At 42.0% G+C, this 144,179-nt stretch overlaps 1 protein-coding gene across 5 annotated transcripts; it reads right to left on the bottom strand.

Moving 5' to 3' along the window:
- Positions 1-42,103: 42,103 nt before the first annotated feature.
- On the bottom strand, positions 42,104-143,042 carry TEAD1 (TEA domain transcription factor 1). 5 transcript variants are annotated; one of them, XM_086471938.1, is made up of 13 exons: positions 142,847-143,042; positions 84,726-84,790; positions 81,900-81,962; positions 81,749-81,811; positions 73,320-73,331; positions 71,986-72,120; positions 71,748-71,794; positions 70,766-70,827; positions 68,670-68,794; positions 56,337-56,510; positions 44,798-44,938; positions 43,174-43,326; positions 42,104-42,217 (listed from the first exon to the last, which is right to left on the bottom strand). In XM_086471938.1, the coding sequence occupies exons 1-13, from the start codon at positions 142,992-142,994 to the stop codon at positions 42,104-42,106; spliced, it is 1,302 nt and encodes a 433-aa protein (XP_086328064.1). In that variant the 5' UTR covers positions 142,995-143,042. The 5 variants fall into 5 exon arrangements, with proteins under 5 accessions (XP_086328064.1, XP_086328063.1, XP_086328065.1 ...); XM_086471937.1 differs by lacking the exon at positions 73,320-73,331 and having other exon boundaries at positions 142,847-142,994; XM_086471939.1 differs by lacking the exons at positions 73,320-73,331; positions 81,900-81,962.
- Positions 143,043-144,179: the final 1,137 nt, after the last annotated feature.

Genomic DNA, 144,179 nt, shown 5'->3' with positions numbered 1-144,179 from the left:
ACAGTACAGTTCAGCCTGGAAGTCTCAATGTGCTAGTTGTAATGTAAATGCATGGGAAGAGACTATCCCTGCCTTGAAGGCTTAACCAATGTCATGCAGCAGGCTAGGGACACAGCAAAGATCACTACTAAGAATACTAATTTCCAGCTTCTCTTCTTCGAACCGAGTCTTTAACAACTTCTTTTTATTTGACTGTTACATGCCTACGACTCAGGATGGAAAAGAATCCCTCTCCCTTTACACCTTGTGTTTCAGATTTTCTTTTCTTACAGAATGCTATTTGGCATAAATGAAGAACAAAAATAATTGAAGAGAGCAGAAAAACTTTTTCATTGTAATGTCCATAATAGATATAGAAATCTTTGATTTTAAGTCAATTAGTGGAGATGCACTAGTATACTTTGGGGGAAAACATGAGAGAACTCAGACTCAAATGATGGCTATAACCTTCCTTCTCCAAAAAATGTTAAATTGAATTGCAAATGGTTTAGTGCTACTCCAATAGCTTAGTCTTAGCTTGAATATTCAGTGTCCATTTATCAAAAAGGAGTCAAGAATTAGATATAGTGACATTCCTTTCCTTAGCAGACATCCTCAGTGCAAATATGACAATTTTAATTATTTAGCACTTGTAGCTTCTTTGCTTTTAAACAGTTCTCTTACCCCTTGAGAAAATGTCTGAGGCTCTCACAGTGATTGTTTCTTCAGTTTTGACTATGAAGCTCAAACAGATGTAGTAGGTCACTCATTATCTTATTGAGATTTGTCAGGAAAGCTTTTCACTGCTTTAGGGCCAAATATTCTTGCTGATTTTTTTTTCCTCTACTAACTTGTGAATATCCGTTAGAATTTACCTTCTTTCTGAGTAAGTAAGCGCTGTGGCCTCAGTAACACAGACGATACAGAGTTTCCTATATAGGCACTCAGATGACCTCTTTTGCAGGTCAGTTTTATGTGTATGGAAGGGACTTGAGCCTTAAGGGGGTGGTGGTTAGTGAAAAATTCTTCCTGGTGTTTTTTTAGGCCAGGTAGAGAAGCTGCTCTCTGTCTGCTGGCATCAATAACAAAACTCTTGACAGGTTCACTGGGAGCTGGCCTGAGAGTGGTGGTAGTTGGAAATGTTAGTTAGGCATGAAGCAAACATCTGGTTTCATGCTGGCAATGCAATATGGTTCCTCAACATAACTGCCATGAAGAAAGAGGCCCCAGATCAACCTTGGCATTGCGTTTTGGCAGGCATGTCTAACTCATGTGCTCACAGGTATACTGTATGCACTACTTTTCTGTAAGGCAATTCTTGCAGGTACAAAGAGAGGGTTTGAATTTAATTATATATTATTTGAGCTGGAGCACTATTAGTGACGTACATTCCTATCTGTGACTATGAGGTATGTATGCCCCACAAATACATTCACTCAGAAATTTGTAAGAATCAAAAGTTTTGTGTGCAAATGTGGGCATTGTCTATATCTTGTGTATGGATCTTCTGGGATTAGATTTAGTGACATCCTTTTCTCCAGTGAAATACATTGCAGGGAGCTTTCTAAAAGTGTCAGAAACCACCCTGAAGTAAAAGGCGATAAAATCAGAATGTATTATTGCAGCAAGATGTTTTGGCATATTAGAACGAGGACAAAGGAATTCTCAGTGTTGGAATGAACAGAACTTTCAGTATTTCCAGTATTACCATGAAATGGTTTGATTTTGAAGTCTGTCCTATGAATGTACTTAACAGGCATTCCATTTTACCTGTTCTGCTTGTAGGATCAATAGTTGATTTCAGCTTTTATAGCACAGACTTATATTCAGATAAGGTTTTAAATATGTAGCTACGAATCCATATGTAAGAAGTGTCATTTACTTTTCAAGTATAGTGAAATCCTTGCTGAATTAAGACTGTGAGATTATTGCATTCTTCAGCCTCATTCTGTCCAGTTGTGATCTTTCTAACTTTTGCAGAAAACATTCCCAAAGCCTTACTTCTGAACTTTTGTATTATTACCTCAAGACATTTGTACTTTGACCCATTTCTAAACATTTTTCTTTTGTATTCTTGTTAAGTCATTGTAATACTAGCATAACTTGAACCAAGCCTTTGTGACTAGTTCAAGTGAGTAAATAAAATTCATAGATGAATAAATAAGGATGCTTTACAAACTATTTCAACAGAAGATAATGTGAAAGGACTTAAAGAGAATGTGAAGCTGGATATAGACTGTGTATATTCACGTGGCCCCCAACCCCATTCTGACATTAACAGTGGCAGCTGGATTAAGTCCAGAGGGCAGAAGCCTCTTTAGAAAGCACCATGATTTCAATGATGCTATTCTTTCCATTGGAGCAGATTATGTCCTGGATGAGTTCCAAGGTCAGAAAATAAAATGAGATGCAACTTAAGCTGGTGGAAAAAAGTGAGTGGTAATATGCCATGTGAGAATGGAACCCATGTTAAAGTAATGTGGAAAAACCCCTGGAGTTGGGTGCATGCAGCAGGGAAATAGGGTGTGTTGTTCTTTGAAGCATGGCTTTCCTAAGAGTTGCAGGAAGATGGTGTGATCTAAGGAAATGCTCAGTTTCCCTCAGGATGGCCCAGGACAGGCCTGAAAAATACCATTGTAGGAGACACCTGAATTGTTTAGCACTTATTACGTTGCTATAAAAAATGTTTTCGCCTTATCCTTTTCCTCAGCTTGATAAAATAGCATGATCCCTAGTTAAGCTGTAAGTATTAAAGTGTTATTAAAGCAATGGAGAGATGACAGCAAGTGCAGTGCAAGGAAAATAAGAAAAGAAAAATTCAGGGGATGTCAAGAAAATCAGTCAGATCTGGCAGTTTCTAGAATTTTGTTTTAAAGGAAGTGACAGTAACATTGATAAAAACAAGAATTGACACAGCACTGGAAAACACAGTGAATGATCCTGGCAGAAATAGGGACCGTATCTAGAGCCTGTGTCTGTGTAGTGGCAACCAATTTTTTAGAAGGCCTAAATCCTCTCAAAACCATGCAGGTATTACATGCAACAAGTGAAAAGACTGATTATTACCATGCCTGCCTTTCTGTGTAATGCTGTGCTTTTCGCAGAAGAGATTTTTCAGGTTAGCTTGCAAATTGACAACTGCATTAAAAGTGAGATTGTGTCTGCCTCATTTACTTGTCACTCAGGAGAGAATGGTGCTCCATCCATCATCAGCTCCTTGTGCTGCAGTGGGCCACTGCATTGTAATTCTCTTGTTGTTGTTAAGACCCTCCACTATTATCCTTTACTTTATAAACAATCCTTAGGGAGTCTCATGGGGCTTCTGAGGTGGGCGTAGGTTCTGCTGGCTGCTGATTACTCTGGATGCCTTGCATGCATTTCTACTGAGTGCTTGTAAACTCAGTTGTCAAAAGCTGACTATTCAGTGGGAAAAATAACACCAGCAGGCCACATTTACAGTGTTTCCTGTTGACTGGCCATTAATGACTGAAGAGTCATGAGTTTTTAATGATTTAATACTTACCAACTGAAAAGGCTGCTGTTATAATGGAGCATATGTATTTTACATCTAGTGAGGGCTTGAGACTTATGTATCACTAATTTAGTACATATAATAATAAATAAAGTTAATTTGGATGGTTTTTTATATGCAGAAAACAAATGAGTCTATTACTTCTACTAGGAATATTCATCATGAATCAGATTTTTAGTAGCTTAACGTCCATTAACTTCTTAAAGCTATGATGACTTACATCAGCCTAAGATTTGGTACAGACACCTTTTTGAAGCTGTATTACCTGCAGTTTCTTGTTATATTTCATGGCAACCTTTGAATCCTTGATAATTTCTTTTAGGAAGGAAACTTAACTTAATTTAATTTATCATGATAAAATGTACTTTTAACTCCAAAACTTTGTAACCTATTTATTTGTATGTAGAAGGCACAGTATAAACTGATACTATTTAAATTTAAAAATATCTTAATTACAGATTTTAAACCTCACATTGTTATGGCAAGTCCTCTATTCTTTTCAGTCTTTTATTCCTCCATTTCATTTCTGTCCTGCTTGTACCAGCATCAGTCACTGGTTTTGGCAGTGTTTCTTAACACAGGTACAAGGAAGGAAAGACAGCCTTTGAACATGAAAAGTTAAGTGACTCTTCTCCATCCTAGAGTTTTAGCAGTCTTGGCAGCTGGAGGACTGTTTTTCCTAAGGAACTTGTCAGTATTCAGTGCACTGCTTATAGACACAGCCCCAGACTTGTCAAGTTGCTTACAGCTTATAGCTCTGTGCTTTGGGTATCCAGTCTCCTAACATGCTTCTTGGCCACTGCCATCCGTGATCTAGCTCCACTGAACCACTCCTACACTGGACTATGAAAGGGGCTATATAAAATTAACAAAGCAAACCAATCAATTAAAAAAAAAAAAGAAAAAAAAAAAAAAAAAGGAAAACTGAACCCATCACTGTGTTTTGGGATATTTTTTTTGGTTGGTTGGGTTTTTTTTCTTTTTAAAGAAAAAAAGGAGAAAAAGAGGACAGGAAGGGAAGCCTTACATATTTGACAGAAACCCCAACATTAGTAGCACAGAAGCAGCGTCAGGAGTGAAAAATAGACCTTATTGAAAATCCCAGGAGAATTACCTTCTGAATGAGTGAAGGCTTGATCCAGAGAGATCTTGGGTTGCTGACATAGGCTTCAAGGAAAGCTGGAGATGCTCAGAGCTATATGGCACAATCCTCTAATCTTCATAGCCTAGGAGAAGTTCAGGTCTCATCTTTCCCTTATTACAATACATGCTTACTCATACTGCAGCCCAAGTTATGGTATGAAGCCTTTTGGCTAAAAGTTGAAAAGAAGCTCATATCTTACAGAGGGGTGTTTGACAGCGAGCTTCTTAAAATACAGCAGAGTAAATCCTGAGAAGTGGAGCCTACCTGCAGCTTGGTGCCCTGGTGTAACACAATGGTCAGTGTGATAGAAATGTCTAGATATCCACAAAGCTTTCACCATCTTTAACGAGAGTGGATTTGTATGAAAACTTTTAATCCAAGGATTGAAATGAAACCTGAATGCAGAATTTGTGGAGTAATTTCCCCAAGCTTTCTGTTATATACATTTTTCTTTATTCACAGGGCTAATTGTGGTTTCCAAATGGTGAGTTGGAGATCTTCAGGTAAATAGAAAGGTCACAGCCAGGGCCAGGGTCCTGTCAGGCTGGTTAGTGTATAGGCACATAGTTAGAGATGTATACCCTTTAGGACTGGGACTAGCTAAAGCTATGCTGGGGGAAGAGAGCAGCTACACTTCTGTAGAGAGGACAAGGATGCAGAAATACGCCAGGCAAGTTTGAAAATGTACTGGCTCTGGATTTCTAAGTCTCACTTGTGCCTTTGAAAGCCAGCTTTCCAGTGGTGGACTTGCCTGAGTTGGGAGGTATTGAGCTGGCAGCCCCAGCCCAGGGTACAGAAGGTCAGCTTTGTGCCCTGAAGCCAGAGGTGCCATCACCTTCCCTACTGCCCACCCCGCACCACTACTGGCCATGGCAAGCGGGTGTGGGCCAACTGGTGAGGAGGCCCTGACTCCCACAACTATTCCTTTGGGGACTATTGCCCTTTAGTGCCATATTTCCATGACGCTTTAGCATCTCCCGTAGCTGGTGTGCTGCAGCCAGGTGTGTCTAGCTGTGTTTGAAACCTGAGTTCGTTTGATGAGTGGAGGGTGGTGTGAGCAGAATGCAGGATGAATATGGATGTGTAATGGAATTGACTTGAATTCTCTCTAGCATTATTTGGCTCCTGCCTCTCTTTTCCTTTTCAATCAGTACAGTAGAAAATTCTTTTGAAGGGAGATAATTTTACAAAGTGCTGAGTTCTGTGTTCCAGGGCCTCTAGCATTCAGCAGGAGACTTGCATGCTTTTAATCTATCTCCTGTGTTCCTATATTAAAGGAAATGTTATCAAAGTGATTTGAGCAAGTTAGACTTGTATGAAACCTGTTAACAAATAATAGGATATATGCATGTAACAGTTTTTTCACTTTCAAAGCTTGCCTTTAGGAGCAGAAAAGATTTCTCATTGCTAGAAATCCTTTTTTTCTTAAAAAAAAAAAGAAAAAAAGAAAGAAAACTAAAAGAAAGCCTTTAGTATGTGATTTTTCATTCCTCTCTCTCTTCTACTGTCTTTAATCATGCAAACCTCCCATCAAGGTCAAGGGGAGTTCTGGCTGATTTACAGATGGGAACTGGAAAGTTGATGCAGATTTAGTATCTCCATAGGACTGAGGGACACAGTGGAGGCAAGTAGCAAATCTCAAACCCAGGAACCTCCTCAACCATTTCCCATTCACCAATTTTTCAGTCCTTGAGAGAGAAGATCCCCCCACTATTTGAAGGGAGAATTCTTTAAGAGATCCTGCCCACATGATTGCAGCATCTTCCTGTCAAAGGGATCATCTTGTAACCATGTGTTTGGGCTGGTGGCTGCTCCCAGCTGTCATAAGTGGTGGAGAGTAGAGGATATGCGATGGGACAATCATGGAGCAGTAGCCTTATTTGTATCCATAAAGAGTACGGCCCACCAGCAGACTACTGAAATAAAACATGTCATTATTTGTTTTCATTTATCATTACTTCCCATCAGGAGTAATTGAGCAAAAATACCATTTTTATGGTGGTGGTTCTGCTGCTGTGCTTTGCAAAGTCTCAAGAGTCAAGTGTCTTGAGCTGCCATCTGTTGTAGACCAAATAACTGCAGCCTGGTATTTGAAACCCTGGTCTTTGGCGCTCATTCAGTGCATTTTTGGGGATCAAGTGCCTGAGAACTTTTTAGGTAGTTGTAGCTTTTAGCTAAGGCTTTACTGATACTCGGTACTTAGCAGGATCTCATTTGTTCTGTATAGTATAAATCTGCAGGACTATGGCCAAACTTAAAGCACTGTAATTTTGAGTCCTCTTTTAATTTCCTTGAGCTGGTGGAAAACTTGCTAGAGATACAATCGCTGGGAGCAACAGTGATCAAGAGGGGCACAGAGAGTGTTTGCTATTCTGCCTTATTCTTCTGTTCTGAGAAACTCCCTCTGCTTCCCTTACCTGTCTGTACCTAGCAGCATGCTTTGCTCTGGGCTTGTGTCATGATACAGCAGGAGAGGCTGAGGTCAGAGATCTGGCTGTATCAAGAGCAATGTGACAGAGCTTAGCAGAGTTGTGTGTGTGAAAGAGATGGCCATTCAGGGAACAAACAGTTTGCTGTCTGCTCAGCACAATCTGACATTGTTTCTGTGATATTGGTATAATCGTAAAAGTGAAGGGTCCACAAAGAAAGAGAAAAAAAAAAAACAGAGAGAAAGGGATATTGCTAATAATATTACTCTCTGGGAATTCAGACTATGGCCTTTTGCTGAGTGGGGTTGTTTACTTTTGCATGGCTTACTTGACGTTTCCAGTTGGATTTGCTCAAATACATCTCTAGCAGTAAAATGTGACAACGTACCTTACCAGTCCTCCCTCCTGGAAAGCAAAGCCCACTGCTGATTTTCTTATTTCACATTCCATCAGTACCTCTGCTACCACCCTGTTTTATGTAGAAGTCATTTTTCTGCGAGTCTTATCCATCATTAGAGCTCCTTCTAATTTGAAGAGCTGTTGGCCTAAGATTTAGACCCACAGTGAAATAATAGGTACTGGCCAGAAGGATTTTCCCCTTCCTCCTTTCCACTCTGACCCGGCACCTTACTCTGTTCTGCATTGTTCAGCTCCTCCTGCAATACACCAATGCACCTGCTGTGGTCTTACTCATTTTTTTTTTTCTCATTGGCTTAGTATGGATTAAAAACACGCAGCAATCTGTTCCATTTCAAGTGTTAAAACAAGTTCACGTGGCATCAGAGAGAACATGGCTTCTAGATGATACCGACCTCTCGCCGAGCCTGCTCCACAGTCCAGCAGTCACTGGGAGCCTGGCGGTGGTTGGGTCCAGTCGCCATCCTCCTGCCAGTGTGGAGTTAACACAGCCATTCTGAGGTCTGTGTTTCAGAGTACATTAAATGTTTTGAATTGTATATCATAGACTCTACTGGAATGGCTCCAAATGGGCCTTACTCCCACTAATTCTCTAGTTGTCTCCCAGCCGGGCCTCGGGCAGCCTCCTAGCACCGCACCGGCGCGGGTGGCACCCGCCCGTCTGCTCGCCGCGCCGGCAGGCACAAGCTCTGTGGCTGCTGTTCTCCGGCCGCTTCTGACGCCACTAACCAGCCGGTGCCTCTTGACTTTTTCTGCTCCGAGGGAAGTTCGCTAACCCGGTGAAATACATCCCCGGCAGAGGCGTACGGGAACTGCCTGCCCAGGAGATGCGGTGCCCCACGAACGCTTTAACCCGGTCGCCGTCCTTCCGGTGCTACCGATCTCCGCCGCAGCTCCCGCCAGCCTGCCGCCGTGCCCAGGGCAGGGGAGGCCCCTGGGGCAGCACCCCCGGCCGCCTGCGGGGCCCTGCTCGCCGCGGCGGCGCCGTCCCTGCGCCCGGCCCCGGGCTGCCGCCGCCGCCCCGGCTTTGCGCCGCCGCTCCCCGGTCTCTGCCGCCCCCTGCCGGCGCGCGCGGCGGCCGTTGGGGAGCCGTTGGGCCGGGAGGGGGCTCGGGCCGGGCCGGGGGCCGCCGTCCCTCAGGGCTCGGGGCCGAGCGGCCCTCCGGGAGGTGCCCCCCGGGAGGGCCCGGGCCTTTCCCCAAGCGAACGTGGCGTCGCTGAATCAGCCAGCGGGAGCGGTTTTGCGCTGGTGGGGATTTGGGCTCCAGCCGGGAGGCCCTTGACGGCCCAAGTGCGAAGAAGGCTCCTTGGTCTTCGACGGTGTTTCTGCGTGGCTCTGGCTTCCACTCGGATAAAAAGCAGTCGATTGCCTCCTTAAAATCGGGGTGCTCCGTTTCAGACTGCCCAGCAGAAAAGCCTCCTGCGTATCTACCCCCGAGCCCGGGATGTTGTGGTTTTCCTCAGTGTGCGTGTTGCCTGCCTCCACACGGCCAGAGTGCAGCTTGCCCGCTTCACATTCAGCTGAGCCTGTGTAAATCTGAATCTGTACAGTTACAGGTTGCACAAAAACAACCCAATGGGACGTTTTCCCACAAGACTAGTCTTTTCTAACGGATTCCCCAAATCTCGGCGTGCTGGGTCCTTGACTTCATTTTCAGGGGCAGAGAAAGGCGGAGGATCAGCCGGTAAGAGAAGCGAAGACTCGACAAGAACAGCTCCTGCTCGTGCTGCGAGGTTGCAGAAGAGTTCCAGAGCCAGTCTCTCGCCACAGGGCCCCGGCAGGGATCGTTCTGGCTTGGGAGGCACTTTGTTGGCAGAGTTTTCCTCTGTAACCCAGCCTGGGGAAAGCTATGGTAGTCAAAAGCTACGTTTGTCTTCAGCGTATCTTCACATTGCTGAAAAGAAACCTTTAGCACAAACCACATTATCTTCTGGCATCAGATAGTACTTTGGTAAGCTAGCACAAGGGTTAACTAAAAAACATAGTCTACATGTTTCGATCTGAACTCTTACCTCTTTACCAAAGAAGTTTATTTTGAGACCTTCTAAAGGTGTGTGACTGGCTACAGGGCTGCATATAACAAGGAAAGGCCAAGACAGTCATTACAGACTCGATCCCAGCTCTGCCAGGTCTCAGCACCAGGGTTTGCCCATATGCAGCAAATCAGCTGCAGGCTCCCACAGCTCCACTATACACATATCACACACTGTCAGTGGCTAGATTTGCGTAAATTTTACTGGTGGTGAAATGAACTGAAATTAAATGGAATAGAAAAAGAGGAAAACTAATTAAGTGTGGTAAATATGATTGCAGGAGAAAATTCATTCATTAAAGTAGAGAAGTGAGGCAAATTCATTTCTCGTTTACAGTTATTTGTGTTTTGCTATGAGGATGATAAGTGAAGTTGCAGACTCCTTTGATGGTAAGCTGATTCTCATTTAGCAAGGTGTTACCTTTAAATCAAAATTAGCTCTTGAAGTTAGTGAATTAGTGAGCTGCATATTTAAAATTAAGGATGTGATTAAGCATTTTCACAGGAAGCCAATTTTTATGGTTTTCTTTTCATCATCAGTGGGTATTTTCTCTGTTGAAACTGAACCCTATGCTTCTTATAGCTCATGATGGTTAAAGGAAGTGATTTTACTCTCCTAATCAAATCTCTTACTTCTGAAGGTGGTGCAATCATTTCCCTGCATTAGCCATCAAAACCATTTGTGCCAACAGCTGGATGATGAGAGTCATCTGCAGTCAACACATTTTGGACAGGAGTGCCTAAAGGTATTTGTATGGGATGGGCAAAGGGTTCAGAAAGTGTCTTTCACAGTAATATTCGCACTTAGTGGTTTTTGCACAAGCAGCCTCCAAGTGCTTGGTTTTCTCTCTCCATCTGCAGCTGCGTATTGAATACTGTGTTCAGTTTTGGTCCCCTCACTACAAGAAGGACATTGAGTTGCTGGAGAGGGTACAGAGAAGGGCAACGAAGCTGGTGAAGGGCCTGGAGAACAAGTGCTTATGGAGAATGGATGAGGGAACTGGGGTTGTTTAGTCTGGAGAAAAGGAGGCTGAGGGTAGACCTTATTGCTCTCTACAAATACCTGAAAGGAGGCCGTAGCAAGGTGAGTGTTGGTCTCTTCTCCCAAGTAGCAAGCGATAGGACAAGAGGAAAAGGCCTCAAGTTGTGCCAGGGGAGGTTTAGATTGGACATTAGGAAAAATTTCTTCACTGAAAGGGTTATCAAGCACTGGAACAGGCTGCCCAGGGAAGTGATTGAGCCCCCATCCCTGGAGGTATTTGAAACATGAGCAGATGTGGCGCTTAGGGACACGTGGTGGATTTTGCAGAGTTGGGTTTATGGTTGGACTCGATGATCTTAACAGTCTTTTCCAACTTAAATGATTCTATGATTCTTAAAAATTAACCATAGTAGATTATGAAGGCCAGAGATGGACTTTAGCTACAGTAGTAATCAACAGCTCTAACATCAGAATGTCAAGGAACACTAGTATTTGTACTTCTTAGCCTGTCTGACATCTAGCATAGGGGCAAACATTTTTATGTAGTTCCAAGTTCAGAGTCCCTAGGGAGTCCTGTATAATAGGATTAAAAAGGTGTTTTAAGATTTCTTCCACATACAGTGTATCTGTGTTAAAGCTGGGTATAGCAAAGTGCTGTTAGGATGCTGCTTAGAAATATTTAATGGAGAAGCATTGGAAAAGTCTTTCTTTTGTTACAGAGCAGGTGAGTTTTTCTATCATTTCTTACTCCTTCAAATCAAATGCAACTTTCTAAACACCACTGTTTAGGGTCTTAACTCAGAAAACTACATGTATTGAGACTTGCAAAGACATATCAAGTCACTTACTGTCTGCAATCAAAGACTTGTACTCTAGTACCCCTCCCAAATACTGGAATTTTTCTCTCGCATTTGTTGTCTATGGTGTAGATTATTTCCTTCAGGCACATAGACTTTCAACTACCTCCAAATCCTTCTTATTTTATGGTGGTATATACACGTGCCAGCGGACTCACTGTCAAATGAAATTTACTTCTCATATTTCATACGTTGTTGTGGAGAAACACAGAACTGAGCAAATTTTGTGGTTACTGTTTAGGTGTAGTACTCAACATGGTCAGGGAGTGCCCCTTCCTTTAACTGGGCCTTTTACTGCTTTGTACTTCTGTAAGTGATTATTTAGATTTTCTAAATAAGACAGGCGCTAGCAGTCCCTTCAGTGCTCCCTTAGACTCTCTCACCTCCACTAACACTTTGCTGATTGTTAACCTTTGTTTATAAAGCTTCTGCCAATTTTCCATCCTGTGACTGCTCATGTCTGAGGCAGTTTGAACTGACAGGGAGCTGCTCTAGCAAATGCCTTAATAAAATCCCCAGAGCAAAAGCCTGTTGTACTCTTTGCATTCACTAATTCTGCAGCCCAGTGGAAATGAAGTTTGTGCAACAAGATTTCTTTGGAAGTGCGCATTGTTTGTTGCTCAGAGCTGCAGTCTTCGCTAGATGATGTGTAACTTTTGGCTGTAGGTATTGTTGATATTTTACAGGTGTCTGAAGTAATTGCGAGGACTACTGGCACTGTATGTGCTTTATTCCTCTGTGGTACATACTACAGTGCCAGTGATTTCTTTAGCGAATATTCAGGGCTGGTGGAGTTTTTAGGAACTGACGTTAATGTGAGGTCAGAATTTCATTCCCTGCTGCGTGAGTGTTTATTTCCTGTGTGTTTTGCAGTATATTTGACCCAAAAGAGCTTTGTATTTGAGGCAGGACTCCCACGCTGTTGTGCCTATGGTCTTATCAGCAGTTCTGATTCACTGGTTTTGTTGGTTACTTTGGGTGGTTTTTTTCATCACTGTTTCGCCAATGGTCAGATACAAGCAAAACAAGCGTAATGGTCAGGCACACAAACAGCAAAAATCCCTACTGTTATTCCATGATCCCCTCACTTGGAGAGCTTCAATTATTTAATAGTATTTAGGCTCATGTACTGCTTTTCATCTCAAAGCGCCTTATAAACATTAACTAATTACTCATAAGCAATCAATTTTTTTCCTAATTCCCAACCTCTTCTTCTCTCCACCCACCAAGACACACATATCAGTCTCTAGACCCTTCACTACAGCTAAGCAGTCAAAGTATTTGCATCACAGGTTTACCAATCTGCTCTGCCAAAAACGCCACCTACCCTTTTCCTGGTATTCAAACCATAAAGGTTACAAGACTGAGTATAAGTTACATTGGCTTGGTGTTACCGGAGAAAAGTCTAATAAGCACAACCCTTGAGGGCTGGTTCTCTCTATTTGATGATAAAGCAGCGAGAGATTTCAGCATGAGCTGCCATTAAGAATGTGTGTATTTTAAAACGTCGAAAAATGTATCAGTCAAGAATGTACATGGAGGCATCCTGTTAAAGACTGGTCATCTTCTGTTAGACTGAGTAATTTCGTTGATCAGGGTGTTTGTTTTGACATGACTTTGATAATTGGAATATGTTCTATCCCCATTTCAAATACACCTGTACGAGATGCACACGAGCGTCATCTCTTCAGTTCGCTGCGTTCGGTAGCACAAAGGCAGAGCTCCCCTTGTGAAGCAATCACACCTCTGGTTTCAATTCAGTAATAGCGAGTGGCGTTACAGCCAGCAAGAGGAGGAGAACTGAGTGTGTGCCCTCCAGGTACCAGCTGGGCGTCTTTGGTCTCACTGTAGTACTTGTTCACAGGCTCCCGCTAAATAGCCGTCACACTAGGTAAGAATGCCGGCATGTAGAACACAGCAGGGTACTAAGAACTGAATAGTGCTGTGCAGTGTGTGTGTCTGTATTTTTATTATGCAGCGTGTATTTGATCACACTGAGTGAATTGTGCTGTAGAAAGTAGAATTAGTTTAAGCTTTATTTTAAATAAAAAGTCTTAATGCAGTGAAATGTTAACTTCAGAACCAAATTCTGCCTTCATGCAGGTGATCGTTATTCGATGCAAGTGAACAGCTCAGGTTGTGTCTTAAGGCAGAAGCGGTTTCATCATGGCTGAATGATACCGCTGTACATCAATGTAGAAATTTGGCATTGTGAAACTGAACTTGCATAACAATAGCTTATCATTTCTTAAAAAAAAAGTTAGTTTTGTCATAAAAGAGCTAACTATTCTAAAGGAAAAATATTTCCTATGTGTTTGCTCTGACATTGTACCTTATCAGAGCTGGAGTTGGGCATTCCTGTTTCCTGCTCTCTCTGCTCTCTGTAAGATGGCATCAACAGCAGTGTGTCATAGCCAGCGATGCAACTGCTTCTGTGCCTTGTGAGCAGGCACCTGGGTAGGTAGTGCGGTTTAGGGAAGAGAGTGGGAGCACCATTGCTATGAGATGTGATGGAAATGTTTCCTAACAGCAATATTTCAGAATTCTTTCTCTTTTTTTCACCAAGGTCAAACAAGCTAACTTTTTCACGGTACCAATGTTTGCCTTAAAATAAAGTATTCTTAATCAGCTCTGCCTAAAAACCATTTGAAGATCCCAATTTCAAGCCCAGTAATGCAGCGATATTTTTGCATGATATTTCGTGTATGTGAGGAAGCATTTGGGTGTCTAAAATGTAAGCAGCTGGCTGCTGTATTATGATTATCACCTGTATTGTGCGAGGCCAGAGGTAACTCAGTGTCAAGACTGAAATAAAGTAAGAAGCCTGCCCCCTTAGTAGCCATGCAGTGCCAGTATGTTCAGTAAATGATTGACAGCAGGGTGATTTTATGTCATTTAAACCTTCAGGACGGCAGTGAGCCACATTTAACTGGTCTTCATGTAAGTCTTATTGCAAAACGCAGCATTGGCTGGAGTGTGGCTTTTCACACTAAAAAGGAGTCAAACACAGCAGTGGCAGTTGTGCTGTAGCCGTGCACTCCTGAGAGGCACTGCTTGGTGTCACTGTAACATCCAGAGCAGGGCTCAGGTTGAGAGCCTGCTAGAGGGGAAGGAGGAATTTCACTTGTTCCTTCAGCAGTTTCCCATATGTAGGTGTGAAAAGCCATGAGGGACATAATCGTTATATCCCTGCATTCAAAACTATCCAGCGAGCAACAGATGCTTGAAGAGGCTGTCCGGGTTTCAGCATCATCAAGACCCTTCAGAAGTGACTCAGGCAGTGAGAGCAGCAGAAGCGGGCATTTACTAAACCTGCTCTGGAGTTTGGAGCTCTGTCTTGTAGCTGCCTTCAAGGGATGAGTGGAGGCCCCAGAGTGAGGAGGCACCTTTGCACGAGCAGCCTCTGCTTCGCTCTCCCACCAGCTGCCTCACAACCATTCAGCTTCTTACCAGATCTCTCTCTTTCCTGCCAGCACTTGCTGCTTAGCTGATAGGACATTCCCGTTTATCTGGGAAAATCACCTTTTCTCCTTTCTCTTGAGATACAGACAACCTGATAGAGACCTGATCTCCTTGTGGTACAGTCTTCTGTCTTGTGGCAGTCCAAGTGAGAAATCAAACCAGTGGGATCAATCCAGCTGGGCAGTCCTGAGTAAATTAGGGAATAGATTAGCTAGCTGAATCGTTGAATGAAGCTGATGGAGGGATTAAAGGATAGCCTCTTCAGGAGTGAGTACTGTTATTTTTTTGTCAGATACTGCTAGTAATCTCTGCACTATTTTGAAATGTAATTTTCTTCCTTAGGAGGTGAATATTAGCAGAAATGAATGGTTTGGGGGGGGGGGGGTGTTGTTTTGTTTTCTGTGGGGTTTTTGGGGGGGGGATTTTTTTGTGCAAAATGTCAATGGTTTCAGCTGCAAATTTGGAGCTTCACCTTCTTCACGTCTGAAAAACATAGATGAATTAGGAAAGGAGGGTTCAAAACCAGCCCAAATTACAAAAAAGGCTGTGTTCATAGACCAGAAGAGACAATTCTAACCAGAGATTTCAGCTTCCCATTAAAACAGATTGTCAGATTTCAGTATCTTAATTTATTTGAACTAGAGCATCTCTTTTTCTAAAAATGCAACCAATTTTGAATTTAAAATTTGTAATGAGGTAAAATCCATCATAAGTCCTGGTATGCTTTTCCAAAGGTCTATACTTTCTTTTGAAAAATGTAACATATTTCTAGTGTGAATATTGTAGGGTTTTGGTTCTCATCGTTAGATTTTTTTGTATTTCTTGTTATCTTCATATGAGAAATGAAAGCACTTTTCCTCAGCCCTTTTAATCATCTCACAGCTCTCCACTGTCATTTCTTCAATACAGCAGCTGATCTTTCTTCCCTTCTTATCACTGGAACTAGGTACCATATAGTTGCTGTAATCATACCAAATGTAGTAGTAATGTACTTCTAGGCAAGGTTCCTCCACTCAGCATCCAGGCATTGCAGTCACTCTTTTGCCCCACTGTAACAGCTTGTATTTAACTAATTGCCCATCACACCCCAAATAATTTTCAATTTCACTGCTTCTTAGAATGAAATCTTCTGTCTGTAACACTTGGACTCAACCAGTAAGAGTGTCTTGGGTGGTACGACCATGTTCCAACTCCTAATATTAAGTTACATTTAACTCTGAGACAAATTTTTCTCTGTAATGCCTCCAGCATGCTGACTATACAGTTTTTGGAAGCTCTCGTGCAGCGCCTCTACAGTCCCAGGCAGGCAAATTGCTCGTGAACAGGTTGCCTGTGCAGTTGTTGGGATGAGCCAAAAGCCCAAGACAGACATCATCTGACCAGTCTGTCTGTGCACTTTATCCCTGCTTGTGTGTATTTGCAGTGGCTACTTTGCCAGGTGCCCGGCAAGCCAGGAAACTGAGTATCCAGAAAAGCAGACGGTTGCTATGAAAACAAAAGAACAATGTGTCCTGTTTGACATTTCAGGTCAGATTTAGGATTTCACATTAGAGTAAGAAAATGCAATATCATATGCGATTTCGGGGAAACCATACAGTGGACCATACAGTCATTTTAAACTGAGGGTCCAGTGTGTAGGAGTATGCATGTCATACTCACTGCTTTGTGCTATCAACTGTCATCGTCACTACTTCAGAAAAAAATAGCACTGCATCACAGTCATTAAGCAAGAACTCCTTCTGACTTTTTTTTTTTACTATTAATTCCAGGAACAGAGCAATGACTAGCTACTACATTCTTTCAACGCCCCCACTCAACAGGGAGGAATCATTTCCATTTTAGAAACAAAGACGCTGAGGTAGATAGGCAGGCTGCAGCCTGTCGAAGGATGTTACCCACTGCAGTGTTAGAAACCAGGAATGTCCTTTTAAGCCTTCTCTTCATGTGATCCCCCAGCCAGCTTGCAGAGGGGACAGGGTATTTTACCTTGAGGCCCAAGTCTGAGGATGCAGTTGCACCTAGGCAAACCTATGAAATGAATATGCTTAAGTGTGATTCTGGAGAGGTCTGAGTGAGCAGTAGCGGGAGCAGCCCCAGAGTCCCATGGGACTGAACATAGTGTTGCACAGACCTTTGATGGTATTTTCGTAGGCTTTCTGTTCCCAACTTGATTGATTCCTGTGTGCATAAACAGTGGGAGGACAGACAGACCTCAAGCATTTGGAGAGTTTAGTAAAGTAAATTCTTAACTTTTTTTTTGTTTTGAACATTAAGCATATCTGTATGTGGGTGTTGGGAGCTTTTCATGACTTCTCAACTCCATTGAAATTTTCTGTGTCAGTACATTTCAGTCAGCTCAGAGAATTTCTCATCTTTCAGTGAAGAGAAAAAGGTGGAAAACTTTTATCTGAAAAAGCATTAAAACACCATTTTGGGACAGTGCCTTCGTCAAGCCCTGAAGTAACTACAGGGCCTAGTTGAGTTCCTCTCACTGTCCTCCCCTGTACAGTTCAAGGCTTTTCATGACCCCTACTGTATCAGAAATATTGCTGGAGGTGGGAGGGGAGAACTCTCAGTTCCAGCACTTCGACTAAAGAGCCTCCAAAGAGTTTTCAGAGGATGACAGCTAATAAGCCAAACTTTGAACCTAAATGCAGACGTTTACCACATGGCTCCTGCTGAGTACAGACTCTGGAATTTGGCATTGCTGCCTTGGGCTCTCCAGGATTTCAACAGATGTAGTGCATTGATTTAATGTTTAAAAGGGAACCCTGCTGTGGCTTCCACAGCTTGTTTCATCGCTTTAGAAATCAAGCAGTAACACACAAACAATACAAGCAATTTTGTGTTATAAACAACATCCAATGTTTAGGGAATTGGGATTAAAATAAAACATCTTCAAGACTTTTGGCACTGCCCTGTCCTCCATCTGGACGTCATTTTCTTTTTCCAGACTATTCCCATTTTTGTCTATTTCTGAATTTTCAGTATTTTCCTTGTAACTTGGAAGGATCTTCAATTTGCACTTTTTTTTTTTTTTTTTTTAACCACACGGTTACCTTGACAGGGCTTGTTGTTTGCTCAGAATAATTCAGAGCTAATAAAAAGTCTAACTTCACACATATGATAGTACAGTGTTTGTGCAATGAGCCCTCCAGAGTGCTCACTGCATTGTACAATACTCATATGCAATGAGACACAGAGCCCACAATAAGATCATTTCTATGTTAACATCCATGCCTTTGTTTATACATTCCTGGGGTCTGATGCTTATACTAGGCTCTCTGTTTGTATGTGGTATGGGGAGGAGGTCATCATGCTTCTGAAAACACTTCTAGAAACATAGAAGCGCAGAGATTTGCTAAATCTTTTACCATTTGCTTTTAAGGAGTTGCTTTCAGAAGAAAAGGAATTTGTAGAAATAAATCCAGGTTCCTTTACCTCTACCATTGTGTCATTGATGTGATTGCACCTCTGAAGAAAAACAATAGAGCTACAAAGGTAAAGACAGATAGGGTAGTAAAAGACAGGGACCACCTTCTGTGTTGAGCATGGCATGATGTTTTGCTGGGTGTTACATGAGGTTTTTAGCTTAGAAAAAGACGACTGAGTGGGGATGAGAGAGAAAAGTATAAAAATCATGCATGGAGTAGAGAATGTAAGTAGGAAAGCATCATCTGCTGTTTCTCATAGTTCAAGAAATAGGTGGCAAATCTGAAAGAAATTAAGAGATTGTGCGACAGTGTAGGTACACTGGAGCCTGGCTGCCAGAGGGTGTTGTCGATGCCACAAGTTTACCTGGATTCAGACGAGACCTGTTCACGGAAGTAAGCTCCACCAAAAGCTATTAAACACAAATGTTACCGTCTCTGGTTCTGGAAATTATTACCCTATGTCTCTCTGAAAGCTGGAAGGATTTGTCAGGGAAAGAGCACTATACACTTCTTCCATTCTCTTACTCGCTGCCATTCAGCACTGTTGATACAGGATACTGAGCTGTATCCTGCTGTGAAGTCCAGCAGTTCTTATGTTTCTAGTCCAAAACTTTGTTTCCTTGAACTTAGCTTCTTTCCTCTTTGTTTCCTCTTCAGTTTTTCTGTCTATCAAGCCATGGTTTTTTGCCTTCTTTACTACCTCTGCTATTTCCTACTTTCTTTAGGTCATCTTCAGAGATTAACTTGTTTGACCTCCAGCAGATCTTGAGACCTAGAAAAGAGTTTAGCAGCTTGACACCTATCTACATTTTCTAGTTACCAGTGATCTGGGGATCTAAGAATGAAGTAACTCAAAGAGCAGCTGGAGTATTCACTCCCTGAAAAAGTAGGTTTGTTTAAGGAGTCTCTATCCAGTTACCAAAGAATTGTAATATGCAAGAATTTGGTTGTTACTGCTCTTTTACTTGTTCAAGTGTATGTTTAATTTTTGTGCCTTTACCTGAGGGGTGATTTTTAAAAAGTGAGGTGTTGTGACTGCAATATTTGGCACAGTGGGGATCATGAAAAATGCCAGATGGAACAAAATTATTCTGATTTTTGATCCACAAAAGAGCCTAACTGTCAGTCATGCTGAGCATCCAGCAGCTCCCATTGAAATCAGTGGCCCCAGGCCAATCCTGCTAGAACTGCTTAGTTTAGTTCACTGGATTGACGTTACTGCTGAACCTGCCTCGCGCCACAGCTGAGCTTTAAGAATACAGAAAGAGATGATAGTGTCAATAAAATAAGGAGATGCAAAGAAGCCCTGGGGAAAGGCAAGAGATTGATGCCCTACTAGTCCTTCCTTTTTTCTTTTGAAGCTCTTCTGCATTTTTCATTCAAGTGCTGAGTGTCTTTTCTGTTTGCTACTGGTCTCCTCTGTCAGCTCTATTTTGATTTGGTAGGACCTGCAGGAAACATAACTGATTTGGAAATACAAATTTGCATCTTGGGTAGCAGTCTGAAATCATACTTGCTGAATCCTTTGCCTGTTTTGTAGCACATTCTTATGTCAGATTAGAGGGGAAAAAAATCCTTGTGGTTGTACTTGGTTGTGGTACACTGGAAGGCATGGCTGCAAGCGGCAGAGCAGTTCCTAAAAGTACACTTAGGATTCACTCAGGAAGTTTATTGAGGTGATTGATTAGTCTTCTGTTTTGTTTTAGAGTATCTTTCAGCCAGCAGTTTGGTTTTATTCTGAAGCACGTAAAAGCTCCAAATCAAAACACACCTGAAATTGAAATAGCGAATGTTTGTATCCGTGTCTGGATTTATCTCAGTCTTGAGAACAGTGGAGCTGTGATGCAGATTCAAAGTCCAAACCTAATGATTTTATTTGAATCTATCTCTGTATTAAAATAGCAAAATAATTACTGATATGTTTATAAGAATGATTCTGAAGGTGGTCTGTTGCTCTGTCTGCATGAAGATAAACTATTTGCAGAACCAAGGGATCCCTTCAAAAGGCTCACAAGCAATAAAGGATACATAAACTTCAAAGAATGAAGCTGGATAATAAAGAAGAAGCAGCAAGGAAAATAACAAGGCTCCTGAAAACTTTGGTCACTGTGTCTTCTGGATATAATTCTCTTTCTATTTCATGAATGCACTCCAACGTATTAACAGGTTCAGACCCCTGATAACAGAAAAGTAATCATATGCTCACCTGTGAACAGGGAGGGATGTAAGTCTGCAATTCACTTGCAACACATCATGAACAGAATGCTTTCTTTGACAATAAGCTGGTTTGAATTCTGCCATCTACATGGTAAGACCCTTACCTGAGATGATATCATAATTCCATGGAAATTTTGCAAAAGCCTTAAAGTGGAGGATTGCTTTTTCATGATGTTAGATTGTGCCTTTCTGTATTTAAGCTGTTTACAAACATGTTCTAGCAACACCTTTCACTCTGGACCACAATGCACTTAGGCTTGTGATGTATTAGCCTCCTATTTTGTGTTGCATAGAACGATGATAGCTGAGAGAAAAGAAAAATGGTAGCAGCAGTAGGAATGGGAAGCTGGAAGTGAGTGCTAGGAGCATTGCAGGTATTTTCCCATGTGGCGTTTATCAGTCTGCAGGAGAGGCCAAGGCTGTTAATAAGGACTGTAGATCGTTATTGTTGTCAAAGATATGCAATTAAGCTGCTTGGACTGCCCAACTTCTCGCCCCATATAGACACAGTATTGGATGAATTGCTGCTTTGCCCCATATCCACAGATGTCAGGTACATGCCTCCTGCCGTACGGCAGAGCTGCGTGGTAGCACACTGTCTGAGGATTCACACACGTGCTGCCAGCCCAGGTACGTGTTTTCTGTGTGCTAGAGATGAGGCGGTTGTGGCAGGAGAAGACTGGCCACCGAAGACAGCAGATGGGCTTGTCCTTGGAGCAAATCAAGCAATGAAGCCAGGTGGCTGAGAATTCCCAGCTGGCCACCTGTAGCTAGGGTTGGCCCGTCTGGAGGAGCCAAACTTGAAGCTTTATCCCTAAGTTTTCGGAGGCTCATATGTAGCTTCACAAGAGACAAAAGGGAAACCAAATGGGAATTAGCATGGTAGCAGCCTAATATTTTGCCAGGCTGCTTGCTTTGCTTTTCGGTGTCACATAACATCATGAACAATTTCTCCAGATGGTCAGGCCTCCTTCCAGCTGTCCTTTGGCAGTGGACTATAGGAGAATGGGATCTTCTGGCAAATAGTTGCAACATAGGAAGCCTATATTGGAATCTCCTAACTGTCCATTTTTTGGCAGTTTTTAACTGCCAAACTTGGACAGGCTACTTTGAGTTTGCTTGTACCAATTTGCAGCTTGGTGGCCAAGTTCAGCTTGGTCTTTAGCCAGTGGTTACTCTTTGCCTTACCCTTTTGTCAGCCTTCCTCTGTGCCTGGAAAAGGTAGTCTGTGCAAACTGTTATTGTCACAGTGTTGTTGATGAACTTTTACTCCAGTGGGAGGCACTGGAAAGGTGTGTTTTCACCTGGCTTTAATAAGTGCGTCTGCAGATGAAACACAGATGAGAGGAGATCTACGTGAGAGAATGAGATGTGGTTGCTTAAGCCAATTTACAATACTGATAGCTGGCAGCAGATAAAGAGATGATGTGTTCAGGACTAGTCTTTATATTATACTAGTTTGCATTTTATTTTTCTACAGTGAACAAACAATTCATACTACCAGGTAGTTTTTCCTTTTGTGGGAGACGTAATGCAGCCTTTTCACTAGGTGGACTGTGTTTTGAACATTCAGAAAAATTACCTTTTTTTTTTTTTTTCTGACTCTTAGCTAGCTGAAGGTTTCTATATATAATAATGATCTATCCCTCCAGCCTCCAGGAGTGGCTGTTGAAACAGTCAGGCACAAATCCTGAGGAGAGTGAACAAAGAAAAATAAGCTCTCTGTATTGTATGCATATATGAGCCCCAAAGTCTTCAAGGAGTCAAGTAAATGTGCTATCTCCTTTTAAATGCTCTACCTATGTAATGCTTTAAATGGTAGTCTACAGTTTCATCGACGTACTATACTTTGTTGCTCTGGCTCTCAGCACTGAGTCTGGAGCTTGAAAGAGGCACTCACCAATAAACTGGCTGCTGTCCAGCGAAGAAAGGGGTTTATTTGTGTCTGCCTGCATGGGGTTATTTGTCTCTGTAAATATGCTCTCTATTCAGTGCTGACAATTCCCACAGTTTTATGGTATGGCTCAATATTTAGCGCTGATCTGAGAGCCAGACCTGGGTCACTGTATGAGATATATAGAGATCTTATGATTATAAATCTAAAAAGGGATGTTTTCCCTTCTCTTGAGTACAGCAGATTGGAAACACCAAAAGGAAGAAGCAAAATTTTCCTTGAAATTGTTCTCTTGATTTTTTGGGTGCGTGACATGGTTTCTGGCTGGCTGAAGCTGACAATACTGCCTTCATCTGTTTTCAGTGAAACCGTGGTAAAGTCAGAGCCTGCCCTGGCGATGCCTGCAGCTCTGAGCTCCAGCCCACACTCATGCATCACAGATTTAGCAGTACAGTGTTACTTGCCGGTGCTTTCTGATTGCTGGCTCGGCAAATAGCTTGCACTTACCCGATCGTGTATCAGCCACAGCTTATGCTCAACACAAATGGTGCTACTGGATGCAGTGACTTTTGGGGCAGAAAAGCCCAGGGAGATGCCTCCCGCCTGTGGACCTGGCTGATGAAGCACAGCCGCACTTCTAGGGAGTTTGTTAGCTGCCTCTTGTAGCGGTGTCATTTGTACCAGGTGCCAGGCAGATGAGAACTGGGGAAGGTGGCCAGCGGGTATGGTGTCTTTTGTAATAAAGATAGTGAGCACTTAAAACAGGTCTTTCAGCCACGCAGGGAGGTTTTACTCTCATGAGGGGAGATAGAGAAGCTATTAACCTGCCAGCAGATTCACAGGTTTAAGCCCTGAAGGATCCACAGCGATAATCTAATCTGATTTCCTGAATAATATAAACTGGAATTTCCCTGGCTTAATTCCTGCGTCGTGCTCGCCCCACGTGTCAATGCGAACATGTTTACTAGAGAAGTGTCCCGCTGCAGTTCAAACGTTCCCAGCGGCGGCAGCCCGTGTGGCCCGTGACAGGAGCAGCCGCGGCCTGGGCCGTGCCGCGGGCGGTGATGCCCCCCGCTCCTTCCCGCCGTGCCGGCCGGCGTGGGTGCGGGACCGCCCGGGAGCCCCCGGCAGCCGCGGCCGGCCCGGGGCCGCTGGGGGTCGCTGCGGGGCCGCGGAGGCGCGGTCGGTCGGTGCGGGGCTGCCGTGGCTCCGCTCCGCGCCCGCGGTGCGGCGGCAGCCGCGCTCCGCTCCGCTGCCAGCGCGCCGGGGGAGCGCCCGCCGGAGGGAGCGAGTGTGAAGCGCTGCGGAGCGGAGAGCCTGCGGGGGGCTCTGTTGGGGCCAGATCCTGCCCTACGTTATTCCAGGAAATTTGGAAATTCCCTCTCCGTTTACCGCCTTATCAACCAGAAGCTTTTAATGCGACATTTCTTCCAGTGACAATTTAAAATTGAAAGTCCGACTGCTTTTCTGTCTGAATCGCAGGGGTAGTTATCCACCGTCCCTATGATACTGGAAAGCATGAGACAAGCTAATAACCTGACGAGGACGGGGAGCACAGATTTCCCAGGCTGTATTCATTCCCAGAATGTTTTTCCAGCTGTGAGTAGCAGTGCAACAAATGTTGGTCTAAAAAGACGTGCCATGTTCTGGGTGCTGAAAATTAGGCTGCAGAGGGAGCTAGTCTCAAGGTAAAGCTCTTCCCAGTGTGCCCTTTCCCTGGCAGTTGATAGGATCACTTCAGGTTGTTCTCAATGCCAGGGACAGGCCTGCAGAAAATCCAATTTTACCCGAATATATCTTGTGTTGTTCCCCAACATGACTGTTTTCTAGGCCAAGTTTGAGGACTGAGGCTGTTTGTCTGGGATTTTGTTGAAACAAAGCGGGTGAAACAGTAGTTTTGAGTGATGAGCCAGTTAGCCAGAGGTGTTGGCTGAGCGCTGCAAATGTATGCACCAACACCGCAGTGCAGGTCCAGAGGGTCTGGTGCAGCCTCAGGCGTACTGCACAGTTGCTGCACAGATGGTTGGTGCTTGCAGATTAAATATGATGTAGTCAGAACTAGTCAGAGTTGCCACACGTGCTTGTATTTCTGCGTGGAAATGCAGCAACTCAGGGATCCACTGAGGACCACAGTGACAAACCAGTTTGAGGATTGTAGAGCCAGCATAGCTCAGCCCTCTGATGATCTCTGGGCAGCCTGGCTATGGTAGAAATTTGCGGTTATAAAGCCAGTTATACTCAAAGTGCTCTCAGCACTCATGGTTGTCACTTTGCCTCTTGCTCCTGCAACATGGTAGTAGCAACTTATGTCCCTTGCTGTAGAGTATGGCTGCTCCACAGCTCTGGTTTGAAGCAATGTGTTTCCTTCACTAGCTTTAAAAAAACGAAACAACAACAAAAGGAGCATAAAGCAAAGAAAACTGCTCTCAGCTGGGCAGCTTTCAAGCTGCTTTTTTATGGGAGGTGGCAATGGCTGCCAGCTCCATGTCCTAGTCTGGTTCTGCATCTCGTGGTTTGGTCAGGCAGAAATCTGGGGAGGACAGAGTCTGGATCAACTCCCATCCCATGGCAGGAGGTGGCACTTAGTTTTCGTCTCACTTTGGTTGCTTGGCCCCTGACCATGTGTCTGTATACAAACTGTTTTAAATCTATGTGGATTTGGATTCCTCTTCAGCATGGAAACACATAGAATGACAAGTGAGCAAAGACTGGTAATGCCAGCAATAGGGAATAAATTGCAAAGATTTTGACCCCTATGTCCTCAGCTTGGTGGATGCTGTTACTGTCTGAGGAGTTTTCTGTGGCCCATGTGAAATGATTCAGTGTTGTAAGGTCAGCACCTACCTCATCTTCTACTCGGCAGCCAGCAGGCGATCACAAAGCAGTGCACTGGGATGAGTGTCATGTTTTTATTTCTGAGGCATGCTGAGCTGAAGTGGTTTGCTAATGGTCACACAGGTGGTCCCTGGCAGAGATGAGAGCAGATCTCTCTGTCTTAGCCTTAGTCTGGTGCTGTAGTTACCAGACTGTGCTTGTCTCATAGCTCTGCACAGGTGAGCACAGCTACAACCCATGCGAGGATTTCAAAGTCTTCCTCCATATTTTTCCTGCATGAGCAGGCTGATAGAAACTCACCTCTCCTCCATTTTGTCTTGGTCCCATGGCCAGGAAAACATAATTTTGCTTTGTCCTTTTTAACCTCCTTTTAAACTTTTGCTTAACAGAGTTGAAAAAATTACCTATTTGTCACTATTTATCATAATCTAGTTGTCTGTTTATATCATTAATAGAGAGAAACTATTAAAAACAATGGTTCTAATGAAAAAGTAAACGGTTTTAGAAATAGTTTGTTTCAGGCTGCAGTATTATATACATGTGAATAGAAACGCAAAGGGCACAAGGAGTTGAAATGGGAGTCCATCTCCATCATGTTTTTAAATTAAACATATTTCTCAGCATGCCCCAGGCTTTGGCTGGTGGGTAGGGTGTCAGTAACAGCAAGTCTGCTCAGCACAGCTAGAAGCAGTCACGGCACCAGAAATCCTCGGCGCCTGGGGTGGGGGAGAGCGCTGCTGGCGCTCAGCCTGCTCCCCACTGAAGGCAAAACGCTGTGCTGGATCCGCACCACGCGCTGTACGGACACAAAGCCTTTCAGCATCTGTGGCAGGAAAGTCACCCATTGCCATATGTCGCTCTGCTGTGCATATGTTAAGTGGGCCCGACCAATCGCATTTGCACATTCTCTGTGTGACTTGTTGTCCCACACAATGAGGGCCCTGTTGTCACCAGCGCTAATGCTATGCAGGCCGCCTTGCCGTAGTGCAGCAGGCAGCTTGCCTCTCGTGTCGCAGCGCATTTTGCCACAGGAGCGAGGCCCCTGTATGGCCGCATGCTTTGCAATCTGTTGCTCTGCCGAGCGCAAGCCCTGCTGTCACGTTTGCTGCAGCCTGTTGGGCCACAAAGGAGCAGGCGGGCTGCGGGCAGGGACGCGCTCTGCTCAGCTGCCGCCTCGGAGCTGTACGGCCCCCGTACCCGGTCCGGGCTGCTCGGCAAGAACCAGTCACGGAGCAGGAGTGACGGGTGCTGGTAACAAGCTTCACAGCTCTATTGTCCATAACTAATCATTCCCGTTCCTTAAGGATTTTTATTTGTGTTTGCTTCATAACAAGCACATCCCAGATTGCAAGTCTCTCTGACTTGCACAAAGGGAAGAAATGGGATGCTTTTTCACATTACTTGAAGCCTTTCTTATACAAGCAGCTGATACAGGCAAGGTAGATTAGTGGCCTAATACTTTGCTGAAAAACAGAGCTCAATGCAAGAGTTTCTTCAGAAACCTTTTAATTCAAGTCTAGGAGACATCTAAGGCTTTCATGCTGTGAACTTCACTGAAACAAACCTTTGAGTGGCACAGCCTTGCTGAGGATTGCAGGCTGAACTTGTGCTCAGAGGAGCTCTAAGAAAATAAATACATGCTTCTGAAGTATTCACATACCATAAAGGGCTTTTCCAGGATACTGTTAACGATGCTAGGGCCACCGGTGACCAGTGAAGATGTGATTGATAAAGTATTGAAAAGCTTGTGCTTTCAGATGTACCACCAAAACCACTAGCATCCATTTGGAGATTGTACTCTGTAGGATAATGTGTATATACATGGAACCTAAATCAGGGCTGGGAGGACAGTTTTGATTTAGGTGTGCCTTAAGACTAGGTGCTTGGTTTCCAGACTGTAATTCTTTATTGTAGCTTTCCTCAGTGCAGAGTAGTTGTCCCTCCTGCCTGGAATGTCTTTTGACATATAACTTGTACAAAGTCAGGAAAAAGCCCTGATTTAGCAATGTAATTTTAGAACATTGACCCATCTGTTTCCACTGAAGGCTTTGAAGCCCAGTAAAATGGATAAGATAGAAAAGAAAAAGAAAAAAGACAAAGAAAAAAATCTGCCTGTAGAAATATTACTAATGCCCAGACCTGTCTGTACCTGTTAAAATGTGCTAGAATGACAATATTAACAGCTTGGCCAAGCATCAGAAAATCACTACTTCATCTGATGCTATTAGCTGAGTTATTCAGTAGAGGCAGAGTTGGAAAAATAGTGATGCCTCCCTGGGCCTCAGGGTGGAGCGGCAGAGAGATCTCACAGTCTTGACTAAGAGATGCTAATGAGAGTCTGGCCCCTTTCGCAAACTGCCCCATGCTGCTGCCACCCTGTTTTGAGTAGCCTGGTACCACTGGTCTTGGAAAGCTTTCTGTATCTAACCAGTCGGTAATTTGGAAGGTTTGTAGCATGAGGGGCCCTTCCTGTACAGCACTTCATAAAGAGACAAAAATGCCACTTTGTATTTCGCTTGTAAGGCTGTGTGCAGGCTGCACAAGAAATGCCCAGGGTGAGTCACCAGCCACTCTGAGAATGAGCTGTGTGCCTGATAATCGCTTTCAACTGTCTCACTTCCCTGAGGGTGGGATTTTTGAACAGGAACACAAATCCCCATCAGCTTTTGTGGTATAAATTGGACAGCTAGGTTTCTACACCATTGACACCACCAGCAGGATCTGTCTCTTTGGTGTTTGCCTGTTCAAAGGCACAATTTTGGGAGGTGGAGGAGTTGATCTTTGGATTTGTGCCTCATAGTTCTCCTAAAATGCTGTGCACTGCCTTCAGGTTACAGGCCCCGTCATGTCTGCCTTCGAGTGAGGCACAGCTCTCACCTGCCTGGCTGAGAGAGGGGGAGATCTGCTGTGTTTGTTTGTGCTAAATCCTGTCTAGCCAAGTGTCATCCCCTGAGCAAAATGGTGCAGAATAGGGAGTCTGTGACAAAGCCAGAGGTGCTTCATACTGCAGCTTTGTGTTTCCTGGAAATGTCTCCAGGAATAAAGGACAGTGCTTTAAACAGCACTTGCCGTAGGCATGTACTTCATTATGTTCTTCATGCAAGGACACATTGAAAGTCAGTTCAAAGAGAGAAGGAAAACCATTTTGCAGTAACCAGAGATCAGATTGTTTGGTAAGCACAAAAACCTTTTGAGTAGTAACTTTCTGTGGAGAGTCAGATGGTTTCTATATGCTTAGTAGTCTTAGTTTCCCTTGAACTGTGTAATTCAATTGAGGTGCCTCACTCAGCTTTTAAACCATCTCATGCCAATGTATCACAGTGCAGCTGTATTCCCAGAGTGGCAAAGCTACTGAGCACCTCTGAGTATCTGCAGCGTTTGGTCTTGATCTTCTTTGGAGGGCTACAAGGATAGTCTGTCTAAAATCCAAGTCGGTCTCCTCCAGTGACCTACCTTCAACAGTACTTGGAAGCAAGGCTGGAAGTAAATTGGTGCTTTAAATTTCTGTTTATACTACTCCAGAGGTGCATAGAGGTCTCCAGGAGAGACAAGGCCTCTGTTATTTTATGTGCCATGTGACGTAGGTATCACGTAGGCCAGGTGACAGAGAACTTGAATCCAAGCCGAGAGAATACATGGCTTACTGTATTGGCAGTGATACAAAGAAATACAGAGGAATAAGCAATTGACCTGAAACAGAACTAAAAATTAGAGGGTTTTTTTTTTAAATGTTAACTTTGCTGTTGCAGCGGAAGCCGAGAAGCCAATATGTTGTGGTGACTGGTACAATTTATCTTCATTTCAGGAGAGCTGAATGTTTGATTAATTTAACAACTGAAAGTGACAGGTAGGATGCTGCTGGTACAGGAAAAGAATGGAAAAGGCAATGTATTACATTTGCTTATACATTAAGACATTTAGTCTTAAAAATACATATAGACTGAGGTAGTAGATACAAGCTATTCCCAAGTACTGAACTGTGTTGCCAAACCAGACCACAGTGAGAAAGTGGAGGAGGATGAACAGGTATTTTTTTGTAGTAGTTGTTCAGGCGGATCAAATCTTTCCAACCTTGGTGCCTAATTTATGTTGATGGATAAATTTCTACATTATGTACTCAGGCTGTGTGCTGAAGAAGACTGAGAAAACCAGATATCTTACCAAATCCTGCTCACCTTGTGCTGAGGGTCCCACTCAATATTCTGTTAATTAGGCAGGAAGGGATCAGCCCATCTCCAAAGAAGACTTGGAAGGAGTTGCTGTTCATAGTTGTTCACGATGAATGCTGCAGCTGTTCTTTCTGAACATAGATCCAGAAAGCAGAAGGGAGACGACCTTCAAGATTTACAGCAGATCAATGGAAGGTCAGTGGTGGCTGGTAGGAATACGGGAGGGGGAAAGAAAAGGGAGAAGTTTCTGTTAAAAAACAACAGTGACGCCCTCTGCCTGCAGGTTACAAGTATCTTTAAATTGGTAGTTCTTTTCTCTTGTGCTAATTAGTAGAGGCTACAGTGAAAGTGCATATTCTGTGAGGTTAAATTCAGTTAGTCGGGAAGGTAGACTGTGCCTTTTAGGTATTCTTTTAAGGTAAACTCTTCCTATTAGGCACAATCTATGGATCTATCAGGCACATCACAATGAATCTAGGGATCCATCCTTCACTCACTTGAGATCGTGGAAAATTTCCTGTGTCCCAGATGAGATCACAGGTGCGTCCAGAAAGGTGAGGAACAGAGGCCTATTGCTTTCCAGGATATCCTAGCACTGAGTGCACATATAAACAGAGCACACTGGACAGATGGGTCATGGTTTGTTTGTACTACCTATATGTCCTGTATATCTCTATGTTTCTTACTTATCTTTATACGTATTTGTTAATTCAAAGACGATTTACAATGATTCTCTTTATTTAAACATCCTCTAGATTCTATCTTCTTGTTTGTGCCTCCAGGAAAATCAATCTGTGTAGGGTACTGAGCACAACTGTAATAAAGGAGAAAGAAATAAAACTGACAGTGAAATACGGTGTGCTCTCTCCAGAAGGGAAAGTGGAAGCCTCAAGCCAAAGTCCAAAGGTTACGTACCGTGGTAATGGTCTGATCTAACCTAGTTATACCTAGTACTCGCAGGTAAACAGATTGACACATGCTGCAGTCATGAAATGACTACAGCAAAGCCTGATGAGATTCACTGCCACACCATGCTCTACATCAGACTGTGTTGCAGCAGCAAGCACCAGAATCCTTCAAGACCTAGCCGTTGTCTTAGGGCCACATCCTTCTTTTGAAGATATGGCCATTTCAGTGGAGGGGGTCTGAGGGGAAAATTTGGAACATGCATGAGCCTCCCAGGCTCCTGGTTGAGGGACTTTGTTGGATGTTCAGATCACAAAGTGATGCTTCATATAGGCACAAACCCCAACTTCGTTGTCATACAGAGGCTTAAATCCAGTTACTGTAGGGATTGATACAATCTTGAAATGAAAGGGAGTAAGAATGAATGTTTCTTTTAAAGACATTTTGGGTTGTGTCTTGGGTTGTATCTTGGTCAGACTTTCAAGCCTTTTTGTTCACTTGCTGGCAGAGATGTTTCTACTCTTTTGCCTCTTACCATGGCCTCTCTGTATGCCTAGCGTTTCCTATGTGATGTGGAGCTGTGCACTCTCTTAGCACTGATGCTCTTTCCTAGTTTTCAGCAGAGCTGAGCAGCACATACTCTGAGCCCATAGGCCTGTTTTCTCATCAGGTGCTTTTCTAATGGCTGAACAGCATCATTGTATTTAACCTTTGAACAGAAAGCTTAAATATTATACAGAATTCCTCTTTTTCTGTTTGTTAAAGAAACTAGCCCCCCACCATTACGTGATTGCATGCCTGTTGTTTGGGGACTACAAGGGTAACAAACCACCCACACTGCACAAATTTCTAAATTATATTGTGGAGGTATCAGTGGCCATAGATCTGCTTTGTAATCGTGACCATCTCTTACGCATAAATACTCGTCTGTCTTGTCAACAGGCAGCCGAAAATGAGCGCCAGATGACGTGTTGTTTTTTCAGCCATGAGTGTGTGTTTGGAAAGCTGTTAGTCTCACCACTTCCCTGTTCCCCCTGTTTTGCAGACACAAGCACACCACGCTGCCTCATACCACCACACGCTCTTCTAGGAAGGAAGAGCTTGTTGCTGGAGCTGACAGACCACTTCACAGGTCTGTGCTGTGCAGTTCTATCTCCATGGCTTTTATTTCCTTGCTCCCCTGGACCTTCCATCTGCCTCCCTTGCAGAAAACCTGTGGGCAGCCCTGAACTAGAACTCTCCACCCCCTTCTAGATCTTTCTTATCTGTAAATCTGTCTACTGTTGCATCCACAGCTTTCCCATGCGTCTTACAGGCACACCTGAGAGAGCCTAATTTGTGCGGTAACTTCTGATGTTGGCAACGGTCACTCGCAACTATCCAGCCACCTGAACGCACAGAGCCCTGCACCTCTTCTTTCAGTATTTCAGGGACTGTCTGATGCTCTTCTCCCATTCCACCAGTCAGTAGTTCCCTGCCAGGTTATTTGCCATATTAATATCAATTCATATTAATAAGCACCCTGTGTGCTTTCCTCGGTCTGGTCTTCTGGGTTCATTTCTCTTTCTTTGATACTATTCTAGCTGCTTCCAGACTTTTGTCTCTGCTCTTTTATGTGCCTCACCAGAGGTAGTGGAAAAGCCTTCTCCTCTGTAGTTCTCTGAAACAGCCTTTACCCTGTCTCCTGCTTCATCTTTGAATCATGGCTAATCCCCATGGCTAATGCTTCCTTTCTGTAAGAATTCTGGTACCTTCCAGCTAACTTTCTCCACTATGCTTGTACCTATTCCCTTGGTGCTACAGTTTGCAGGGGTAGACAGTTCTCTTCCCACCTCCTTCCAAGCTGAGGAAACACACTGGCCTAGAGCAGGGCACATGGAGAGAGTCTGCCTGACCACCCATGGCTGCCCCGCTTGTCTCCTCTCAGTGGCTCTTGAGCCCTTAGACTTGCTCTCTGGGAGTGGCCATTACCTTTGTACCACTTCCAGCACTGATGTTCTTAATGGGAAGATGTTTTGTTTGCATGGAAAAAAATGCTAAGCAGATGCCATAGTTGTGTCTAAGTGCTCTGCATGCCCTGCTGTGCCTCACCCAGAGTGAAGAGGAGTTGTGAGCCCGGTGGTCCTAGTCTCAAGTAATAGCCTTTCAGAGAAGGGAGCAGTCAAGAAAAATTCTGCAAAAATGGGGGGTGTCAGATCTTGAGACACCCCCCTCCCCCCCCCCCCCCCCCCGTTCATGTGTTAGTTCACTGCCCACATGACATATCGTGTCCTTTTGTTGGCTGGGAAATAGGTGAAAGTGGGGCAGGAAAACCAAAGGGCTTAGAGTTTGCTTGTTACTGCACCACATCTACCCGCTCCTTCGTGCTTATCCAGAGCCTATTGCTGGAGAGTCTTGGGGCACCTCCCAAACATTACTCACCACCGCCTTCCTCAAAACAGGAGATCATTGGAGGAGATAAGGGAGCACAAACCCTGCTGAGACTAGTGTTCTGCCTTCCACGTTATTGCTGTAAACTCTGGAGGTGAGCTGTACTGTCGAGTTTCCACCCGTCATGGTGTTCTGATGATAAAGCTTAGATTAAACCCTATTAAAAAAACCCCAATATTGTCATAGTAAAACCAATACATATATTTTACAATGAAGCCATCAAATCCTCTGTGCTGTGGAATGGTGTAATATGTGTGCAATGTGGTTGAAGCTAGTCCTTCATTGCCTGAGTTGTCTTATGTGGGTTTGGTTTAAAACTAATGGAAAGGCCAAATGTCACGAACACACAGGTATCCCCCCTCCATCCCCTTCAGTTAATGTAGAGCTGCATCAAAAAGGAAGTGGTCACATAGCGTACTGAAGGGAACGGTTATAATCTGAGTGCTGTTTGTGTACATTTTACCAAGTATAATGCCCACTAGGAAGTTCAACATTACAGGTGGAAGGTTAAGACAAGTATCTTGGGAAGAAAAAAAAAAAACCAAACAACTCTCTGATAACACTGTAGAGAACATATGACCTTAGCAGAAAGGAATTTTTAAAAGTCTGGAACAAACCCTTATTTTTTGGGCTTTGCTGCCAATAAATAAAAAAAGGCAAAGAAAAAAAAAAAAGAGAGAAGGATCTTTATGTATGGCTAATAAACTTGTGTGCTTGGGGCAGGTGAAAAAAAAATCAGTTTGTAGTTTGTTAATCCACTGGCAAAGTCTGCTGCACATACAGCTCAGTGCTGTGTTCAAACGGAGAGTAAGTCTGAAGGCTGCTGCCGTATTCTGTCTTTGCTGGAGGTCCGTTAAGGTGCATTGCAAGGTGAGCATGAGCAGTGAACTCATCCCCTCTTCGACCTGCGTCGGTCAGAGGAATGAAAAGGGACATGTACATATTAATCACGGCTTCTGCACCATTTGCTCTGATGGCCCCAGCCACCATCCTTAGTGGGACATTGGTTGTACCAGAGCTAGGGAAAACCTATAATGCCTAAGGCTGCAAAACTGCTCCCTGTGTGTGGACATCTCTAACAGCTGATAAAAATGTTTGGAAGCAGACTTGAGCAGACTTAAGAAAAAACTGTTGTTTTTGGTTTTTTTTAAATTTCTGCTCCAATTTAATAACATCAAGGTTACCTGTTAAATGCTGTCACCTCTAGGATAGAGCGAGTGGCATGGAAAGCAACATTTTTTGAAATTCATCAGTCTAAAAACTATAACGGATTCTGCACATGCACCGAAAACCACACATAGATAGAAGGAAGGTGGCTTGAGAAATCACCAGTGCTGGTAAAATTGAGACCAGTCACTTGCACTCAAGTGTCTTTGCTCAGCTGATTGTTTCACACTCTCTGTCTCTCTCCCAACCAAAACCAAACTGACAGCTCTTCATCTATCAGGGAGGCTACAGAGTGCTGAGATTTTTGGGCTTTATTGATTTGCCACAGTAAGGCACACACGAATGGAGGCCTGCAGCAGCCATGACCGCTAAGCTTAAAGAGGCTATGTCCTAAAACTGGAAAGGGCTAATAAGAAGCAATACAGGAGGAAAAAAAGGAGGGGGGAAAAAAAAAAAAAAAAAAAAAGAAAGAAGCAACTCTATTCACTGACCTAGTAGGTGAATATTTGTCTGTTTTGTTGTAGCCTTTTTCTTAGTCTTAGTTCTCCCTCTTTCTTCTGATGGACTTTCTGTTGTTGGTCTTCAACTGATCCTTTCCCCCCCTTCCTATTTTCCTCAGCTTTTCATTTTCTTTGAAAAGCAATACCCTGCTACTCATTTTTTTTCCACAGTCACTTGCATTCTGGGTTTCTACAATTTTCCTTTTCCCTCCGCTCTTAGTACAGTCTTTCTACCCGCTCCCTCCTGCCCTTCACACCTTCACCAAGTTTCTAGTCTCCAGCACAGCTCTAGCTCTCATGAGAAAACAGCAATCATATAACAATTTACAATGATTAACCAATTAATTGTCACACCTCTCTACAAGGTAGGTAGTTATTTATGAACATTGCTAAGCTACTGCTGTTTGGTGTAACAGATTGTTCAGCTGTTTCTGCTCAGAGGGCCCCAGACAACAATAGTAAGGCTGCAAAAGGTCAGGGTTGGGATGAACAGCTAGAGCTGTGTGTGGGAACTCTGGACATCTGCTAACACATGGCTTAGCTCTGAACCCTCCTTTTACTCTTGGGTTTGTGAGCATTAAGTGTATTCTGTACTTACTGTGTCGAATAGGTGGCATCTTTAAAAAAAAAAATTCCACAGAAGGTCATGGACCACATGGTGCTCCTCATTCTACCCTTCACAAAATGGCACAGAGTAACTGGTCTGGCTGCTTTGTTTCCTGCCCGTGCTGCCATGCGCGTGTAAACCAGGCTGTGCTTGGTCAGGGAGAGGCCGTTGTGTCTGCTGAAGGTGGCTCGTTAATAAATTAATGGTATGACGTTACATGGGGACTCCCAACCTGAAATGCTGGATGACAATTTTCCCAAAGGTGGAAGATTATGGTTTTTAACCTAAATTAATTAAGAAGCAGAACCTTAATTAAGAAGCAGGTTGCTTCTGAAACAGCGAACCCACTTCAAAGGGCTGAAGCCATATACTTAATGGGGAACAAAGAAGAGAAACAGGGTCAAAACAGACCCTATCTGTGCATTGTTCTGAGCCCATTCATCTTGCACATGGGGGGGTGCTCTGCTGGCATTTAAAAAATGGCAGAGGAACATCTGCCACCCAAAAGGAGAACTGGGGTGTGTGGGAGGGGCATGTGGTTTATTCAAAAGCCACTGCTCCCCTTTTGAAGCAGGAGATGAGCCAGATGTAATTTTTTTTTTCTCTGCCAAGTCCTGGTCATGTTCCCATTGATTTCAGTTGATCCAGGATATCCTTCTTAATTCTCTTTTTTTTTCTTTTTTTTTTTTTTTTTCCTAGCTAGGTGGTTTCACTTCATGAACGCGGCAGGCAAGTTGATCCTGTTTCATCCTCTCATCGTACCAGGTACAGCTGCTAGCTGAGGGGCAAGTGGTTGAAGCAAAAGAAGGAATTAGTCTCCTGAAAAATATCACATTTTTAGGACCTTAGTTCCCACAGAGCTCAGTGTCCTTCTGGAAGAGACACCTCAACCTCAGATAACTACCGTGCTCCTCAGTCAGTTGTAGCTGCCAAGTTAGTGACGTATTTCCAACCATTTATTATGTAAGATTTTGAATAGGTCATTCCTGTGTCTGGAATAAAGGGGGACGGATGGCTTTTCCCATGAAAGCAATATGGTTTAAATATGTTTCAAAAAAATCTACCACTGTTTCTTTAGGAAGACACACAAACTAGAGGTAGTCAACCTTCTGGCTGATAAAATGCCAGAACGCACATGGACTCGTTGTTGTGCACAGCTTCAGATGTGCCAGCCTTGAGCGCCATCGCTACAGATTTTTGTAAATCCTGATGGATGTCCATGGCACCTTTAGGGAGCTACACAGGCATTGCTGTGAGTCTGGCCTTGTGCTACTGCGGAAAATGCTTTTGGAAGTTGCACCCAACATGAAAAAGAGATTGATGTAAGAGATTACGATAAATGCACAAAACACTTTCATTTTCTTTATTTTCAATCGATACTGTATGAATACAAAGTTTCTAGAAAGCTACAAAAATTCTACCACTTTATCAAGAAGGCATCAAAATGTGTCACTTTGCAAAGACATGAAAACACCTGCAGTAACCGACACAAAAATAGCATTTTTAGAGTGATGAAATAATTGCACTTAACTGTCATGGATATTAAAGTTATCACACATATGTACCGCGAAAGCTAGAATACATTTTTTTTTTTACAAAGCACTTTATAAAAAAATTCTCTGCACACAAAACCTATAATTTTCATATTACTATCATACTAAAGATAAATTCACTTTAAAGCCAACACTTAAAACATTTTAAACAAAAAAAGGTACCAGTACCTACACACAGACAATAACAAATACAAGAATACTGTACTGCCAAGAGGTTTGACTGAAACTCCTTTTGAAAGCTTCTGCAAATATGTTAAGAAAACATTGGAGAACATTCACTTTTTTCAAAGAGCCTTCCCTCGCTGTCTAAACTAGAGGTACTTTATCATCAAAAGGCAAGTTCTACATCAAAAGTTACCAGCAGCAGTACAATATTAAAGTAACCACTGACCATATATGAATATGCTTAAGTCACAAACCCATTTTATACACATTACACAAATAAACATAAAGTGAGAATTCCATTAAGTCATTTACAAATGTGAACAAATGCACATGGCAAAAAAACCCCAAAACAAAACAAAAACCCAACCTGTTTTACATAAAATGTACTGAAGAATTAAAGGCTATTCAGGTTTTCAATGTTATAAAATTCTTTTGTCTTTTTTTTTTCAGGCACATATTGTATTTTTTGTCTGCAGTCATGAGCCTGAATCAGAGGCCCATAAAACAAAACAAAACAAAAACAAAACCACATATTCTGTAAGGAGGTAACAGGGATCCATCTCCTTTTAGTCAACTGAGTGCATTTAAGATTTAATTTACACACTAAAACTAATTACATGATCTCAGCAAGAATGACCTGAAAAGTTAAAAGATGAAGATGTCTGAAGCGTTTCTTGTACTTTGACTTATCCAGCCTCAATCTTTTTCAGGGGGCTAAACATCTCGTTATGAAAGGCAAGAGGGGGAAAAGAGATCATCCTGAGAAAAGTTCCAAACTGGACTCTAGTATACACATCTGCTGTGTGACCGGGTAGGTGTATCAGCAAGGGTCAAGTAAAGGGCAGACGAAAGGTTTCTCAGTATGACTGATTGAGTGATCCAGGAAAGCCGTACGGGGACCTGCTTTGGGAAGCAAGTGCGCCCGAGAACTTGCAGAGGAAAAATAAATAGATATGGATTAGTACGTCAAACGTCGTATCTGTCTCGAACCAGCCAGCTACCTACGTTTGACATGAACGTACACCTTCATGATTTCAGATAGCCTATACCGTGGAGGTTTTAACGGAAGAAGCTACTGCCAACCTTAATGAGCTGTAGCTGCGGTAGAAAGGGAAAGTGAGAAACAGGCATTATAGCTGCAATTCCTTCAAAACAGTGGTGCAGTACCTAAATAAAATAATTTTGGAATTCAAGTAAGTAAAACTACATTTGTTAGTAGTAATTGTTAACAGCCCCAAATGGTACCATTATGCTTATTTTAATGAGACAGAAGTGTAGTTTATCACAAATACTGACTAGTACAGCTGAAACGTTTGGTAATAACTGAAAATATATGCTCTACTTGTGGGGCGAAAGTGTCTTTGCCCTACCTCAGTCTCATTGAGTTCAACGGGATTACTTGTCTTATAGAGGTAAGTGAGATTTAGACCTTGAAGGAATAACAAAAATAATATTTTAGAGTCAGGGAACTTGAATTATCACAATATTTACCGCACAGTGTCACAATATTTCTATATATAAAAAAGTTAATCTTAGTTTTCATCAAATACTTTAAAAATCAAGTTAAAATTGTATTCACAACTATATAATCCCTCTGACAGCTTTTGGTTTAGCTGATATTTGTTCTAACATTGTTTTCTTAAAATCTTGCTCCTCTTCCCATCAATTTTAGCTGTAGTGTACAGTATGGCCTCCGTTCACAGAAGATATCAGTTACAGACATGTTATCAAGAGGAGCTATTTTTTTTTTTCCAAGATGTCATCTGGGAGAAAACCAAAACAAAACCACCCTGTGTTTTGAATCGTGCTGGACAGAGTTCCTCTAACAGCACCTTCATCCACAACGCTCCCACTCCACATTTCAATGCTTGGAACACACAACTGCATTTACCCTAGCTATTCTCTGTTCTCCATTTTCATCTTGTTTTACGCACCTGACTTTCAGCAAGCACTACTTTGTTAACAAAATCTCCTGTCTGAACAAAAAATCTTCACAGATACCAAAATATTATTAGAGGAGAACAATAAAGTCACATTTGTCCACTGTCAGAAATTCTACAGTATATGGATCTCTCACTATGCAGATGCATGACTGGAGGAAGAGAATATAAATGTCAATCATTTTCATTTTTATATTACAGACAAATCAGTTGCTGGTTTGCATTGCTGTCAGAAATGGCAAACAGTAGATTATTCCTCAGCAGGTTGATCATTAGCAAAATTACTTTGCTATAAATGGTGCTTTCGTGAATGGAGGCCTGTAGATTCAACTTCTTCCAATAAACCAAAGGCATTACGGTGATAACTAAATATTTTTGGTCTCTCTACAAATTGTCATTATTATGGCAGCACTTTTCTAAGCTGGAATTTCAAACCAAAGGCACTTTCATGCTAGAGTGCAGAAGAGTCACAATTAATTATTTGGTCATGAAATTTAAAAAGGCAGCATTTGTTAATACAATTCACTTTTCAGGGAGAACTAAGAATCTGTAACCTTTCCTTTTGGTATAGGCATTTAACTGCGTAGTAACGGGACTGACTTGTACAGAAGGTTCGTTTAGACCAAGCAGTCAAAGAGTGTTTCTGTGGGGAAAAAATACAGATACATTTAAAAATGGAACCAATTAATAAAACAATGTGTAAAATTTATGTTAAGAGGCTAAAGGTACTTCTAACATAATGCTAAGGCACTGCATATTGTAATGCTTTGGCAGCTCTCAATTAAAAGGTTCCTACAAAAAAGTAACAGTAACAAGATAAGTACTTCCAGCTTACAAAAGAGCTCACAGTTTACAGGCAGCCTGTTGGACTACACACCCCACACTGAACAGTTGAAGGATTAAGGCTTTTAAGAATTAACATATACAGGGTATGGATCATTTACAAAAGTGTAAAGAAAAGACAATGGAAGTAGTTTCCCCAATATTACATATGTGAACACCAATAAACATTGTGACTTTTTATACCCTATAGTTATGGCATATATAGTGTGCCAGATTCTATTAAAAAAACCTGTACCTGGTTTTCCAACTTGACTTACATACGCTATATGCCTCAAAGAGTTCGCTTGTTATTAAAAAAAAAATAAAATCACCAAACCCACGATTCAAACCCTAAATAAAAAAGACAACTTTAGAACAAAATAAAACAAAAAAGTATTTTTGACTTGTAACACCAAGTGCTTAGAATAAAGGGCTACCGTTAGGCTGTTACAATGCAGTGCTTTTCCTGATGTGATTGTTAGTGTTAAAAATGAGTGTTAAAAGAGACCTACCATGGACATATTTCTCTGTTCCGTTCACGGAATATAAACTCAAAGATCATCAGCCCTAGTATCCACAGGCAGGTAACAGCTAGACATCACAGCGATCACCCACCTACTCGAGGTGATCCAGAGTTAGGTCAGAGGCAGGCTAAGGAATTTAAGCAGTCACCCTTCCCCTCAGTGATGTTTGTATCGTCCTCTAACCTGAGTCCTCACCAGTGTTAAGTATGAACGTGGTCTGACGCAGATGTGCAGCAACCCGCTACCTCGCCTAGGCTATATTCTAGTCTAGATAGTTCAACAATGGGCAGTTCTAACAGAAGGTACTATGCAGAAATATAATACACAAAAAAATAAGACTGGCTTTGTTTGAAGACTACATACAGCACTGTGCTTGGGAGTAAATTCTAGACTTAAATTGTGCACGGGCGCCTATTGGTAAAGGGCAGGGAGAAGGGACCTGCTAAATGTTAACTTCTTTGATTCAGGACTGCAAAAGACCTTCCCAAGAACATGCCTTGCCGATACCTCATGACTGATCTTTAAGGTGGCTTGTGCTTGGCCCGGCAGCCCTCAGCCTTTCAGACAAATGTTTCGCATGAGAACCTGCTGCTGGCCCAGCACCTGCTGAAACAACTGCTGCTTGGGCAACTGAGGGGCCGTGCTGGGTGTGCAGCAGGAGGGAAGGAACGGAGTAACACTGGCTGGTGTAGCCACGAGGAATGAGCCTACTTCTCTCATGTGTGCGTACCTCGGACAACCACTCACACCCACATCCATGGTTTGAATCCTTACAGTATTAAAATATCTCCAGCTGTACTTCGCTCCTGGAGTCTTCCCTGAATGTACCAGAAGGATGAATACTACCACATCCGGATGCAAAAGGACATCAGACCCCATGTGGTACGTACGTGTTTGTTTCATATAAGGTCTTCGCCAGTTGGAACTGGAGAGACAACAGGGAGAGGTGTAAGAGCACCATGATAAGGAGGAAAAGGAGAAAAAAGAATCTTCAATCTTCTTTGCCTGATGTTGGTTGTGATTTTCTAGCATCTCACAGATATTAAAGCTGTTGATCCTTTCAGAGGTGCACGTATTCTTCTTCCAAACACGTTAGTGTTTTGCTTTCAGTTTACGAATTACTCAATGCTGTTGCAATGTCAGTTGTTTCTGTTCATCTGTTAATTTCAGAGTTGCAAGTTTTTCGCTCAACTTATTAGAAAACAGTTGTCCATATAAAATATAACTGCACACACAAGACTACATATAATGCAAGTCTAAATCTTCAGTATTTACCTACTTATTGCAAAATGAGCCATCTTTTTCATTAAATAATCAAATTTTCATATTAGTACAATACAACTTTATACTCTTTTAAAATACACTAGATATGTTAGGAATAAGGGATGATGTTTTCTCTCTCTCTGCAATACCTGTTTGAAATTTTAATGGATTAGAAGATTAGTTTTAGCGTTGAGAAAAAAATACAAAATTTGCCTAATTTTAGGACCTGTCTGTTTCTATCAGGCATTTCTTAAGGCTATATTTTTCATTTGGTTTCAAACAGAAAAATGTTTCATTTTAAAAAATAATTTAGTGAATTACATTCGTCCATATCTTCCACCCTAATTAGTTACAAAGATAATTCTATAAAGATTATTAACTTTGTGTACTCATTTACAGTTATAGCTAAAGATTAATTTCAATTTCACTTGCATTGTAAAACAAGTATTTCATGTTGGAAAAAAACCCAAAATAAATTCTTATAAATGCTGTCAGTTTTTCCCCATGGCAAATGCTCTGTCATACATTTTTCTATCAGAATTAAAAATAGGCCTCCACAGACAGAGGCGTCAGGTTCTTAAATACAGTCTTCCCAAAGAACTGTGGTTTACAAATTTGAAGAACACTTAGTTTTAGAAATAATTTTTACAACTGTACCAGAATTTCACAGCTACAATTATATATGAACACATTAAAAATGACTTCACTTAAAACAAGATTTAGAAAAATGTGGGTGAAAGTTGGGCCAGAGGCACTGCCACTTAGTGTTGAGGTTTACAGTCTGTGTTTTGATAAAGAAGTGAAATGAAGTGTGTGTATATATATATATATATAAATAACTGCTCAGTCCTTTACAAGCCTGTAGATATGATGCTGTGCTCCATGTTCGCTGTTCGACACTTCAAATACACAAGCCATGCAGAGCAGGGTTTCTTGTGTATCCCTGTTTGTTACAACCTGTGTGAGGGGAAGGAAGAAGTAGACGGGATATTAGAAACTTGGAACTGCCAGGGCCAAGCCAAGAAATGACTGCCTGAATTCAGACAACCCTTAGATGTGGCTGTTTGACGTGCGCGGCCTCTCGCTCTCCCTCTGGCATATCAAGCAGACCCCTGTGTCTGTGCTCACACGCTGTGCCTGGGGGATGAGCTGCGGGGCGGTCGCTCCCAGCGGAGGGCATGGAGCTTCATCCCACCCTGGCTGCTCGCCCATGAGCCGCCATCACATGGTCTTGGCTCAGCCTTCCCCAACCGGAGCCCCGCTTCAGCAAAGGGAACCCAGCGCACCCTTGTCCCCTCGCGCTCGCCTGCCCCTTCCCCATGCCGCCTGCCCACGGCCCTGCCAGGAGCCGGCGGTGGCGGCAGCGGCGCATGGCTCCGCGTGCTTGGCTGAGGGGCCACTGCAAAGCCCCAGTGAAGGCCAGCTGGGTAACTGGCTGAAACTGGCTTAAAGGCCACTGTGTGGTCCATTCCTCATGCTTTAGATCACCTGTTGGGCGTGCCCATTACTGCGTGCTGCCTGGCCCCAGAACTAATTAACACCACTGACATTTGCAGCACTGTAACTGGCACTGCAGTAAGAACACATTAGACGAATGGGATGGGTCAAAGTTACGCCTCGGGCTCTCTGCAAACACCAAATAGAGACGTGTATGAAAAAAAAAGAGATGTAAGCTTCATTTTTGGAAAGCAACAAAGATGTTTGTTCATGTTCTCAGCCAGCTTAGCCTTTTCATCCTCAGCGTCTATAGTGCACAAGTCCAAGTGGATTACTCTGAAGTCAATGGGATGATTTGTTTAGTAAGTAACATGACTAAGGGATTCGGAAACTGGCTTTAAATTATTACAAGTTAAGCAAGCCATACAAAGGCTGCGAGTATTTTAGAAGTGAAAACATAACAAGGGTGTCCATACCAATAAAATTGTAAAATTTTCCAACACACTGTTCATCATGTATTTCTCTGGTAAATGCTTCAGCTTGTGTATGAAGTTGATCATATATTCACACATTGGAGAGCGATTTATTCTGTACACGAATCGGCCATTTTCAAACCTTGCATATTCAGTCTAAAAAAAAAAGTTAAAAATAACAGCATTTAGTGTAAGATAACTCAAAAACAGCAAAAAAGGGAATATTAAATTTGTTTTTCTTTCTTTCTTTGTGTAGACAGAAAAAAAGAGAAAGTGGCTCTTACACACGTGCCTACTTGCTAACTCCCTGCTTGAGCTATGCAGTGCCCTGCTAAAAAAATCAAGAGATCTTAATTACTAAAAGTAATAATATCACTACTTGTTCTCTAATCTGTGAATTAAAAAAACTGAACAGATGAGGATTACACAAAAGTAAGTCCAAGTCAAGTAAAAATGAATTAAGCAGGAAATTTTGTGGTAAGGTGATTTTACAGTAGTTCTGAGGCAACTGTCTGCAAAGGGAACTGCAAAAATAAGCTTATATATTTATGCATAAATACACACATATAAATACAGCCATATTATTGCATGATTTAACAGGCAATTTATGAATTACAGAAAGATGCAAGACTACAGTCAGAAGAAAACCAGACTGATTTAGGATTGAGGGGCTCACAAGGGGCTGAGGGAGGGCCAGGCTGTGACTCTGGGACTCATGCTGCCCAGCTACCAATTGCTCAGATGAGCTACTCAGTGGATTGTGCAATTTTTTTTTTTTTTTTTTTTGCTTCCTCTAAGCTTGGAATAATGGAAGACTTTTTTATGGTCACTATGCACAGAAAATATATTTAGTATAAGAAGGACATGAGCAGTGACCAGGACATCTATAAAGGCTGCAGCTCTGAGCTGAAATTCCTGTACAAAAACTGTCTTGCAGTTAACAGATGGGGGTGTGGGGCTTAGTACACAGAAGACAAGTTCAATAGCTGCAGTACCATTGTACAACAAACCAATGAGCTACCTGACTGCGCCATACGGTTCTGTTCATGGAAAACAAAAGGTAAAAAAAAATAAATATAAGCCCTTGCCCGTTAAGAAAATATGCAACTTTGTATTCAAAAGCTTCTGGTGACTGGGGACCACATGACTTTTGGTGCTTAGAATAAGATAAAACCAGCATGGGTACAGATGAAACACAGCACACTAACCACAGCTTTAAAATGTTTAAAAAAAATCTAGATGATAGAGGGTAGCTCGTCACTGTAGCACAGTTCCAAACAGGTTATGTGGCTGGCCAAATGTTTGGAAATGGGAGCAAAAGCATTTTTGCATCAGCCCTTTTCTGCCAGGTGGTGGAGGAGGTGGCACTGAGGTCAGCTGCACGTTCCCCACCACAGATAGGGTGGAGGAAGGTCTCCAAAGCAGCAGGTAAATGTAGTTTCACCATTCACACAGTGATTTAGAATGAACCCAAACACTGCTAGGAAGGAAAATACTCTTTCAGGAAGGATTAGAGGAAGGAAGGAAAAGCCAGATAAGAGTAAAATAAAGCCAAGCCTAAGGAAAAGCCTAAGTAAAATGAAAGGGAACCAGAGACTCATCCCACATATCCCACCACAACACCCACCTCTACTTTTTCTACTACTTGCTTTCCAAATGAGCAGACTTTGGTGGAACAGGTGATTGTCATGTTTTCTGAGCTCTCGTACTGACTAGTGACTCCGTAAAATGCTCCTGTGTCATCTTGAATGTTGCAGTTTAAGTCAGCCTGTTGGGAAAAAGTAATAGATGATGAAGATTTTCTTTTTCATTTGACAATGTCAGTAGCATAAGCTGTAATTAGCTCCCTGTTCTTTTCAGAAATAAAGGAGAGATGGGGGACACTTTTATAGTGACAACAGTGATAGTGGAAAAGGTCTGTCAGGAAAGTACCTGCCTAATTTTTGCAGTAAAAATCTTAGGGAAGCAGCAATTTCTTCAAACACCACAAGACAGCCCAGTATTTCTCTGGACAACGGGTGATGTTCTTGTCTGGCAGATAGCTGATGAAGTCCCTGGAGCAAAGGAATGATCACCTGCAAGGTGCCTGGCTCCAGAGCTGACTCCTCTGCAGGGAACCTGCCCTGGAGCCTTGAATTCAACTGAGCCATCCCCCTCCTGAGGGGCCATAGTCCACTTTCTCCTTTTCCTTTCTTAAAGCAATGAAATCCTCACGGCAAAGGGCGACAGCTGCGCCACATGGGAATCGATCTCTGGTAAGACTCTGTCGAGCCATAGGGCCCTGATTCAGCAAAGCACTTCACGGAGCTGTAAGATGCAACTCACGGCTTCGAGTGAGCTGTGTGCGCGCTGAGCCGTGCCTACCGCACCAGTAACATGTTACTGGCAGTATTTGATTTCTTTCAGCATTTCTCTGCAGCCTGAATAATTATCTGGCTGCCTTTGATATTTAGCAACAGAGACTGAGACTTGCAGGATCAAGTGAGAAACAGTGCTACATTTAATTATTTATATCCAAATCTAAATCCTGTGCACAGCATGATTAATTTGGCTACAAAGCAACAGCACAAGTCACATGCTGAATCCGGCCTCCCCAGGCCTGCAGCAGCACTGAAGCTGTTCTGCCACAGTGCTCTTTGTCATCATGAATCCATTTTTCAAAAGCCCTCAACTTAAAAGAGCCCTAATATGGATACAGGCAGAGTCTAGGGATATCCACAGCTGGATTTGTTGATTCAGGCACTAGCTCTGCTGACATCTTCGGTGCCCAAGGAGACAGTGGGCAGGGTTTTCTTTTTATGTGGAAATAGCTGATCAGCTACTGCAGCGTAACATCTAAGAACCGCCAGAATTTTTGACTTACTCTGAGACGAGCATGTCAGCAGGGAAATGCACTTTTGCAGCTGTTTCACTTGCAAGTCTAGCTCGGCTTGTTTTGATTACTGGTATAAAAATGTAACACAAAAATTTTCACAGGTACCTTCGTGTTTACCTTGAGACTTTTTAAAAACCCAGTTTACAGGTATATTTATTCACTAGTGTAGAACATTTATAATCCTGTCTTCACTACAGTTCACATCATTTGTAACTGCTATTTAATTTTTAACTAGGCAACAGCTCATTATTAACTCTACTTAGTGTCTACAGTCCTTTATTTGTGGTAGAACACTCCGAGGCAATATGCTGATAATAGCACATACTGAGCTAGTCTGTGGTATGGAAAAGACATAGGTCTAAGATTACTTCAGGCTGGCTTTGGTAAATTAATCAGTGGAGAAGTCTCCTGAGGTTTACATACAGTAACACAAACAGCCCTATAGTCACGTATTTTGCATAACAGAAAGAAATCCTATCGCTATTACACCTTGTTTCTTGCACAAGTTTTGCATGAGGTCAGCAGTTAATGTTTAATATACATCTAAAGCAGTGTGTTTGCAGTGAGCTGTAAGAAATTGTTCTGAGCTAATAGTAAATAAGCAATTTGCCATCACAGCTGGCTTGCAATCGAAACATGACAAACTTCTAAACATGACAAGCTGCAGCAGCCATCAGCCATGCCACAGCTGCTTCACTGGAATTTCTGACGAATAGGGATTTCTTATAAAACAACTGCATCATTGCAAGTAATACTAATAGTAATATTCTCTTAAAAAGTGGTTATTCCTGCTGCTACCACAATTACAATTTCACTATCAAACCATTTTCCTTTTTTTTTTCCTTTCAGATACAGGCAAAATATTTAAGAAATGATAACTAAAATGCTCCTCACAATTTCATGTTGTCAAGAGAGTCACCCACATAGATCTTACTTTTCAAGCTGCAATAACAACTGCTTAGAATTTAAAAAAACCCCACAACTTTCTGTCTCTCTGTTGCCTTCTGATTTTGAAGTCCACTAAAAAAAAAAAAACTAATTGTTGTATTTGCATGCTGACATTTAACCTGGAAAAGTAACACATGTGACCATCTGGCACCCTGTTGATCACTCCCACAGCTCTTCCAATTTTTGCTGAAATGACCAGGAGTCCTGTGTACACAAAAAATACAGGCTGGGGCCCAGATGTTTGAATGAGGAACACTTGAAATTATCACTCAAATGTCATGATTTACTGTTACACAATCATGACATTGTTGCAAAAGTCCCATGATGATAATACAGACATGCATTATCTTCATTTGCTCTCTGATCTCTTTTTTTTTTTTTTTTGAGTCTAGCACACAATAAAGGTGTTTAAGGAAGGACAGAATTTTCCTTTTAAACAACGCTTTCCATGTTCAACTAGTTACAGACTGCTGAGAGCTGAAGCTTTAAGACTCCTCCAAAAGTACACCACCAACATAAAAATAATGAGTTGGCAGTGGCAAATACTCTTAAATTAAGGCTTCACCAAAGCCGCTTTTAATACTGAAAGAGTTTTGTCCATTCTCACATAGTGAAACAAATCTTTCCCCCCAGTCTGGGTTCAAATTTTTTCAGTAGCAGCTGAGCACATGAACACTAGGAAGGAGTGCGTGTCATTGTGAGGAGGGGATTGTCACATCAAGTATTCTGAAACAGCTGTTGAAAGCTTTGTTCCATGCTGAATACCTTTAGGAAAGAAGGAAAGACTATCACTGTTGGTGAAATACAAAACTTTGGTTAAAAAATGATGGTGAAAGACTTGCTAATTATATAGTTATGGCTTCCATAGTAAGGGGTTAATCTAAACACATACGCCTGAAAGCAAAATTGTATTTCTTGAACTGACGAAAGTGGGTCACAATCAAAATTCGGGGTTTGGGTTTTTTTTTCCCAAAAGAGGTTATAAGACTACCAAAAAAAAAAAAAACCAAATAGCTGCGCTAAAAATGGTCACTGATGTGGCTATGGGAGTTGTAGATGTAGCTTTAAGCAGGAATAAGGTGATGTGTTACCCCAGTACTCAGTCTTAGCAGGCTCCTTACTACAGTATTGATTCCAGTTTTTGTGTCTACATTTTAGAAAGGATGTTGGAAAATTGGAAAGTGTTCAGAAAAGAGTTACAAGAATGATTTCAGGTCTGGAAAACATTCTTTGTAGTGAATGACTAATGAAACTCCATCTACTTACTTTTTCCGAGGGAAGTTTTTCCACCACTTTGTCATAGCCTACAAGTTGCTACACGGGGAAGAGTCTTCTGATAGATTAAATCTTGCAGGAAAGGACATTAAAAGACAGAAAGCTAAAACTACACAAAAGCTAAATCAGAAACAAGGCAGAGGCTGATAACCCTCATGGCAATGAAATGCTGGCGTAATTTTCAAATGTGGTGGAATCACCATTACTTGAGGTCTTTTTTAAGCAAGTGAAATGTCTAACAGGGATGCTCTGGTTCAAGTAGGCTTATTGTCCAGAGGCAGACATTACTTAGTGAGGCTCACTGCCTATATTAGTGAAGAGGCAAGACTAGATAAATATAATATTAGCAAAATTGAAAGACAGGAATTTATCTTATTAACCACAATTAACCCTCTCTTTATAATTTCCTTTTTCAACGATCTCTGTGAAAAATGTGACAACAGTCAAGCTTCTGGAGTGCTGTGCTTGCAGCCTCTCATGATGCAACCAGCGTTGTCTCCTTATTCCTTGGTACTCTGTCTCTAGCTGTTCTCTTGCATTTCAGACTCAGATTGCAAGTCTTCCTGGGCTCTAAACCAGTCTTCCCTCCTGTACAGCTTCTCATGCAACTATGCTCTGACCTGTAGCTCCAGGAACTAGGGTTGGTGAGCGTTATTATAGCATACACAGATACACAACCTTTTGAATGGTGATTGCAAATATATTGTCATGATTTCAAGTATTACGGCATTTCAAATATTGTGGCATGATCACATATGATGAACAGGAGTCCATTTACTAATTTAATTTTAAAATACAAGATCAATAAGCAATATAATTTAGGAAAGAAACCCCAACAACTTAAAAACACAAATGGATTTTTTTTTTTTTTTTTTTTTACTTTCAAGAGTCAAATTCTAATTTTGATTTATTTCTAAGAGCTGAGATTTATATTAGCTGAATGCATTTGGAGGCGAGAGAGGCACTCAGCTTTCTGGCACCTTATCTACACTGGTTGTGCAAGAGCATGATTAATTCATTAATAAAGCATAGCTTGTCAATGGGTAGCACTGAAAATATTACGTATTAAAAGCACCAAGTGTTCGACATGCTGCATGGAGAAGCCTCTGCCAGTGTGCCAGAGCAAGCACCAAAACTGAGCTAGCTGCAACACAAACAAAGAGTAAAAACAAATAAAAAATCCTCTTCACATTCACTTCAGAAGAGCTCTTGGGCTCTGTGTTAAAGGCAGGGGGCAGAGGGTAGAGTGCTTGGGTAATAATAACAGCTTTGGCTAACAAAAAAGCAACTCCAGCAAAAAATTGCTGAGAAGTCTAAATCCTTCCTGCTGAGTAGAAGGAAAACAGCACCTACTGGAAACAGTGGGATTCGGGGAGGGCCAGAACAATTTACACTGGCATTCAGTAGTTAACATTAAGCACATAAGGTCACTTATTAACAACATATAGGTTTTAGCAATTGCTGACTGCAGGGAGGTGTGTTACTCATATGACCGCATCATGCCTCCCCTTCTCCTCTCCAAAGAGTGATCAAAGAGCAGAGATTCCAAATTGTGAAGCAATTTTTTCCAATGGGAGCATCTGGGTCGTTGGCATGTTTCACCACGCGTTACACTGCAGCGCAGGAATTGCGTCCAGGTCTGCCACATGGTTGGGCTTGTGATGGACAGGCCAAGCTGTGCCGGCTTCCCAGCTGCTCAGCCCCTTCCACTCATTAGCCGGCCTCAAGCACTAATGCCTTGCATCAATTTGAGAAGGGGTCCTCCATGAGCACCACGTGAGCTCCCTGTGCGGAGAGGGTTGTGATGGGGAAAAGCAAATGGATGTCTGCTTTCTTCCATATCTAATTTATTTTGCATACATTTGCATGCTGGCCATAGACCCATTCACATTACGGATCCCATTTGTGAGCTGCAGATCTTTTGCCAGTCAAAGCTGGCGAGTGCGCATGTATGTCTGTGTGTGTGGAGGGAAATCCAAGAGTCTAGATTGTGCAATATAAATTACATGTAAAAATAGAAAGGAAAAAAAAAAAAGGCAGTAGCCACAATTGCAAGTGTGAATGAAGGGCACAAAGAATCTCTGCACCTTTTAAGACGGCTGGAGGCACACGGGGATAAATTCAGGAGGGGGTGGGAGGAGACCACAGGCACAAGCCATTTCTGAACACTGATTACATGGGTAAATTGTTTGTTCCAGTGTATCACAAAGAGAAGGAGCATTATTTTTCATGCCACAGCTGTTTTGAATAAGAATAGGAATAAACTTAACCATCCTCCTCATGTTACTTACCACTAATTATGGCATATATTTACATCTATAAAACAGTGAAATTTTGGGGGACATAATTTAATGCCCCTTTATTGTGTAGATTCCTTTATTTCCATCCCACATTTGAATTTCAAAAATGTTTAGGACTTCAAAGCATCTTTAAAAGCTTGCCCTAATTATAATATGCATTACTTTCTAAAACTCCTAGTTTGCATTGCAGATTCCTGCAAATAGAGGCATTCATTTTAAACATCAATTAATATCATCCATGCATCTTCAGATGAGTTTGGGTCTTTATTTCAGAGTTGCACTGAGCTCTGACTAAGCTTTCCTCAGTTTGAAGAACAGTTCAAGCTACTGCAAACATTTAAAATTAAGCCAGTAGCTCAGATCAGTAGAAAGCCCAACAGGCCAATATTAATTTACATCTACTGTATTTTTCCTGTGTCACTAGCTAGAAAACATCCCTCCCCTCCTTTCAGATATATTTGCTTCCCATATCTGCTCCCATAGCTGCAGAAGTCAGCGTTCAGGCTTGGCACAGAGCGTTTGGTAGTGTCAGAGACACAAAATCCACGGCCACGTTATTGCAAGGTGTGCTTACACCAGCATTCAGGATCCCAACGGAGGCATGGACCCATGCACAATACTGTAGGTTACATAGAAAAGTCATGCAAAAGAGAATCCCTGCCTCAGAATTTGCAGTTGGGGGCTGAGGCAAAACATGAGAGAGAAATAATGAGCCAAATCAGAAGAACTTAGTCTAGGCTGCAGTGGACAGATACACACTGCTGAATTAAAGTTAAATGTGCTCCTAGTAGTGAAATGTGTTTGCTGGATGAACTAGCACTAGACAGGGGCAAATTACAGAGCTAGCAAAGCCAGCGGGGCACAAAGGAGGATACAGAGCTGTGCCTTCCCAGAGCAATTCCTGTGACGGAGTCAATGGAGACGTATGTGATCATAATAGCAGAGTCAAAATGAAGGTATTTGTTGGAGATGTGGCTGAGATACTGGATTCCAAAGGGAGGTGGTGTGAGTGGGACAGACATACCATCAACCTCCTGCAAGAGAAAGTGGAGAACCAGGGGAGGCAGAGCACTGGGCAGTCAGCACTGTGGGCCAAGAAGTCAAGGCCAGCAATAATGTTTTAGACAGACATTTTGAGGTAAAGCTGGAGGTGCAATCTATCATTTAGTTTGAACTCTTCCAGGAGGTGTAAGTGTATTATTTAGTATTAGCTAATTTAAGAATAGTAGTGAGTAATCAATGGGGTTATCATTAGATATCAATATGAGCAGAACTTAACTAATAAAAGCGAACAACAGAGGCAACATGTGTTGACTTAGCTTTTAGATGGGCTAATGAGAACTTCAAAGACCAGAAAACTTGGGACTTTCTCAAGTCACAAAAAACAGTTTAAGCACAAACTAACCAACAGGTATGTTGACCTTACTCAGATTAAGATTAGATGGCATGAATCATACCTTATTGTTTTACATAGATTGGATTTATTTTGCTAGTGACCAAGGTAACAGAAACAGGATCGTGCATTCAACCTGCACCCAGGGAAAGGTTTTATCTGCAGATATTCTGCAGCCTTGTCTGAATCCCTTGTCAGACTTCTAGGAAATAACTTTTACATTTATGTAAGAACATTTATTTTTGTTTTCATTTTATATCCCTGTAATCTCCAGTTTCATCTCACCGTCACACAAATTTCCCGTGCCATATCATTAGTACGCTGTTCCCAATTTACTCATTGTACTGAGGGCACAACATACCAAGTAAAGCTCCTTCCATTACTGTAAAAGCCTGTCTCTGGGTGACTCTCCTGAACCCTCTGGTTCCTAGTGACTACCTGGGATAAAGAGAAGAGTCACTGCATTCTAGGTGCCAGACAAGGACCGGGAAATGGCTTTGCAGGGCTGTAAGGTTGGCTGTTTGAGGTGGTGTGAAAGGAGAAGTCTCTTCCTTTTATACCTCCTGCACTGTTCAGTAGGAAGAGGCCCAAAAGCATGACATCCAGATGTGTCACCAGGACTGAGGCCAGAAGCTCATCCATTCCCAGCATCAGGCTGTATTTCACAGGAGATACAATCTGTATGAACCAATAAACCTCTGCAAAGCAAAGCAACACTTTGCTTTGTACTCCATACCTGTGACGCTTTGCAAAGTCTACTCCACAATTGCCAAATGTCTTCTTGCAAGATCTCAGACCTTCCCCTCCCACTTTTTTGTAATCAAACCTTATTACCTTTATCACAGAGAAAACCATGCTGCTGAGAAGCCTCAAGCAGAACTAAATGGGAAAGAGCAAGAGGAGTACTCTTTCCAGCTGCCAGAGTTAAGCCACGTTCTGCCTTAGTCACCCTCAATACAAGTGCTCCTCTCTGTTCCCATCTTTCCACACTAGATTTAATGTCTACACAAAATACCCTTTGTTCTGTATCCAGCGACATACCAGCTTCTCTTTGAATCTGCTCACAGGCTCACCATCCCTTCTGGCATCAAATCCGCACTTTCGCTTTCAAGCTTCCACATGCCACGACACCCGTCTGCTTTCCTTCTCTGGTTTCCCTTGACTTTTTTCATTCATAGTCCCTGGTTTTCTTTTGTTGATTCTCCTTACAGTGCTCTCTCACCTGTACTTATTTGCCCCACACAAAGTCTTCCTCTTTTACTCACATTACAATCAAAGTCCACTGAAACACGGACTGTCACTGAACACTGATGTTAGGATGCACTAGCTTAAGTGCTGAGCAAACTACTGATGGTTAAACGATAATGAAGGGAGAAGACAACAGGAAGGATTGGAAGCGGGAAATGGGTAAACAAAGGGTAAGAGAGAGTATTGTGAGTAAGCAATAACCACGCAACATGAACAGAACCTGGGAGAAGTTGAACTTTCAGAGTAGGAGGAGGTAGCAAATGATAAGGAGAAAGTGGAAAAGTGGATACTGATTCAGAAGTGGATACTTAATTTAAAAGAAAAGGGCATAATTTTCATATTAATAAACTTGAAGTTACTAATAGGGTCAAAAAGACTGTCAGCAACCTTTGCCAGCTTTACACTGGTGATTTATGACTGTTTAGAACACTTTCTCGACACTCCCCAGAAAAATGAGAACAGCATCCTTTTTTCTGAAGAAATGTCCTATTGGGGTGAAAGAAATTAAGGACAGTGACCTGACAGTTTAGGATCTAATTCTGATGACTAATTCACGGCTATCTTCTGTTTTTCCAATATGTATTTGTAGATGGGTGGCGCTGGTGTGAAGTTCATTCCTAGAAGGGCATTCACTGGGACTCTCACTACACCCAAACACTGCCCCGGCACCTTCCCTCTGCCTCACTTACTCAATAAGAGAGGAAATCCACTGGCCTATTTTAAGGTCATGGCTCAGGAAGGCACTCTCATCACATTTTTAATGTATAACTCAGTAGGATGTTAGCACTGTATGTTTTTTAATCTCTAAGTTAATACAGCACAAAATTGTATTAAAAGATCATTATGTTGGAAGGCACAGTGAGGTTAGGAAATACTGGATTGAAGTTGCCTGCACATCCTGACTGCTGAACTGCATCATGATACAGTCTTAGCTACACAACTGCACACTCGCCCTCTGAGCATCAATACAATATTTCTTTGTCTTCATTATCTACTGTGGCCCAATCTCTACTTCCTGCACACTACTCAAAACCTGTGCTGAACACAGAATTATTAATTTTATAAAGGTTTTCTTCATGGCATTATCTTGATTCTTTATAAAAAGCCATGAGTTTGTTTTCTCAGTGACAACCTGAGGTGAAGGGATGGTATCGCCCTATATTACAGATGGGGAACTAAGGCAAGAGTGTTGTAGGTGTGCACTGCTTGTAAGAGATCAAGCAGAGAAGGCTGACACTTGAATTTTGGAAGTCATGAGTACAATATAGACCTTAATGATCCAAAGAAGATCTCTACTGGCTTTAGATACATCTTTGAGCATTCAGCATGCCTGAAAAATCAGTTTCCACATTGGGAAAAAGCAGAACATACAATACATCAATGACCGTATCATAAATCTCTGCTGCTTCTACGTCTAATATAAAGTCTGAAGTTTGTCATTCTCTGTGGGAACTGAGAACAGACAAATAAGGTAACATTCATTTTGTCCACAGGTTTCATGAGTATTTATTATGCTAAGTGGATTAGTGAGATGATGGTCCTCAGTTCAAGCCCAGGTTTTGCAAGTAAATGCTCACAGACCCTTAACCTCCAAGCTCTATTCCTCTGCAGCCAGATTTCTTCTGCCTTTATATTTGTCCTATTCCCACCTCTCACATACCTGTTTCTGCTATGGGCCTTCATCCCTGTTTCCCTGCAGGCTCCTTATCCCAAATGCTCCCTCTTCCCACTGCCTCCCTCTTTTTGACCCTACATTCTCACCCACCTTTTCCAGGCTCCTGGTGCCTGCTGTGTTTCAGCTCCCAGTTCTCTGCTGCCTCATGTTCCTGGCCTCTTTGCTCAGCCAGCCCTCAAATGCTTGGTCCACAGCTCCCATGCCCAGTTTTAAGCCTCATGAATTTCTCAATGGATTTCCTCTACAGTCCAGCACAGCTCCTACTCAGTGGTTTACCCGTTCTACACCCAGATTTGAGAAAAGAGAATCTCCCTCATTCCCAGCTTCCAGTTGCAAATCTGGTGCCACAGAAACCCTTGGCAAGAATGAAGTCTGGGCTATGTACAAGGTGAAGAGTATTTCAGGTCACATGGATAAACTTTAACTGAAAGCAATAAACACCAGGAAATTTGATCATAAGCAGCAATTCCAGATCAACCTTTTCTGGCTTCAGCCTCAACCTGTCCACCCTGTAATTAAACCCTGAATACACCCCTTTCGCTGAGGTTTTAAAAGACAAATTTAAAATGTTTAGATGATAACCGTTTCTATGAAAAGGAGCATACCACAAAAACCACCAACAAATTAATGAGTAAAAAAGCTTTAGTCCAGTTTGGAAATTTGCATAAGGAAAAGTAGTCTGGAAAAAGCATAAGGTCCAGCCTGGAAATGTGATGATGCTTTTGGATGAACGTTTAGTATCACTAACATGAGATTTTGTAAATACAGTAAGAAAAACCTGATGTATCAATGAAATTTTTCACAACTAGATCAGTATACAACATTTCAGCCTTCCAGTCAAATTCTTTTTTCACTCCTGCTCACAACTGATATGAATAGATACAACTTTTGGAGCAGAGTCCCATGCTGACTAACGTAAAAGGCAAGGGGAAAGCAGATGTGCTCTAGCAACCAAAAAACTTTTAAGAAAAACCCTGGAACACCCTCCAGGCTCACAGTCGTCCTGCTGCACACTCGGTTCAAAGCCTACTTCGTCCTATCTGCATAAGTGTGGACTGATTGCAAGACTAATAATTGTACTATTTGCATTTGGCAAAAGTTCAACATCTGAAACACTAAAACGCAGTCCCCATTTCTGCGGCTTCCCCGTGTGCTCCTGGACCACTAGATGGCACTTCCCCATTGACAAACGAGGGCTCTTGTTACCTGTTTGCTCCTGCCCAGCAGCTGTGTCAAGCACAGTTGAGGCACGCATCTGCCTTTGCATGTCGTCTGCCGCACGGACTTCTGGTCAACAAGAGTGGCTCCGGGCCAGCGTCCTATCTGAAGGACATGCAGCTTTGCACTTTTAAATGGCGACAGAAGAAATTTCCACAAGCACGCTGAAGGGTGCTAAATACTGAACACAGGCCTTATCGACAAAAGAGGTTCTTCACGTCATATCTTACTTACCCAGAACTTTACGAGGAAGAAAGCATTTTGGGGCCCCTTCCCAAACAGTTCCTTCAGACCGCCCTTCTTTTCAGGAAATTTGTCATAAATCTGACGAATGTCCACTGATTCAAGCAACGGGTCACTGTAAGAATGGTTAGCGTGCCCAATGTGTACGAAGAGGTGTTTATTGTACTGCAAGAAAGAAACAGGAAAATCAGTGCTGTACAAAAAGAACAGAAGTTTATTACGGCACGGGTCCGCGTGTGCTCCTGCAGAGGGTAGTGCGCTTTGATGGATTAAACGACTTGCATGTTACTCCTGGGACCGTGATTTTCTGCAGTGTGATTTCCATGAACAACTTTAGTGATTGTGTAATAGCCCCTTGTGAACAAGGGTCAACATCAAAAAACCTGTGTCTCTACTGCAAACCACAAAACACGGTCATCTTCAAGGGATTAATTTACACTGAAAGACCCAGCGGCAGCACAGTGATAAAGAGACCTCACGGAGTGTAATAAGATGAATATGCTCACGAGCAAAGCCTACTTTTGCCTCTGTAAACCATGCCTCTTAATGTCCCATGTCCTCAGAGCCTGAATTTCCACTAGCACCAACAGAGCCCACACATACACACCTCCTGTTTGCCTATCAAAACCCCCCAAACTTCTATCTATAGCGTATGCTAATGCTACTTAACTAAAAGAGATGGAAGGGATTTTCTTTTAACTTTAGAATGGCAATAATAAGGCGGCCAGTTGCTCTGTGTTGCTGTTCCTATAGAAGTGGTCCTCATTGTATGTCCTCCAGTATTTTGACCCATGTAATATTAAAGAGACAAATTTTTACCACTGCCCTCGGGAGCTAGCTCTATAGATGACCATCTCTGCCAGAACACATTCAGCTTCAATTTCCTATTTCTTAACTTCATCCATCACGCCTCATTATAATCATGGGAATCACCTCAGCAACCCCTTCCCTGCCTGGGGGAAAACCTTGGCCCAGTGAAGTCCACAGCAGCCCCCTACTGAGTCCAGTATGGTCTTTCAGGGGCTGCCCTTTCTCCAAGATGAGAGCGCCTTTCAGCACCTGAAATGAAAGCGGAAGGACGAACCCCGAAGACCCTTCGCCTGTCAATTAGCTGCTCACAGTGTCATGCGAGCAGAGCGAAGGAGCTCAAGAGTGGCAGGATTAAACATTTGGGGTTTTAACCATGCAGATCACAAAAGATTTTGCTAACTCGATTAAAGGAAAGCTGATATGCAGTCAATGCACACTAGAAAACGCTGTCATATCGAGCAGATGCTGTATATAAGGGGCAATTCCCAAATGCTAAGTACAAATAAAATATTTAAAACCCTAAAGCAGACCTCATTTAAGCTATTTTGTTTACAATATACCTGCCGAATGAACAAATTGAAATGACAAATCTAAATTAATTGGACATCCACTCAGAGCCTTCCTTCGGTGTAAGCAGTGTCTTCCCTAGCAGATGTCCAAAACTCTGGGGAGAAGGAAAAGGACTGGCTAGATTTCTGCACTTAGGAAATTAAATTGAAAATCTATTCAAAAATCATCTAGCACAGTGAAATCTGAATTTAGAACCAGGGAACACTCATTTGTGTATGGGGCCAAAAATGAGATATGGTCCATGCTTTTTACAGGGTTGTATTTCTTTTTTAATTTTGTGGAAGGAAAAAGGGAAGCAAACCACATTATTTAGTTGTTTGCACAAGCAAGTCCAAGTCTGAGAGCACCGGTTCCATGGATTTTCCTTGTAGCACTCTTTCAAAATAATACCAAGCCAGCCTCTTCTATGCACAAGTGGAAAACTTGCCCAGCCTTCAGTTAGTGCATGTGGAGCCCAAAAGGGGCAGAGGTGATCCAAAGCAGCTGCTTCTTCCTTGAAGAGGAAAACAGGTACGGCAGAGAAAGAAACAGGCAGTGGGGAGCTGAATGAATGTGTGCAGGAGTAAGCGTGCCCACGAACACATGCCAGCTAGCCCTCACCTAGCACGGGGTTAGCTTGCACACTGACCATTTACACCCGGTACAGGGAATCATCGCACTGGCTGGCAACCACGAGTGCCTACCGTAACAGTGTCCGTGGACAGATTTAGCATGTTGCTCTACCCAGCAGTGGCAGAAGTGGATTAAGGAGACTTTTTAACATGACAAAACAAATAAACCAAAAAAATGCACCGTGGTACCAACTTTCGTTTTTTTTGACACTGTTGTCACATATTTAGCTTGCACTACTGTAAATAACTAAAAGTCATGCTGAACATTTCTTATGTATTTTGCTGCCTACTGAAAACTTAGATCTCAGTAAAATGTATCAGCGCCCCATATACCTTTGAACTGCCAGGAATATAAGAAAGTAAGTCCAGAAACCTGCTCCTGTTGCTTTCCTACGCTACCAGGGGTGAAGTGCAGGAGCACAGGGCACACACTGAGTCACTGAACATGGCTATCAATGGAAGCCTTTCTGCAATCAGGCAAACATCTCAGTTTTTCAAGTAGAATAATGAGAATTCCCTGGTAGAGGTAAACACTTCAGCATTCTCTGAAAAATTAAACCGAAACATTTCCCTTCCCCCAGCAACCCTGTAGCCTGCATGGGAGGGCCCAGCAGTTGTGCTCTCCCTGGGGATGTGAGATGTCCCAGAGCATCTTTCTGCTCTCCCTCACTCACAGTAAGGGCTTGAAAAACCATTCCCACCATTAGTGACCAGGTTATTATTTATTTTGAGATTGTTTCCTCTCAGTCTTCTCTGCTGGAGTTGTTTCAGATTGTACAAAGCAGCACATTTTTATAGGGACAGAACTGAGGGCTCAGGTTCTCCTGTGCCCAGGAAAGTGTCCTCCCCAAAAGGCTGTCTCTCCCAGGCCCAAAGGTGGCTATAGAGTGAAGGAGGAAGGGAGAGCTGTATTGTCCCAAGACAATTCACACAATGTACCTTATTCTGCAAACCAGGAAAATATACAAATTGTTCAGTATCTAAACTTCAGTAAAAGCAAACACATTTATAGGAACATGGAGCATGAAGTCTTAATACTGTTTAAATATAAAAGCAAAGTTAAAGGCAACTGTAAAGTTACCACAGTTGTCTGCAGAGCTCGCCAAAGTACCAGATGCTGCTGCAGCAAAATTTCCGAGCTGGTACAGTAGGACAGATGGTATGACATCACCTGACAATATTCTTAGGACAGAAATGTTTATTTTGATATTGCAATGTGTGATTATTTTCTCCTTATGTTGCTGCAATTCCTATGCTAAGTACAATCATTACTAACTTAATTAGATGTGGCATATTTCTACGAACTAACAAATGATAATATAATATACAGAGCAGGGTAAATAGATACTGAAATGTTCCCTATCATTTTCATACAAACATACTCCATGATACGAATTTATGCATAGATAAAAGCAAAGAAGGTAAGTTTTGTGCCTATATTTCTGAGCCTATTAGTGTCTGAAAAGCCTAAAACATCTTCATTATACTGAGAATTCATTGTTATTTTAGACTGAGTCATTGAAGCACATTAGGTGCTGAGAAATTTACTCATGCAACAGCATTTAAAGGATTTGCATCCGACATTGGGGTAATAATGTGCTTTAGATGCTGTAAACTATCATAGGTCAAATCCTGTATTTTCTGAGGATAAAAGCTGCATAAAAATACAAAGAAAATTTTCAGCTGTCTTCAGCGTCTGCATTACACAACATGCCCTGGAGATGGCTGCCTCTTACTGAGCTCCTTTCCTTAAAAAAATTCTAACTATCCAAAGAATGCAGTAAAGCCATGAAATATGACTGTTGTCAAATAATACCACGAGAAAAATTATAATCCACTTAGGAATTTAGAAGAACCAAGACAAATTGCCAATGGCAGGGGATGCAAGCATTTAAGCTGGTGCAGAACAAAGACGAACCACCTACATTTGTTTTATCAGCCAGCATATATATTTGTAACAGCTCCTCGCCAATTTTGCACTCATATTCTGAGGCAACAGCCTTTCCAGTCCATGAAATGCAGGTTTGCAAACTGCTACAGCTCTCTGCTGCACCCCTGTGCTTCTCCACACCTGTGGAGCTAACACCAAGCCTTGACAAGCCTGTATAGGGCCAAGTTTTTTATTAAACAGTGGTGGCCAAGATGCAGATGGCAGTGAAGCCAATCCTCTCATGCTCCTGGTGCAGGTGAGCTGTGCATGCCAACCTGCTGGGTGACCTGCTCCATTGCTGCTCCTGTCCTTTGGGGCTCTGTGGCCCCACATAACCATGCTGAGCAGCACGCAGGGGGCAAGTGGCTCCCTGGGCCCTGCCGAGGCTGGGTAACATGGATTGGAGCAACGTGGAGGGCAGGTGGCCCAAGAGAGGGTCCTCAGCAGCTGCTTCTCTAGGGATAACCTTACTCATGGGCCCAGCACCCTCCCGCTGCACCCCACCCTGAATCACACTCACATGCCTGGGAGTCATCCCCACACCGGTGTGGGCAGTGTAAGCTCCTCTGCAAACACCCCTGGCCCTGCAGCAGGACAGTGAGCACATGGGACAGTTGAGCAGGACAGGGAGGTGGCAGCAGCCCACTGCCTCGTCTGCCCTGCACGGCCTAACAGCACCTTGCTAACTGGGCTGCTTCACAAGATCTGCAAATTTAAAGAATAACCACCATGAGGGTGAGGTCATCTATGTATCATTCCTTGCAGCAACAAATCCCTATAAGAAAATACCATGAGGAGAGGCTGGCAATCTGAATGGATTGTAGTCTTGTGTGCCCAAAGAAACTCCATCACCCAAAGGAGAAGTACACCAAAAAGGCTCTGCTGCAGGTCTTCTCTCTCCCTGACACAGAGGGACAGCCTCTTGGCTCTCTTTGGACTGAATATATTCTGTACTGGAGGTCACAAGGACCACTGCCACAGCTCAAAGGGACAGGGGAGTGGAGGGCAGGTGGGACAGCCTGAGCTTTCGCTGAAATGAGAGAAAACAGTACTGCTGTTCGAGTGCCTGGCACAATGCAGAGATTCCCTCTGTACCTCCACAGACTGGTCCAACCCACCTTTCAAAAATGTATCACGGCATGTGCAGCAACCGTGCTTTTGGAGGAAAAAGGAGCCAGGTGGAGTGGACTGATTAAAAAACAATCACTAGTATATCAGCAGTCTGCATGTGGCTCTAACCTGTACCCTACCCAGCCTCAGCTCTGCTGTCTCGCTGTATCTTTTAAATCTGACACTCTTTAATTTCCTGCTGATGTAAGAAAATCACTTGGTCTGCCAACAATTTTTCTTATTTCTAACAAAACACTAGTAACTGAATATTTCATTCCTGTTGCTGTTGTCCTCCATTGAAGCAAACTGAGAGTTACATTTCTAACATTTTAATGCTATAACTGGAGTCTATACCAACCCCTGTTATTAAGGTTTTTAACACTTCCACGTGAAATGTTAATTGAACTTTCTGTGCTTGTATGCTACAATACAATTGCATGGTCAACCTAGTGTTTCAAGGACTCCACCCATTCAGACTCCTGACTGGATCTGCCCAGGGACAGAATCAGGAATGTGAAGTAAAAGGCGATCTTTGGCTACTTTACGGTTGCAGAAATGGGGAGGCAGGTGACGAGTGAGGGCAGTTCCCAGCCCTGACACATTAATGTTGCCCAGCACTTCCCAGCTACTGTCATAGGAGTCCCAGCGTGAAACTGGGAGTTGCTGGTTGGGCAAGGGCTCACGCATTTTCATCAACATCCTGCAAAAGTGAAGATGCATCCTTCAGTTCTGGCCTATCTGATTTGAGACCCTGTGGCCCCAATTCCAGAAGTACTGAGTGCTCAGATGGGAAAATTATGCCTGAATATAGGAAGCTCTCAATAACGCTAAGTATTCTGCAAAATCAGGCTCATGACAAATCAAAGGGGACCCTCAAAATCAGTGGCCCATTCATTCTTTTGCACCTGAACTTCTTGGTTTGTCAAATGTGAGTAATAATGCTCCTCCATCTAAAAAATGACTGCAGTAATACATCTGTGAAATGCAAATGGGGGTAATTATTAATTCCATTTGGAGGAGAGGTTAGACAGTACACAGTGAGCAGGGCACAGGGCCACGCATTTCAACAGAAGAAGACAAACTACTGAATAGTTGCTTATCAAAGAAGGGCCATCTACATCTACAATGAATGAAGCAGGAACAAACAGACATGTGAGCATGTAATTAACTGCTGCGCTGTATAGCAGATGCATGAGGACACTTCCCAACTTCTGAGAGCTTGACTCTGCAGCCCAGCTAAGCAATTTTACGGTGAGTGTAGGGCTGGGGGAAGCTGCAGTGGAACAAGATGTGCAAATGTGGGTCAGAGGCAAAGCCAGGTGCAAAGTCCCTCGGGGCGAGCACGAGGATGGATGCTTGGGGTTCAGCATGCAGGCAGGGCCGGCAGCGTGGGGGAGCACAGCCATAGCCCCCTGCACTGCCAGTGCCAGGCCAGCCCACGTGTCCCCCCACTCCTCCTCCCCGCAGGAACAGCACAGCAAGGCTGTGGGAGGCTGAGGGCTCCCCCACTGTGATAACCCCCCTGATTTTACGGCTCTCCTGGGCTCATCGCAGGGGCTGTGCAACCCGGCTCTGCTCCAGCTCCCCCCACAACCTCACTCCCTCGCTCCTTCCCTCCAACCCGATGGCACACGTCCCTGGTCGGACCTGTGCCCTGCGTAATGTCAGGTTGCTGCCCCTGCCCTGGCTGTTCTCAGTGCCCGGCCTTGCGAGCGTGGGCTGGGACACAGGCCATCGCTGTTGGCGCCAGCCCTCCTTGTCACTTATGAAAAAGCTGCACTTTTAATTTCACTGGGATACGTCCAGCAGCAGTGGTGGGTTTTGAGAAAAGGGAGACAGCGTGCGTGAAGGCAGCAGTGAGAGTGCAGTCAGGCCCCTGCCGTCTTTCCACCCTCCTCAGCACCTAATGTGGTCTGACTTCAAGGAACAGATTGTGCTCAGTCTCTCTAGCACTCCGCTACGTTTTCTCCGCAGGACCATCCCTTGAAGACCCCATGTCCTGGCCCTACAGCAGGGTTGGGGGAGCTGGCCCAGGCCTCCTGCCACATCTCCATGGGATCCCCCGGGAATGCCGCCAGCCGGGAGGTCTGCTGCGACGCCACGGTTTCAAGATTGGAGCCTGTGTCAATACTGGACCCCCTTAAAGTGGTTTCTTGCACCTGAATATGAACATTTTACAGAGTATAACATTTGCTTCCCAGGGCCAACATGTAGCTCTGCAGCACTGCAAAATAAATGACCCTTAAACTTTGTCTGATTTCAGATTAAAATGACCTCAAATCTTGAGTCTGCCATGCAGACATTCATCCTGATGTGGGTTTGCTTCCTCATCCTTCCACACGACAAAAACGCTAAACCAAGGACTTCCTTACCACTGAAATGCTGAACTGCTTTTTATACTGTTTACAGGGAATACGGAAAAACAACACTTGTAACAATGGATATTGTTCAAAGATGGAGGACTTCTTTTGAAAAGGTCTCATCTATTTTTCATCACTTAGGTGGTTTGATTAACTTTGGTGAATTTTACTGCATTTGGCTAATGATGGCAGGCTGGTTTTATGGCCCTTGAGCAATTGCTTTCACTTTCTGGTTCTCAGTCACAATTCTCCCAGGGCTCACAAAGCCCTTTTACAACAACAATAAAACCTGAATTAAAACATACAGAATATTTTATTTCTTCACCACTTTTTAAAATACATTTTGAAACGCGGACCTAACAGCACAATCTGACAGTTTGGATAGGTAGATTAATACCGAAAATGCCCATCAGCCATGTTCTTTATAGCCCTATGTAGATATTTCAGACGTAAAGCTGTCTGAAGCGCTCACAGCTGAAATGAATGTGGCAGCAATAGGGAGAAGCCTCAAAAAGGAAGAGAAGAAAGGGCTTTTTTCTGTTGGGTGGTGGCAGGGTTTTTTCCTGACTGGAAAGCAATCTTGAATATATATAAAATAATGGGAATTATTATCATTTCAGTGTTATAGTCTATGAATTTTATAGCTACTTGTGTAACAGTCAGTTGCTTAGATCCCTTCTAATCTGCTTGCATACTCAGTTTATATTAGTCAGGGAATATGGGATTACTTGGTTTAAGCATTTGTCCTTAACTTTCACAGCAGCACTACCGTAAAAACGGAAAGCCTCCATTAAGGAAAACCTGTCTTGAAAGCAACAGATGGGTATGTAAACTTGTTAATCTGTTGACAATATAGTTATATAGGGTAGGCAATAATTAAAGGTAACTAAAATGCTGGTGCTTGGACCTACAAGAACAGCTTCTACGCACCATTTAGGAATTGTACTTGAGCACAAAATGCCACAAAAGGAAAATATAGCTTGACGTTTGTAAAATGAATTGATTTGCATGTAAAAGGAGGAGTAATTTTACCCATCCTGAAGTGCAGTAAGTATTCAACATTTGGCAACTGTGCTATCTTATGTATCCCAGACTTACCTTCTGCCACACAGAGTTACAGCGAGGGTTGCTTATTGTTTCCTTTCTATATTTTTTTCTTTTGTAAGTGGAACAATTTTGTGGCTAGGCAAGGGAAAAAAGTCAACAGCCCTCCACAAGTGACAACACTCTGTGGAGCACATTTCTGACCCACCACAATGCCCACTCTAAATTAACATAACTGCCTGACATTGAGGGGCTTTTATACTTTTAAACACCAATTGCCATTGGAAGAACCCCAGAAATGTTTAAGGCTCCACTGCTACAATGAATCCCTGTTGGAGGACCTTTGGGCCCCTGCACAGACCCACTGAAGTCACAGGGAGTCACCACAGGCAGACAGACCTGAATTTCTAACTGCTGTAAAGGAATATAGACTGCAAGGGGCCTCCCAGGATCATCAAGTCCTGGCCCCAGGTGCCATGTCAAGTAAGACTTTTCCAATAAACTTCCAGGTTACATTTGCAGGTGGAATCGGTCTGTTCGCCCTGGCTATTATGAGTCTTTCTAGCCTGGTTTTGGATTGAGGGAGACAGGGAGGAAGGGTCACTGCTTTTTTAATAAAATGTTGGAAACACATTTGGTCAAAAAATACTTATGTCATTTTCTGTAAAAAGACAGAAATGGAATGAACACACAACTATCTTTTTTTCAGAAGATATATGAGAAGTCAAATGGCTGTCATGTAGCAGCATATACACATATTCGTTTCTGAGGTCAGCAAAGGCACAAAGGCATACAGGAGATGCTGCAACCACAGCACATGCCTACACGACTTCACATGCACATTGTGCAAAACATGCACCTTGCCTGGCTTGCCAATTCTGTTATTTAAAAAGTAATAAATTCCTATGCTTCGCAAACCAAATCTGCAATGAAGTGTCACACCAACACAAGATGTACAAAACCACAGGCAGAATTAATTTTCTTCAACACCACTAAATGAGGCTGGGGGTTGGCTCTCACCTCCAAGGAGGACTTCTGGTGCTTGCTGGAAAAGTCTGTGCATTGGAGATGGGGAAGGCTGGCAGGAGGCAGGGCCGCTCCGAGCTGTCCTTGCGGACAGGCGTGCAACAGTGCCTCTGACCAGTGCCTCCCCAGCAAATGTCCTTCAGCATTTGCCCTGGGAACTGGTCACACTGCCTTGGGGGTGTTTTTTCTATGCCCTCATTTAAGATCCAGATAATCAAATTTACTTAATTTGATCTAAACAACGCTTCCCCTTCTCCTGACTCCCCTTTCCCAGGCAGTGGTGGTGACACACTGCCTATGAGGGCTCATCCCTTGGCTCCCCACAGCACGCACACGGCCAGTCCAGGTGGTCCCCACGCAGCCCTTGCACAGCACCGCCCCACTGTGCTTGCACCATGGGTGAAAAGAATGATCTAAATTGGGATTAACACATGACTGGGAATTGACTTATCTTCGTGTCTCACTTTTGCAATGTTACAGCACATGAGTAACTTTTTTCAAAAACAAGTCTGGGTAGTTTGATGCTCTTGTGTCTCTAGTAAGCCTGCATAAACGCTCTGCATTTAAAAGGTGGGTTTCTCAGCAGTATGCTCCCAAGATGGGACAAGCTCTGGTGGACCTTGCTGCACCCTGAGGAATTCCAAATAATATTAGTTTACTCGAAAAAAGGCTTTACAGTATTTACAGGGCTGACCTGGGTAACTGTGTTTCTACTCAGGCCTCCACTCGTTCTCTGCAATGCAAGTGGATGTGTTGCATTCCCCAGAGCCTGCAACCTACCTGAAAAATGAGAGCCCCAGCACATCCCCAAGCCACCGGCCCACACACCGTGCGTGAGAACAACCGTCTCTGGGCCATGCCACCATGGCAGAGTGGGACCCCCAGCTCCTTCCCCTGCCAAAGCAGCATCTTCTCATTTTTGGTCTGTCAGTCATGTTGCAAATATCTTCACGTCACTCAGCTGGTTTCACGTCACAGACACCAGTGGTGTGACAGGCAACCACAATGTTATCTGTTAAGAGTGTACTTGGTTTGAGGGAGATTTTAGAGGGAAAGACATGAAAGTTAATTAGCTGCTGAACTCCCGTTCACTCTCTTTTACATAAAGCCACACAGATACACAGAGGCTCTACACCATACAAGCCCACGGGTTTTGCAAATAGTTTTGCATTAGAAAAACCTATGGAAAAAGGATCATTATGTGGTACCCTAGCAAAACAGTGTATCAAAATACACAGAAATGCCATTTCATACACATACAGCACGGTAATGCTGAGTGTTACATGGCCACAGCCTGTTTTCCCAGTAACCTCAAGGCACACACATAACATCCTGGTGTGCAGCAATCTGGATATGGCAGAGCCCATAAATCAGCAGGACACATTACACGGGATCAGCGAGCCAAGGACTCTGAAAGCTGTGTATCGATAAGGCCGCCTGATGGGAAAACATGGATGTTGTGTTTCTGCACCAGAAAATCAAATCTTTGTCTGGATGAACTCGGGGCTGGAGATGGGGAAGGCATTCCAGCTGTGGATCAGTCTGGAGGACACTAAGATGAAGCTTTAGCCCAGCAGAGCCAAGACTGCCAGGACAGCGTGGGAATCAGGGCCATGGGAAGGCAGAGGGATCCCAGGGAAACCATGCAGTATCTAACAGTCATGTAAGTGCTGAGATGACTGTACCTGCTGTCAAACATTTCCACCCTCAAAGTTAATTCAACCTGGCAAAACGTGACATTTACCAAACCAACACACTGCCACATATTTAGTATATCATATCATGAGATATGATATATTTTCACTGGGAAGTTTCTCTACCAGGTGCATTCCTCTGTTGTAAGGTTTCTGGGCTATGCCTCCAACCTCCATTATGAAGGGTAAACACTCCCTGGATAACACCCCTGGCCAGAGCCCATAAATGCTATGGTTTCCAGTGCTGAATTGTAAAGAGCAAGTGACAGCTTCATAGCTTCTCTCTGCTCCAAGCTACTGTATTTTACCAGGAATCTGAACAAGAATGGCCCATCTATATCACCCATTCATGACAGTATTTGCTTTTCAGAAATTATCTCAGTAAAAATTCTCACGTTCGAGCTGAAAGAAGCTCTTTTGATTTATTTGTGATGCAGTAGAAACAGTGCTAGGCTACTAACAAATGTTCTTGGTAAATATATGATGATTAATATCAAAGTTCAAGGCTTACGGGAGTAAATGAAAATTACAGACAACTTTGTAAACTACACTTGCAGGTATAGTATGCAGACTAAAAATCAAAACAAATCCAAAAACTTCCTAAAAAAAATCCCCAACCTTGGATTGGACCCTAAGGTCAAGGAAGACTGAAGGACTAGACATTTAGATAGGTAACCTCAATTAAAAAAAAAAAAAGGTGATACAGTTAAATGGTACATGTTTGGGAGGCTGGAACTAAAAGTGACAATCCTGATACTCGCAGGCTACCCCAAACGTCAGATATTGAGAAGAATATGCATAGTTTCTATGCAAGGCCTTAATTTTTTTTCTGTTAGGAAATAGATTAGGCTTTATGCTAAAGTTTAAGTACTGAACTATTGCCAAAACCACGATGCAATTTGGTACAACTGCTAAACTAGGTCAACAGCGAGACAGGCACCATAAAGAACTGTGCCTGCTTTCAGAGAGGGCTCTCACTTCTGCAAATGAGGAAAAAGAGGGCAAGAAAGGAAAATACAGTACTACAGTGAAAGGAGTATTACATTGAGCAGCAGCGAATGCAGAAACACCAGGTATATTCCATCAGGCTTAACCCTGGAGAGCATCCTCATGGGGTGGGGAACAACAGAGAAAAGCTGAAGGTCAGCAAACACAAGGGCAACACTTACTGATTCAGGATCCCTCTGCTGTTCAAGGAAAGCCGAAAACTCCACCAGCCTGAGCTTGGTCGTACCAATCGATCGGCCCTGCCACGCAGGGACTGAGGGAGCTGGAGCTGACGTAGGCTCAAAACCTAAAATAAAGGAACCATCTCCATGAAGAAGCTGACAATTCCTCAGTTTATGCTTTCTAAATTAAATATAATCGAGAATTACCCATGTAGCCCTTGGATGTTTATATTAATTTTAGCAAATAATGAATTCAGAATGAGCTAAAATTGGAAAAACTCAGAACAATATGTAGAAAAAGAGGTCCCAACCCAGCAAGCTAACAATGATGTGAACAACAGATCTACTTCTTTGTTTCCTTGGGGCTGTAACTCACTGTAGAATTTTTGTTTATATTATATACTAGATTACAGAGATTTATAGAGGCTTCATGTAGACCTACAGCTGACCCTTCCTCAGAAACTGGCAGCAAGACTCACAGGAGACATTACTGCCTTGGGAGTCAAGAGAAGTGGCCTCCATTTCTGGCTCCTAATGTGCCACATGTTACAAGTAAATCACCTCTCTTTTTGCCTGTTTCTTCTGCCACTCTCAATTCCCCTCTCCTATTTAGAGTATAAGGTTTGCAAGGCAGGGACTGTCTCTTACTAAGTATTTGGACACTGGCTCTTTGACTTCTTTTGGAGCTTTTAGGCAGCATTATATTACAGATAATAAATAATTACTGTAGAGAGCTGAATCATACCCTAAAAAGAAAAAGAAAGTTTTAAATTGATAATAAAGAGGGAATGACATGATCTAGAGGGAGAAGGGATGTTAACAACCATCTCTAATTCACCTCAAGAGAAGGAATAAATGCTATCTCTTGCTCCTCATCATGGAAAATTAGATGAGAAGGAAACAAAACAGTAAAGGAAGAAGGGAAAGGCAGCAGCTCAAAGGCAAAACGATCTTGGGAGAGGTGCAGGCACAAGGAAGGCAGGGGAGAGGCACCAAAGGTTAGAAAACAAAGATAATCCTGAACTAAGTTGAGAACTGGGGAAAGGTCACAGGTAGCATGTGTCCATATCCCGTAATGGGAGTATGATACCTGCCTCCAACCCTCAAATTTAGGCAATGAGGGTGTGAGGCTTGTATGAAACAGGGAATTACAAACGTGACTGGTTAGACATGAACAGGAATTCTAATGAAGCAAAAACTCATGAATGAATCTTGACTGATATAGAAATACTAATAATCCTATTCTGAGAGAAAACATGGAAGAATAAAAGATGATGACTCAAAATGTCTGCCTTAGAAAACGATATTATAAATTAGGAATATCAAGAAAAAGGAAGTAATCAGGAATGCAGAAAGACAGCTTTAGTTTTAAGCATTAAATAGCAGCAAGTTAGAAGATCATAAAGAACTGGGTAGAAGTCAGAAAACGCAGCTCAGAGTGAGAAGCATGGTGTCATTTGGCAAGGGAGACGTAAAACTAGTTATCATGTGCAAAGAAATAATGATCTTTCCTGAAATAAGCCATGAAACCAGCCTGGAAAAAGGAGTAGGGAAGTAGCCATGGGAAAGGCTTGATCAGTTTGAACAATGGAAGTCAGAATAAACATTAGGTACTTATCAAAGTGGTACCAGGCAGAGTAGGACCTTCAGCAGGGGGAAGAGTTATCAACAACCAGATACACAGAGATGTTTTACACTTAAGGCTAAACATATACGGTTTTGGAAGAGTTTTTAGCCTCCGTTTAAAATAAATTAAGGCTTATTCTCATTACAGATGTAAATAAGATTTAGCTATTAAAAGCTACTAATTATTTACAAAGCATTTTCCTGCAATATGGAGCGCTGACTGAAGATCACATATCACAACTCCTTGAATATGTATTAGTGCTTCCTACCTAAAATGTAACACCCCCTCCCCCAAAAGCCCCAAAACCCAATGATTTTTCCCTCAGATATAATCAGATAACAGGGTGTTGGGACTGGAGTTTGGTTTGGCTACAGGGAACGTTGCAGCTTTGTCCATCTCAGGAACTAATACATCACATTCAGTCCACAATTCAAGTCTTTTTAAAGGAGAGTATAAATGGAAGAATTACCTGAAATGGGAGCTGTGACTGATGGCTGTATAGGATAGGCCTGCTGAACGAATGGCTTTACACTGGAATAAAGAGTTACAGAAAGATCATACACCATGCCATCCACAGTAAATTCCATTAAAGTCACATAGTATAAGACAATATGTGGTTATTGACCTTTACCCAAAAACGTATTTCTTCCTTGCACAGCTTATTTAACAAACAGACGGTAAAGAGGTAATAGAGAGAGAGAGGGATGAGAATTACACCCAACATCTTAAAGTGAGGAGCTCATCTGTGCTCAGTCATGCAGCAGGAAACCTAACCTGCCTGTTGTGTCACAGCAGACATGGATGGTGATTGCTTTGATTCCAAATAAATCCAGAGGACACTGAACTACAGGGGCACAAAGACTCCCTTGGACCTCAAGGGAATAAGGTGGGGAGAAGCTGAAAAATAAGGCTGCGAAACAATGCTCCAGAGACCACTGCAGGGCTGAAAATGTAACACCTGACAGAGGGGCAAAGGCTTCCTTCTCCATATGGTCCTGCTGCTACCACAGTGCCAAAGGGCGGCAACCCCACTGACCACTAATGGGCCTCATGCAGCCTTCTCCTGCCCTGCAGGAAAATACACCCACCTTGCCTCCAGGATTGCTCATATATTTAAAAGAGGATGGAAGTATTTGTCCTGGAAACTTCTTCATAGGCAAAATCTTAACAGGTGCTTGCTTTCCTGGCATTATCATTGCATCTCACCATGCAACGGGAGAAAAAGGAGTGTGCTCATCAGGTATTTAGCCTCAGCTTTGAGGTCTGGGATCACTTATAACTTTTTGAATGTGAGTTCACATCACTGTAAAGACTCTTTCTTTCCCTAAAACTATCTTTTCCTCTTTTTAAGAAAAATTTGCAAGCTCTTGCCTCATTGACATCCTCTGGCAGCAAAGTGAACAAGCCAGCCCCACACTGCTATAGAAGCATATTTTAATTTTCAGACTTACTCTTGCGAGGATCCAGGCTGCCCCGTTTGAATCATGCCCGGCCAAAACTGAAAGAGGAAAAACAAACAAATAGACCCACAATTGTTTTCTTTGTTGAAAGATTTTAGATATTTCTGAACAAGCATGATTCCTTTTGCAAACTCAAGTGAAAGCATTAATCCATTCATTCAGTCTTAGTTTTCTACTGAATATTGTTAGAGAATACAGGGATTTTTTTGGGACTCAGCTAACAACTTACCCCAGGTGCCCCAGCAAATGTAGGACGGGGAATTCCTGGCAGGCCCAGCTTGTTGTGAATAGCAGTAGCTGAGACTATCTGAGCTGATGACATTGCTGCCATGTGCTGGAGTGCTTTGTCCTTTGCTGTCTGATCCTTTAATATGACAATTACAAGGAGTCTTAAAACATTTGGCACGGCAAATGATGTTAAATAACTGCAGCTACAAGCACATAACTAAAAACTTAAAAAGCCACACAGAAAATGCAAAAATAGCAAACCATGCAGGAAAAAAAAATACAGCACGAAGGCTAACACTTAAACTACCTCAAGGCAAAACCTCCTCTCAGACATGCATGGTAGACCTGAATTCTCACAGTCTGCTCTGCCAACATGCAGGAAGCTCTAGGAGAGCAAACTACCGCCCATTTGTTTATCTGGGCAAATTCTGCTGATTTTAAATCAGGCTGGACTAAACACGATCTGCTGCTAAGGCTCTGCCTGGAGGACAGGGAGCATGGAGATTTGAGCTCTATCATTTAAATCTAAGAGAAGTTTGCCTTTTGTATTACACTGTAAAAAGAGAACACAGAACTGTGACTGACTCGCAAACAATGACAGATTTTGCTTCATGCTTACAGGTTTAGAAATATTTTGGATTCTGTTTTATGATAAGTATTTTAAAAGTTAGATGACAAAACCATAAATAACATTTTAAAGTTCCAATTGTGGTATTTTACTGAGTTACAGTGTTCCCAAAGAAACGAACCAGCCATAAAATTTCTGCTGTTTTCAAGCATATGGGAACAAGTTTAGGAAAAGATGGGTTGTTATCAATTACTGGTATTAGAGCAGCACTTGGAATCCTAGTCACTGCCAATCACATATGATCACAGAATAGAAAAGGAAAGCCTCTTAATGCAACAGAGTTAACTAAGTGGATATCTTAGGTCAGGTAAAATAAGTAAACAACAGAATGTTACTATCTGGTAAAGTGGGATTCCTCATTCGGAAGTACTGTATTAATAAGTGCTAATATTTAGGTACGTGACTCAGAATGAAGGAACACAAGCAGTATTAGGCAAGGATTTTTTTGTTGGGTTTTTTTTCTGGTTTTATTTTACAAGCAAAGTAGCAAGCATGCTGGCAAGAGATGCATGCTTTTATATATGATATATGACTTTGCACATATGCTCCCTCTAAAGTTTGTATGTAGTAGTACTATAGGTGAGCAGTTTCTTCCTTTGAATAGCTCCTTTAGAAACAGCACAGGCTGAAAGTACAGGAAAAGCTAGCCAAAAATTCTGCCAAGCACAGCTAAGGTACATAATACTTGGTTTAGTTAAAATACTTACCATGCTTGTTACCTGGATACAACAACAAACAGTTTATTAAAATGCTTGTGTAGAATAGCAGATTCTTAGCAAAATATGAACAAAATAGTATGTGACAAAGGAAGAGCAGTTTGCTCAACATTAAATATCAGCTTTAAACAAATGCATTATTTTCACCTAGGGACTGATTCATTAAAAGAAAAAAAAAAAAAAAGATTAAAAAAAAAAATAACAAAACACTGGGGGGAAATAACCCTCACCTCCCTGTGCTGAGCTTGTTTCCCTGTGGGTGCCTCTGTGGGATGCAGCCTGGGAGAGCGGCAGGTGGAGCAGGGGAGTAGCTGCTCCCACAGGGTCCCCAGTCTGCACCTCGCCGGGTGCAAGCTCGAAGTGCGACGATCTGCTGCGGTGTTGCCTGCAGCAGCACTAACACCTGCAGCCTCACCTGTGCTGCCACCCGCACAGCGGCACCAGGCGCTGCTTTCTGACCTGTCTAAGCCTCGGGACTGGCTGATAGTGCATTTACAGAGCAGCTTCTGTCCTGTTCCTGTGTGTTGGGTGGGAGGCAGGGGGACACAGTATCCATCAGGGCGTAAACAAAACTTAGTCGTTTCTCCAACTTGTAGCTTTCCCATATTCACTGGGCAAGAGCTGGAAGTCAGCTCTGGCTCTGCTGGCTACTGGCACTCACCTCTGCCTGCCCCAGGGCAGGAGGCTGTGCACAGGAGGTTTGTGCATGACATGTTTTACTGCCTGCCTTTGGATATCTGCAGACCACTGGGCTAAAAAATGCTTTGGTGGGTGTCAAGACATGGCAGTATCCTGAGATTTAAGCAGCTCACCAGAAAGCCGACCCCTCTACCCTCCTGCACAGTGAGAAAGACCCTCCATCATGAAAACATGAAAATCAGGAGATGTCCTTAAGCAATATGGAGATGATAGCCGCATCAGACTTTTCTGTTCATTTTCCCCCCGTTTTTTTTTTTTTAGGTGAGCTGGCTTGGAAATGCCAAACCACGCAAGCCTCACCCGCAGCCTGATGAATCATAATAAAATGAAACATACAGGGGATTGATACTCTGTGTGTGGAACGCATGATTCAAGAGACACGTGTGCCTCTGGGTCCTAGCAACCTCCAAAACTATTTAAGCGCTGCTTTTGTGTCTACCTTGTTATTCTCCAGAATAATGCCTCTTCTCCTGCACTGTCTCCTGGCTGCAACCAGCCATGCCAGTGCCTCCACATGAAGGTGCAGCCAGTGCCTGTGCTCCTGCCAAGTTCCCAAACTCATACTGTTCTGCTGCTATAATGGCCTTACTATTAGCTGGATCTAAACTAAAGGAGAATTTAAAAGTAAAAGCTCTGTTAGGGGTGTAAAAGTCCATACCTGTGAGTTGCATGAGCCCAGAGGAAACTATATATCTGTGACATAGTTCATCTTTCCTTGCTTTAGCCATCTAAAGTCTCCAGTCTAAGCCAGCTGGCTATCCCTCTGCTACTGTTAGAGCAGTGAGCACCTACAGGAGACAATGTATTCCTTCCTTACCAGGCATCGAAACCAACTGGAGTGCATTACTTTCTGTAATGTGATTGCTGTTCAAGGACTAGAATAGGAGCCTGGACACCCAACTTCTACATGGCAACACTTACGGCAGGTATATCCCACCGTAACAGAAGAAACTAAAGAAAAACTTTTGAAGATTTACACTTCTTTCAAGACCTTCTGTTCTATGGAGCTCTTAGCTGCCAGTAGCAGTGAGTCTGAGAATCCTGAATTTTAGGAACAGTGACAGGGATTTTTTAAGGGAGAAAACATCTTTTGTTTTATGACGTGAGAGGGATGTGCCTTCCTTCTTGCCAATTGCTGCTTTTCACCCTAGAATGTTCTGAATTTTGTGGTGGCCATTCATCTCATCCTCTTTGACTGATTATATCTTCAGGAGGATGGAGAGAAAGCAAAAACATTTAGAATGACAGCTCAGAAATACAGCCCTTGCAATAGGGCTAGTCTTGAGGAGTTTCAACGAATCCTACAAAGTTTCCCAATGGTGACAAATCTGCCAGCTCCACTGGACATCAACAGACTCAGGCCAACACACATCAACAGGAAGTTTCACCTTTTGTAGGCTTAGGAACCTCTACATAGTTGGAAAATCAGTTTTTCTCAAAATAACTGTAACTTCACATTCAAACATGACAGAAATCAAATTCAAAATCAAATACAAATATGTAAGAGGTCCTGACTTCCACTGGCAAAAGAGCACCTGCAGCTCCAGGAATGTTTTGGAGAGCTGCAAGGTGGTGGCCTATGCTTGTATAATCAGGCAGACTTCGTAGTCTTCAAAACCAAATGGGAAAACCACATTTTAAAGCTGTTTATTTAAACTGAAATACTAGCTTGTCTGCCACTTAAAAAAACAAGTACATGTTGGAGATTTTTTACACTGTAATGGAGAGTGCTCATATCTGGAGAGTGGTAGGTAGAGTCCCTCTACCTATCACTGCAACGTGGCCACTTCTGGGATGAAACTTGGTAACTGATTAATAACACACAATGGTATTACATCACAGTTTAGGCAGCAAGAGTAGTAATATATCCAATTAAAACGGCAGGGATAATTTAAACAGGCAGATTACCGTAATTACCCAGGTTGGAATTTGGCCAGGATAAATGGGTTAACACCCCTACTCTGAACAGGAATGTTGTGGGATTTTTAATGACTGCAAATAGTTAAGACTTCGATTTCCTATCTCGTCCAAGACAGAAGGGGTTTGGGTTTGGTCTCACTTGTGCTGCTGTGTAAAGCTGGAATAAACCCTTTTGGGTCCATGAGGTTTACACTGATGTACATAAAATAGAAGTTTGGCCCAGCACGCTGCAGAGTCCTGTGCCGAGGCTCGACAGAGGCTTGGGGGGACAGTATCTCCTACTGAATCATTAAATCCTGCTGGAGCTTAATGTATTCCTTGGATATGTCCCATCTGGCCCTGACCTGGCTTGACCCTACTTAATTTATGAGCTCTGATGGGATTGCTGCTGGCCAGGAATGACACTGTAGTAACAGACTGCACTCTTAGACTGCTGCCTTCCTCTTCCCTTAAAAAAAGTCTTCTGTGCTGTGGTACGTAATTAGTAATGAGTGTTATCGAGGTGGATTTAGAATACAATTAGTGGAAATCTGGTTTAGTTTCACTAAACCCCTAAAATATCATCACTGTAATGGAGACCAGGATCTGCCCCATGTTTTAGCTGACTGTTTCTGGCCGCAGTTGCAAACACTTTGTTTTTGGAAGGCATAAGTACTAAGAATCTAATGCAAGGAGACTATATAACTTTTAATGAATCAGGCCCTTGAGGTTTACTTTTCACCCATTAGTTTTGGAATGCAAAATACATAGTTAAATTAGATAATAATAATTCTCCAGTATTATCCAATTATAAATCTTAATATCTATAAAAGCCCTACATGAAACAGGAGTTCTACATGACAAGCACAAAAGGATTTGTGCTTGACTTTCTTTTAATCCAACATAAACAGAATAATAATTCAATCAATCAGTTCAAACAAGTTCTACAGCAAAAAATAAAAACTGTTAGCCTAGACTGATAAATGGGGCTTTGAATACCATGTTATCTATGATTTTGGGAAAAAAAAATCTAAGACAATATGAGGAAAAGTAAGCACAACAGAACATAGCATTATTCAAGAAGCCCTAAAACCTGTACCAATATTTAAAATACAAAACTTTTCTTTTGAGAAAAAAAAAACAACAACCAAACAAAACGTAAGAGAAGAAACAACAATTTGCTCACAAAATGGATATTACAGTAATACTAACATAAAATAGATTCTTAATAAGCAATTTTGCAGATGTTATTTCTGCTCAGATCTTGTATTGATTCAAATAACCTTTGCAATAATTAGCTGTAGCTCAAAAAAAGATAAACAAATCATGAAAATATACAATTGTTCTGGACAAAAGATAGAGAGCACTTCAGTGTTTCTAGCCCTGATCTCCAATTTGCTTATTATTAGAGAAGACAGGAGTAAATACAAAAGCTGGCTATTTCAGCCAGGCAATAGCTAATGCCAAGAAGAGAATGCGCATTCAAAGCTGTCCCAACTTGCTGCCTAATGAGTAGCAATTAATCCATCTTATTGTATTTCAAAATGCTGAAGACTCCATTCACATCAAAGGGAATTTTTCAAGGCTTTTATCATTGTTCATTTAAAAAGTATAGAGCTATCTTTAGCATTTTATAATTGACAACAATATTTTCTTTTTATCCCTCAATGTGGAATGTAGAATAATGGATTTTAAAACATGTAGTATGTGTGAACTGTAGGCATTTTAATGTTTCTTTTTGTCTCTGTCTAATTAATCTTGCACTATGAAAAAATATCTGAAATTAAAGTCTAAGATATATCCTGCTGTGAAGACCTTTACTCTCTATTTATGCACAACTTCCAATCCATCTTTTCTCCTGAACGGACAGAGGTGACTTTAGTTCCCTGTCAGTACAAAGGTGGGAAATGCTGCAGCCTAACACTATGGGCTGGTATTTGACATGGAAATACAACATTAGAGCGTAAAAATTCTGCTTTGCCTCCTCCAGTCTCTGCATATAAGAGGAGATGTCATGAAGAGGAGATGCCTTTCAGATCTGTCTCCAAGGACAGCTTTATCTCAGCCTCTCTTTCCATTTTCATAGGATGAAATTTCTCTAACTTCAGAAAGATATTAAAAACCTCATAAAATGAAGATTAAAATCTCTAAAATAGGAGTATTTTCCTGCTGTAAAAAGAATTAAAATGTACAACATCCCTGGAAGGGCTGATGGGACATTCTCTACTGGTGGTCTTGAAATGCAGCAATAGAATTTACAGGTGAAACTTCTCATTCTTGCAGGCTAAGGATCCATCCATCCAGAGCAACTGCAAGCACTAATCATCAAAGAAAAGGGACTTTGCTGAACCAAGCAGACTTTATGGCACGCAGGTGAACTTTCTATCTACTAGGTAAGCTTCAGTAATACTCTATCCAATGCCATGGGTGCAGATAGCTCTGAAATCCTTCAATGCATTCTGATTTTTGCAGAAGATAAACACAAGAAGATTTGCCCAAGTGCTCTCCTCGCCATGAGCAGGATTCAGACCAAGGAGACACAGAAAGATGTCTTGGTGTAAGATAAACTCAGCAGATACTTCGGACTAAGAGACCAGGAACTGAGGTCAACGGGACAGATCAGCCACATCCCAAAAGATCGATAAGAAAAGGCATTATAAAGAAAACTGCGAGCAACAGATGTCAGCTGGGGGACAAGAGCCTCTGCGCCATGCCCCTGCAATCTTCAAGAGCCTGCCCATGATTATTTCAGCTCAAGCAGTGCTGGCACACAGGGAATGACCAGCTTCTCTGCCATGCCCTGCCTCATGTATGCATGGGAGGTGCACAGAGTACGTCTGGTGGCAAAAAGAAAGAAACATGGGAGATGGAGATGGCCTCAGGTCAAAGCTGCCGAACTCGTAGCTACGGACTGGCATGAAGGATCTCTGCATTAATCCACAGAGTGCTTTCTCTGTAGGTAGGAAACTTGACATCAGATGCATGTGTTCCTTTTTAACTAGTACTGCTTCCCTGGATGCCACCGATCACAGGTTTTACAGAGTAATTGCAGTACCAGCTCATTGTTAAAAGGCGAGGTTGGCCCAGGTCAGAAGCAGTGCTTCCCTTGGCTATCTTCTTCTTGGTCACCCCTTCAGCAGGAAACATGGGCAGCACCTGATCCAGGAGTATGAGAACCCGTCATGTTCCTGAGGAGGTTGATGGGGCAGTCAAGGCAGCTGCCAAAATGGCCCCAGTTGAAACAATGAGCACTCATAGATGCTGACCTTCACCTAGTCTTCCTTTCACATCAGTGATGTCCTTCCCAGGCAGTTTTCAAAGGACACTGGATCATACAGATGGTTCACTATAGGAATAGTAAGAAAAATGGGCAGTGGCACTAACAAGATGTCTGGAGGAGCAAGGTTCCATCGTGAGTCCAAAACGCGTGGCATCTCCCACTTCCAGGGAGTAATCGCAGCTCCTCGGCAGAAAAATCAAGGGCTCTCTTTCTCATAAAGGCAGCTCATTTATGGCACCTTCTTGCATTGAAGTTTCATCTCTTACATGTGGGAAGAAAAAGATCTGTGGGAGGTTGCAACTTCTCTGGAAGGGGCCTGTGCAAAGGGGCAGATGTTGTGCCATGGCACCTTGTTCGCTGAGACCAAGAACGGCAAGAAGAAGGAGATGGGGAGAACCTGTCTCCTCTGTCCTTTCTGGGCACCCCTCAGGCTGGGGGACACGGAGGAGTCATCAAGGCTGTGTCAGGGCTCCTGGGGGAGCTAAATCCTGGGGGCACCATGAGTACCCAGGAGCATGAGCAGGAGCAGGAGGAGCAGCCTGGGACCCACTTATCAGCAAGACCTGCTGGGGAAGTGAACCTCTGTCACCAGTGTGCACTCTGTCCTCACCATATAGTTGTAGAGAATCGAAGTAAATGCCCCTGCAGAGTGTCAGGGATGTGAAGGTGGGAGACTCTTCCTGAAGCAATCAATTCCTTGCACCAAAATGGCAGCTCCCCCACTTTCTACTCAGCTCTGGGGGAGCTGCAACCCACTGATGGGTGGGAAGGGGCAGGAAGGTCTGAAGCCCTTACAAAATATTTGTTGCCCTAACAGATCTTTTCTTCTTCATGGGACTCCTTAAAATGAAAAATCCCTCTGGATTTCTATTTACTGCAAATGGCATCTAGGCTAGAGGTCTCAAATATTATTAGGGTTTAGCTAGCTGCTTCCTTCTTTGGAAAGCTTAAATAAGTCAGATAGCAGGTGCAGTACTTCAAAATATTTTTTGCTTTATAAGCGTCTTCATCTTTTAAGATATTTTGGGCATTCAGAAAGGGAAATATTTTAGAACAGTAAATCCAATATTTCTGCTAGGCTCCTAGACCTGTATTTTGGTATCTAAGTGGGCTTCCTGATTTTTGTAGCCCTGAGCACTCACTGGTCCTATAATACTCCCTGAGAGCTGCTGGTGCTGAGCACCTCTGAAAGTAAGGCCACCTATTTACATACTTAATTTTAGGCATCAAGGATTGACAATTTAAGCTTAAAATGCTACATATCTCTGTATTATTGCATCCTCAGTTAAAAAGCAGTATGTTTAAGTCGTCTTAGTTGTTCTTTATGAACCCCAACTGCTCAGCCAGTGCAGCTAAAAAGCCAGCCACCAACAGCCATACAAGCTTGCCAGCATGCTGCCCACTGCGGACGAAAACCCCAGTGCTTCTGTCAAGAAGGCCTGCTACAAAGCCAGGCTGTTATTTATACGATGCGGTTCCAGGATTGTGCTAAGCATCCGCAGTCCTCACCGCTTAGTATTGTGAAATTACTTTCTGAAACATTTTGCTTTTCAGCTAGAACAAAAATGTGATTTGTTCTCATCTGGGGGGGAAAAAAAATCGACAAAAAGAAAAAAGGAGGGAAGTAAAAGATTTACAAGTTCCTTCGCTTTTTATTAAAAACAAAACAAGACAAAAAAAACAACAGCAAAAACTGCAAAACCCCCTCTTCCACTTTTAAGTAATGTGAAAACACAACAAAAAGGGTCCCAAGATCTCCGCTGTAAAACTTGAAAAAAACAAGCAAACCAAGAAACCCCTATTAAGCATTTCCAAGAGTTTCTTTTTAGCCTTAGAATGTATTTTATGGAAAGCAGGGAAAACAGGGATATGTACAACTCATCACGTCAGATTAAGCAAACATACTTAATATGCCCTGAACAGGACTCTGACTGAGGCTCTCCAAAGATTAAATGTCAATATTTTACTTTAAAAAATAAAATTTCAGGGAATCTCGTAAATAGTAACTTGAGGTGATACTAGATTGTACTCTAGAAACACCTTATAGTTAGAGCAATCTTGACAAGCTGTGCTCTCTGGCAGTTGGAATAAACGATCTGTTTTAAGTATTATTGATAGCATTTCAAAAGCACAGACAAAAACCATTTGGGAATGGAAAACATATACCCCAATTACCCCTCTGGAAAAAAGCAAAAAAGAAAAAGCTTCTACACAACTGCATAAAACCCCCGTGTATTGAAATACACTCCTAGTACTCAACTGTTAAAAAAAATAAAAATAGACTAACGGGTTAAAAACCAGGTTTAGGTGCTGAGCTGTTACAAAGAGTAGTACACTTTGCATTTGGACAGTGTTAAAACAACATTTTTAATGTGGATGCTAGTGCAGAAACTGGAGATTAAACACAAAGAGATGCATACAGCTACCACATGCAGCAAAACGAGGTTACAGGCATGGCAGCACCAGGCGCTCGCCCATCACCGCGGGGAGGAGGAAGGGACAGGCATAGCAACCACAAGCCCAAAAGCAGAAAAGCGCATACCTTCAGCTTGGAATGAAAATCACGAGATTTCCTTCTGGCAAGAACCTGAATGTGACTAGACACCTGCAGGGTAGGGGAAGGGAGGAAACAAAGGAAAAGCCTGTAACCATGGAGATGAAAAGCCCCCTACAACTGGGCAAGCCAAACGTACCTTAATGGCGGCTTGAATTTCTCGAACTTTCTTTCTTGCTAAGACCTGTATGTGACTAGACACCTACATTGTTCAGGTTTATAGGGAAAAAAAAAAAAAAAACAACAAACAAAAGAAAAACAAAAAGCAAATCAAATTTAAAATGTCTATTTTCTCTTAAAAAAATAACTTTTCTGAGGGGAGGAAGTTATTTGCATCTTCAGTAAGCTTTGCTGTTAAAGATACCACATTCCCAGCCAGATACTAAGCTCTTAGTACCGAGGCTTAACAACACAGGTCATCACTGCAGTGACTTTATTAAGGAGAAGGAAAAAAAAAAAAAGAAGAAAAAAAGTGTAACCCACCAGGTTGTGCATTCAGCTGCAAGAGAGAAGACACAGTTTGCAGTTGGACACAGCCCACGCGCTTCGGTACCTATTCCATCCATGGCCAGGCCCCGCGCTCTCATGCAGGGAGCCGAAAGGATTTCTACACCAGCTGCCGGGGATGCAGATGCCCGCTCTGACCATTTGTGACTAAGCTTGAGATGTAACTTGGCACCGAGAAGTTCTATCCATTATTTGTTCTGCAGCTCCAATGAGGAGTCTCAGGCTGTGTTTTTGACCCCACTGAAATGCTTTCAGTTCTGGCACAAATGATAAAATACTGGCACAACACAGGTCCCTGAACCTGTGCTGGCTTCCTCAGTAATCTCAGCATCAAGTCTGCCCACAAAACACCCATGTAAGGGGACCAGTACCTTGGCATCGGCTTGAATGATGTCCAGGTTTGGGCCATTGTCATTACATTTTGGTAATAAATTGTAAATCCAGTCCTGCGCTAGACCAGTTATTGGTCAGAAGTTGTCGTCTGTGCAGTGAAGGGTCTGGGCCCAAATTCACGTTCCTGTTTACTCAGACATGTACTGAAATCAGTTCTATTGATGACGACGGTCTAACGATGCTGCCCTGCATCACTCTGCAGCGCTCAGCATCCTACAGCCCTCTGTATGAAGGTTTAAAACTTGCAGTGATGGTAAAAACCACCAAGGAGAAATCTCTTATTCTTGTTTGGCCCAGGACATACTATATCAGGTGTTGTATGTTTTTCCTAATTAGTTACAATTCCTGTCTAGGAAAGAATAAAGCAAAAGAAAAGAAGAAACAAAGCTTGACTTCCTCCCTCTATAAGACTATTCCATGATAATAGTACCAAAAAGTCTGTATTTTTAGTAGGGAAGCAAACAGTAATGCATAAATGAGCACAGCCCCTGAAGGCCACGTTCAGAGACTTCTTCGGGAAGCTGCTCAGGAACCGATCTGCAGTAATTCAGAGTTATACTATTGCTTACTAAGCAATTTTGTCGTCAAACACATAGACCAAGTTTTCACATGTGTTCATTTGTTTTGCTTTCAGTGGGATATTAGTGATGTTAAAGGTTATACAAGAAGCACAATCGGAACATTTAATTGCTCAGTTGAAACTTGAAAGTAACGACAATCAAACTTTTCTAAATACTCGGTCTAAAGTGATTCATGAATCGCTATAGAGGGATGTACAAGTACAGAGGCAGAACATCGCCATATGTAAGCCATCACAGGCCTCTTGGTTTCACTGCAGCTCTACCAGCACACGCTGGCCAAGGATCTAGCCCCAACGTCTGCATTTTGACTCCTGTTGCAATTTTAAGATCTCAGCGTAACCCCCGACTCCCAGAGCTTGCATGGGTGTAGCAGGGCAGAACATGGGACTTTGTCTTTTGTTTCAGATTTCTTTGCCAGTCTTTTGTTTGTTCCTTCTCCACATGCTGCAGTTTCTCTCCTTTCTCATGTCTTTTTCATCCTTCATATACATATGTTTTCTTCCTAACTGACAAAAGACACCACCCAGGGCAAAACATCGCCCAGTTCAAAGTGCTTTAAATCCAAGGTGTGTGTGCCGACTTAGCGTCACCTTTCCCTGCACTACAAAACACATGTAGCATGCAAGTGTAGAGCCTCTATCTTCCCCTTTGTCACACACGTGAATGGGGAGAAGGGGAATCTCGCACTTGATGTTAGAGAAAGCAAGGGGACTCTGCGATTTGCGAAGCATTTTGAAACAGCGCAAGGGTTTAGTAACCACTGCATGAACTACACAGAGCGTATGCCTTCTGTGAGGCTGCGGATCACCGTGGATATTATAAATTAAAGGATTTAGTCATATGAGATAAGTTAATGGTTATGTGATAATCATCTGAAAAGACTTAAAACTGCTTAGAGGTTTATTCTGACTCTTTGACGAATGGAATCTTACCGTGGTCACAGACCAGGAGCCTGAAGGCTCTTAAGGGAATTCTTTTATTATTTTTTTTTTCCTGTAGCAAGTACTGCCCATGAGCTGAGAGCATGATTATAATCAGTCCTCCAGATAGTTTTTATTTATTTACCTCTCATATCCAAGGATCATAACTTCTATTATATAGGCAAATTGGCTGGACTTTTAGAAGTTCCATTATTCACCATCTCAAAATAATCATTATATTCTGTAATTGCCCTTATAGAGAAATAAGGCACAATGCTTTATGTTTCTGCTTCAACTTCTGAATTATTTTTTTTCCCAAACACTGGCGATAATAGCTTCACGTACACATAGGTGAATAAAAAGTGCATCCTCAAACTGCCACTGAAATGATGCACAACATAGAAAACCAGAGTTTTAAATATTTTCTAAACAGCATGTATTTAATCTGAACAGTGAAGTTAATATGTCATCTCATCAGAGCTGAAGCACAGACAGCCACTGCAGCCAATAATGCCATGTTTTGTCATTCATTGACATGCATACTTCCCCACTGGGTTATTTTACCTGCTTCCTGGTCCGTGTCTTCCCTGTTCTAAGTTTGATGTATCTGGCTATCAATTCATTCCTACCTGAAAGAAAGAAAAATTCATGATAAGGGACAAGCAGCATCACATCCATAAAGACCATAAAAATACCACATTCAAATATATGACCTCCATGCATATGAGGCTTATGTTTTCTTACACCTACTCCACTTTTTCTTTGCAGTTTTTATTCATCAGTATTTCTCATTGTTCATCAGTATTTCTCTTCCCTCTCCCTAACACATTGTATGTGCCACACGAACTATGCAGAGGGCTACGGGTTCGGTAGGGTTCAGTGGGTCTTCCCAGTGAAGTCCAGCAGCTATTTGCAGGCAGACAGGCACCTCCTTGGCCAGCGATGGTGCCTAGGATGATCTCTCACTGGAGAATCCCCCTTGCTAGGGGCTGACATGAGGTCTGGGCTCCTCTGGTTTTGCTTCTGACTGCGCTGGGTGGTGTTTGCCCCCATGGCCCACCTGGATTCCTGCTGGGAGGAGCAGCTGCTCTTGAGAGTCGTGTGCCACCTGAGCCAAAGTGCCAGTCACTCACATGTTAAGGTTTCACATCAGCTTTTCTCCAAGTTTTAATTCTACCCTTCCTGCCAGCAAGTACTCCGCCTCCTCCACTGGTGGAAATCACTGTCACAGTTCAGCAGGTTATCAATCACACCCTTTGGCCTGCACATGAGAGTGGTCACCTGTGGTGCCTAAGTTCCTGCTGCAGTGGAGACGATCAACACGGTGGTTTGTTATTCAGAACTCTATTTCTCTTGGAAATGTGTAGTATTTCCAAGTTTCTAAAATGGCCATTTGACTCTTCTTCAGTCACACATTATGCTACCTAATACAAACCAACATTTTCTTTCCAAATAATTTTCTTCCTAAATATTGCTGACATGGAAGATAACACAGTTTTATATGCTGCCCTGTTTATTTTCACTGTGTATTATGTTACTTCTCCAGGAGTTAAGTAATAACTTAAAAACACTTGTTCAACAAGTCTTAAGTTACGGAGTTATTTGCGTTCAGCACAGTGGATAAGCAGCCCGTGTGTAGAAAATGAGAAAACTGATTTAGCAGCAAGCTGAAAACAGGGAGCCTAAGAAAATAAATTGTCACCCACCGAGTTATTTTAAAGTGAGTGAGTAAATAGCTGGGGAGTGCAGAAAGCTACTGTATCGGCGAGGTACTGAAAGTCTTTCAGCTTGATGTTGTGGAGGAGAGACGGGAAGTTTTGAAGTAGCCGGCCTATGTCTGAAGGGCATTTTGTTGACTGGAAGATTGAACACAATTAGTCAAACTAGACCTTGATTTTCCTTTTTTCTTCTGTCTCCCCCTCTGAACCTTTTGTTACATCCTTTGTATCAAATGTCTCACAGTTCCTGTCTCTTCCATGGTTTGTTTGCTAAATCGGTACCAGAATATGAAATATCAACATGCTTTAGAATAGAGCTGTGTTTTCTCCGATTTTCTTTTTGTTTTGGTCTAGACTGTATGCCAGGTTTCCTGCAACTCATCACTGTAATGGTGATGTGAGGTTTGTAACTCTTCAGCAGGTCTCTTCAGGACAAACTTCAAGAGGTAAATTTTGCATGAGCAAACAGTTACACAAACAAGAAACATTTCTGCACATAAATGAGGGATTTCCGTGTGCAAACAGAGGAGCAGCTAGTTACCTAATTTCACGCAAGGACCTTGTCTTTTGGCTGGACAGAAGTTCTGCAGCCTGCTGTGTCCACAAGGTACTTGCTATTTGCAGTGAACAAGAGCATTTGTGTTCATGGGTGAAACTAGGGAATGATCAGTCTCTGTATCTCTCTGTCCTGTGCTCTTTCTCATAATCCGAACAGTTCACTTCAAATATGGAGAATTAGCTTTCATAGTGGTGGCTGTCCCCCTATGTCCTTATGCTGTAACAGCAGCTACCTCACAGGGACAGGACTGCAAATTCACTTGCAGGTGTTGGGCTTGGACAGAAACGGAGCTGCTCTACTCTTCATTAATATTAGATGGAAAAGTTCTACAGTAGAAAAATACAGTTTGGGAAAAGGAACTGGCAGAGAGGTCGAGAGCCTGAGGCCACAGCAACGAGAAGGGAGAGGAAAATATATACAATGACAGCACATCATACTAAACGTGCTTTAGACAAGCATTTTACAAAACCTTCCTGTTTGGTTCTTTTTATGCCTTTGCAGTGTCCCTTTAATGAATACTAGGCTAGCAGATAGTAAATTGGTTCACAAAAATTAAAAGAAAAACAGGAAGATGAATTTCATGGAGAGCCCAAAGGGGTGGTAGCCTGCAATCTGGTGAGATTCAGAGATCACCATATTCCTACAATCACCAGTATGATAGGTGGTATGAACATTTTCATATTTCTAAATGCACATTTTGATTTAATTGGGGAATGCCCTCCCTCCAGAAAGTGCCTTCTTTGCATATCTTTAAGTATGTGCATACATTAAGCACCCAGATAGTTTTTTAATGCAAAAGTGTTGGCAGGTTGTCCTTAACAGCAGCTGGTGAGTCTGCAAGGTCAATGCCTCTATAAGGTGATGTAAAGGATGTGTTGCCATCTCTTGTCCCTCCATCTGTACTGAAGGTGCTTCAGATACATGGTCACAGCACAGGTCACTCCAGCCACCCCATGCTCAGGGGCAGTTCTATGCAGCCCTCAGCCATAGCTGAGGAAGGAAGAGTTAAACCTCATGATTTCACATTTTCTTCCCAGTTGAGACAGCTAAAAAACTATTTTTAAAGGAAAGCTCAGATTCCCAGGCAGCCACTTGACAGGAAAAGCAGCTTGGTAAAAAACAAGCACTAAAAATCTAGGCTGTATTATTCAAAATACCAGCCAAGTGCTGTCTCCAGTTGAGCCCCAGTCCATCCATGAAGAGCTTTGGATTGAAACAAGGAAGGGTTTCTCTAACCGCTATCTAGCCCAGCAAGGGTATGACTAACAAGATAGTGATTTTGCAAAGTGATCACTTCCCCTTAAGGGGAAGTCTAGTGGAAGCCTAGCTCAAGAAGAGTCAACAGGGTGGCATAATTTGACTTAACTTACAGGGAGAGGAACTCTACAAGGAACTATGCAAAGTGGCTGAGGCAACAGCCTTCTGTTTTCCATAGAGCCATGTTTTCAACACAGCAAAGAAACATGCATCAGGTTCAGCCAGAGCAGGAGACACTGTAGCCTCACGAGGCTCACTAATGCCCTCTGCCCAGCCACAATGATCTGAAAGGACATAATTTCTTTTTTGGACTACCAAAAAGCCATAAACACAAACATAAGCACTGCCTGACATACACAAGATAGACGTTCCCAACTAAAAATTTACAGCCTTTGCGTTATCTACCGAACACTGGTGCTCTTCTTTACCAACTCTGATAGATACTAACAGAAAAGATCTTATCTCCTGATCAACTAAGGCCTATAGAGGATTTTAAAGAAAGGAAGGCTTAATAATCCTAAAACCACCCTTTCCTGCTCTTGGGAACGAGAGGAGTCTGAAACAAAAGGAGGCTCAAGGAACTTCTTTAATTGACCATTAATAAATAGATCTGTTTTTCTCTGAGAAGAGCTCAGCTGTGGAAATACTTTCCACACACGCCCTCCCTCTCTCTCCTTGTCAAATATATCTGGGAAATTGCCTGGCAGAAGAGAAGAGGTCAGGTTTATGAACTGTAAATGTTCAGCTCCTTCTTCTTGTCATCTGCTATGACAGTCTCCTACTTTGAATGTTTTGGTTCAGGTATCAAACAGAAGCGTGGGGAGGTGCCCAGTCTTCACAGCACAGGAATCTTTTCCAAGGATCTTGAAAAGATCGGGAGAGGACCACAACAAATATTTTATATAGGCTGCTTCTTGTGGGGTTTTCTTTGCCTTTTAAATTCAGGCCTTATCTGTCGTGCCCTTCTGTACTGTCAGTGCAATTGCAAACTATAATTCTCTCTGGACCGATGCTGAGGAAGAGGCATTTTATACAACAGAACATCTTTCTTCTAATCGCAGCAGAAAGTAAAAAGAGGCTTCAGCTACAAACAGTGCAGATGCTAGAAAACCTGTGAGGCTTCACAGGGTGCCAAAGCCTCACTGTGGCCCCCCTGGGGGAATGGCCATGCCCCTGAGGGCAGCCCTGCTCCTGCCAACCAGCGGGACACAGGCTCCCTCTGCCTTCTCAAACTACTGCCCCATCCCTGAGGAGCATTACCCTAAACAAGGGAGTCTGCGGCAATCCCAGACACCTCACAGGCAGCATGAAGGACTGACATTTCTGCTCTTCTTGTTCAAAATAACTAGAAACAGCTGCAAAGTGGGGAGGTTCCCACCCACCTCTCCCCAGGGGAGGCAGTTGTTGCTCTAACAGAGGACCCTTGTGCAGGAAAGCCTCCTCCACTAACGTTATTTCCAAAACCAGCCTAAAGCAGCCAAGCATCAGCCCCCACAAAGGTCCCCACGAGGCCCGTGGGTGCTACTCTTGGTGCTGCAGGTTGGTTTGGCCCCATTTGCCCAGCATGAGAATGGCCCCCAAAGGTGAAAAATCACACCCTGTCTGAGGAGGGCATAACTGGCAACCTCTTCATGGGCCAAAACCAGCACCACCACCTCTGCAAAGGAGTTACCAGGCCACCACAGGCAGCTCTACCAGGACCTGCGCGAGCTGTGGACGTGCCCCTAGCCACACCAGATCTCTTTCCCTGGGTCCCTGTCACAAGCATTGCTGCTCAAACCCAGTCCCCATTGGCAGCAGGGCAGCGAGCCGGTGCATCATGTCCCTGCGGAGCTGCCAGCCGCGTGGTGGGCGTGCGTCTTTATTTAGAACATTAATGACACGAATTAAACCACCGCCCTCCTACCTCCCAGTAATAGGCACTATCCAAATGTGATAAAAATAGGCAAGTGTGGGAAATCAAGCTGGTTAGCAATTTGAAAATGAACAGCTAATTTTAAAAAGTTTTCATACTCAGCAAAGTAACTCAAATAATGACCAAGTAGAAAAGTCTATTCTTTTCAGATAATGGCATACTATGAATTTCTCCAAATTCTATGTGACTGTGGCTCAAACCAGGGATTTCACACCCTGAGTGCAAAGTCTGGGGACAGACCTGAAGAAACATTTAATCTCCCAAGTCATGCTCACGGCCATATTTTCACCATGGCAAAGCTTTTCAGCTGGTTTTGGTAAAATCCATTTCTGGTCACCTCTGTTGAAGCTGCTACAATGGCCTGGCGATCACAAAGTGCTGCACATGTGCCCAGGGGCCAAATTTGGAAAGCTAGCAGGAATTTTGTTTGATGAGGACCCTGCTGATGAGCTCACTGGACCTCAGACAAGCACTCTCCTGGGACAGCCCCTGTGAGCCACACCGAGCCCTTGGTCTCACTGCTGAGAATGGGCTGGATCCAGATCCCAGCCAACGTCGCGGGAGTCCGTGCATGGACATCGTCAGCAGGGACAGGCTGGTTTCAACGCTTTCCTCAATCAGAAGGTGGCCCTTGGGCAGCCGGGCTTGCAGCCTACGGAGGAAGAGCTGCTCCACCACAGCGCTCAGCCTTCTGCTCATTTTGACAGCGGAATATCGGGCTTTGGGAAAGTTTGCCTAAAATTTGCCGGTGCCGCTTTCTGAAGATGTTTTAAAGCTAAATTGGCTAACAAAAAGCCTCTTGTAGATAAAAGAGCTCTGCAAGTCAACAACTGGCTAAGCAGTTTAAACCCCTAAGTAAGGCATCCTCTATTTAAACGTTATAAGCAAATCTAATTTAAGCTTTTAAAAATATTATGGGCAGGTGTTTAAGTTGTCCGCACACTGGGTTTTGCGAGGGCTTCAGAGGGGGCTGGGTGGCGCTTCCCAGGCGGGCAGCATTTTGTTCAGACAAGCTTTCTGCAGAAGGCCACGTGACATAGGCCAAATAAACAGCATCTGGGGATTTTCAATTACAGACCTTCACCCAGCATGCCTGCACTGTAATCTCTACCAGATGAGGCTCAGGCCTCACTATTTTCAATAATTCACACACTGTGTACACATAACATGACAATAAGGGCATTCATGCAACCGCCTGATTCGCACATCAAAGCTCCCAAATGGCCAGCTGTAAGCATGCTTACTGCTGAATAATTCATTCTTTTCACAGGCTTGAAAAAACGCTCAGCGGGAGTTGGCAAGCTTGTGTTCTTTCCTGTGTGGTATGCTAAACTCAAATTTTGAAAGAGGTACAGCCCCACTGAAAAGAGTCAGAGATCCAACTATTTAAATGTGCATTTGGGAGCTTTCGGATGGCTGCTCACAAAAACAACAAAAAAACCCAACAAAAAACAACAACCAAAAAAAAAAACCCAACAAAAAAAAAGAAGCACTGTTTCCAAGTGGGTAACGGAGATAAGATGAAATAGCCTACATGTTTTCTGGGGCAGGTGTTTAATAGAAATAAAATGATAAAACTGTTTTTTGGATAGTAGAATATATTTTACACATATTATTTCTCACTAAATCTTAAGATATACCAGAGGTATAACAGTTAACAAGCTCAGCAAACTTCAAATTTCCACTACTTAGCATAAATTTTCTACTATATGGCAAAGAGGGGTTTAGTTAAAACCAACAGATATGAAAAAGGCAAACTCAGAAACACCAAAGCTAATTCTGTTAACTCCTATTTACTGTTCTCACAGATATGAGTTGAATACTAATTTCTAGATGATATTTTAACAACTCCAAATTTGCAGCTGTGTCTCTGAATGTTTAGCTTGCAAACAGTGAGTGTTCCAGATTTTGAAAAGACTATGGCTTTACACAACAGAAGCATCACTTCTTAAAGAAAAAATAAAAGGGGGGAGAAAACAAGAAGGGTCTGCTTCATAATATCAAGTTTTCTTGACTGTCAATCAATGCCAGAACCAGCAGGATCAACTAGTCATGACCTCTCCTTATAGCAAACACATGCTGCTTACCAGCTGTGGACTGTGTTTTTTACACCCTTTTCTCTATCATTCAGAATGGCTTCCTCCTAAACACAATAATCCCAAAAGTGCTAAAACATATCAATCGTCCTTTAAGCCCTGCCTACAAAAGGCCAGCCGTCCGGCCTTTATGGGCTTGTCCAACAGCAGCTGATACTTCATTCAACTACAAATCCAATTTAGCAGTTACAAGAGGTTTAGCATCACTGGAAAAATATTGGTGTTGATCCTACGCTCTTAAGTCAGCAAATATTCCTTTGCCATATTGTTTAGCTTTTTCTGCCATATTTACACTTCTGGTGGATTTCCCTGAATGACTTCAACAACAGCATTTAACCTCTGAACTGGTAATATTTACAGTTGATCAAACAGCAATTTTAAAAATATGTTTACCACAATTAAAGAAACGTAACCTTATTTGTATTCCAGCTGTTACAATTCTGAAAAAGAACCCAACCAACAACCCTAAACACAAACACAGTCATTTCATTTAAAACCATAGAGCACACTTTATGTACTAACTATGCAGGATGCAATTTATTATAGCCCTTTTGGCAAGTTCACGGCAATTCTTTCACTTACGTATTTTTAATTGCCAAGGGAGCCAATGCAAACACTCGCTTGATCTCCCTCCACTTTTTTCTTCTCTTTGTCTTTTTTTCCTCTTTAAGCAGCAGTATATGTAATGTGTTAAAGTCAAGAGGGGAGACCCTATCTAGAGAATTTACTACTCCCTAGCCCAAATCTGCAAACCTATGGGACCACTCAGGTTAGGCAGCCTTTAATAGTGTGAACATAAGGCAGAAGACAGCTCCTGCATCCCTGTGGAAGAGAGTGGGAGCTGCTTTTCACTTGCTTTGTAGTGAAAATAATCAGCCTCAAACCTGCATCAAGCACAGGATTTCCATCTCTCTGCATGGGCACTTGTCGGAGGGCCAGGGCCACCCAGCTCACCCGCAGCCAAGGACGCAGGCAGGTCCCCACAGTCCCCCAGGGAATGGGGTGGGGGCAAAAAAAATAACCGAGTGTCAGACCTGCTAGAGTTTGTTGCTTAACTCTGCACCGAGTCCTTTGAGAGCCAAGGCTCCGAATTTAGGCAGTGACCACGCACAAATGTGGCAATCCCAGGACAGGACCAGGAGAAGACAAAGAGCGGAGGGTTCCTAAAATGGGTTATTAGGGTTGCCCGAGTGGTGTGTGTGTATGCAGACACACATACGCAAGATTACAATAAGCCACTTAAGTATTATTATACACAAATTAACTGCTTGCAAAGTGTACTGTAACTGGGTTGCCCAAGAGGACAGGGAAAAGAAAAGATCCAAGAAACAAAATAACCGAAACAATCCCTTTGGATGCTAATGAGTGAACAATTACAATGACTCACTGAAGTTATATCATAATGATACTTCCAAATAAAAGAACTTTTTGTGTATTGTATTAAGAACACCAACAATAAAATGATCCCAGATTGAAGCAATACCACAATTTAATTTATACAGCAAAAGGGAAATGACCTAATAGTAGCATGGAAAGATATTCTCCTCATTTTGATTTTTATCCCAGCTTCAGTTTTAAAGAAAACAATGAAAAAGACCCATAGACACATCTGGTTCAAAAGTCTTCATTGACACTAATGCAATGCATTACATTCTGTTTGGCAGGTCTTCATACTGGGAAATATTCCACATAAGCAATGTTTATTAATTTTCTTCTTCTGAGTTTTTAAAAACACAGACAGAATAGATTTCAAAGAGAGAGGAGTGATCCAGAGATCTCTCTGAATATTCATTAATTAATATTTTGTCAGTGTCAGTTGTCTCAACAAAAGAAGGTTTTACAATTTACTCTAAGCCTCATTTAATTAAAATTTAAATGTTACAAAAATACATGGAAATTTTTTGCTCCCTTGTAATTATATTATTTTCTCCTTACTTTAAGTGGTATTTTACTGCAACCAAAAAAGCATTTTGAAACAAAACAGCAATTTTTAGGCTTCAGAATATCCAAAGAAATGCCCCTAGGAAAAAAAAAAAGTCCCCAAACTTGACCTTTGTCATCTCTCTGGATCAGCTACAGATGTTTAGCAGATTATACAAAAACCTAGATGTCCTTAACCTGACATTCTGGGTTTTTTCCCCTGCTATGATAGGAACTCTTAGTAACCTATCTGCGAAGACCCCATGTGACTTCCACATGCATATGTAATTGCTGTGTTGTTTTCCAAGGTAGTTGCAATTTTTCAGCGACATGAGCAGTTCAGAATGCAAAAGACTCTTGCTAAATGCTACTGACAGAAAGTCTGATTTGGACAGGAATCCTTCAAATACACAGACAATGGGCTGGGTGACCTGTCATGCATGATGGATGAGTTAAGGGGATTAAAACCACTATTTGCATTAGAATAGATAAAAATTAGCAAAATAGAATTTCTCAGTAGGTGGCTTCAGTTCTGTTTGTTCTCTTAGGCAAAATGAAGTTCATTTCAAAAGGAATTACGATTGTTTAAGTAACACTCATTTGCTGAGGAGAAATTTTGGATGCTGGTTTGCTTTCTATCGTTTACTATTTAAGAAATCCGCTTTGACAATCACTACAAAAGTATCCTTTTCCTCCCATGTTTAATATTAAAACATTACACAGCTACAATGTTCTAACTGCTTTAAACTGTATGTATATCTTCATGCTTACATGTTTCTGAGCTGCATATACACAAAAAAGTGTTCTGAGTTCAAAGAGAGATGATCAAAAAGACTAAAAAATTACTTTAAATTGTGTACTGTTGTCTCACTGAGGTTCTGAGCATGAGCCTGTGACTGAAGAACTGTAAGAGGCAGACGCTTGAAATATTGCATGCTTCTTTTGACTAGATTCATGTTGCACACAGTATGGTACTTAAAAGACTCAGAAATGGCTGCACAAAGTAACACAATGAAAGACTCACCTTACAGAATAGCATTGCATTTTTTATACAGTATAACTCTGAAAGAAATCTGTATGAACAAGTCAGTGCCACAAGTAGGCAAACAGATATAGAAACTCCAGAAACATCCATGGCCCATATCCCCTCACTCCTGCAGAGAACAACCAAGATTTGTCTGTCAAACAAGAGTTGCAAAAGTAACGGAGGTCCCCCTCTTTGCAAGACTCACACATCCAATTTGCAGACAGCAAGCAGCGTCCAGAAAATCCTCCACGTTTTAAAAAACATGTCTGCGTACTGCCAAATATGTTTTTGAACCCCTCGCCTGTTTTAACAGTAGACTGCAGTCAGACTGGTGATATATTTCCCTATGCCTTACAGCAGCATTAATAGAAAGCAAAGCTGAGGCATTAAGGTAAATTTCTTCCATTGATGACATTACAAATGGGAAAACCTGTGACATGATTTCTCAACTCAGCATTTACTATAATGAGATTTTAAGAGAGCAGCTCGCTTCTCTGGCTCAGTGATGGGGGTTCTGGCCAGATCCAGAGGCTGTCTAAAACAGGTCACTGCCAGAGCCCGCAGCCAGGGATGGGATCCCACCACACGGCTCCTGGGGAGGTGGCGTTCATCTGCAGGTGAGGGAGGACCCCGTGAGCTGCCTTCATTTTCAGCTCCACAGACCCTGCACTGGCATTTCGTACAGCTCTTTGCAAAAACTGTTTATTTAGCTTATGAATTATTTGGTGTCTGTGTTCCATGAAGTTAAGATGCTTTATTTTCACAGCAGGTGCAAAGAAGTATTTAAATTTGCATTATGTTCAGCGCATTTGGACTCAGTTCGTGTTAGATGACAGCTTCTGACAGCAGATGGGCCAAGTGGAGAAACATTTGACCGGCATATGAAAGAGCTTGGGATACATCCAACTTTAACCTTGGTTTCCAAGTTATTTCACAAGCACAAAGTAGCATTTTGTGGAGACTTTATAGCTAACAATGTCATTCTAGCTACAGTACAATAAATATTTTGCTCCAATTACAAACCCACAAGAGAGACCCATAACATACATGAGCTACAGGGTAAGTAATTTCTTGCAAACCTAGTCTCAAAATATGCTTAAAATTTGGACTCCTTTAACCCTTTTTTTAGCCTAAAGAAAGACCTGTCCATATTAGTTGACCATTCTTGCCTCCCTGCTGATCCCATCTGGGTCACTGACGTTCAAGGTAAAGTGGAGGAGAACAATATCCCTGCACTTCTGAAGAATTCTCAGGACACCAGCCCAAGGGGAGAAAAAGAAACCTTAATGCCATCCTGAACTCAGGTGTGAGAACACAACAGGCTGTTAAAGAACGGAAGATACCAATGCTTATTTGGAAGGTCTGCTACAAGAGACAGCAATGAAGAGCTGAATAATCAAATAATACCGCATCATAATGTATTTTGTTTACATCTGGAAGTGTTCCTCATAAGATGCTCATTCATCAGAGTGAAAAATGCCTGCCTGACTCTTTCTGCCCCTCTGCCCCAGGCTCTACGGCCTTCAGCGACTCCAGCAGTCCACAGTACGTCCCAAGCAGTGTAAATATTGTGTTGCTACTTTCATTATCATTGAAAACACTCATTTGTGCCTTTCAAAATCCACAGGATTATCTTGGAGAAAATTTTGCTTTGTGTATCTGCCAAATGCATGAGAGTCCTAGCATTTGTAATTTTCGCTATAAACTATTTTACTTAAAGTGGTTGCTTTGGGTGATGGGAGGGCTCTTTTAAAAATAATTTTTAAGGGGTAGGGCATCCCAGAGAACCAAAAGAAAACTACAGTGATTTATAATCTTTTTACTACCTACTTGTTTCTATAGTAAATCACTACTTTCTTTTGCTTCCCAGCTCATGCCTTTACTTTACATAACATTTATCCAAAAAGTGTACATTTGGAAACCTTTCCTTTGTTTGTTTTGGATAAATGAGTCATGTAGTGTAGACACAGTTTCATGCATAGTTCTTAATCCCCCTTTCTTTAGGCCTGATGCAGTGGGAGAGAAACTTTACAGTCAGGTTGTTTTGTGACTAAGTATCGCTGACGTGGGACTGGGAGAGGAGACTGGGCTTCCAGCCACAGCTCTGCTGTGTTTCCTTGTCGAGTCCTTAACCTCTCTTCACAGTTTTTGCCTGTATAGAGGTTAGTTTTCTAAAAAATTTGGTGAAAAAGGTGTGTGAAAGACCAATCCCACTTTCTACCCGATGCGCCTCCCCTCTACTCACATCCATGCCAGCACAGGTATCATACTGAACAGCCTCAGCCACCAGCAGCTTCTAGTCCTGACAGCAACAACAGACATTTCACAAGGAGCAGAAGGACTTTGGTCCTCAGCTCCAACATGCCTTGCTGGGGGCTGCGGGCCCAGGGATGGCACTGGGACAAGGACAGGGGGGACATGTCCCAGCACAATCCCCACAGCTGACATCACTAGACCCACGATGGGTACGCTGGCAGAGCTGTGAGCATGGCAGCCTCACGCAGCAAAGAAGGGAAGTTTAAATACACAGAGATCTGGAACTGCATTCAACATTTATTAATGTTCTACCCCTACAAAGCTCTTAGTTTGCTCATGTGACTTTATCGTCTGTTTAGTCTAACCTGCTGATATGATAATCTGTAGTCTCTAGCACATAAAACAATTTTATTTTTCTTTTGAATGATGGCTCTTTACGCACTTTTCTCTCCCCTCTTTCAATGTGCTCATGCCCTCGTGCTCTCCCACACTCACTCTCTCTCCGTCCCTCTCCCTTCCTCCTCCCTCCCCCTCTCTCCTTAAACAGTAAGGACAAGTAATACCAACCCCTCCCCTTCTGCAGTTGTTTCCAGGATAACCCTCCATCCCATATTGCTTCAGCTTTAAAGATCACTGCCCCTCTGCCCAGACCATACCGTACAGACTCGACTCTAATGAACCCACAGGCTGTCACAGACCACAGGAAGGTTATTTCGCAGGTGCTACTTCCTAATGTGCAAAGCCCTGAACAAGACTCCAGCATCTTCCTTCTAACTTGGCCAGTGGCTGGCTGGATGCATCTTGACACAGGGAGAACTGCAGGTTCGAGTGAGGAAGTGGTCCTGAGCTTCACTGGTGTGCAGCTGAGACCAACAAATGAAAAAGGGTTTTAAAGTGTTAAATACTGGATAGTTGGTTTCAACCTTCTGACACTGGACTGATTTCAGACGAGACCCTTGGCAAAAGGGTATTTCAGATCAGTGGCAACGCAATCAGCATCCCCCTTCCTAATACAATACATGTTTCTGCCCATGCAAGCACAGAAATAGTCACCCAATGCTTTGCTAAAACACAGGCAGCGTTCAGAGTACTACACTGCACCTAAAATTCTGCCAAGTCCACCTGGCACCAAATTTCTTAGTTTTACAAATCTCCAAGTACTCTACTGTATTTTGATCTTTTTATAGTGTATGTATTTGTCATGAAGGCATTTTCACTGAGTCAACTGGCAAATCCTTGCTGAACCTGGCAATCGCACCAATATCGACATCCTAGCCCACACAAGGTTTCTGCTATTAAAAGACATAAAGAAATGGTCATTGGGTCAGACAAAGAAATTCCACCTGACGTCAGGCATAGCTATAACATGCACAAAGAGATTAAATTAGTGCTGCAGAGACGTATCAAGAGTGCTTTCAAGAGTGACATCCCTTTCATCTTTTGTGAGATGCATATGAACGTATCAGTACTCACCCCTCCAGACACTAAATTGAGCCATAGGCTGATTTTCCATAAGGACTGGTGGTCTTAGTAGTGTTAGGTTAATGGCTGGACTCAATGGTCTTAAGGACCTTTTCCAACCTAAATGATTCTATGTCATAAGAACAAGAAGTAAACCATACTTACTTACCTCAGAGGCTCATAACTGTTTATATGAATCTATTAAAAAGCTGAGATTTAAAACAACACATTAATTTAAAAGAAAATGAAAGGTTGTTTCTGGTATGGCTGATGCAGTTATATGTTTTCTGCTGAGGGAAATTTATAGCCACATTATTGCTGTCAAGGAGGGTAGTGAGCCACAAGGATTTCCAGATGCCATGTGTGAAGTTTCTCATTTCCCCTACTATACTAAAGTACATTATCACCCAAACGCAAACAAGCTTTAAAAAAATATCTGTCATTAAAACATGTGTGGCCCCCTTGCCTGGAGTTAAGAGATTTGGGTTCTTTCTTTTCTTTTCCTTTCTTTTTAAGCCAGATGGGAGACTGTACTGCCGTACTCCCCAGGGGCCTAATACTGATCATATTGATGTCAACAGTAATGCCTTGGGCTGCATCCCTTCTGCACGCTGCACCCTGTCAGTGAGAAAACCTGGCTCTGCCAAACAATAACATTTCACTTATAGAAAGTTGGTCAAAGGAGTGGAAGAATTGCTGCCGTGACGTTTCTCAGAACAGCTATGGATGTGAAAACAGAGGTTTAAAAGGAATACAGAAGATAAAAGGAAAAACATGTTCAAGATTCTGCTGCACCTGTAAATACAACTTGCCGCAACAGCAGACAGCTGAGGGACCTGTCCCGCTGTATGGACACCAGTGAGCAGTAGGGACAGCTTCCTGTGCAGGAGACCACCCTCACGTCTAGCAGTGTGTTCGCACAGATGGCAACGCCATGTCAAAAGGATATTCAAAGGCAAAGACCACCTCCAGGACAGCCTCTGCAAGCCTGAAGCAGAATGATCTCTCATATGGCTGTCTGGGATTGCTGAGCACTCAGGCATGAGGCTTTAAAGTGGGAATGGGTGTAAAAGAATGCCTTGCAATTGATTACCTTTCCAACTCTTACTAGGAGAATGGTAGCAAAATTGAAGCTAGAAAATCTTATGAGTGAGCTTTTGTTCCCAACTGGATTTATTCTACAAAAGGGAAACACAGAATTTATGCAAAGGTCCAGCACAGTGGTGCTGAAAAGAAGATAGAGACGGACCCGTCAGAAGGCTGATGCCGTATAGTTGCCATTCATTTTTTATTTAAAGTGAAAGCCACAGTCTCAAAGGTGTTTTGTTAAATGATGTTAACTTGAGTCTTTTACTGAAGATGAAAACTAAATGGGAGAGTCCAAGGCAAAGCTGTCCCTTCTGTCTCACATCTGGAAGCACATCAGCAACAAGATCATGAATGGGAGCAAGAAAAACAGTTTTGCTGAAAACCCAGAATGAAACAGAAAGTCTATTAAGGAAACAGGGACATGCTGGCATCCCTCACTCCAGCTGGAGAACTCCCTACTTCTACAGGGCCATGGGCACAAAGTGGCACCCGTTTCTGAGGTACTCTTAGCAGAATGAAGGCTGAGGAAAGCACCTTGCCAATGCCAACTGAAATGATTGTATGCCAGTTTTACCACATAAACTTTTGTCCATTATCTCAAGAAACAGTTTCCATGTCTTCAAATCTTTCTTATGGTCCTCCCAAAGAGAGTATATACAACATAAGCCTCAGATATCAAAAGGCCACTCTTAGAAACACTGAAGCAAATCCCTGAAACTATGTTTTCTTAATCACATCAGCCACTTGGCTTGCAGGTACGCTACAGCATTTTCTGAAAGAAACAGAGATCTGAGTAACAAAAATGGTCCCTCAGAAACTCTCATGCTTCACATCAATACTTCAGAAGAGAAGAACTGAATCTCTGCTACAGCAACTACTCCAAATAACTAAAGACACAAGTGCAGAGTATGCACATTTGATGAAACAGAAAACAGCCAAAGCAATTATTTCCATAAACTTAAGACAAGTCAATATGGACAAAACCCTTTTCAAACCTATATAGGGCAAATCATTACCTTGCTGCAGTATCATGATTGAAGCTGAACTGCCTGAGTGTTCACAGCACTCACTTCTAGCTAAAGAAACTCACCTAGAGTGCCTACCACACCTGTCAGTGCTTGATACTCCAGTCTTGTTAAAAACCCAAATTAATACATTGAAAACAGAAGTGTCATTACAGAGCTTTTAAAATGATCCTTCTGGCTTCTCCTTCATCTTTTAATTTCCACTAGATTAATTAAAGACTTCAATTAAATTGTAAGCAAATTTATAAAAGTTTTAAAAATTCGGTAACTCGGATCTCTCCATCCAAGTATTTATTTTCTGTTGTAACGTCTGCCATTACAGGCTTTTGTATGTACCTTTTCCCATTCTTACCTGGACGAAGGGCTCTTTTTTATTCCTCAGATTAAAAATAACCTGAAGAAGGCAGGTATTTCTATGTGCATAAGGTCTTTCAAGGGTGAGTATGAGCTAAACAGGCTCAGCAGCTCTAAAAATTAGTTCACAAACTTTTATGTCTGAATTATTTGCTGATTTTCTGAGCACTGGAAATACTTTGACTTATGCATCTGAGAAAGTGAATCTCCACAGAAATCAGATCTCAGCCTGCCTTCTTTCTATATCTGCCTAAGCAAGACCCCCAAAGGCTCCTGCCTGCCTATGAAGAGAGAGGTGTAAATATCCAAGTACCTGCACGAGAGAGAATGCAGTTGGACTCATCTACGTCTACCAGGCAGGCACTTGGCGGTGTATGTACACGTGCTGTGCAGAGGACGCACGGGACCACACTGTGGCAGGATCAAGGTCTCTCACTTGAAAATGCCTTTTCTTAGTCTCTGCCTTTGCTGAAGAGCTGCCGACAGTTATCCTCTGCCGTAGTCCATCCTGCCAGCTTTATCTCTTAAATTAAGAGTTGTCCTTGTGTTGTTGCCCACAATAGGTTTGAACAAGTACTTCTGCAAGCAGCAGAACAAAGGAGGTTTGGTTTCCTATGGCTCTGGGTCCTGACAATGAGCTTTTGCATGGATCCTGGTGCCTTGCCTCCTGTGAGCTACACACAGCCATTCCCCAGCAAGATACTCATAGAGTCTCTCTTCCACCTACCCACTTTCCTGTTTTCAAGGAGCTTTGAAGAACATTTCCTAATGATCATGAAGTCTCCAGTGCGGTTAACATTGAGCAGAAGTGACTGGGAGAATTGACAGGCAGACATTTGTGGACTGCTTTGGAGCTGTGGACAAAAGAAAAGTTCAAGAAAGAGAGTCCTATTTTACCGTTGTATTCAAATTTGAATTTAAAGCTCAGCTGCTTATGATATTTGAACATGATTGCAAACTGTGGGTGAAGAAAATTCATCTCAGCCATCCAGATCCTCTATCTTTGTAGTAAGCAGCAAAGATCAGAAGAAAACAACAGAGACCAAAGGGGATCAAGAAGTTTTCGTCTTCAAAAATATTTCCTCTTCTAAACTTGTAGTTTCATGGCTGTGCTTGAACAGAGAACAGAAACCTGGGATAAAGCTCTTTATGCTGGAGACATTAGTGGACCAAAATAACAAATTCAACCCCAGTTCCTACATCTGGTCTTTTATATAGCTGATGGTTCATATACTCAAAACATACATCTTACTAAACATGGGTTTAAAATAATATAGGATTAAGTAGAAATTAATTTTTTACAATGCCGAAATGTTTATGGGTGAAGAGATTAAGATAGTAAAACCGTTGACCTTATAATGCTAAATAAATATTTATCTGGCTTTAGGAATGAGTAAATTGCACTAAGTTATATTAACTATTACAATTTATTCTAATTTGAGAGCTTAAACCCAGTGCATATTACATAAATTAGGCAAACAATCCTTGTGCTTAAGACGTCTTAAGGTCAATCATGTTCCTTGGAATTTGAAAGATTTTACTGAAGTTGTTGTCAGTGGCATCTTAAGGTGTGTATATAACGAAGAGCTTGATTTTAAACACAGGGGTTTTTTAAGTGCTGTCATAAAACAAAAAACACTTTAAAAACCCCTGTTTCTTTCATATAAATGTCATCTTTTTTTCCTGCAATGTGGGAAGTAAAACCATCTAGCATTCAATACTGGGCTCAGTAGAAATCACTGGCCTGAAAGTTCAGCATTACTTTCCACAATATAAAATCCAATACATCCAATACCAAATTACATTAAATTTGACCTAACCAGTGGGCAGGGTTCTTTATCCAGAAATAACATCCCTATGCACAAAATCAGTATTTTGAAGGTTCATAATCTTAAAGTGACTCACGGAAATATAATGCCTCTTGTATTCCCAAGAAGATTACACTAAACCAAAGGATGGTATATGCTTACACCCAACAAGGCAGAAATACCTACTGAGCCATGTAGGAACAGGCCCCAAGTATAAGCACCCAACACTTTTTTCAGGAACAAAGAGACTATGCCACTTCATCTACGAACAGTCTCATCTGAACATAGTTCAGTCTGTAAGAAGAGAGAAAAGGACCCATTTCACAAGAAATGGACACTTTTCCAGAAGACTTTTTTTGATCAAGATTTTCCCATTTTTCCTTTATCAACCCACTCAACCTGCAACACAAAAGCAGGTTTCAGTCCCCCCCAAAATACCAGCATGCTGAAGGCATCTGAGAGAGCAGTAAATTACTAGTAGATTGGAAAGATTGATTTGTGAAGAAGTTACAACAAAGTGGAGACACTGCAATCAGCATGTACATGGTGTAAAGGCCGAGTCTCCCAGCAGTCTCTGAATGCCCTCAATTCCCACTAGCAGACTGAAATCAGTGGGAGCTCAGGACATTCAACAATTCATAAAAATTAAAGCAGGGCAACGACTGTTTTTATTGTTTGTTCTTGGCAGTACCCTCTAAGAGCTAGATGCTGAAGGAATGCATGATCTTTGCTGTGACAACTTTGCAATTTAGAAAGATTTAAGCAAAAGGGATGGGTTAGTGAAGAGGGGTGTAACAAGTGAATAAAGTGATCAAAGCTGATGATGGCTGGCATTCTCTATTAATGCAGCAATCTCGGTATTACAGGTAGACTATTCCCAAAGCAGCTCAACCTACCTGTTCTTGACATACTCATTTCCTACAAATTACAGTAAAAGTGCTTCTTGCGTGCTTCAGAAGGCTGTAATCTAGAGGGCTGTGAGTATTGTATGTAGAGAGGTTTGTGGGCCAGTTCCAGCTCTACATTGCACTCATGGGTGGAGTGTGCAGCAGGACATACCCACTGATAAATGGAGGTGGAAAGAGCAGCACAGGGGGGCAGGGGCAGCCTCATGGGCACAGGCAAGAGTGCTGCAGCATGAATGAAGACATCTGAGCTGCATAAAGACAGAAGAGAAGCAGAAAGGGGTTTTTTTGACCTGACATGAGAATATACACAGAGGGATGATCTTAACAAAGCAAATTTGAAATATTAAGCAAGAAAATACCTTCCAGATTTAAAACAAGATCCAAAGAATGTCCCATGATGCGGCATTAAAATTAAATTGGGCAATGCACTAGAAAATACACCCAGAGAAGGAACCTTCCACCAATTCTCTTTTTTTCCAGTGGATGTATATTTAATATTTTCTTCCTGTATGACCTAAAAATCTACACCTATAACAGAGCCCCAGGTGATAGGCACACCATAAACCATGTGATAGGCCTGGCATAGAAATATTCCTGAACCAGCCCAAACTCAAAAACCCTACACTAGCAGTACTGTTATTTACTTTGACTCATATGGTTTAGTTTTAGGTAGTGCTGCGAGAAGCACAGAGTTGGACTTGATGATCCTCATGGGTCTCTTCCAACTCAAGATATTCTATGATTCTATGACTCTATTCAGTTACATTCCTCCAAACCTGAAAGGTTAATAGCCACACCCAGAAGGCACTCCTTCCTTATCTTTCTGGTTTTCTTACACAGAATAGAGAGTAAGAAAAGTAGGAGGCGATAAATCACTGGATGATTCCTCTTCAAGAACAGCTATGGCAAGTTAATATTGTATTGACACCACTTTTCTTGTTTATCTCACTCTTTCTAACAAATTACACTTTTTATTTAAGCATAGACTGCATTTCTTATACACCAGGAATATGCCAAAATACTTCCACAAGTCATTTTCTTTTCTTTGAAGGAGAAGTAAAATAAGGACCAACTGTAAATGCAAGGGCTGTCCCACCTTTAACTTCCTTCTAGTGCTTAACACCATGCTTAAAATTGTACCATATAAACACACAGAAGCTGAAACACCACGAGCAGCCCTTCCATCTACTTTGCTTTACACATTAAACCACGATTCAAATAGAGCCCATTAAGGAATCCAAATGCGACTTACCACATGTGTTAATTGGGTGGGGAAAAAAAAAAGAAAATACAACCCTTGAATGTGGACATTTATGTATTCCCATTATTCAGACCCTCTTGATGCCACAATCTCCCACTTCTATAGTTTATAAATGTTTGATTTAAAATATAGCCATTTTATCATTTGTACCACATTTACCTCATCTTACCACTGTTCTGACTGGATGAGAAGCTAATGTAGCCTACACTGTCTGGTCAATTATTGCATGGACACCAGGGACCAATTAATGCCATCCATAAAAGCCTGCATCATTCTGTCAATTAACTAGAACTAACTATGTCATCAGATATATTACTGGTGAGCAAGTCTATTTGGTTGCAATATGTCTTGAAGGAGAGCAGTATCAAATGAATCACAATTGACTTGGACAACCGCTAGCATAATTTCAGAAGATGAAAAGACAAATGTGGTAGTTATTAGTGGTCCCCTGAGGAATTACGGCCAAGCAATTGTAATGTGCTAAGACTGTACTAGCAGGTGCCCACAGCACAAATCAGACAGAGGGTTAAATCAATATTTTCAATTTCTTAGGATCAATCCAGTGTTCGAACAAGATGGAAACTTGTTAGCAATTGGCAGAATGTGTAAATGAAAAGTCAAACTTCTTGTTATTTGTTAAAGAGGAATCAGTGCTCTGCATCATGCCCTTGGCACAAGGTAATGCTTTCATGATCCAGTTGCTTGGGCATTCACTAAAACTCTAGCAGTTCTTAAATTTTAATAGAGTGCAAAAGGTTACTTTAATACATGCCGAACATTTAAGATCTTTAAAAATGATTGAAGTGTCAATAGGAAAGTTTTTGAGCTGTGACAACAGTGTAGTTATTAATGATTAGTGCAAGAAGCAGAAGAAACCTTGATTGCTTTAGGAAAGTCTCACCAGGAATGCAGCTTGACATCGTTGCTACAACTTCACATTTATCCTTGTTTCATACAGAAGAACCTTAGGATCATTAAGCGATCCTTTACTAATTAAACAAGAAAGAAAAAAATGACCTTACAAATTGATTTCATTTATTTCTGCTGCATTTAAAGATGCCTATAAAAGGACCTAAAGCGTTGGCACCATATTCTTTAGTTTTATCAAAGGTTATTAGGTATCAAATGCACCCTTAAGTCTTATTATTGTATTACAAAAAGAAGCCTCCAGCTACCCTGACAATCAGGACTTCAGTAACACACTTAAATATGAGTTAGGGAAACATATCCTTAAAATGACACCTTAGACAGGGCACAGTCAAATCTCTGGGATCTGGAAGGAGAAAACTGGCAAGTAACATTATTGTACCTGGGAAAAAACAGGTGATGACAGGGAAAGCTATTTCCATGATGCACAGCCAATTCTTTAAGCCCATTATTTCAATCAAATCAAAAACATGAACCATTTTTCCTTATATAAAACTGAAGTAATTTTCATTAGGAAAATAAAAAGAATACCCTGATGGTTAATTAAAAAGAGGTAACACAACAAAACACAGTTTTGAACACATATGCCTAAAGAAAGCACCTATGCTTCAAACATGAATACATTTCTCTATATGTTTGGTATAGGAATTCTTTGTATTGTCTTCAGTGTCTGGACATCAACTCATAGGTACAGTCAAGTGAAAAGGTACGTGAAGCTCCTCTTTCACAATTGCCAGGGATAGAAATATTTTGGTTTTAATGTTCTTTGTTGTCTGTTCTTTAATCGTGATGATAACAATAATTACAACATTGGAAAAATGGTTCATCTGACTGGAGTGCCCTTCATCCAAAGGATCTCACAGCACTCTCAGCACCAGAGCAGGGAAATGATCTCTTGCTCAGCATAAGGTCAACCTGTGAATTCACTGCTACAGAAAGTTATTAGCAACACCTCTCTAGCTGCTGTTTTTAAATAATAGTTGCAGCCTTCACTGATACAGACCAAAATAATAAAGAGCACTTGAACTTTAAGAAACTGCAAACCCTTTTAAAGCTTTACATTAGATGCAGCAGATGAAGTAGGAGAGATTTCTTCTTCCTCAGCCTTTTCCCAGGAAAACAACGGGACTGAGCCAAATGAAATTTAAAAAAATCATCAAAGCAGATTTCCCTGTTTCAGGGCTGGCCCAGATAATCTATTACCAATGTCTAACTCACTGCAGCTTTGTCTGATTTGCACAATACGTTTGTCAAGAAGACCTTTTTCTTGAGGTACATTTAACACAAATATGGGGGGCACTTCACACAACAGAGCATCGGGTCCAAAGCACACAGCCATGCTAACGGTGTAAGACAACTGATAAAACTACAGGAATGCAAACCATCGCAGTACTTCCTACTAAATTGGCCCCTATTAATTACAAAAAAATATGAGAAAGAACTCATTATAGTAATGATATAGCTATTATTTGAAGAATAATGCAGGGAAGATAAGCCCTTTAATCCAAGATACGCAGCCAATAGGTTTTTTTCTTGCCTAACCCCTCTATCTATGCACTGTGTATCAGCAACAATGTTTTTGGCTCCCTGTACATACCCTCAGGTGAAAATCATTAGCTGGCTTTATGGAGGATACAGCGTACATGTACTTCCTTGTGTTGCGCTGGGAGAGCTCGAAGAACCTACACCTTTAAGAAGCACAGTGAACAACGCAACCATTTGAAACCAAGGTTCAGCAAATAGGAGACAATAAAATACGGAGTAACTTGAAACCAGCCCACGCACTGCCCAAGAGAAATCTCCAGCTTGTTTCACTCTCAGACACACCCTTGCAGCTTTTCTGGAAAGTTGTGCCCTGTTCGCAAGACAAGGAGCTAATTGATTCAATCGTCCTCTGTATGCGCAGCTATAAAATGAAGTGCATAAAGAACAGCACGGACATACAGCTCAGCTGACTGCATTAAAAGACTCTGCTGTCTAACAACACGCTGATCACAGAACAAGCACTGCAATTGTTCCAGCCAGACGCCACGGGATCAAGAATGCATAATTTCAGTCTTGTGTGTCCAACAGTAGGATATATTGGCAGCAGAATAGCAAACCAGCTTTAAGTTCAGCTATTGTTAACATTTTCCTCTAGCATCTATGGAGTTACTGAGGCAGTATAGAAGCAGGGCTGGTCCATCCTCCGCCACCAGCTCACACACCTGCCAGAATGTCTCCTCCCCCTGCGCGCAACAACAGATTTTCATGTTCACAAAGTGGCATTTTTGTTCCATCTAGAAATTATATGCTTTAACTTCTTCTGTAACAACCTTCGAGTTGGGGTTTCCACAGTTGGACAGAAACCAAAGTCAATTTTTTCAGACTGAAACTGATGTACCACTCAGTACCTCCATTTGATTTCTTTTACAGCATGATTTATTTCACAGATTTTCTAGTTCTGACCTAGTAAAATGCACCAGGCTGGAGGGAAACTCTGACACTGGATCTATATGAAAGTTCCCAGCAGTGCAAGGGGAGGATCGTCTGCCACAGAAACTTAAGAACACCTCTGCTCTACCCAGCCCAAGGTGGCAGATGTAAGGACTCTACCATTTCAATTCTTCTGAACCATATGCTTAAAAGCAAAATGTCATGAGATGCATTTCAAGCAGCGCAAGAAACATGCTGTCTTTGTATTCATGTGGTAATCTTTCTGCTAAGCAAAGGCATAAATCAATTCCACTAATGCTGAAAGGGAGAAATTTTATGTCAGAGCCCATTCTGCAAACTCCGAACTCAAGCACCGCTCTTGGATCTCAAACATAACATTCCTATTAATGAAGAACGAGCTATATAAAGCGGGATATTAAATAAGTCTAAAAACACAAGGCTCATCATAACTTTGAAATGTTATTTTTTTCTTCAGAAATAATTACATGAAAAACATTTAGAATCTATACTTATTTTCTGTATGAAAAAATATACTGAAAATTTTGAAAATCTGGGAAAAAACATACAGCAGAAAAATAATTCTAAGCAAGTTTCCACACAGTCATTGAGCTTCTCATATCAGTTCTTCTGGTTTAAATATGGAGTAATTTCACCAAACAGAGCAACAAAGTCAAACTGATGTAAAAGTGGGGTCTGTCTGAGAAGAATCGTCTCTAAAGTATTTCTCAAATTCCACGGATTTTAGACACATAACTTACAATCCCCATGAATGCAAGTTAGGGAGGAACCAGCAGTTTTCTACCAGGTAAACAGGAGCTATAATTTTGGTCAAGCTAGAAATTAATTTCTAGGCCTTGGCTAGAAAAATTGAGCAAATAAGAAAGATGATAACAAACTAGTGATCCCACGAACATCATGCCCTCTGCTTTCCGACAAAATCAACAAGAAGCAGTATCTGGCATCCCCATGGACTTCAAGATAGGATTTCACCTCAGGGTCTCAGTTGTCCCTGCCCCACAAATGAGTGACTTCTGAAGTCGCCAGCCATGCCATGACTCAATTCAGTCAAATTCTTGCACATGATTAAATTCACACAAATTCTTTCTAGAATAAAGGCAGGGTATGAGGATCACATCACAGGAGGAAATATTTACATGTTGCATCTGATTTCACATTGGTTGAAGTTCACTGAATTGAAAGGACTTAGTGACCATTTGCATACAAAAAAGTAACCCTGTGTTGTTCCTTTCCTTACCTCCTTGCTCAAGCCCCAAGCCCTACACTGACAAAAGATAACCCATACAGTCAGCCACACACTTGATAAATGAACTTGAATCTGATCTGCTATTAATGTTCTTGTCCTTAACTTGTCTTTAGTATTCACTTTAAAGCTGATCTTCAACGTACCTGAGGTCTGACTCTCCTCCCATCCCCCATTTTATGACTCTGTAACTTTGAGATGACTTAGGACACTCATAATGAGACTCCTCCTTCCTCGTCAACCAACCTTACAGACCAAGTTCTTTTCAGCTCCTCTGATATCAACATGATTCATCTTGATCTTGCTACAGCATCTTGGTAGGGCATTTATAGAATAACAAGTCTAGGGGACAGAAAAGGCAGGAAGCAGGATTTCTCTCCAAGGCTGGAGCGTAGCACAGCAGCCCTCAACTGCGGATTAAGAGGGGATGAGGTGATCACATCTCAGGTGAGCTGGGAGAACAGCTCCCCTTATCACAGTAACCAGCAAATAGGACTCCACATTAACCAGGAGGAGTTTTAAAAGGACATTTACAAAGGTAATAAAGGCAAGAGTCTCCAGTCTGCTGCTACACATAATCTATTATTTCTCATATTTATTATTATTACTACTATTGTTTCCATCATGTCACCAGTATATTTCTGACATGTAAAAAATATACTCAATTAAAAAGATTTAAATCTTTTCTTTCTAAAATTACGTGCTTTGAAAAGCAGAATCACAACTCTGTACATTCTTTCTACAACCAGAATTTCTCTCCTATAGCGCTGTGAAGTAGAGAACAGTACCAGTACTTTATCATAACCTGTTTATGTTTTGTTTGGGTGTGGTGCTGCTGTTAGCCGAAATGGAGGGCCACAATAATCCTGACTGATCGTCACACCAGAAAAGATACCAGAACCAGGAAATCATTGCAACTAAATAACAATACAAACTAAACAGAATCACTTTGTGATCAATTTTATGACACATGTTTAATTAGAATAGTCATTAAAATGTATCTGATTATTTACAATTCAAATCTAGCATGCAAGGTCAAAATGGAACCTAGTGCATCCTAAACTCTGCTTAAAGAAAGGAGACCTCTGTAGTTTTGAAATCAGTTGAGAAGCTACTCATGCTCCTGCATAACTGATTCTGAACTCTGCATAGTTCTGTTCAAGAAGATACACTGAACAAAGGCACTCAGTATACAAATGCTGTTTAATACTTATTTTATTCACAAGGCAGTGCCAGATTTTAAAAAATGTGTTGTAAATTATTCCATGATGTAGGTGAAGATGTTGAATTGCTGCATCATGTTGACAATGTTCTGTAAGACATATGTGTATAACCTGCACAATTTAGGCTTAGCATAATAAACATTATATTTTTATGTTAGATCAGAGTAAATCAGTGAAATCTATTCTAAGTCTATCTAAGGCAATTAAGTTGTCTCCCTAGACTTATTCACAGAAATATGTCCCGTCACTTTTGGACTCATGCAGATTTTGTATTAATACAGAAGAGGTGACTCGTTGTTTAAACTGAACTTTGCATAAGTTAAATCCCTGGGGGGAAAAAAAAAAATCCATAATTATAGGTGCAATATCATTCGCTGAAGAACACAGCTTTTCAAATTTAATTATAAACCCTAAAAGTACTTAGCTAATCGGATCAATTGCAAGTCACAGCAAAGCACATTCTAATTTTCAAGACAGATGAAATTTTGCCACCTCTCAGCTGCTGTGAGAGCCAATGTCAGGTGAAAAGTAAGATAAACCAGACAAGCATGTTTTCCAATCACCACATTACAGCAAATTTTATGACTGTGTTTGCAGAGATGTTCCCTGCAGATCTTTGATGTACTAAGGCTGGTTTTATCTTGCTGAGCCTCTGTTGAGCAGCAACCACCCTTTTGAGAAGGCAACAATACCTTTTTTGACAGGTCCTATCGTCCTTTCCTGCCCCCGGAATGCATTATGCCAGTTCTCAAAAGCCTCTTTATAAATTTATGGAGTGCAAAACTGAAATACTACATATAGAAACATAAGTGAAATATCAAAATAGGTCGTAAGAAGTCCTGCTCCAGACCATAATTGCTGCACTTACTCTAACAGATCTGCAGCAGAGACTGAAGTAAAGTCTTTCTTCAGGCACTCGCTCCAGCGAGTTCTCCTGCTGACACTGAGCTGGGGAGGCTGCAGTGTCAGTCCAGCTCTGTGGGATCTCCACTGAATAACCAGCCCCTCACAACAGGAAGGCAGCTGATGTGTTGTGACTCTGGATCATCAAACCTTTCTGGTTTCCTTTATCTTTTCTGTAATACCAACCTGTTCTCTTCTCTGCAATGGTGAGTTCTTTCAGATGGAGGTGACCTTCTTGTGACTGTGCAGTGGTTAGTATAATGAAAAATAAAGCTTAGAGTACTGCAGTGCTTCAGCTAGGTAACAAGCCATCAGACCACGCAGTATACGGCATCTCTTTTCACAGGCCTCTGTTAATGAATTCTAGTTTAGTTGCACACACTGTCATTCATATGAATGGTCTTGAGGGTACTCTGGGCAAAATAGGCAAAACTGAGACCAAAACAAATGCTTTGCAAATGCTAAGATCAATACTGCAGTCAGTCTACTGTAAATTGAAGGTAAAAATTAGCATATACAATAATTGCCAGTTTGTTTCATGGTTCTGTTTCCTTTTATTGTAAACATCATCTTAAAAGCTCCTGATACACAGCAGTTGCAAAATGAACTGCTCTAATCACAGCACACTCTCAGGTCCACAAAGGTACTCTTAAAAAGAATTAGTATCACATTATAATTACATAGCTATAATATTATTTATTATTTGTAATATTTGCAGTTACTTTGAGGTCTCAATTCCATGGTACCGGCTGCTTAAAAACACAGTTTCTCAAAGAGCTTGCTTAGCACAGAAAATCAGAGACAACAGGTAGATGTAATGGGCTGGTGAAAGGCACAGCAGAGAGGTAAGAATAGCCTGACAGCTGTGCCAGATAAAGTAACCAGTATTTTCCTCTTTTAAAATAAATTTTGGCACATGTAGGGGCAGGCAAATCAAAGCAATTCAAACGCTGCCAGAGCCCTATTGACATCTATACAGTGTGCTGCTTCTCTACGAAAAAACGAATTTCCTCTAAAACACTCCACAGCCTCCAAGGACAGGGAACGTGCCCCAGCATCTCCTTCTCTAATCTCTAACAAACAGAGGAAGTCTAGGCTGGGAGAAAAGCACTGAAAAGTGTGAGGATCCTGAGGAAACACAAACAGTGGACAACCAGGAGCAGAACAGCAAGGAGACCATTGGTTGTACAAGAAAAAGCACTGAAAAGCAATATGGTCCCAGATGCATGAAATGGGGTGCCAGGCCTGGCCAAAGCGCAGCGAGGTCAGCGTCTTACCCCTGAGTAAAGGAGGCCAAAAGTGGGGACAGCTCAAGAGAGGTCTCCCAAATTTAAATAACTTGCAGCTACCAGTGGCCTGAGACAGAAATAGTGCCTCTGGATTCTTCTCCTGTCCATTTGCTTTCTGACCCTACTTAAGCATTTACCTTCCACTGTATCTTCCAAAGAGTTCCATAACTGAACTATATCTTGTCTCAAGAGTTATCACATTTGGTTTGTTTTGACCCTCTCACCTAAATTTTAAATTGCTGCAAGAAGCAGCGAGCAGCTGCTCCTCATTCACCGTCTCTGTGCAACTCAATTTTACAGACTGCGACCCTATCCCCCCTGAGTCACCTTTTCTGGACTGAAGAGCTGCAGTCCACTGAGTCACTGCTTGTGCTGAAGCTGTTTATAGTGAAATAGTTGCATCCTCCTTGTTACCCTCTTTGAATCTTACCCAGACCTGCTGCTCTCCTTTTTAAGATGAGGAACTGAAGTGAACAGAGTATGCACAGCTGCCCTGGCTTCCAGACACAGCAAACTTCCTCAATCTTGCAGCACCAAGGAAAAGCCAGACTTCTCGAAAAAAATCCTGCAGCTCTTTGTGCAGTACTGCCACCAAGATTCTCATTTCTATCTTCTAATAAAACTTAAGGCTAAAAATCAAATAATCACTTGCCACTTTTATTGTCTTGCATTTTTTTTTTTGCATACTTGCAAGTATGGGAACATTAGCATGCACTGGATTGTTTCAGTTTTTGAAATGTGTAGTCCTCTCACAATATCTTTTGATGTTTTATGGACCTCCAGACATCCACAGACCACATGCCGAGTGACACTGCTGTTCAGTGCTTTAACAAACAGCCAAACGGGAGTTAAGGGGACCAAACAAGTTTGACTCAAACTGCCCTCTACAGTACAACTAACTGCTCAGGAATTTTCTGTATATATTCAAAACCACTTACACATAATCTGATGGTCATTTCCCATGCTATAAATTCACACGTGTACACTCAAGTGTGGTTCACTGTTTTGGACCTGAGGCATGAGAAAGATTAATTCTTGCTTGTGAAGATGCATCTTAATATGGAGGTAAATGCAAGAACCACGGGGTTCATAGCTGAAGTAGCTACTAACCTCCAGACACAGCACGAAGAACATGGCCAAAACCCTGTGAGAGACACCATGCCTGTGTTTCTAGGGCAAATACTAACAAACATCAACTATTTTCTCACAGTAGCTGACCTATGTGCATTTTTTTTATGACTCACTGAAAACTTGGAACAGATGTAAGAACCGGTTAGTAAATTTAAGCAAGACCAGAGTGGATCAGCAATTGTACTCAAACTAAACGTTACAAGCCTGAGTGAGAAATTGCACAAGATGCTCATAATGGAAGGCCTGAGACTGCTGTTGCAAAGGATCACCCATGAAGACAGAATCACCGGACAAGAGACGAAGTCAATATATTCCCATGGATTTAACCATTTTATTGTTTCTAATTAGCCCTGCTAACTTTGTAGATCATGAACTGGAAAAATTCTGACTGAAAGAATGAAAATTTCACATTTTCTTGAATTTATTAGTAACTGACATCACAATTCCAGCAATTCATAAATTTCCACACTAGTCAGCAAGCTATGACCTACAGGGAAAATGTTATGCTGACCTCACTGCAACAGCAATGCTAAAACCGAGAAGAGACAGAATTATCTGTATTTTAGCAGTGGCATTTAGATGGATTCAACTAGTTGAAAAACTAGTATGATACTCAGGTAAATGTTGGGAGTTGTGGAAAAGAGAATGATTGAGTCCACATGTTGTGGAAAAATACATGGGATAACAGCTCATTGGGAGAAAGGCTGAAGAGACTAAATATGATGCTTACAATCTACATCTCTAAAGATTATAAATATTTATTTTACATTATTTAGACTTGTTGGTAGATCTAACAAAGCCACAAAGAAGCTTATAATGAGAGAAAGTCTGGTGAAAGAAAACAATCCAAACAATATCCTCAAATCTCTACAATGGAGGCATAGGTCAACATTTTTAGCATTTGGAATCACGTAGTCCCTTCAAAACTTAAGAACTGCTCTTTCGCCTCGATCAGTAGCTCACCTAGTTTAATACCCTGTTTCTGTCAGTTACAAGCTTTAGATGTTCCAAATAGGGTTCAAAAACATGACAGAATACCTTGCCCACAGCTTATTCCCAGTTTTTAACATGAAGAATATGTTTATATTCCTTATAAAATATCTGTTTCCTGTAACATAGTTGCACATTCTTAATACCCGCATAAATATCTGATCTTCCGTTGTACCTCACATGCTACAGAGTCATAGTATCGAAGATGGACCTGCATTACCACTGGATCCTTTTTGAAGAACATCTGCTTCCTTCCAGCTTTACAGTTCAGCAGCTAAATATTTATGTGCACATCTGACATCTCTTCATTAATGACCCAGTATTCCACTCTGTAGTTCTGTTTAGCACCTACAGATCCAGTTCTACTGACTTGGTGGTAATTAAAACCAATTCCTGTTGTGGTTTTTCGGTTTAGTTTAGTTTTGTTTTCCCATTTACTTAACTCCACACATTAAATTCAATGGGATTACTCCTATGGAGCTATTCTGTTCTGTCTGTCCCACAGGCACAAGAAGAGAAAAATGGGTGAAGGTGCTCCATCATACCTGAACATCCTTTTGTACATCTCCAGAGCACTGCACGGAGTGGGGAAGAGACTATCAAGACTTCCCACCCCAGGGAGCCACACAGCATCACCACTGCATGTGCTTTATTCTGAGTGCACACCGACCACCATCAAGCCACAAACAGGGATGATATTTCAAATCAATGAGAACGCAGGCATATCCAGTAACAACGCAGCCATCCCAAATGACAATTAATTAAACACCACCATCAGAATTGTCTTTGGGGACTGGGGGACAGAACCATCCTCATAAGCTCCCGGACGTACGCAGAGGAGGGCAAGAAGGGAACTGTGGTGCGCCTGCTCGCAGCGAGCCAAACCCCTGAGGTACAGAGAGCAAAAGCACCCAGCCTGTGCTCCAGCAGTGCTGCGAGTCTCTATCAGCACGCCTGACCCCAGCCTTCACTGCAGGCCTGAGTACCCCACTCCCCTTTCAGGAAGGTTTATGCCTGTTTAATAATAGGGATGTGCCAGGAGAGCGCTCAGCATAGCTTGCCTCTTCCTTGCCTTGTTATATTTGCAATACTTAATGTTCCATAATTGATTACATGCAATCTGTACCAGCTGTAGCTACAAGGTACTGCAGATTGACTTTGGATGTAGAGGCAGTAAAATTAGAAACGCTCAGGCCACCAGTGCAATTCAGTGAATAGATTTAGCAAGACAGAAACAAAGAATTACAGCGATGGAGACTAACCTTTCAGGAATAAGGCAGGTTTACTCTGAGCATTAATTCTGAAAGGAATGAGGTTGTGGTTTCAGTTCAGTCTTTAACAGTATTCATCATAAAAGCACTACAGATAATATCCCATAATCAGCGATTTCTGATCAGTAGATTCCAATAAGCACTTTTCCAGCACATACTAGAACTAAGCTACTGCCGTAATCTGAAAAAAACCCAAACAAAACAATGCTCCAATCTACGTATATCAACAGAAAACACAGGGAAAACAATTTAAATATTTTGGCTGTCAAGCCACTTGAGGGTCTAGCCACATCTTCCATTAAAATTAGCAGCCAAAAACTCCAGTTCTGCTTTGGAGCATTCACATTTAGAGTTCCCTCAGTGTGTACAAAACATAATCTTTTATTGTGGCTTAGCAGTGCTGACTCCCTCATTACCAGTCTTGGTCCAGAAAAGTAGAAGTATTCCAATTTAATGCAAATTAGGTTTTTTATCGGTTTTGTTAGAAAAAACAGTTTGAATTAAAATCAGTTCAGCAGGAAAGTTTAATTTTACATCCCCTCTTTAAATCAGTGTATATGGTTATTATTAATTTCTGAATCACACCATGTGCTCTTTCCTACAATAATTGCTAACTGAAGTCAACAGCAGTACTGTCATCCATTTTAATGGGCTGGGATCACGCCACAAGACACAAAATAAAGACACTTCTTGTTTCAAAATGCTTAGGATCAAAACAAGAAAAACACAAGAGACACACTGGGAAACCCAGAGGGATGAATGACTAGGAATTTCATTTCTCATTTATTGCTAATATTATTGTTGACTTGCTTGTTAACGTAACATAGCACTTACATTAAGGGATCTGTGTCAGAGTGACCCACTAATGAAGATTTGTATCTGCTGCCAGGATAGGCGGATACAGAAGAGACTATTTCGGTGGTGTTCAGGGGCTATTTCCCTGTCATTTAGAGGATCTGAAGCTCTTAAGCTGTTACAGGCTTGTTTATTTTTTAATAATTAGAGCTGACTGAATTGTAAGTCAAAGAAGACAGAGGCAGGATAAGGGGCCTCTGCTATATATAGTACAATCGCAGCACAAAGGAGAAAGCATACGGGGATGTTTTTCCTCACCTCCTCACCAGGTGGGGAAGGCGGAAGGGCCTCCTAATTTTCTTGCACAATGCCCCAGCCAGCACAGCTCTGTCCCCCTGCAGGTCAAGGCAGCTCCTCATCAACAAAGCAAAATGGAGAGGATTTCCTAAACCACAGCTCTCTCTGAGCGTGTGTGACTGGTGTTTGTTCCTCCCTCATGAGTGACCAGACCTCCCTGCTGCACTTGTTCTGTGTGGCTGCATTAGGCACCGTCACTAGCCGTGTACTTGGCCTCGTGCTCACAAAGTGAAATAGCCTGCTGCAACTGAGCTGCCACTGGAGAACACCCTGGAGGAAGGAGATCCCTGCTTATAAGTATTATATTTTTTGTGCCATGCTCACACATCATCTTGGCTTCCAGGTTAGCATGGCCAGCGCTGTGAAGCCCTGGCAACAGATCAAGGGTGTCTGGGCAAGGGGCTGTGGAGAGAGAGGAGAGAGAAACCTCAACTTTGCATAACTAAACTGTACCCAAAATTGAATCTAGTGAAGTCATAACTGTCTAGCAAAAAAAGCCCTACAGTGGATACAACTCGTATAAGGAACAAGCATCAGGCGGTGGCAAATGCCCTCTTTTGCCAGCACAACCTGCATTCCCCATGGAGGGCCCATCAGCACAGCTGTACTAACAAACCTCTCCTAGTGTACACAAGCCGAAAAGAGTCACAGAGATACACCTCCAACCCAAACTGTTCAAAATGCATTCCATAAAATTTATTCTTTATTAGAGGTCACTGATTGTGATTGCATAACAAAAAGCACAAGGGGATACATACTTAGAAACATCAATTTGTAAGACAAGGAAAAAAGAGATGCTTGTAATGGCAGGCATGGACAGATGCACGGGGAAGACTGCCTTAATACCCATTTGGTTTCGTTTGGTTTGGTCTGGTTGCTTTTCAAAACAGTATACTTACTATTCCACCTAGGAAACTGGTATCACTTACTGATGAAATTTGTAACCCTTTACCTCAGCAAGCTTTCATGGACACAAGCGACCAAGCACAGGCTGATTAAAATAGGCAGAACACAATTAAAAACATTTGAGTGGCAACTAAACAACTGCTGCTTTTAATCATGGGTGATGTTTATATCTGTGCAAGTGGGTGTAAAATTCTTCTGTTATTAAGGCAAAGCAGTGAGGAACCAAGCCTGTGGCTCACACTGCAACGGCAATCACGTTACCCTGCTTCCCACCCTTGGCCCCTGCTATGTCTATGAGAGCAAATACCAGCAATAAATCAATAACCCTCTACTCTTCACATCTGGGTGTTTGTTTTCAAATCAGGATCATAGAGAAGCCCTCATATCTAGAGCAAACACTGGAAGGAGAACCAGGCAACATATCCAGGCCCTTGCAAAGCAGATGCAAACCAACAGTGCTTCTTGCCATTCTTTCCTTAACTGGGCTGGTGCTTTATCCACTCCATCAACAACTATTTAGACTGCAGGCTTTTCAGGCCAGGGACCACCTACTGCGTGCATGTTTCTACAGTCTCCGGAACAAGGCTTCCATTTTTGCTGGTTCTCCCTAGGCTAGACCATAATAAATACGATTATTTTAACAATAACACACATTAATAATCGTTAATGCATTGCTTGAATTTTCCTTTGAAATGCAATCTGTGCTCTCCTCCCTCTCAGCAGTTTAATCGCTGGCTGAACTTTTCTCAGTTAACTGAAAGCGCCATAGGTAAGATTCTTCTCCATTATCAGCACTTTTAATCTTTGAGTAATTTAAAGCAAATACATCTTTCTCTGTGATTGCAAATGAGCCCAACTGTTGGGGGTTTTCTTTGTGGTCTTTTGATTCGTGGTTTTGGTTGGTTTTGTTGGGTTTTTTTTGTTTTTTTTTTACTTTTCTGAACTTTTAAGTTTTTTTTTTAACAGCAACCTGTCCTGGCAGCAGTAGCGCAGACATGACATAATGCTGGCTGTTAATGGCTACCTAACCCTGACTGTCAGCTCTCCCCATTTTGGTAAGTGCTCTCAGACCCTCTTGTGCCTACCAAACTCACTGTGCTCCCAAGCTGGGCCAAAGTCATAGCTCTTTGAAAGACAACCAGCTCCTTTCAAAACTCATGTCTTCCTAGACTCAGAAACGGGGCTCTACCTCATTTAAGTGCACCAGGCTTTCTGCTCTTTCATAGGCATCTTCAAGTTCCTGGGTCTGTGAGAGGCCACACCATTCTCAGCTTTCCAGCACACCACTGCGGGAGTGGGTCTGTGCTGGCAGCACTGAAAAGCATACAGGGGTGTTGCGGGGGGGCGCTGGGGAACAGCTGCGTGGTGCAGAGCGATCACCTTTCTGGGCGGGCATCTGCCAGCCAGAAAAATCCGTGTAAATGTTATGAACTTCACTGGCATGCTGAGGAGAGTCAACCAATGCCACCCTGGCCCTGAAAATAACCCCGCTCCCAGGGCTGCTGGTTGGCGTCTGGCTCCTGCACGCCTGTGAAAGAGCACAGTGGTGTCACAGGGCTGGCTGGGCTGTCCACGCTCTCCTGACAAGACTGTGCTCGCAGTGCACGAGGCTCTGCCATGCCCCTCTCTGCCAGCGGCCAGCTGTACGCTATAAGGAGAAAAGTCCAGTCCCCTCAAGGAGAAAAAAGTCCAGGATTTCAGCTGCCTGTTTAGGTTTTAAAGAACTGTCTTCCTCACACAAAGAATTGCTCTCATCTTACTCCACATCAATCACGATTATTTATAGGAGTGGTACGTATGACAGAGGGACCGAGGGGCCCCATCACGGACCAAAACCCCACTGTGCTAAGCACTGTACAAATACAGAGCAAAGAGATGATCCTTTCCCCAAAGAGCTTACATCTAAGCATAAAATGGAAAAATCTCATTAATGACAGATTAATGACAATCTGTCAGAGCAACCATTCCTATTAGGAGTATCTTGTGCAGAAAAGTAGTACAGGGCCCTTATAATTAGTTAAGGATAGCTCATCTAATGCAAAAATTGAACAGTTGAAATTAAGGCCTCACCTCCATGGTAATACTACATTAAAATGGTGGGACATGAGTACACAGAAACATTTTAAACAGAACACGCAGATAGGTAACTCCCATAGAATGGGCCGATGGACGGATATCTTTTGTGAACTTCATAAAAACATACAACATGTATGTCCTTAGAACTGATATTTTTAAATAACATCTGTAGATTTTCCTCTTTCAGCCCAGTTTACTGAGCTAGTTTTAATATTGATGCTACAAAAGTAAATAAATCACTGACAGGCTATGGATTGGGGTTTTTTGCATAATAGTGCTACCTTACATATATTTGTGAAAATTCATGCTTCTTTTTCCTTGATCATCTATAATTCAGTTATTAAATACTGGCCAAACACAATGCTAAACTTCCTGAGTCACATAGCTTTCATAATTACAAGAAGTTAGTACAGAAAAGGTCATAAGTATTTGTTCTGCTTGTACAAATTGCATCCACACACAGGCTTGCAACAGCCTAAGGACAAATTCACACTACTGTCGTTTGGTCTCACAGTTGCCATCTGAGATGGAGAAGCCTTTTGATATTCAATACAATATTTGACAGTGTCGGCACTTAGATGATATCTAAGTATATGTCAAGAAACACAACTAGAAGGAGCTTGAGAAAAAAAGATCTTACATCTTCACGTGGTGTAAACGAGTACGCACTCGTGCACGCCAGTGAAAATCATGCTGATTTACACAATGTGAACATCCGGCTCTTTTCCAAGGGTAAGGACTTACCGCCCAAGGACAAGAAACAGCCCATGACATTATTTCACATGGGAACATGATTTTCGCTGCATTATTACTGAGTAACTCCCATGTGGCTTCTCCCACCCTCAGGAAGGAAAGATTCTGACCTCGACTTCCAATGAAATTATTCATACTGAAATTACCTTGGCCATAAAATGTTCAGACCCCCAGCTAGGGCCCAAAGCACTACTGCTGTACCATCGATGTCTAACTTGAGCATCAGGACATCTGAATTTTCACACATTTATTGTGAGCAGTCCTGCTATTTACTTCTGTTATGCAATCACCAGGATACATAGAGTGTTTAGGTCTCATCCTGCAGTCCTGACATTAAAAAACACCCCAACCACCCAAAATTCAGTTTCAGTACTGCATTAAGCCCTTCATTACAGACTTGTAAAACCAAGCATCACAGCAGCAAGCAAACTCTTTTGTACTGAAATGCAAAATGTACATATTTTCAGTAGTTTAATAAAAACAAAGCAATCTTTCCAAAGTGCTTGCTAATCAATAGGGTGAAATGAGTGTGCCAAATACGAGAAAAGCATGCTTGGAATTAACTGAAAGCATATGACAGAACACAAACAGAGCAATTCTACTTCTCTAAAAATTAAGATTTGTCAAATTTTGAAATGACAGCCATTGGTACTTAAAGAATTCTATTTATAGCTCAGGTACTGCTTTAAGAAACTTCCAAAGATGAAGGAGAAACTGTTCCAGATTTCATACAGTCAATCTATTCCATCAGAAAATGCCTATTTTTGATGTTTTTCATTCACACACACTGATATACATTATGCCATTTGAAAAAATGGCAGCTTTGTCTGTACTTAATAACTACAAAGCGTGGGTAAGAAACAGCTAAAGCGTAAAACCCTAAGGACAAGGCTTCACTGTGAGCATTAAATAATTATTACAATGCAAAATTAGTCAGAGTAATATCTGTTTTACTTCAAGCGATGCAAGGTCTGATACAGAGCTCAATTTACTGTCAACTCTATTTACGATGGCATTTCACACTGCATTTTTTCTTATAATTAAAGGGGCAAAACCCTCTTTATTTTTCAACCAGTTTCATTTATTAAATCCAGATTCTAATAATAATCAGTTTTAGACTTTAAACTTGCCCTAATTTTATTTCTAACTGTATCTGAATTTGTTTCTTCTTCTGTAAAAAGCTCTCTACTATAAGAAATTGACTATGCAGGGGAGAAACAGTGGGATTTCTGTCTGTCTTTCCCTAAAAGTGACAAGCAGTCATTATTAGGAATTTTAAACTTAACAATTTTGCATAGAAAATAATGTTCTTTTAACTACCATTATAATTTCTATACCATAGTAGATGCAATATAGGGTCTTGCAGCTGGCACTATACTTTCAAATAATGCCTATATTTAAATTCCATCAGCTTCTATATTTGCCAAAAGAAAGCTGGTACATAAATTCTCCTTGGTAGATGAGCTGTGGAAATGATTCATAAAAAATGCTGCATTAAACTGAATACTAGTATTAAGAAACCTGTTACATATCTATCTGATTATTACCTATATTGAGTAGCACCCTCTGTTTCAAATCCAAGAGCAGAACCTCACTGTGCTAGACAAAAAAAATGAATAAAAAAATGAATAAATACACTGCAACAGGTCCAATTGGCAGGGCCAGCAGGACTAATGGCCTCCTACTTCTGCCACAACTATAGACCAAAAAAGCCCACACCCAACAACACAGCAAAAATTTCGTGTCGAGGTCTGTCATATGTGGCCAGCCACTCAAAGCCTATACTGAAGGGTCTTCCCCTCCCGCAGCACAGGTCTTTTCCTTGAGGAGAGGAAACACTTTTTTTTTTCCTGGAGTGTATTCAGATCCAAACTGACGACAGCTGAAATATATGTCATTCTAATGGGTTCTGTCATAACTGGGCAAAACACAGCAATGTTAGAAAGCATTTATCAAAGATATGACAGGGCTTTCAAATTATGCTGCCTTTCAACCCACTGCTTAATAAAAATGTGCGAAGTGATAGAACACTTTACCTCGTCAACATCACTAGCAGCAGTAGACTTATTTTCTTTGTGAGCAGCTATTCAAAAGTAACTTGACTGAACTTCAGAGTCATAATTACAGAAACTACGGTTGAGGGACTTAAAAATAAAACTACCTGTGCGACAAAATAATTATATAAACCTATTATCTTTAAACCAAACATTTCAGTTCTAATAAAGTTGTTTGCTTTCCTTTCCCAAGATGAGCAAAAATATCCTTGTTCATGTCAGTCCTTCTACAGCTCCCCAAAATGGGAGTCTAGCCTGAGCAAGGGCTGCAGCATGGGCTCCTGACGCCCCTGCTGCACTGCTGCCATTTGAAAGATGATTCAGCTGAATAGACTTGGCTGGTAAACTCTCTCAAGCTCTCTACTCTACCCAGTGTTCCTTATATGCTACCTTAATACAAATAAGAGTAAAGAATATATTGCCGTAAGTTTTCAAAAGCTTGCTATAAGGACCACCACTTATGCCCTCAAAAGTTTTGCATTGATTTGAGTGGGGTCAGGAGTTGGAGAAGCTCACATCCCACTGAAGACATCGACAAGTTTCCACTAATCTCAGCTACAAAAACAAGCCCCCATCTTGTGTCATCCTTCAAGCACACACCAAACATCGCTCAGTTTTTACACATACACAAGAGTCCTCCTTCAAAGTCTGCAGATTTCAAGGAGAGCCACCAACAGTGTGTAATATTGATAGACTGCAGTTCTGCAAAGTATGCAAGAGCATGTCTACAATTAGTTGCCTGTAAGTTTTCTGGCTGGCTTTTGGGATGTGAAGTGCCCTCAGCTACAACCCTGTATGTAGCAGTTATTTATAAAGCTCTGGTTACTGAGGTGGCACAGCAACTTGCTGTGAGCATCTCTGACAGGCAAGACCTTTTTAGTTCTCGCCTGGTTATGATTTAGAGGTCTAAATTTAAGCAACAGTTTTGCATATTTTGCCTTTTGGGTCTCAATCTGGCTGCTATCACAAATATTCACTGTGACTTAAAGTGTTAAGAAATACAGCGCTTAAAAAAAATCTAGTTGTATCTTAGTTTTTATACATGAAGAACTTCACTGCTTACACATACACTTACATTTCTGTACCTAGTAACTTTGCACATTACGGACATCTTTCCCTTTGTCTGTTTAGTACTAACCTCGAGTCAAGAACCATAATACCAAATTTCCATTGCTTAAGCTCCAAATGCTTTACATTTCTCTCCCAGCCATTTCACTCCCTGTCTTCTACTTACAGCACAGAAACAGAGCCAAAATCCATATTCAGCTCAGTTTCTGAACTTTCCTCCTCCAGTTCCCCATTTCTTTATTTCTACACCAGATTTTTCAGTTTGTTCCACACCCGACAAAGCAGCCATTCCTGTTTTAACTCACCCTGACTGCATCTGTTACAGCCCTGCCATCTAAAGCCTTTGTCCTCACTGCTCTTCACTGGTTATAAGTGAGAGACGTGACTCATCAATTGTCATAGGGCTTTCTGCAGGCACCTGTGTTACCTTGCTGCAGAAGCTGATGTACCAAGCTGCCCAGCGTGGATGTCCCACCACAGAAGGAAGTGACTTCCCTGCTGCCATGGGTATGCCAGGAAGTTGAAGAAGACAGCATTGTTCTGAAGGGGCAAAATCTTCCCTTTGAACAACCTCTCAGAAAATCGTCACAAAGTCTAAAATGCCTCTGATGACCCAGAAATCTGTGACGCTGCCCATGCCATGGAGAACTCAGGTATTTAAACAGATGGTATTGCAAGTTTTAACCGGACTCATACTAAATGACATACAGCCTTGATCTGTTTCTGCACAGAGGCTTGCATTTCCCTCAGTGAGGCACCAGTGCAGGAAATCCTGACACAAAAACTGTCTCTCTCTGGGCTTTCGTTACTCCCCCTGGGTACCAGCCCCTCCTGTCCCAGGCTCACCACACTCACAGACCTGGGGATTCATTTTTTTGTCTCACCACACCACTGCATTTCAGCCTCCAACACAGTCTTGGTATCTTAGATTATGAATCAAGAGGGCAATGCCGTAAAATAAACTCACCAGTCACATGTCTCTTCCTTGCTGATTTCTCCCAGAGCTCCTAATAAAATTCATTATGCTAAAACACACACAAAGTGGGCAGGCGCATACAGACACACATGTATGCACACCCGTTTATTAGGCATAGTGGCTTTATATTTAAGGTCGTATATCAGAGCCCTTAATAGAATTTTTAACTCATATATTAAACAATTAATCCCTTAGCAAGAAATTAATTAGAGCCTCCATTTTCAACAAGTTACTGATTTCGTATGGGTTCTCCAGGTGTATTCAGACTAAACCATGCATGGCACAGGTGCTCAACCCTAGCTGCCTTGAAGGGACCTCCAGTAGAGCAGCAGCTACCCGGACAACAGGATCACTGGGCAAATTGTGCAGAGCGGGCTGCGTTTCTCATGCATGCAGCACCCTCATATCCACAACCCTAATTTGGAGCAAATGTCATTAAAAATTACCTGTGACTTCAGTTCAATCTTCCATGGCCACACAGTTTTGCCTGAGAGTGGTCTGAAATAACCACCCTGCCAATTTTCAGTACAACGTGAAATCCTCGCTTTTGACATCCCAAAAAGCAACTGTAAGAATATGTGCAAAAAAATCCTTGTCAGCACTCTCCTGACTGCAGTGGCTATGGGCCAGATTTTTCATGATGCAATTTCCCAGAAGAGCTGGTTTTCAGGCCAGAATCTCACCTCATCTATGCTGAAGAAACTCCAGTGGAGCTACACAGGTGAATCTGGCTTTTTATGCGTAACCTGCTATCACACTTTTGTCCAGAGAATTTTGTTCTATATTTTAGCATCATTCTTCTTAACAACCTGCAAGACAATTTTCTTCAAAGAAAGCTCTTATTAGGCTTTATATCTATGACCTTAGGTTATCTTTTATAGTATAATCTACACAAGCTTAGAAATCAAGTTTTGCCTGTGGTAGCCAGCCCATCAATTCATTCGATTGTCCAGTACAACTTCCAATTCTCACAAGCAATTTGACAATTGTATTTTACACTGCATGTTATGAAGTCTAGTGCTGCAAAAATAACAAGACCTGGAATTACACACAGCATTGCAAGTCTATTCATTTAACCATGAATTTTCAGGTAATTTAGATGTTTCGATAACAGGCATACTATAGGCCAACCTGTCATATTACTCTTATCACAAAAAAGTCATGTGCCTGTCTCCTAGCTTGCACACATGCCAACTCTCAGACTTTCATCAAACACTCCTTAATTCACAGGATACATAAGCAAAATACATTGTTTTTAATGGATGGTTTCATGAACATCAGAGTCCTCCAGTCACTAAATATAATGCTCTCAAGTCATTTACTAAGGTTTATAGTTTATTAATAGGGGATATGAATCTTCCCAGATGGGAAAGAGAAGAAACATGGGTCAACTTGGCTCACTAGAGGCACAGAGCTGGACTCTGCTCCTGGTGACTTCTGTCGTGAGCGGGAGGAGGAAAAGGGTGTCCTGCCTTTCCCCCTCAGTCCCACGTGAGAAAAGCCCCTTGCCTGGCTATCCTGGAGTTAAATACCGGTACAGGCTAGAGAGCTACCACTCACAGCAGTCCACTCCAACCCTTTGCCGGGAGCTGGGACACTTGTCACCAGCTCCTGACGAGCAGACTGGCCACAGCATGTCTTGCACGCATCTCCTGCTGAGCAAATAACTTCCCGAGGGCAAAGGTGGTCCACAAGGCAGGAGGGGGCAGCGACTGCAGGAATGGCTGGGGCATGAGTCACTGAGGGAGGGCAGCAAGCCCCTGCTCCTGCTGGGAACTGGGGAGGAGGCACCTCGCCCCAGCTGCCAGGATGGGGTGCCCAGGTGCCCCTGGCAGGACCAGGGATCCTGGCAGAAATTATGCTGCAGGTGTCGGCATCATAAATAACGAATCATAATAGATTGCAAATCACATGATGTATGGAACGTCAAGAATTTTTGAAATGTCATGTGATTATACGAAATCCAAAAATAAATCATAAATAAATATAAAAAATTAAAAAGGCAGCCACCCAACTGCAGCAGACCTGTGAGCGGTCTGGCCTGGCTGCACCCATGCAGTGATGGCTGGCTGTCCCGTATTGCCAGACACAATTTCTCCCCCACTTTCTCTTCCTTCACCTACTGGCTAAATCGACACATGCCGCAGTGGGTGGGAGCAGAGACAGGCTGACTGTGCATAGCTCAGCACCTGCCCTAGAAATGCGACTTCACAACTGTTTGCATGGCCCACATTTAGCAACCTGTAACAATATCTCAAATCCCTCTTACTGCTGTATTTAAAGTCAGCTTTACTTCTTACTGCTTTTATTTCTGCAGTTAATCTGCAGCTTGGAGCCAGTGAACTCTGAAGCCTTACAATATGCTACAGTACAGGGTCAATCTTCAGTATCTCCTTAAATTACACAGATGGCTTAATTCAAAGAAAAATGATCAGGTACCAAAAAGCCAGTCCAAAAGCAGATTGTAAACACTGCACTGCTTTCAGTAAGTTCAATTCACTTCCAATTCTGAAACAATATTTTTATAGATTTAATGAATCTGTCAGGTTGATATCATGCAATGGGATAAGTGAGCAGTCAGCTTTGCTGTTCAGGCTTTGTTTTCGTGTTTCTGACTAAAAACAAAAAACCCAAGCAATTCATGGGAAACATTAAAATGTAAGAATGCAACAGCTTTTAAACATATGGGAGCTTTCATCTGAGCAAGAATTTTCCCTGGAAAAGATTGAGGTGAGCTCACAACTTTCAATCAAAGATCTCTCTATTTCGAAAAAACTTAGTTGACATTGGTTAAGGTTATCACATAATAGGTGAATTTATACAACTTTAGAGACTGGCTTTAGTAGAATGAATTATTGATGTCTTACTTTCATAAGTAAACGACTTGCAAAAAACAGCGTACAGTACATTTCACTGCTGCAAGCTCTGCAGACAATGTAGCTTCGGGAAAGCAAGCCGAATTCTTTCTCTGAATTGCTCATCAACGAAAACAAGATTGTAAAGGATACAGTTACTTTGGAAATGGACCAGTCTTTAAAATGTTAAAAACAGTTTCTGTACCTGTACCCCATCGATAATTTATGTGGTCTTATAACTGTTTTTCCTGTTTCCAGAAGTTTTTCTTTCCCCCGCTAACTGACAGAAGCTGAACATCTATTTCAGTGGAGCCCTGCCTGTTTATACAAGCTGAGGATGTGGCCCGTATTTTTAAAAAGGGAGGTCCTTTCCACTGCTTTGCCATCTGCCAAGCTCTACTTTAAGCTAATTAAATAACGTCAAGTTCTAGGCAGGCATTTTCAGGCCAGTAGACTTTTCCATTTCTGGACCTTTAAAGGTACCTAGCAAGTCTGGCTTCAGGAGAACTGAGCCATAGATTCAAAGGTGCTGACAATGCTAAACACCCATTCAAAAGTCAGAAAACATCTTGACAGTTTGGACGCTCTCTATGGTTTCCATCCAAAGTGAGTTTGTGTAAGATCTGTGAACGTGAGCAAACAATCTTATGCACTTGGAGTTACTGGGGCATTGCCTTCAAGTATCTGTTGTTTCAACTGTATCAGTCACTAAGTTGGACAGCAAGGGAAACAAACCTGTGCAATGCCTCGTGGTGGACTGAAGGGTGCAAACAGCTTGCTCCTGATAAACAGTGAGGGCTATTTATCATGCTGAATTGTTCCCTGCTTCAGCAGTCCTCACATTGCCAACCTTGCCTACCCTTTGGTCCAGCATCTCCACAAGTTTCTCTACTCACTGCCTCTTCCCACACTGAGCCCTGCAGCTTTCTCACAGTGCCCTATAGCTGCCACGCTGGGAAAAAAGGAAAGCATTTGCTTTACCTTCTGCTCTATTGTTACAAACGTAACAAACATCGAATGTCTCAGAGATACCTAAATGAACAGTAACTCCACGTAACCATGGATTTCCTATCAGTGGTACCATTTTCTTTCCTCTCTGCTATTCATATGATAAACCCACTTATGCTACTGGTCTTAAAACAGACTGTAAACAGCCAGAGCAGAGATTGTCTCATCTTGTGTGCACAAGATCTACTACAATGGAGCCTTTATCCTGCCTGCAGACTTTCAGCACTGCTATAATTCAAATACTACTAATAATGATAGTGCATGTGGAATAGTATGAGCGAGACATTAACATGAACAGAGAATAACCCTCTATCAACCAGAAGCTCTATAGGAATAATGGAGTACACCAGCAATACTGGCAGGGTTTACATGCATCCTGCTTTTTATCCTGAAAGAGCCCAAAACACCTCAAATCTATGGAGAAAGACTGTTTCAAACACATCATATTGAATGAAGCCTTTTTATCAAGATGCAGCAGCCCCACATGCCATTTGGGGCTAAAAAAGGAGAACGGCCTTTGTCAGCTGAAATTGTCACTGAAAAAGGGAATGGAGGCCAGTGCATACCAGCATGGCTGAACAACAAGCTCTGGCTTCTGTTCTGCCTAGGATAAAACAAGAATTACTCCAGTCTAAGTCAGCCTCTCATCCATTGTACTCCCCACTAAGAAAACAAAACAAAACAAACCCCCAACAAACGAAGCATTAATAAGCAAAATGTCCAGCAAAGGAGAAAACGGTACTTCTTACATAGCCATTTATGGCGGGAGCATCCTGGTTTCAGGCCACACATTAACGCCAGATCAAGACACCAGTAAGGTTTCGCTGCCATTTCACCTTCAAGTAAGCCTCTATAGATGTGTGTGCATGTGTGGACACACCTCTGTATAAACTTCAAACATGATTTAAATATGTCATCCTACACCGACAAAGTTGTATTAGTACAAATCCATGCCTATTGTAACTGTCTGAGCCATATGAGTACATGGTAGATATTTTAGCACCACTTTAATGGCTAATACAAATAAGCCTAAATCTCCAGCGCACTTTGATTTATATAACCACAATAGCTCTTCTCCTTCCCTTCCTGATTAATTTATCACACGGAACCAACACTCACAGATTTCCCTTGAAACGATGTTAAAGTAAAGGAAGATGAATAGGACTACAATGTCCAACACAGCTGACCAGTGTACAGTGACATCCTCTTCATGAACAAGCTGGAGCTGCCTAAAACTGCCCAGGTTTGGAGGGAGGCAAGTTTCCTCACGGACCTGGATGAAGGAGGTCTGTGCCTGTGAGGCTCAGGGGCTTGAGACTGTGTTACGGGCAAGGGAACACCACGTGGGGCAGGCTGCAAAATGCTGTAAAAAAGGCCCAGAAGTAAAGCAGTGTTTTAAAACGCACAGTATTCCTGGCAAGTCACATACTTTTAAACTGGATGTAAATCATCGCAAACTTCAACTTTTGTTTCCACAGAACTTTTTAAATGTTTTTGCTTTCACACACAGGGCCCTGTTCAGCATCTTGCTGCCATGGTGTTTTTCTATCTTGACAATTCACTTCCGTGAGCAGGCATGCAGCCAACTCAAATGAGACTCAATGCAGTGAAAAGCCCTTCAGGTAAACAGTGTGATAAGCTAAACTGCAAAAAGGAGACAATGTTTTTGGACTATGAGGCAGTTGCTATGGAGACGGTTGCTAATTAACTGCATTCAGCCAAGAGAACAAAGGGTTTAAGGGCAGACAGGACTCTGTATCTTAGAGTGAGCAATGCATAACGTCTTATGCAATCGGCACATCTATCATATCTGGAATACCTGAGCCTTTGCTTAGGTTGCAAAATACCTCAAGAAATGACAACTGGGTGGTTTATTCCTTTAAATTTGAACTCATTTTTAGGTACTTAATGACCTATCAGTACTTAAAAAACAAACGAAATCCATACTTAGAAGTCACAGGTATCATAAATCAATGCGTCAAGTCAAGACTGTATTAAACATTGAAATGATTTACACTCATTCAGAGTTACTGCTTTCACAGCTAATAAAAATGCCATCGAAAAAATCACTTCTAAGACAATATAATGTACCTAATTATTATTTCTCTTGCATCTGAAAAATTATTACCTTACAATGCCTGGAAAGCTTAGAATAATTAATTTTTCAATTCCTTTCTACACAAAAGTCTTGGAAATATACCTTGATTTAAATATTGTGTTTACATTAAAATGGGCTATTCTGAACAGTCATTGAATTACATTATTTTAAAGGGCTTGTATTTCCAGATAGCTATGTATTATGATTCTTTACTATTTCTATAATGCACTGTAGGCCTACAGAACTCCAGAAAAAAACCATAAATTTGTCAGAAGTGATATAAATCCCGGGGTAGCATAGTTCCAGCTTATGGTCCCCGTGTGTTGCTGTGGAAACTGCCCATGCACACAGCAGCCCCCTGCAAATCCAAGGGCCAGGGCACCATCGAGACCTGATGAGCCTTGTCAGTGGGTGAGAGCTGCACAGGGTGTGCTCCGGCCGGGCTAGGCCAGGCACCTCTGTACGGTATATGGGCAGACCCTGACTCACTTTTCAGGCGAAGACTTCATAAGTTGACCTTTTTCCCTAAGTGAAAGATGAGAAAACCAAAAAAGAGCCAGTTGCTTATTAGAAAGCCCCTTCCATTAGAGACGAAAAGCAAATGGATAAAATACATCTCTGCTAACACAAGACTTCTTTAGCTCTGGGTAAGTAAGGCAACATTTTTCCTTTCTAAGTCATTAAATATATAATTTAAATAAAAATAAAACAGTTATTTATTTTATTTCATGATTTAGAAAGTGTTAGGATTTAAAGGGTCACAATCAATTTTGAAGTTAAGTCCTTACTAAGGGGAACGGGATGAGTTCACACCTCATATGAGGGTATTAATTCAGCAAAGCTTGCTGCACACTGAACAAGCAGTATATTAATTTACTACATGAAGGCCTAAGGTTTGGGGTTTTTTTGACATTTTAAATTATGAGGCATCTGCAAACAGATCCTAAATCTGAACTGCACATGTATTTTCCACACCAGCCAATTCAGATTGCCCCTAGACATCCCCTCTAGCATTAATCACTCACCCACACTACTGTAGTTCATATTTCTTTTACAGAAACAGAGGTCTGCAAGATTCTTAAACTCTTGCCTAGAAAATAGAAATTATTACTTATGTGGCAAACTAAGTTTTAAACATAAGGGACCTAATTCTGCGTTCAGTTACACTGCCATAAATCTTTAACAACTCCATTAGATTTATAACAGTGTGACTGAGAAGGAAATTGAGCCCAAGATATTTTCTAAATCGGTAAATAAATAGCAGAATTTTAGCTTGGCACAGAGTAAAGACCTCTTAGATTATGTCTTTGGATATGGCTACATACTTTTTTTGTTCCTTGAATAATGATGTTATGAATAAATTAAATCATCTTATTTTCACCAGCCTCTATATTACTCTGTAGAAGGACCACATCATCTCATGGAGCATCAACACAGGGCTAAATATTGCCCCACTTTCCCATCCACTTCCTTTCTCTCTTCTCTGTGTAAATGTTCGGACTCTTTATAGTTGCCCATCATTTGTACATGTATAGTTGCCCATCATTTGTAAATGGTATATAGCACCTCAAGGACCTTTTCTTGTTTGGTTTCAAGGAGCTACTACATTAAACAAATGTCTAATAATAATAAAATGGCAATTAGCCAACTCCCTTATTAGAGGTGCAAGGCATCCTGTGGTCATATTATGCAGAGACTGTACTTTTCACAAGATGCAGCCTGCTCTCCCAGCACACAGGATGTGGTGCAAGAAACACAGTTTTGTCACAGTAGCCCTAAGCTCTCCAAGGGTCACTGGATAAACTGTGAAAGGGGCCCCTTCGGCATTAAAACATAGATGGTACTGGGGGGAAGAGGGCTCAATTCCCAGCTCTGCTGTAAAATTCTTGATAACATTGGACAAGTTATTTAATCTCTCTAGACTTCTTTTCTTCACTGGGGCAAAGGCAGCTTGTAAAACTTCCTGTCTCTATTTTACCTCATTTTTATCTTTGCTCAGTATTTCCAGTTCTAATGCATCTTTCCTATTATTTCCCACTTTGCTCACCTCATATGCCAGAGTCCACACTGTCCTCACCAGCTCTGTGCGTGTCACACTTGCAGAGGTCAGTGGGCGGCTGTAACTTGGGACAACTGCTACCAAATGAGGGCTGAGACACATCAACAGCCTTTGGGGCAGCCGGGGCCGGCCAAAGGGTTTTCTGAACTGTCCCACCTGCTAAAGACACTCCTCTGACAACCCAGCTATATAGCTCCAATAGTCTTTTCTCACTGCCTTGCGGGATGGAAAATTCTGCAGGTGGCTCCTCTGCACACTATCCCTTACAGTAATTCTCCTCAGCACTTTCACAGCCCCTGCTGAATAGACCTCCTATAGCTAAAAATACACCATGCAGTCTAAATATGTAAACAGACAATATATGCCTGCATACCTCATCTATCTAAATATATGACTACATACCTCTCTAAAAACTACTCCAAATATGAATCATGTTTCTTTGGAGATAGCTGTCACAGTAGTTTGCATTCAGTCGCCAAAGCAAAGAGGGAAGATCCCAGCCAAGAGGTAGATAATTGGTTGTGTGTAGATATCCTTGTTGAGGTCTCTTACATACATTTTAATTGGCTGGAAGGGAACACATTACATTCAGACACACATATTTGCATATATATGTGTGTGCATATATATATGTAGCTATTAGTAATCACTTATTTCACAATTAATTGTACCAAAAGGTTTATTGCTGACATTCTATCCAAGGAAGAACTAAACAAATGAAAATGCAATTCTTGTTCAAATAATTAAATGCTGAAACTACCAGATCATATGAAGGCAAGTGTTAAAATGATTCAAAGACTACTTTCACTATGGAAAATTATTTTACTACTTATCTACAGTTGTCAACAATACCCATAAACAACAGTAAGCCCGCTGTCCCCTACCACCTGAATTGGAACCATCCGGGTTAACACTAGTGTCACCTGTTAGTTTAGGGGTAAAACTGATGCCAAATCCAAGTGGCTCAAGATGCTTTTTTCATCTGTGTTCCCTACTCACTTGCATTGCTAGCATGACAAAAAAGGCACTTTAAACTATGATTTCCATTTAAGTAATGTTTTTCTTTTCCATGCTAATCAAACACCAGTTGATGTTAAGGTATAAGCAAGCAAAAGTGAAGCAGCTTCAGGTAAATAAGCTTGAAATGTTTTAGCTTTGCTGCAATGATTAGGCATGTTGAAAAAGCATTTCATTCCTTATCTGCAACCACAGTACAATCTACCTCACCTACTTCCACACAGATTGCTGGAATATGCTCCCTAACACTCCCAGGCATATATTCTGTGCCACTGTCCCCAAAACTATGAGACATCAAGTCTGATACTGTTGCCTACAGACAATCCAAGATTCAGCCCAAGCCAAATCCATCACTGCCTGTTGGGTCCCCTATCTATCCCCTCCAAGGAAGGCACCCAGACAAGGAATTGGGTTGATGATCTGATCTTTTATGATGGCTCATACACACAGTAACCTCTGGCAAGCTTACCGCCCCCTTACAAAGGCAGGCCAGATTTTGTGCTAAGTCTAATTCTGTGCCAGTTTCCTAAGTTCGATCAGATTGTGTGAGTGCAAGCCAGCCTGGTCTCTGGGGTTTGTTTTTGTTTTTCTTTTAAACAAGACAAAAAGGTGATCTCAATAAAAGCATGAAATCTGCCTACATCCAAGAGAATCCTCAGGAGGCTCGACCTAGTTGGAGATGGCTGTTGTAGGAAGGCTGTAATTAAGTAGTTGCAATAGTGACACTGACTTCTCACACCAGAGAATGCACATGTTGATCAGTTTGGATTAACAGTGCTTATTTGAGTCCTCTGTAGGTAAAATTGTAACAGTGTTTGACTGACATCCCAGCAACTCCCACGGTACGCAATGTTCTCTCAGGGTTTCAATTCCCTTGTGAATTTGGGATGGATTGTTATCCCTTTACAATACCTCTAACAAGCCGTGCTACTTCCCTATGTTTAAAAGGGCATTCATGAGATGGAATTAGCACATTTATGTTTGTCTCTCTCCTCTTTCACCAAATTGTATTATTTTTGCTTACAAAAACATGCCCTTTAATCATCCAATGTAAAAATTTTAGTATACCTAGAACAAAATCAGAAAAGCTTTAGAGGAATCCTTTTCTATTAGCTAAATCATTACTTCTACTGAAAGTCTGTAAACTGTTAATCCATTAGTGTCCAATTCCTTAAACTATACGGTCAGACTAAAATCATCTGGAAGCCCAAACTCTAAAGCGTTTCTCTCTGATGTTCCAGACCAAGTGTCTCACATTAAGTTGTTTGTAGGATAGGAAAATATTCATACAATGGTATGACTACAACTTCTCAAGGGCATCACAAAAAAAAAATCCTGCATGCGACTGTGAGGAAATCCCTGTAAAATACAGTGAAGATACATACTAATTTTTAATAGTGTAGCCCTTGGGGAATTGTGTAAGAGTCATGTCACAACAACCACAGCATTTACTCTCCAACAGTTAGCCTGGGCTCACTTCTGTGAGGCGTGGGGTGGGACATAAGCCTACTTCTTGGTAGACTGCATGTCCCCAGAAAACCAAAGATGGTGTAAAAACTTCTTTGTGCTGCCACTGGTCCTTGTTCCCTGAAGTGTTATTTGTAATCACACCCAGGCTGAGCAAATCCACGAGGGGAGAGGGGGAACATTAGGATGAAGTTTCCCTCCTGACACGGTTCAGACGCCTGGCTTTCACCACTCATGTCACTGGCCCCAGCTCCACCCAGCTTGAACAGCCGGCTAGGAGTCTCTGACTCCAGCAGCTCTCGGATGCTGGTGCAAGCCATCGTGATGGAGCTGACTGTGGTGGTGGTACTGGTGCTGGTGGTGGTTAAGGGGTCAATTTTTGACCAATTGTTTTTCTGTTACTGGTCATGTAAGATGCTCTCTGCACTGTCCAAGTCTTTCCCTTTATAAAACAACAGTTTCTATGTTTTCTTACCTCTTCTGCTTCCATAAGGATGCCCACAACAGGGGTGTCTAACATGAATATAACTCACCTTCCACATCCCCACATAAACACTTTACTGGGGATGTGGGTCAACAGGCTGCTGCTATGATTGTGTGAGATAATTCAGCCGGTATTTGAAGCTGGTAAGAAAGGAGACACTTCTACCATAATCTCATACTGGTCTCATGAAAAGAAATCCAAACCTGACAGTCCATCATAACCCCCAAGAGCATGTGGGCCTTACTTGTCTAACTCAAGTTGTCCCCAGGTTGTCTGAACCAGAAGGTGTTCACCCCGACATGCTTTTAGGAGGGATCCCAGTTCTGCAAGGAATGAGATCAAATAAATGAGTATATTTTCTTTTATGCCTCTACATGCAGGATTTTCAATATCTTGAGCTCTCAATACTGCGCAACAACTAACACACTACTTCAGCCTGATCAAGGCTATTTTAACTACCTCCTAGTGCGACAACCCTGTTTCTTAAGGCTGTAAAACTATGCCTTCTGCAATTCCAGGATCACAAGTTCATCTTGTAAAATCAGTGCTGGAAGAAAAATGAGCTAATATAAATCATACTAGACAATCACCTAAATGTATCCTGGATGTTCTAGTGAGGTTGCACCACTTCAGTGCTCTCATGCTAACATGCGTCATTTCTAAACAAGCGTTTTACTAAAGTAATAATGTTATAAAGAAAAAAACCATCCTCTTACTCTGTTTAGTATAGCCATTTGAATAGGACTAGCCATTAAATTACTCTTAAGTGGTCAAATGCCTGATCTGAACCTGCCCTTGTAGCTTCCACTTAGTTCCAGGCAAGAACTAATGTTGCTAGTAATTTCTCTGTACAAGGGTATCTACTAAACACTGGAAGACTTGGGAAGCAGTCATAGTTTACTTGACATTGTTTCCCATGAACAGAGTACAAACAACTTCCTGTGAGTTCTTTTCTGGATGGATGACTGAAGAGAACATACTTACTAGAAAGAGGACAAAACCCAAAGTAAAAATCACTTCCAAAGGATGTTCTGCTCTTTTTGATGCATAATTTTTCAGCAAGACTTTCAAGTATAACTTCCCGTTTCCTTTCGAATGCATCATTCTTGTGACCCAAGACAGCCAAACGGTGTACTTGATCACTGTGCCACGTATGACCTTGCACAACATTACTCACACTTTCAGATGTGGTGCTTCCCACAGCCTGCTCCCCAGGCAGGAGCTGGTACCCTTATCATTCACAACACTTACGGTCCCACTCAGATTTTCCCTTGAGGATGGCAGCTTATAGCAGAGGCGGGGGGCGGCGGGAAATAAGATTCTCTGTCTTGTGAAGACTCTGCCACTTTATACCAAACCATTGACAACTTATTTTTGAAAGTCCAAAGAGAGATGTGTGTTCCCCAACATTTCAGAAACCCTCCATAGCAAGCAAGCCCAATTCACTTCTAATGACAGCAGTGTCTACTGCTCAGCTCACAAAACCAGACTGCCTTCTTGCAAGCACAGCATGCTGACGTTGCAAGAACATCACCAGATTGCAAAAAAGTTTATAGGCAGATTTGTTCATAATCTGAGTAATTTAAGTAGCAACTTTTCAAAAAGACACTGTATCTTTGGACCTTAATTTTCTTCACTTTTAACTGATTGCTCAGCGCACGCTCGCAGCCTGCCTTCATGCATGCGCTGTGCCATGATGTAATACAGTGAGCAATCACAGGATTGCAAGAATGTTTCTAGACAGATTTGTTTACAATCTAAGACACCCAAATAGTAACTTTCATAATAGGAGTCCTACCTCTAGTGCATTTTGTGTATGTTGCTGTGAGACAAAAAAAAAAAAATAAAAAAATACAAGAGCATATCTTTGTACAATGATTGCAATAACAGATGAATAAACATGCAACCTGATACTTCACATCTGGTATTTCATCACTCCAAATACCTTATTCGCATTCAAACATATTTAATACTGTGGAAACTTTATAAGGTAGTGATGTCTTTATAGAGGCAGTAACTTGCATGGAACTTTTAAAATTAAAATCAATAGTAAAAATAATTTGTAACATGTTACTCTATTCTTCATAAAGCTAGTTACCTCGCAGTTTCCTAATAGAAAGACACCTTATAATAGCAGTTAGCTACAGAATCACACAAGCCTACAGAAAAGGATTTCTTTTGCTAATATACTAGCTTAAAGTTCAATTTTAATATTAAATTTATACAAGGTGCTTTGGAAATGAAGATTATTATTACTCATCATGCAAAAATTCTATGATCTGAGCAGAAATTTTTATGAAAGTATCATTTTGCCCTTACTGTCATGGTAATGTAGGCCAAGAGATTTTATGCATGACCTAATAAACATATACAACAGTTTTGAAAGGCTGCTATGCACCTTCTCACGTTAATTAGTGCTCAGTCTTCTCTGTAAAACACGCTACAGAACTTCCTTTCAAAATAATCATTAATACACTCTTAAGCAGTTCTGTTGCAGAGATTAATAGCTCTGATGCAAATCACAATGATTAATTTCAGTTGTAATTTAAGAGCTGTTTACAGGTCTCAAAAATTAAGACCAAACTGTTTTCTTGTCTTAAAGGCAAAACTCACCTTATCTACCTTGAGGTTAAGTTAGCAATGCTGATAGTAACATGTCTGCAGGCCTTATTACACTTGCTAGAAACTTATGTTACTTTGGCATTGTCCCTAGAACTGCAGTAAAGCTATGTCTCGCTACAGCTAAATTTCAAAAAAAAAAAAAAAAAAAAAAAAGAAGAAAACATGCACACAGGGCCAAATCCATTCCCGTGGTAACTCCAGTGACTTCAGTGTTACACCAGGGATAAAAGTAGGGCTGCATTTCACACCAGCTTTCATTCTTGTAATCTTTTCCAGAACACTCTCCCAGAAGCAAAGACAAGCACAGGCAAATATCCTGCCAATAAGTGAGTTCACAGGAATTGCTACAAGTAACTAAACTGTCAGCAGTAAAAGACCAACAATTGGAGCAAAGTAAAAATACAGGACAGCCAATGCCCTCTAATGGGCTAGAGTTTTACTATGCACTGGATAAACAAGGACACAGAAATTCATCAGAATTGATCTCTGAGACGGGAGGCAAATTATAGGGTGTCCCACTTCGCACTAGTGGATGATATTTGTGTTTTACCAATACTTCTTTTGAAAGAGTACAGATGAAAAGAGTTCTTACCAATAACTTGCAAGACAAATGAAAATGGGTCTAAGAGTCAAGTCTTTCCTCCATGGGCTGTGCTCAATTGCTTCCATAAGAAGTGTGAGCACCAATTTACAAATGTGTTCCTCTATCCTCCTTCAAGCTTTCGTATTTATTCCCTCCTTACCTCTTTTTAATTTTATTTACTACTAGTCAATACTGTACTAGGAGCAAACCCAAAACTGTCACAACCACACAAGCACACTAACACAGGAAGGGGGGAAAGGAGCGACACACAGTGCTTTCTTGCAGAAACCTTATCACTGGTCCCTTGGTGTTACAGAACACTCCCTTTCTCTCAAGAATTTCCAACCGAGGGTTCCTGGAATTTGCCCCTCCAAACCAAAACAAGCGTCTTTGCTTCTTACCCAATCATTTCCTATAAATTTAAAAACAAGAGTTTCATTAAGTTTTTATTTTGTTTTCTGAGGGTTTCTTCAAGGAGCCATAACCCTGAACTGGTGGCAGGGTCAGCAGCAGCCTGAAATGCTCCTGGTCTTGCACAGGTCACAACTTCATCCTTACAGTCTGAGGATGTCCCAGGGCCAAAAGAAAAGTCAAGATATCCTCTTCCCCGCCCCCTGCCCCCCCAGCCACGAGGCCCTGCAACCCTTTTCCGTGGGGGTAGGCTCGAAAGTCTTTTGTTCTCGTTGTCCTCTGGTGCTGTAAGTTACTTTTTTGGGAAGGCAAGGGGAGAGGAAAACGCCCTCCCCTTCCCTTCACTCCTTAGTCCAAGATCACAGCTGTAGAGGAACAGCTGAAGTGATTTAGGCTGCCCAGAGAGGTCACAGATGTCCCTCAGTACCACTGGGGTGGCTCTGCCAGCACAAGCCACGCTGCTGCTGCCCAGGTGGCACTGCGGGCACGTGCCCCTCAGCCACCCACCCCGCACACCCCCTGGACTTCAAGCCCCCTAATCCTGCTCGAGCAATCCTCCAGGTCCCCCCGAGCCAACCAACCAGGAGCCTGCACACAGCCCTCTTAGAAACACCACTTTTAAGGACAGTTTTAGACCACCACAAAGAAGAAACTCTGGCTTCTGCTTACATGAATGTCGCAAAGCTCTCATTAAATCAAAGGCAGAGACTTAAAATATTTCTTCAAGAAAAATCTCTGCTCCTCTCAAAATCTCACTCCAAGATAAAAAACTACAATTGCTTAACTTAATCCACACAGAGTGATCATTATATTTACCTCCATAAAGATCATATTTGTTCTAGTGCCTATATCTAAACGTAATTTCAGTTAGAAAATGAAATGGTGCTCTCTTGGCCTTTTGTCTTACATGGTTCATGAATTACTGGCACATTACAATATCCAGCAACACTACGGAAGCTTAGAGATATTGCAATGTCTCTCTTGTAAGTGAAATAAACTTGGTATGCCACTAAAAGGCATTAAATTATTTTCATTATGCCACACAGAATCTAAAACACTTACACTGTTTTGATTTCAAAATCCTTGGAGAACAATTATGCTCTCAGGCCCATAAGACTCTATTAGAAAGTCCTCAGAAACCTAGCATGGTTTCAATAAATCCTCGAACACTACAAAACAGTTACTCAGCTTGAAGAATGAAAACATGAGTTCATCTGCTGCAAAGTCAGGATGTAAATTCTGCCCATACAGTACCCGTACTTCCTAACACATTTTTTTCTTCCCAATCAGGGCAATGCTTTAAGTCAAGTTTTCAGTATCAGATATGTATACCTCCTTTTTTGATTGAAAATAAAGAATATTTGATTTAGGATAAGCATAAATGTATGAGATGTGCATATACAGTTACAGTATCACTAGCTAGCAGTATTAATCAGCAATTAGATATGCATAAATAGTTTTATACATATATAATTTAACAAATGTTAACACGCAGGATTGGAGAGCCATTAAATTAAATCAGTGATTGTTGAGATGAATGGATAAATAAGTTAATTGCTTTAATTTACACAACGGCACAAAGAATGCTTCAAAACACCAAAAATCACATTTCAGGGATGATTATGACGGTTGTAGGGATCCCAATTTGAAAAAATGCAGCCACCCTTATTTTGGCTGATGAGGCTGTTGAAGCTTAAGTAGAGCTTTTGAGCATAAATACACAATAAGCTTGTCTGTATATACATGCTTATGTCCTCCTAGAAAGAGCACAACCTTCCAATTAAGGAAATCATCTCCCCTTTCCAAAGGAAAGTAACAACCCCAAAATACAATCAAAACAGGCGGAAACAGGTGAGAAGGACAGGACAAATTATATTCCCCTGTGCAGGGCGAAGAGGGGAGCGGGGGGGGGGGGCAAGAAAAAAAAGCAAACACGCGGGCAGGAAACCGGGGCCCGGCAAGTTTGTGCCAAGGGCAGCTGAGAGGCTGCATCCCAGCTTCGTCCCAACTCTCTTTTTCCAGACACGACGCTTCATGTGGCCGCCAGGGTCCCGCGGCAGCTGCCGGGGGGCCGGGCCGGGCCGGCAGCAGCAGTGTCCCTGTTTCCATGACCTCAGGCGGGGGGGCCGGGGGGCGCAGCTGGTGGCAGCTGCAGCACCATCTGCTCGGGGCTGCGCCCCCCGGCCGGCCGCGCCCCCCGCCCCCCCTCCGGTGCCCCGGGGCAGCCCGGGCAGGTAGGGGCAGGGCTGCCCGGCGGGGCGCTCCGGTGGGGCACGGCCGCCGCCCGCGGCACGGGGTCCGCACCCGCCCGGGGAAGTCCGCGAAAGGGAAAAGAAAACGGGACGGGGAGAGAGAGCTCGGACGAGGGGGACGAAAGCTACGGAGAGAGCCCCGGAGAGTGCGTGCAGATGTCAGTGTCCCTCCGTGGAGCTTGTATTTATGGAATGCTGTCAGCACGTCATCTGATTTAGAGCAGTTTGCACGGAGGGAAGGGGAAAGGGGAGGAAAAAAAAAAAAAAAAAAGAAAGAAAAAGAAAGGCACAGAAGTACCCCCAACTTGCCTCTTTTACCAAGAGGCTTCTGAACACGACAAGAACTTTATCACTTTGGAATTTAATATTGCATATTCTGCCACGCGATCATGCAGACTGTGTTTCCCATTTCCCTTTCTTCACCATTTACTGAAAAATAAAGAAAAATTCTTACATTTTATGCCCAAGAAATGACACATTTAAAAGCTTCTTTTAAACATTCCCATTCACCCACAGCATAGCATTCATTAAAGACAGATCTGCACCAATATTGATTCCTAGTGCCAGTGGGGAAGGGACTGGTTTGTACAGTCCTGAGCAACACGTCAGCCCAGCCGAACTCCCTCAACTTCACAGATTCCTTCAAGATTTACTCCAGAAGTACCAAAATCAGAGCCAGGGATTTTGTGTAAAAACAAGCTGGGCTTTACGGTTCTCATCATGACGATTATTTCCAAAGGCTAAATGTGTACCACTTACCATACATTTTGCCTTCATCTGATAAGATGATTTTCCTCCTCCCACATGGTGGATAGATAGCTAGAGCCTCCTGAAAGCTCTGTTCAATGTCAGGGCTCCAGACACCTTCTGCATCATTGTCAATAGGTTTATCTGCAGAATCACTCATTCTTTCAATATCTTCGGCAGGACTCTCGCTGCCGCTCCAGCTGCTGGGCTCAATGGTGATGGCTGGGGTCTCCAAGCCTAAGCCTGGAGTCTTAAAGGAAATAAACCTACAAAACAAACAAACAAACAACCCCAAAAGGCATTAAAGACAAGGAACTTCAGGCAAACATTCCTGTTTACTTCTAAGTTAACAGCAGCTGAGCAATAATGGCAATAACACGAGCACAAGAAGCTCTCAGGAAAACTAAAAAATTAATAACTGTTCTACCTCACATCAGCAGAGGTAGAGTGACTAGATCGTCAGAAGGGGAACTCTTTACCACATTTCCTGTGTGCAATTACATGAAGGCATAGAGCATCAGGTTATTTATCACAGATACTCAAAGTGGGTCTTAATAGAGGGGAAAACTCTGCAGCACATGACACATTTCATCTGGCTGAAGACTGGCACCCTTAAAATAATGAGCCAGACCCTCAGGCAGGGGTAAATCAGCATACTTCCACTGGCTGGAAGGAAAACACACCAATTTATGCCACAGCGACCACCAGAGCCTAAAACCACTTAAACCTAAAAACAAAAGCAAAAACTATTGTTCACATTCATCCGGATGTCAGTGGAGTAAATGGAATTACACTAGCGATGACACAGCTCAATGAGATTAACTGGAAAAGGCTGTAATTTTCAGATCTTAGCCAAATAAATAATACAATCAAAATCTGAGCTAGATACAAACAGAAATCTTTAAAATGGTAATACCAGAGAAAGAAATTACAAGAGAAGATAAATACTTTGCCTGTTTTAAAAGGTGTCTGTCACAGAACCATAGCAGAACAAAAATTACAAGCTTCAAGTCACTGAATCAATTTAATAAGAAATAATTTAATATAGCTGCACCTGCTCACACCACCAGAGCCGCAGATCTGTCAGTGTTCCTTTCATATTTTTGAGAGAAATACAACTCTGCTATAAAGACTTGCTCCAGGCAAAAAAGCTGCTATACCAGACCAAATTCACCTCTGGTGTAATTCTTCGGAAAGTCAGTGAAATAACACCAGGAACAGATTTGGCTCAACATGTCTAGGCATAATTCAGTTTTATTTTGAAAAACTAAGAAGTTTGGTGACCCTAACTGATCTAAGTGGATGGGAGTGTTCAAACATGCACGCAGGAGCTGCACACACACTT

This window comes from Leptosomus discolor, chromosome 12 (assembly GCF_034619465.1).
Source record: "Leptosomus discolor isolate bLepDis1 chromosome 12, bLepDis1.hap2, whole genome shotgun sequence".
Taxonomy (NCBI): Eukaryota; Metazoa; Chordata; class Aves; order Leptosomiformes; family Leptosomidae; genus Leptosomus; species Leptosomus discolor.
The sequence above is the reverse complement of the archived record's forward strand: the minus strand, read 5'-3'. Positions and strand labels throughout refer to the sequence as shown.

Bases quoted from the DNA above. Each gene is read 5' to 3' on its own strand.
- TEAD1 (XM_086471938.1), bottom strand. From the start codon at position 142,994: ATGAGTGATTCTGCAGATAAACCTATTGACAATGATGCAGAAGGTGTC. The intron at 44,939-56,336 runs GTAAGTAAGATA...TTTTCCCAACAG, and splicing joins TCTTCCTCGTAAAGTTCTGG to GCTGACTTAAACTGCAACAT. The intron at 42,218-43,173 runs GTATGGACACCC...CCCCTCACACAG, and splicing joins AAAATTTTACAATTTTATTG to GTTGTAACAAACAGGGATAC.